This window comes from Antechinus flavipes, chromosome 4, assembly GCF_016432865.1.
Source record: "Antechinus flavipes isolate AdamAnt ecotype Samford, QLD, Australia chromosome 4, AdamAnt_v2, whole genome shotgun sequence".
Classification (NCBI taxonomy): Eukaryota; Metazoa; Chordata; class Mammalia; order Dasyuromorphia; family Dasyuridae; genus Antechinus; species Antechinus flavipes.
This window is the reverse complement of record NC_067401.1, coordinates 412,476,403-412,620,581: the sequence shown is the minus strand read 5'-3', so window position 1 is coordinate 412,620,581 and position 144,179 is coordinate 412,476,403. Positions and strand designations below refer to the sequence as shown.

The 144,179-nt window shown below is 38.9% G+C and overlaps 3 protein-coding genes across 4 annotated transcripts in view; all 3 read right to left on the bottom strand.

Annotated features, from left to right (window-relative positions):
- RNASEL (ribonuclease L) overlaps window positions 1-1,818 on the bottom strand; it is a 16,901-nt gene extending 15,083 nt beyond the window's left edge. The window contains exon 1 of the mRNA XM_051998822.1: window positions 1,703-1,818. The gene's annotated coding sequence lies outside the window, so the exon portion shown is untranslated. The remainder of the gene's footprint in view (window positions 1-1,702) is intronic.
- Window positions 1,819-14,846: 13,028 nt separating this feature from the next.
- Window positions 14,847-21,330, bottom strand: RGS16 (regulator of G protein signaling 16). Of its 2 annotated transcripts, XM_051998821.1 has the most exons (5): window positions 21,007-21,330; window positions 19,386-19,496; window positions 18,458-18,519; window positions 18,018-18,184; window positions 14,847-16,447 (listed from the first exon to the last, which is right to left on the bottom strand). In XM_051998821.1, exons 1-5 carry the CDS (start codon window positions 21,048-21,050, stop codon window positions 16,235-16,237), a joined length of 597 nt encoding a protein of 198 aa, XP_051854781.1. In that variant the 5' UTR covers window positions 21,051-21,330; the 3' UTR covers window positions 14,847-16,234. The 2 variants fall into 2 exon arrangements, with proteins under 2 accessions (XP_051854781.1, XP_051854780.1); XM_051998820.1 differs by lacking the exon at window positions 21,007-21,330 and having other exon boundaries at window positions 19,386-19,747.
- A 48,157-nt stretch (window positions 21,331-69,487) lies between these two features.
- Window positions 69,488-136,651, bottom strand: RGS8 (regulator of G protein signaling 8). Its single transcript, XM_051998819.1, has 7 exons — window positions 136,208-136,651; window positions 105,675-105,748; window positions 103,404-103,535; window positions 100,220-100,321; window positions 98,421-98,485; window positions 73,274-73,440; window positions 69,488-70,412 (listed from the first exon to the last, which is right to left on the bottom strand). Exons 3-7 carry the CDS (start codon window positions 103,427-103,429, stop codon window positions 70,230-70,232), a joined length of 543 nt encoding a protein of 180 aa, XP_051854779.1. The 5' UTR covers window positions 103,430-103,535; window positions 105,675-105,748; window positions 136,208-136,651; the 3' UTR covers window positions 69,488-70,229.
- Window positions 136,652-144,179: the final 7,528 nt, after the last annotated feature.

Sequence of the window (144,179 nt, the reverse complement as noted above, 5' to 3'; positions counted from 1 at the left end):
CTAATATATTTAACATTTACTGGTCATCCTGCCATCTAGGGGAGGGGGTGGGGGGAAGGAGGGGAAAAAATTGGAACAAAAGGTTTGGCAATTGTCAATGTTGTAAAATTACCCATACATATAAATTGTAAATAAAAAGCTATGAAATAAAATAAATAAATAAATACACATATTTCCACATATATCAAGCTGTTCAAGAAAAATCAGATCAAAAGGGAGGAAATGAGAAAAAAAAAGCAAACAACAACAAAGCTGAAAATACTATGTTGCAATCCACATTCAGATGAGACAGGATTTGTGAAGTATTTATCACAGTGCCTGGAATATAGTGGATACTATAAAAATGCTTATTCCCTTATTCCCCCATATTCACTCACCTCCAATCTCTTTCTCTTACCTCCAGAATCAAAAATAAATTAAGTTTAAATTTTTAAAACCATTCACAACATTGCCCCAATTTATCTTTCCAAACCTATTGGATATTACAATCCTTGCCGCATTCTGCAATCTAACCAAACAGGCCCTCTCTCTCTGTTCCTCACACAAGACACCCATCTCCCATCACTGTGTCTTTGCAATGGATGCCATTTCTAGAATGGTATCTCTCCTTAATTTCATTTCCCAGACTTCTTCACTTCTTTTAAGAAAAGGCTTCTCATAAAACCTTATCAGAAAGCTTTGTTGATCCCTTCAACTGCCGCTGCCTTGAATTTAACTACTTTGTATTTATTTGTATTGATTCTCTTTATATTTATTCTGCCTATAGACATGAGTCTAGATGTTTTTATTGTCTCCCCATTGGAATAAACTCCTTGGAAGTAGAGATAGTTCCATATTATGTTTGCACCCCTGGAACCTAGTATAGTACTACCTGGACTATATAACAGGTGATTTATAATTGCTTGCTGGGAGAACCTGTATCACATAAATACATCCTCAATCTTGCCCTGGCTCTCTTTCATAATTAAACTCACTGAGCTAACTGCTTCTAGATTCCTCATTCTAGAGCTGGGAGTGGAAAGGGCTTTAAAGTGAATGAAGCAAGAGGGAAGAAAAGAGAATTGAGGGGGGAAATGAGTTGGGCTTAAGAGAACCAGCAGGAAAGAGAGCAAAATAAGGAAGGAGGTGTTTGCCCCTATCGCTTTTTTAATAGCAAAATAACTTATTTCCTAGTGAGAAATGAAACTGAAAGGGAAAAAAAAAAAAACCGTTGTTTGTTTGTTTTTCAATAGCAAAGAAACTATTTCCTAGAGAGAAATGAAAATGAAAGGGAAAAAAAAAAAAACCATTTTTTTAAATCGCAAAGAAACTATTTCCTAAAGAGAAATGAAAAGGAAAAAAAAAAACCGTTTTTTCCCAATAGCAAAGAAACTATTTCCTAGAGAGAAATGAAACTGAAAGAAAAAGGGAAGGAAAAAAAAAAACAGTAGCAAACATCTCCTTCCTTGTTTTGCTCTATTTCCTGCTGATTCTCTTAAACCCCACCCCCACCTCTTTAAGTTCGGTTTGAAAAGAATTGCACTTTAATAGCAGATCCACAAAGGGCATAGTCCATCCCTGAGCCTGTTTTTTCCCCCGTGAGCCATTCGGTAATTCCGAGGTCCAGGTCCCAAGACAGCAAATGTCCCATCAGAAAAAAAATCTTTAAAAGGACCATTTCTCGGATTCTGAGTCCAGCCTTTCTCCGGATGCTCACACCTACCTTTAGATCCCCTAATTCTGGCTCAGTTCTTCCTGCCAGAATCCCTCCGACATTTGGTCTCCGGGACGCACTGGCAGCCTTTGGCTACGGGCTGCTCTCCTACAGCTGTTTGCTTCTCTGCCAACCAACTGAGGAACTCCGTGTAACGTCATTAAATAGGAGGCGGAACAAAAATAAGAGTTGTGGAAATAGGAAAGGGAGAGAGAAAGAGCAAAAAAGAGTCTCAGGTCAGAAATGCCCAGAAATGTTGGAATTTTATCTGAGTTCAGGGAAAGATGTCTAGGGAAGAAAGTACTCTATAAACTTGACCAATCAGTAATAGCCAACATCCACTTTCAGCCTTTCTTTGTGGTGAGCCTCAGCACGAACGGCTTTGCCCAATGTACCTTACTCTCAGACCTTTTTGGCATAACCTCGAATTCTGTTCCCTTAAGTAATTAATAGTAATGATCTATCGTGTAATAAAATATCTTGGAGGTTAGAATGAATAGTCATGGACTTGACCCGACCTCTGCCATAGCCACCTTGGTTCCCAACACGCAAGCCAGTGCTGGTCATAGGATAAAAATTTGTGGAACTGAACTATAACCTGGTCTAAGAATCATAAAGACCTGGTTTGAAATTCTGATTTAGACATTTAGTTTGCAACAGTAATAAGGCTTATATTTGTTTATAGTGCTTCAAAGTTTGAAAAACACACATTTGATTGTCATTGCAACCCTGGGACATAAGTGTGCTCCACCTAGTGCCCTTTTCCAGATGAGACTCAGAAAATTTAAATAAGCTGTCCAGGGTCACAGATAGTAAATGAATAAATCAGAATTTGAACCCATCTGACCTCAATTTCCTCATCTGTTAAATGGGAATAATAATACCAAGTGTTCCCTAGAATTGTTGTGAAGATCAAATAAGGTTAAAAAGATAAAGTGCTTTGCTAGCTATAAAAAGTTATATAAATGATGCCTATGATTATTATTATAAGCAGATTCATGTAATATATTATTTTCATATATTTAATAATTTACATTATCTATTATGTGTAATAGAAAATTATATATAATATAATTTCATATTAATAATAATATAATATAATAATAATGTTATTATTATAACAGAGGGGAGGAAGAGAGACCACATTCAAAGATTATTCTAATGAGGTTTGCTGAAGAATAGTCTTAGTATGGCTTGTGAAAGCCTCCAAGGGACAACAGACTAGCTGTTCATTTTGGCTTGATGCCAAGTTGAGCCTTTACCAACTATTGGAGGAACTCAGTTGTTTCTGTTCCATATGCTCATATGCAAGGCAGCACCCCAAAATCAACACCAATTTTCCTGGTTTATACAGGAGATACATATCTATAACAGTACCTGATTTATATCAATAATGTTTTTTCCCTTTTTCCCCCTCAGTTCCCAAAAGTCCTGAGCAGGGGTCCTCAAACTACGGCCGTGGGCCAGGTGCAGCAGCTGAGGACGTTTATCCCCTTCACCCAGGACTATGAAGTTTCTTTATTTAAAGCCCCACAAAACAAAGTTTTTGTTTTTATTATAGTCCGGCCCACAGTGAACTGGCCCCCTATTTAAAAAGTTTGAGGACCCCTGTAATATATCTAGGGCAATGACTGCTTGAGTCAGATTTTATTAATTGCCCAGGGAGCAGAGCTATCCCTGAGGAGGATAGTGAGACATTACACTTGGCTGAGGGAACAAAGGAGGGAGAAAGGAAGCAGAGTACAGGGGAGGAGTCTGACACCCCCAAGAATGATTAGTATCACCTAAATAGAAATAAGAGCCTGCCTCCCTCCACCACATTTTTACCTTTAAAAAAAAAGTTAACCTCTACTATTAGAATGTAAACTCCTTGAAGAGCAGTTATTGCCTTTATTTTGTTTCTATTTGTATTCCAGAACTTAACACAGTGCCTGGCTTAATAAATGCCTGTGTTTGGAGCTTTCCCTCTCTCTCTCAACTTTGGCTACAGTCAGAACCTTTTCCAGGGTCCATTTGTTCAGCTTTCCATACATTAGGTAATTAGGAATTTAGATGAGGGGCTTCTGAGCTGGAAAATTCAGAGGTCAACAAAAGAATAAAGATGAGATTTATTTTATTCATGGCCTAAATTTCTTTGCCCAATCAGCATCCAGATTGTAAAGATAGAGCAAACTGGTTAACTTTTCCCCAGCACATTTGTCAATGAGATGGATCAGTGAAGAAATACTAGGAGTAAGAAGAGGCCTGAGAACAGTACACTCAAGATTATATTTATTAAGCTGATATAATAGGCATATACTTTAATACAGGAGAATGAAAGAGAGGGAAAGGAAGAGAGAGAAAGAGAGAAAGGGAGGGAAAGAGAAGGAGGGAGGGAGACAGAGGAGGGAAAGAGGGGAGGGAGAAAGGAAGGGAGGGAGAAAGAAGGGGAAAGAGAGGGACAGGAAGAGAGAGAGAGAGGGACAGGGGAAGAGAGAGAGAGACAGACAGACAGAGACAGAGACAGAGAGAAAGACAGAGAGAGACAGAGACAGAGAGACACACAGAGAGACAGAGAGAACACTAACTTTTAAGGAAATTTATGAAAGACTTGGAGTAAGAGATAGTCTCTGAGTTGGGGTTCTCATAAGACTCTAAAGCTATACCATATGATAACATTTATTAAGCATCTACTATGTTCCAGGTATGGAGATAAGTGATAGGAATACTAAAAAAGAAAAAGAAAAAGAATTTCTATCTTCAAAGAAATAATAATCTAATGGGGTTGCTAAAAGGGGGAAGAGTAGATATTACCTTGCACGAGGGCACGAGAAAGACAATGGTAAAGTTGAGACCAAATGGAGCAGATAGTAGCAAATGCAGAAATAGCTGGTATTGAGTCTTCTCTAACAAGAGATGATGGGAAGTAATGCCCTCTAAGTAAAAGCAACTGAGGGTATTTATGAGTTATGAGTAGTAAAGCTGAAGCAAAGTCTAGGATGATGTGTTTCCAGGTGATGATTCATTTCATAATACATTTATTCTGGGAGGGACATGATGAAAATGCCAGAGAAATCAAAACCAAGAAGAATAGCTGGTGATAAATGACTGCCATAAGACATAGTTCTTGCAAAGGTAAAGAGACATAAAATGGAACATTGATTTAGGGCCACAGTCAGCCAGTTTGATTAAGATATAGAGCTTGATGGATGGGAAGTAACAGAAAGTGATGGGTCCCCAGCCCTTGTTCCCAGAATTTTCTTTCCCAAAAAACAGAAAGGGAGAAGGAGGAAAATGGTGAATCAGAGGTCCTCGTCCACTCAAAATTGCATGTCTAGCTAAGGAATGTGGAGTAATAAAACCTTTTGTCTATGGCTTCTTATTTGTCTCCTGCAAAAACCCCATCCTGTCTAATATATTACTAAAAGACATCCTGCCTCTTTACCTGAAAGAAAAGACAACTTGGCTCTTCCCTTATCTGTTCCTTGTTCTGGGTATATAGGCTATTAACTGAAGCCCCAAATTGCCATACATAAAGCTCTCCCAAATTCTTTCTAATTGTCAGACTCTGAGTTGGGTCTACCTGTTTTTGTGTCAAAGTCTTTTATGACTATAAGAAAATCTCTTTGAATTCTTTCAAACTCAACTATGAGTGATGATTCTCCAAAAATTAGAAGGGAAGCAGAAAACTGGGGAAAGATTTTTACATCCAAGGGTTCTGATAAAGACCTCATTTCTAAAATAGAGAGAAATGACTTAAATTTATAAGAATACAAAGCCATTCTCTAATTACTAAATGGTGAAAGGAGATGAACAGACAATTTTCAGATGAAGAAATTGAGACCATTTCTAGTCATATGAAAAAATGCTCAAAATCACTATTGATCAGAGAAATTCAAATTAATACAACTCTGAGGTTCTACTGCATAACTCTCAGATTGGCTAAGATGACAAGAAAGGATAATGATGAATGTTGGAGGGGATATGGGAAAACTGAGACACTAATACATTGTTGGCAGAGTTGCAAACTAATCCAATCATTTTGGAAATTAATATGGAACTATACTCAAAGGGCTATCAAATTATGTATACCTTTTGATTCAGCAGTGTCTCTACTGGCCCTATATCCCAAAAAAGAGAAAAGGATCCACATGTGTAAAAATATTTGTAGAAGCTCTTTTTTGTAGTGGCAAAGAACTGGAAACTGAGTATATAAGATGGGGAATGGTTGAATAAGGTATAGTATGTGAATGTAATCGAATAGTATTGTTTTATAAGAAGTGATCAGCAGGATGATTTCAAAAAGGCCTGAAGTGATGTTAAGTGAACTGAGCAGAACCAGGAGATCATTGTCCATGATAACAACAAGATTATACAATGATCAATTTTGATGGACGCGGCTCTTTTCAACAATGAGGTGATTCAGGCCAGTTCCAATGATATTGTGATGAAGAATGCCATCTACACCCAGAGAGAGACTGTGGGAACTGAGAGTGAATCACAACATAGTATTTCCACTCTTTTTATTATTATTTGCTTGCATTTTGTTTTCTTTCTCATTTTTTTTCCTTTTTGATCTGATTTTTCTTGTGCAGCAAGAAAAAATTACAACTCCCCTCGGTGGTCACCTTATTTGATCATACTTCCCCTTGAGTGACTATAATGGCAGTCCTCCTATAAGTTTCATTTCCTATGTTCTTTATCAGTGTAACCTCTAGGTTTCATTTCTTAGGTTTCAGTTTCATTTAAGTTTCATTTCTCTGATTTTTTTTACATAACTCTGTGAAAACTAAATCCTCATTCAGTTCACACACACACACACACACACACACACACACAACACAAGTCTGGAAAAGCAAAATTATGGAGAGTACTTTTGATTGAGATATAAGGAAGCATCAAAGAAAAGAAAAGCCTGGAAAAATTTACACAAACTGATCCTAAATGAAGTGAGCAGAGGCAAGAGAATATTGTACACAGCAACAACAAGATTATGCGATGCTCTAAGGGAGGGGCAAGGACCCACATGTGCAAAAACATCTGTAACACCTCTTTTTGTGGTGGCAAAAAACTGGAAACTGAGTGGATGTCCATCAATTGGGGAATGGCTGAACAAGTTGCGATATATGAATGTTATGGAATATTATTGTTCTATTAAAATGATGAACAAGCTGATTTTAGAAAGGCCTGGATGAATTGATGCCGAGCAAAACAAGCAGAACCAGGAATACATTGTGCACAGTAACAGCAAGATTGTGCAATGATCAACTGTGAAAGATTTGGTTCTTCTCAGTGCTTCAGTGATCCAAAGCAATCCCAATAAACTTTGGATAGAAAATGCCATCTGCATCCAGAAAGAGAACTATGGAGATTGAATGTAAATCAACACATGCTATGTTCATTTTTCTTCTTTTTCTTCTGTTATTTTTTTTCCTCTGGTATTTTTTTCCTTTTCTTTGTTTTTTTTCTCTTGTAATTTTTCCCTTCTGTTCTGATTCTCTCTCCCAACATAATTCATAAAGAAATGTCTATTTTTAAAATGAATATACATGTATAACTCGAAAAAATAAAACAATAAAAAATATTATATGATGATCAACTAAGATGGACCTGGATCTTTTCAACAATGAGGTGAATCAAGATAATTCCAATTGACATGATAGAAACAATCATCTGCTTCTGGAAAGGACTATGAAGACTGAATGTAGATCATAACAGTATTTTCACCTTTGTTGTTGTTTGTTTGTTTGCATTTTTTCTTTCTTGTGGTTTTTTCCCCCCTTTTTGATCTGATTTTCCTTGCACAGAATGTGAAAAATGGAAATATGTTTAGAAGAATTTCATGTGTTTAACCTACATCAGATTGCATGCTATTTCAGGAAGGAGGTTGGAGGAAGAGAGGGAGAAAATTTGGAGCACAGGATTTTGCAAAAATGAACGTTGAAAACTATCTTTGCATGTATTTGGGAAAATAAAATACTATTTTAAAAAAATAAAAAGAAGAAGAAGACTAAGATTGTGAATTGGGTAGGAGAAGATATAGTGTTACCCTGAACAGAAACAAGAAAGTTTGGAGGAGGGTGAGATTTTAAGGGGAGAAGATAGAGTTTATTTTGGACCGGTTATGTTTGAGATGCTAACAAAACATCTAGGTGGAGACAACTGGCAGCTTTTTTGCAATCTAGGCTTAAAATTCAAATGAGATTATCGTTAAATATATAGATTTAAAAGTATCACATGCCATGCCTTGAGAACCAATATAGATGCTAACAATCTCCCCTTCCTCCACATTGCTTTCTCCAAATATTACTACTCCTCCATCCTACACTGCACACTGCTGGGCACCTAAGAAATAATAGATAAATATTTAGTGCAATTGAATCTATAGCACTAGTTCACCTCATCATTATTTTTTCCCTGTCTGACTGAATTTATCACTCCCAGAATTTTTTCTGCTTGGACTTTGGTGATTGTAACCTCCACAGGAAGGTTACAATAACATAACACTAGTCTAGGAAAGAATGAAGAAGTTCAACTGTGTGGGTGTAGTTTAAAGGAAAAAATGAGGAAATACAAAACAGAAACTAAATCATGTAAAACTCAGGCAAGACAAATAAAGATAAAGAAGGAGGAAGAAGCAGTTAAAAGAATAAGGAGACCTGGATTGCAGGCAAAGCATTATGGATTTGATGAAGGTGGAGGAGAAAACTCCAGATCTTTGACGGTTGAGCAAGCCCTCCATAGTAGAGAGAAGCAATTTTGAGAGAAAGCCTGAATTTTACAGCTACTCCCTGAAGTAAAAAGGAGGAGCATTGATTATTATGGCCTTTTGACCCTACTTGGGCCTTTTTCTCTTTAAGGGGATCTTTATTACAGCACCATCCAAGGTGAAGACCTCTGGTTGAATTCTCAGCTCAATTCTTTGCATGGACAGAACCAAGGTTATCACATCCAATCAGAAAACCAAGATATGATTCCAACCTCCTAGGTTATTTTCCCCCTATACAAACTTATATGTACTCCCTTTTCCTTGCTAAAAGGCCTGCTGTCTTTGCCTCTTGATTTGGAGAAAATCTAAACCTACAAATTCTATTGAGAAACCTCCTGAAATCAGCCCGTAACCCCACTATACTTTTGGGGTCCAATACTCTCAAACCCCACCAGATTGGTATGAACCTTTGCTAATAGAACTCAATATAAAGAAATGGAAGAGGTTTTATAATTTTTTAAATAATTTCAATATAAGTTCAATAAAAATAATTTTATAATTCAGATCAGAAGAGTAGGGAAATTATAGAAAATCAAAGTTAATTTAAAGGTTTGCAAAGTACTTAGTATACATTATCCCATTTGATCTATTGCACAAGTTTCCAAACTCTGCCAACTCTAAAGCAGGACTACTAAGGACTCAGGACAAAGCATTATTGCCTGCTTTTCCATTGCTAATTCCAGACCCTTCTCCTTTAAGATACATATTATTCATATTTATCACTCCATCCTTCTTCACCTCTGCCTTAAAGCTTCAAAGTTTCACCTTCTGCAAAAACACTTTCCTGTTAGTCAGTCAGTTAATAAACATTGCTTAAGCCTCTGACTTATGACAGGCACTGTGCTAAGCACTGAAAATACAGAGAAAAGCAAAAGGCGGTCCCTATCCTCAAGAAAGGCAATTTAATAATTTTGCTGATGTTCACTGATCCTGGGACCTTCCCTCTGTTGATTATGTCCAACTTATCTTGAATACAGTCATACCTTGAAGATATTGTGGGTTTGGTTATAAAATAAATGCAATAAAGCAAACATCATGAAAAAGTGAGTCATACTTGTTTTGGTTTCCCAGTACATATGTTTATGTTATATTGTAGTCTATTAATTGTGCAATAGTATTGTGGCTAAAAAAAAGTATATATCTTAATTAATATTTACTTTATTGCTAAAAAAAAATACTAACCATCATCTGAGCCTTCAGCGAGTCTTAAATCTATTTTTAGTGATGGAGGTCCTTGCCTGATGTTGATGGCTGCTGACCAACCAGGATGATTGTTGCTAAAGACGGGGGTGATCGTGACAATGTCTTAAAATAAAACAATGAAAGTTTGCCTCATCGATTGACTCTTCCTTTCACTTGAACACTTACAGACCAAGATTATCAACTGGCCTGAATTCAATATAATTGTGTCTTGAGGAGTAGGGAAGCCAAAGAAGAAGGAGAGAGACAGGAAAAGACTGGTTGGTGGAGCAGCTAGAATATACACAACATTTATCAGTTAAGTTCACTATCTTACAAATGCATAGTTCTTGGTGCCCCAAAACAATTACAATCCTGGTTAACTAGATGAGCAGAGAGAGAGTCTAAATCACTGTAAACAATCTGGCAGTCTAGCTACTCCATGAGGCAAGCAGGAAGGAGCACAGATAGGATTACAAATGAACTTTTTAAAAATTTTGATTAGGACTTTGTTTAAATGGATTTTTTATTACTGTACCATTCCAGGTGGAGGTCTCTGGTAGAATTCTTAGCTGAGTTCTTTGCATTGACAAAACTATCATAACACCACACTTAACTGTACCCAATCAGAAAGTCAAGTTATAATGTCAAACCTCCAATTTCTCCATGAAAGATTTGCTCACACTCTCGATCTTCCCTAACTTCTCTTGGAATTTAGCCCTCTAGTCAATAGCATATTTCTTATTATAGCTAACTCCTTTTAGGGACTTAACTTTTTTACGAATTTAACCTGCTTGTCAATGGCATGCTCCCACCTAATGGCACTTTCCTGCTTATTATATATAGCTAATACTTTTTAGGGTTCTAAATCCCTTTCAGGTTTAGCCCACCAGTCAATGGCACAATCTCCTTCTCCCACTAACTCCTTCTTAGGATTAGTCCAATTCCTTATGGATTTAGCCCTCTTTTAGCAGAGAAATAAAATCTTTTCCCCTTGATTTGGAAGATATCTAAATCTATGAATTTTTTAAGACAATCTGCGACATTGACCTACAACCTCAATACATTTTGGGGATGTCATCCTGTACACCATCATTTTGGTGGTCCGGTATGGTTACCTGGTCTGACTGTACCCCATAATTTCAATGGTAACACCAAAGATCACTGATCACAGATCACCCTAGCATAGAAAAATAATGAAAAAGTTTGAAATATTGCAAGAACACCAAAATTTGAAAGAGACATGATGTGAGCACATGCTATTGGAAAAATGTCACCTGTAGTCTTGCTTGAAGCAGATTTGCCACAAACCTTCAATTTGCAAAAACTGCAATATCCCCAAAGCAGAATAAGATAAGGTATGCCTGCATTTGAGTTGCATATAATTGTTTGCATACTATCCCTCCTATTAAGTGTGGCTCCTTAAGAGCATGACTGCCTTTTGCTTCTTCTTTTTTTTTTTTTTTTTTTTTTTTTTGGTATCTCCATGCTTAGCATAGTATCTGGCACATAGCTGTTTCTTAATAAATGCTTGTTGACTAACACCACCCTACTTATTTGGCAGGGTTCTTCTCAGGATAGTACTTTGAAAATCTTTAAGTATTATAGAGATGAGATTATTTCAACAAAATCTGAAACAGAAAAAGTTCAAAGGGGGACAGAAGAAAGAAGATAATTAACACATACATTTTCAAATAAATTATAAATAATTGAATTTATTTTTTTTAATTTTTAAATAACTTTTTATTGACAGAACCCATGCCTGGGTAATGTTTTACAGCATTATCCCTTGCACTCACTTCTGTTCCGATTTTTCCCCTCCCTCCCTCCACCCCCTCCCCCAGATGGCAAGCAGTCCTTTACATGTTAAATAGGTTACAGTATATCCTAGATACAATATATGTGTGCAGAACTGAACAGTTCTCTTGTTGCACAGGGAGATTTGGATTCAGAAGGTGTAAAAATAACCTGGGAAGAAAAACAAAAATGCAAGCAGTTTATATTAATTTCCCAGTGTTCTTTCTTTGGGTGTAGCTGCTTCTGTCCATCCTTGATCAATTGAAACTGAATTAGCTCTCTTTATCGAAGAGATCCACTTCCATCAGAATACATCCCCAAACAGTATCATTGTTGAGGTATATAATGATCTCCTGGTTCTGCTCATTTCACTTAGCATCAGTTCATGTAAGTCTCGCCAGTCCTCTCTGTATTCATCCTGCTGGACATTCCTTACAGAACAATAATATTCCATAACATTCATATACCACAATTTACCCAGCCATTCTCCAATTGATGGGCATCCATTCATTTTCCAGCTTCTAGCCGCTACAAACAGGGCTGCCACAAACATTTTGGCACATACAGGTCCCTTTCCCTTCTTTAGTATCTCTTTGGGATATAAGCCCAGAAGTAACACTGCTGGATCAAAGGGTATGCACAGTTTGATAACTTTTTGAGCATAGTTCCAAATTGCTCTCCAGAATGGCTGGATGTGTTCACAATTCCACCAACAATGTATCAGTGTCCCTGTTTTCCCACATCCCCTCCAACATTCCACATTATCTTTCCCTGTCATTCTAGCCAATCTGACAGATGTGTAATGGTATCTCAGAGTTGTCTTACTTTGCATTTCTCTGATTAATAATGACTTGGAGCATATTTTCATATGTCTATAAATAGTTTCAATTTCTTCATCTGAGAATTGTCTCTTCATATCCTTTGACCATTTATCAATTGGAGAATGGCTTGATTTCTTATAAATTAGAGTCAATTCTCTATATATTTTAGAAATGAGGCCTAATAATTGAATTTATAATAACTATTTTGGTTGTATGTTAGAATGCTTATTTTGTTGATACAAGTTCAAAATAAATTTAAAAGAAACAAAAAACAAATGGGAGTTCTTTATATGAACTCTTTCTGCCAAGTGACCCTTCAATGCCCACCACTGACCTTGATGGATATTAACTTCCTCCCTATCAGTTACCTTGCCAATGCCATCTCTGAGACTGGTGAGCCTTCTTTAAGAAATCCAAATTAATTGTCCCCAATACAAACAAAAGGGGAATTCATGCATTAGTATTTTTCTCTGAAGCTGATTAAGTCTTTTCCTAAGAGGTGAGCCAGTGAGCAAAACTTTGAAATCATCAATGTCATATTTTTTTGGTAGTTTTTGGTTGTGTTTTTTTTAATCAAGCTTTCTGGAAACCAAGGATATGAAAACCATTATCCTAACAAGTTAAATGATAATTCTATTACAACCTTAATCCTAGGAGACTAGTCTTCAGTTTTCTGAAGTGATTTCTGATATCTTTCATATCTTTTTTTTTCCTTTCCCCCCAATATAATCAGAATAATTTGGCCAATTTAAAGACTTAAGATTAGTACTTAATAAGACAAGCAATCTTTTTTCCGTTTTTACCTAGGAGCTCCATTTTTTAAAAAATTGTCACTGTGAGGCTTGCTGACAAATGAAAACTGAATGTAACCCTTTCTCAGCTGCCTTTTATCTGAGAGTCTTGGGGGTTTATTTTTTTTTTAAATCTTTGTTTTTCTTTAAAAGTTACCAAAAAATAAGCACAAAAGACCAACTCCAAAGAAGGAATGAAGATTCTGGTGAAAATTTATTAAAAAAAGTAAAAAAGGCCTGAAAAAGAGATTGAATTTCTAGGAAGAGCCATAAGAATCATAAGAAAATGGCCACAAGGAGGCAGCAGAGTGAGAGAAATGAGAATTCGGGCATATGATCTTACTTGTCTGGATGCTGCTTGCACAAATCCAGGTTTGCAACCCAATCCAACTGTACTGTTCTAAGAGAGAATAGCCACAGTTTCCCTATTTGTCTATACTCCTAGTTTCAGAGATCATAAGAATACACCGGTGATCGAGTGCGTTGAAACACCCCCCTACATTAAATCAGGCATCCTCTGGCAAATTTGCCTATTTGGATTTCCTATTTTCTGGGTGAAATTTTCACCGAATGCCTTTCATTACTCACTAACTAAGCATTTTTCACTTCCTTCTATTTTTCCTCCTCCTTTCCCTCTTAGGCATATCCATCTGTCTATCCACAACTGATTTCTCCATCTTTTATCATCATATACCAATTTAGTTTCCTCATCTGTACAATGGGAGAATTAGAGGGAAAAGATAAAATTAACTAGATTTCCTCTAATGCCTCTTCCAACTCTAATTCCTCTGATCTGATCCATGATTATTAGTCCCCAGCATGTGGGGAAAAAAACCCAGGACTAGTAAATCTGAACTTGGATTATTCTACCTAATCTAACCAAAAGAACAGATTTAAGTAGGATTAAATACATAAAGCACTTTGCAAATTCTATTATTATTACTAACCAGCCTGACTAGTTCATGAAAATTATCTCCTAGAACTCTGAATTTGTATTAAAAATAAAGCCATTAAGAAAATCCATAGGCAAAATTCAATAAAAGCAATGGTATCCGGGGGAGCCTAAGCAGGACTGAGATTTTTGTTGTAATTATTAGACAACTGGGGCCTGGTTCACCAGTGAGGGGGCATGGTAGAGTGGATAGAGTGGGAAACATAGCCTCAATGTGCCATTGAATGATTATGTGACCCTAAGCAAGTCATTTCTTTTCTCTAACACTCAGTTTCATTATCCTTAAAATGGATATAATCATAGCCCTAGCTCCAGGACTATCAAACAATATAAATCTTTAAGTAAATAGGAGTGTAAGATAAGTAAGAATTTATCATAGATTTTGAAAGAAAACCAGACTGTTGATAATAGATTTAAAGTTTCATATACAAATTTTTCTACCATGTATTCAAATCTCATCTACTGTATATATGAAAATGTTCATTTTATTTTGGTTTGTTACATTCAGAATGTAAGTGCTTTGCTAGCTTTAGAGTTAATATCTAAGTATTGATTATTATGGTCATTCCCCCATTTGAAATCCCAGTTGCCAACCAGTTTCATCTATTCTTTTGTTTCAACTGTGCAAACACAGCCCAAGGAAGTCACAAATCATGTCCAGCACTCATTTCCCTTTGTAAACATGCTCCTTATCAGGTGAGCAGACATTCATCTTTCACTTGACGTCTGTTTGTGACATATGTGAGCTCCTCCAGAATTTTCCAGATGCTGATCAGAAAGTACCATGGACAGCCCCCTCCCTTCATGCTGAAGCCTTGCCCTTCCCATTCCCCTTGATCCCCACAAAGACTCAAGACAGGAGGTCAACATTTGAGACTTTCACTTTATTTCACCAGGATGTGACATGCTGTCAAACAGGAGAGGAGGATCATGGGCTTCATGCACATCTAGGAAACCAGCCCCAAATGTCAAATTTAATAAATATGGAAGCTGTAAGGAGCCCCTGACCCTCCACGAGGGGCTCCCAGCAGCCTCAGAGGTAGATGTGGGTATAGAGGAGGAAAATCTGACTGCTAGTTTTGAGAGGTCCTCCAGACAAGGGGATTTGAAAATTAGAAATAATAAATAACAATAACAACAATGCTAATAATAATAACAACAATGACGATGACAACAACAGCAATACACTAAGTCAATGTCCTCTCACAATGGACAGAACTCTCTGGAGGAGCTCCCAAGGATAAGAGAACCGTGTTCATTTGACTCCTGGGTCGAAAGGGCCATCTCTAGCTGGATGACTGGACCACTCCCTTTCCAGTCTGGATAACTGGAGGAACACATTTGTTCAGAATGAAATAAATAGGTCTTGATTCTCTTAGAGGCCCTGCCTCCTGTCTCCTGACCTTGTCCAGCCTTATCCTTTCCTAGACTCCTTGATTAAAAAGCCTTGATTCATTGACCTAAGGTAATTCTGGTTCAAGTTCCATCAGTTCAAACTGTCCCCAGTGATTGTAACTGCCATCCCTAAACTAAAAGCCAGCCCTTCTTGGGTCATATTAAATAGGGATGTGATAGAAAGAGCCCTGAACTAGGAGTCAGAAGATGTAACTCTCATTTTGTTCCCATTCTCATGACAACTCTCTGTTTCAATGGCAAAGGGCAGGAGATGGCCTGAGACATTGCTTTCTCAAGAACAAAATGGTTTCCTAGATAGGGCTCAATAACTGACTCAGCAAGGGAGTCCCAAACCTCATCTGGGTCTATTGCAGGCATACCTGGCTCCCTATCTGTTAAACCCTGGCTTATAGGAAGGGAGGATAGAAAGGCAAGGAATGCAGGTAGAGCTCTTGGGCAGACTCAGACCCCAGACAATAGATGAGAGGCAACTGAAGGAGGTCCTCTCCTTGCCCAGAGTTTGAGAGAATTAATCAACAAGCAAACCACCCATCTTGTTCTTCTGCCCTTCATGTCTTCCCATTATCAGGTTTTCATTTATACACATTTCCCACCAAAACTGACCATCTCAGGAACCCTCATTCGTCCTAGTAAGAATGAAAGAAGCCAGTGGGATCTATTGGCCAGATATCTCCTTTGTTCCTTTTGGCCCCCTCCCATAGAGGGAAGGGGGAGGATTCCCTTTGGTAGCAGTTTAGGCTGAGATATTTCAGGAGAGTTGGAGTCCAGAACATGTGATCCCAGCTGCCTTACAGCTCCTGCCTCTCCCATCCAGAAGTATGACTGCGGTCCGGTCACTCAGGTGTGTGAGCACTGGCCACCTGACTGGGAGGTAGAAGCCGCACAGGCCTGTTCTACCAGGTCTCTATATGCTGCTGATCTCAGGAAGCGGGGATAGGAATCTTTCTCCATCAGAGTACGAGTCTTTCCTTGAGCCTCATCAAAGCATGTAGCAGTGGCTCCCTGCAAGTTCTTCTGGGTGAGCTCTCTAGTTTCATGGTCAATGTTCACCTGGGGAGGAAGGAGGAAAGAGTGGTCAGGATGGGTGGAGTGAAGGTCATCCTCCAGCAGTCCCCAAAGAAGGACTAGATCCAGAGAAAAGTGCTCAGGACTCATCGGGAGACTTAAGAACCCAATCTCAATTTTCATTAACTAGCTCTGTGAATTCAGATGACTCCATAGTGAATATAAAGTAATAACTGGAATTAATACATATTTTATAGTCTGCGAAGTACTTTACATGCATTATTTCATTTTAGCCTCACAATGCTGTGAGGTAGGTACCTTGGCTATCATCTCGATTTTACAGATGAGCAAAGTAAGGCTCAATACTGGCCTAAAATCAGAAGTAAGACTGGAATCCGATGCTTCCTAATGCATTATATTCTCTAATATTACATGCAGAGTCAAAAGAATTGAACTTTGAGTCACTGAGCATGATCCACTGTGAACAAATTACTTCACCTTTCTCATTCTTCTCCTCATCTGTAAATTGGGAATAAAAAACATAGATCTCTGGAGAAGGAAATGGCAAACCACTCCAGTATCTTTGCTCAAAAAGACCCAAAGGGGATCACAAAAAGTTGAGCATAACTGAACAACAGCAAATATCTAACCAACCTATCTCACAGAGATGCTGTGAGGATTAAATGAAATAACATACTCAAACATATAGTGACCTATACAAAAGTGGGCTTTATTGCTAGCTTCTTTGTGCTTTGTCTACATCTCTAAAACAAAGATTTAGAAATACAAGGCTCTTGTGAGAATACATAATAGATGGATATTTGAGATGTAGAAAGCACTTCATAGAGAAAATGCAATTTAAGCCACTAGGTGGCACAGTGGATGGATAGCTGGTCCTTGGACGGGGAAACTTTGAATTTTTCTAACTTCCATCAAGTCCCAGCTAAAATCTCACCTTCTGCAAAAAGTCTATTCTGGTGCTCCTCAATCTAGTGTCTTTCCAATGACATCATCTGCAATTTATCCCTTATATATCTTGTTTGTATATAGTCATTTATGAATTTATGAATTCCTTAAAAGCAGGGTCTCATTTGTTTGTTCTTGGTGATATCAGAACTTAGCACAAAGCCCAGCACACAGTAGGGATTTTTTAAGATGCTTGTTGACTTGACAATGCATGGAAGCAGGTAAATCACCAGTTTTAGCCAGATTATAATGCCTACATTTTTCTAGCCACGTGTATGATCTGAAGCTCAAGGAGGCTGGGTAAACTACAGATCTTGAGTGGCTGGAGACAATAATCATAAAGATTATGGAATCTACTCTAAATCTCTCAGCCAATCTGCAAAGGAGCAAAGTCAAGATTGCGGTCCAGTCCCCTGGCCTTTGAAAAAGCTTTAAACAAGCTTTCTCTCTGTCTTCAGTGAAGAGAGCATATTATTATTTTTGGGAGGAGGATGGGAAGGAAGAGGAAACCCCTTCTTCTCCCACTTCATCTCCCTGAATTGTTCAAATCCAGGTCCCATTAAGTCACCAATTCCGGGTGTGTGTAAAACAGAAAGTATGGGGCAAGACGAAGAGGTAAATGACCTCAGGACCATCTCAGTTAACTGACCTCTTTCGGAGCTTCACTGCAGATGAATTCATCAAAGATTCTTTGGGCCTTGGAAGCCAGCTTGGAAGTTGACTGGATTTTCTTGAACTCCTCACAGGCTAGCCAGAATTCTAGATTCTCATCACTGAACTCAGTCTTCAGGAAGGCCCGGAATGCAGCTATCCCACCTGCAGCAGAGAAGGGAAAAACAGTGAGAGAGAAAGTCAGATTGAGGAATGTAAGAAAAAGGGAATGAGGCAATAACTATAGTTAACAGGATCATTACTACATGTAATTTCCTTCAGGCGGGCACTGTTTACTGAACAAAAATCATCCCCTATAACTTCTTCTTGTCATGGTTTGCCCCCATTGCTATTGCTCTAAGTACCTCAACACCCAGGACAACGAGTCTGAAATACTTCACATGCAAACCCACATAATACAGACAAGGTCATACTCACTTTTGCTACTCAGTAAATGGTCAAAGGACTCCTTCCATCCCAACACATCTTCTGGAACAAATCTGTGAAAAAGAAGTCAAAATATTTTTAAAAACCACCCACAAAATGGATTTTCTGCCACAAATTCTAGACTGGTAAACAGTCACATACTTTCATAGACTCACTCAATAACTCTTAGAACTGTCCTGGGAGAATGTAAGCTTTTTAAGGTAAGAAACTAATTTTTTTCTATGTTGCTTTTGTATCAATAGTATCTAGCCTAGTACTTTGCACAAAACTAATGCTTTTTAAAAAATTGAATCCTAGGCAAAGTTTCCTAATTTTATCACCAAAATTATTTAAATAAGAATAGGCTGGCTGGTAGGACCAGTAGAAAACCTAGAGTTTATCTGAAAATCTAAGGAAAAGCCTTCATTCTGGGACATCCTTATTTCTTTCCCAACTAAAAGAGCCACCATTTCCTAAGACCAGTTCTATAGCCTTTTACACACACACACATACACACACACATCCTAAAGGTGATTTTGAAGTCATCTAGAAGTAGAATTATTTTTAAATTTCACAAGACAAATGGTCTTCTTCTTGATTCTGACTAAAGATGTAAGACATATATTCAATGGAACACTGTGCTAATATGGCATGGGTCTTCTATTAGCTGATAGTCTACAATCTTGAATATCATGCAATAAATTGCCAGTGACCAGTCAGACACAAAATTTTAGTGATATGTTCTATTGAAAAATTTAGGGAAGAATATGCCATAATATGCCTTAATGTGCTAGTTGCTTCTTTTCTCTCCTTTTCTCTCTCATTCTTATTCTTTTCATTTACTTCCATTCAAGACTCCGGTTTGTCCCAGCTAACTCTCCCTCCTAAAAAGACAGCTCTGTCTAAAAAGACAGTGTCACTCATATCCAGCTATACTTACTTCTCTTTGCTTTGTTTGCTGCCCCACTCAAATTTGCTGACATTTCCACTTTCTGTCCCCAATTCAGATTTATGAAGGAAGATTCCAAGACGGGTCTTGAATTCTTTGGCTCTGGAAGACAAAAGGAAACATCCAAGTATTATCAAAGGGACCCCAGGGAAGGAGGATCTCAGCTCAACAAGCTTGTTTTTCTTTAACATATTAGCAAGAAATGGTTATAATACCTAAGAAAGAAAAGCATTATCTTTTAGGTGGTACTATTTAAAACCTATACAAAATTAACTTCAACTGCTGTTGAAGATGAGTCAACTCAGTTTTTGCCAAAATCATTTTACTGTCATGAATGTTTTTAAAAAAGTAATGTTTAAGGTTATCAGAGGAAGAACTTTTAATCTCTGACATGCATGTTTATGAAATTGCATTTGTAATTATTCAGTACTTCAAAAAATATCTCTGTGTATATAATTTGTGGAGTTTATTTCAAGGGAGGAGGAGAAATGGAGTAGAACTAGATCTGTAAATTCACTGTTAAATATAAAACTCCCAGTAAGGAAATTTCCTCTACCATAAAAATAAAAAGCTCCTTAGAATACTTAAAATTCTCTGGAAACACTGAAAAAGTAAATGACTAGGAGGTTACATGGCTAGTATGTGTTGAGATAACATTTAAACCCCACTTTTCCTGCCCAAGCATGGCCAGTACTTTATAGGTATGTATGTGTATGTATGTGCATACACAGAGATTTGTGTGACTTTAATATGTCACACAAATCCCTGTGCCTCTCTGCATCAAGGCACTTCTTTCTGAGTATCTCCTTAATTCAGGGGACAATGTAAGATTCTTCTTTGTCCCATTTACAACTTTTTTGTTTCTTATCCTCTCTTTCCACTACTTCTAGCACTTACAGGAGAGCTGGAGACACAGCAAGCTCTTTGAGTTTCCTCCCTGAGATCTAGCATGGTACCAGTTGCTGATGATGGCTAGGAATGTAATTCTTCTCTTACCTACCTCCTATCCCTTTCACCAGAAACAGAAGAACTAACGTCAGGATTGGGCTATATTCCAGCGTATGGGAAAACAAACTAAAAGTCCCAGGAAAGTTGCAGGCTTGGCCTAGACACCAGCTTCTGCGCTAGCTCTCTCAGCTGGAGCCTAGTAGCTTGTCTTCAGCAGCTACAGAAACCAGGATGGGCCCTTCTCTATTGCTCTGCGCCCTCACGGCCCCTTTCCCAAGAGCTTCCCAAACCTGTTGTGATCCTTCTCTTCTCCTAGGAGTATCTAACAAGATTGCAAAAAGCAGTCTCCTGTTCTCTCCCATCTGTGTGTCCTGCTCTCACCAAACCTACAAGATTACATGAGTGGTCTCCCTCCCCCTTTTCCTGGGAAGTGACAACGGGATGAGCCCATTCCCTGCAGAGCAGTTGACATTGCCTTTTGGTCCGGGATCGGTCCCTTTGTTTTTCTGCCATTGATTTTCCTCTCCCATTAAAATGTAGTTGAACTGGAGACCGAGGTCCCGGGGGGCAGTTCCCACACACCCCAAGTATGTTTTCCCCTGTTAGCTGGGCGATTTGAAGCGGACCCAAGAGCCGATCCCAGCTCTGCAAACCCGCTTCTTACCTCTCCAGACAGGTGCTAGGGAACGCAGACAGTGTCCGGCACATCGTGGCAGACGCCGGGCAGCAGGCTGGGGAATGAATGGTAGCAAGCTTCCGACCCTTTTCCCCGCTCGTGGTAGCAGCCGCAGGAGGAGCGTGTCGGCTACACACTTGGGTTTGCTTGACTGGATGCTGCAGGCGAGAAGGCGCTGCTTTATAATACTGGAGAGGAAGGGGAGGGGAGGAGGGGAAAAGGAAAAATAGTAGGGGGGAGGGGGGAGACAGTGGGGCTCTGACCAATAGGAAGGGCCGCCCGGCCAGGCTCTGACAACGTGAAAGGAAAATTGCCTCTCCGCAGTAATAACGGGAAGGAGAAGGAGGTGGAGGGGAAGGACGGGGGTTGGGGGGGGGGGGAGAGAAAGAAGGGGGGAAGTGTCCCTGGGGTGAGGAACCGAAGCTGGGGCTCAGACAATCACTGGCAAATCACATTCGCAGCCCGTGGCTGGACAATGGGACCCACAGAACCGGCCCCCTCCCATGAATGAAATCTTCCAAGGAGAGGTCGGAGAGAGGAGGGAGACAGACCACAGAGGCAGGCTGAACTGGGGATTTTAGTAGCTGCAGAGTTTAAAAGAAAGAGCCACTCCATCATTTGTTAAAATACGAGAAATCGTTTGGCATTGTGGAGTGGACAGAGTGTTCATGGGAGCTCTTCAGCCTGGCTCTTTGGGAAGGCTGACATTGTAAACACTTCAAGGGCGAGGACTGGAGCTGCTTCTCCCAGTTAATTCTGTGCCCAATACAATGCACTCTACTCTCTGGAGACCTAAAAATAGCCCTGTTGGACGGTTATTGAATTGAATTGACTCCTAGATGAATAATGTGACTTCCCTACTCAATAAACTCTAATAGTGATCCCTCTTGAGATCAAATATAAAATCTATTTGGTTTTTTTAATTCTTCATAACCTGGTCCCAACTTACCTTTCCAGCGCTGTTAAACATAACTCCCTTCTACACACTTTATGATCAAACTGGCTTTTTTGCTGTTCCTCAAGTGTGACTCTATCTCCCATCTTCAAGCCAATGTCTGCTATCATCTTCTACATGAAGTCTTTTCTTTTTTCCTTAGCCATCAAACACCAGTCCCCCCCAAAAAAAGTAGCCTTATAACTTCTTTATATTTGCATATTTTGTGTTCTTAATAGTATATAAATTCCAGAAAACAGGGCCAGTTTCGTTTCTATCTGTGTACATACTCAACATCTAGAACAGATGCATATAGTAACTGATGCTTGATTGATTTGTTTGTTGATTGATTGATGAAATAAATGTTAGAACTAGAAGAGACCTGAAGAATCACCTAGTTAAACCTTTTCATTCATTTTACAGGTGAAGGAACAGGAGCTCAGAAATAAAATAACTTGCCCAAGGTTGAGACTAAGCAATCAACAAACATGTATTAAACACCTACTATGTGCCAGGCCCTGGACTAGATTGCAGGTCCTCTGAGTCTCAGGCTACTCTCTTTCTGTCACACTATCCTGCCATCCGCAACTATTCCAATTAAGTATTAGTGGGGCAAAACTACTACCTACTCCCACCACTGCTTCCACCTGGTCCTTAACCCAGATCAGTTACTGCTCAGGTATTTCACTAATATTTCCTTAGTTTTGTCATCTGTAAAATAAGACCAATAATCTGTCTAGTCCCCTCCCCCTCAAAACTCAGACTCGTACTCCATAGGGCTGAATCCCTCTGTTCCCCTGTCACACAAGGATGTCTGTCACACAAAGGATATATTTTAAGGGTAAAGGAGACAACAAGGTGGGGGGGAGGGATGAACATTTTTAGTTCCTTGGAACAGTAGTGCTTTGTAAATGCACAATGTTTTTATTCAGTTAATGGAGGAGTAGTTAGGAGGCAGAGAAGAGAATATTGTATTGCAAAGTGTTAGCCCAAGCTTATTATTACATGCTTTTCTGGATTCTGCCTGCTCCACTCTGTTGTATATTTGCTGCCCCCTGTAGAGAGAGGAAAACCAAAGGAATAATCAGCAGCAAACAATATTTACATAGCATTGTAAAGTTTTCGAAAATGTTTTACAAATATTATCAAATCTGATCCTCACAAACAACCATGTGAGAAAGATGCTTTGATTATCCCCATTTTGCAGATGAGGAAACTGAAGCTTAAAGGAGTCAAAAGATTTGCCTAAGATTATACAATGTCTGAGGGAAGATTTGAATTTGGGTCTTTCTAACTCCTAATCCAAAATTCTATTTACTATACCAGCTAAACAAAAGGAAGTAAATGGGCAAGAAAAGTGGGAAGGAAAACAGCAAAAAGAGAAAAGGATCATAATAAAAATAAGAACCTGAGAGAGAAAAAAAAGATCAAGAAAAGAATAAGGGGAAAACAAGGAAGGAGGCAAAAAGAGAAATGGAAATTCAAGATTGGTCATAATTAGGGCAAAATGTAGAAAAAGGTTTCCTTTTCTAAAAACAGATTCCATTAAATTATAATCTCCTTGAGGGCAGAGATTGTCTTTTGCCTTTTTTTGTATCCCCCTGTTTACCCTTGTGCCTAGCACATAGGCAATTAATGAATGCTTATTGACTGTGATTCCCTTGCCTAGGCTTGTGACCTGTGGAACAGTTCTGTCCCAGAGGACCAATGATATCACAAGGGTGATGTCTTGACTTCATCACAAATTAAATTTGATTGAGTCAGACCTGTTCAGAGTCATCATTGTCTCTTCTCCAGAGTTATTGAGGGTACAGGGGCAAGACAAAGCTCTTTCTTACTTTGTAAACCCCTGATGCCTTCTGAAATGCCTACCCTCAAATTCCTCTGAAACAGCTAGAGCTATCAAATATATAAGAGTGTAAATGACAGTTCTTCAGCCTAAGAGTGCTGAGGAGTGAGACAGAGATGTAGATTCATAGAGAGGAAGCAGAGAGAGAGGCAGAGAAGAAAAGAGGAAGAGAGAGAGGAAAGGAAGGAAGGAAGGAAGGAAGGAAGGAAATAAAGAAGGAAGGAAGGAAATAAAGAAGGAAGGAAGGAAAGAAGGAAGAATCCCAATTTTGCAGATAAGAAAACAGAGGCATTTGATTTGTCCTAAGACATCCAACAAGACATTGATCAGGCTGGGACCTGGAACTAGATCTCTCCTTCCTTCCCACTAGAGTAAAAGAGAGCAAGAGGAAGAAATACAAATTGGCAAATGAGTGAACAAATGAGATAAATCTAAGGACACAGAGCTCAGGGATTTGGAGGTGAAGAGCTCTCTCTGAGTTCAACCTTTCTGTTGCCATAGTTACCTCTTTAGTTTTCAGGCAGAAACTTTTTGAAGTTCACAAATGATCCCACGTTCTTAGAAGGAACTCCTCTATATGTGTCCTGATGACCAGTAAACCACCCATGAAATGCAGCAACTTTGACAAAAATGACCCATCTCTCCACAAAGCCACGTGGATCTAGCCGAGTTGTCCTCCCTTTAGAGGAAGAAATGGTACAAAGGATGAGATGATCCCGTCTAAAATCTCGAAACTAGACTGAGACAAAGTCAAAGTGAAGTTCTTACTTTTCTCCTAGTAGGTAATGCACTGGCCAAATGGCTTCCCTCATCTTCCCAGAGAAAACAAACTCCTCATTCCTCCTTTCTGCCTCCAGCATCACCTTTGCTGATAACTCCAAAACCAAATGTTTGCACATCAAAACCAAAAAATGTTTCCTGGGCCTCTCATTTGACTATTGCTCTTCCCTGATGGATTTCACCAACAATTCAAATTGTCAGAGAAGGAATAAACATTTATATAAGTGCTGACTCTGTGACAAGCATGGAGCTAAGCACTTTAAAAAAATATTATCTTTTTTGATCCTCAGAACGACCCTGGGAGATAGGTGCTATGGCAATTCACATTTTACCAATAAGAAAACTAAGACATTCAAATTAAGTGACTTGCTCAGGATCACCCAAGTTAGTTGGTGTCTAAGGCAGAATTTAACTCAAATCTTCTTGACTCCAATACCAAGAGTTCATTCATGATAGCACTTAACTACCTTTCATGTTTAGGTAAGTAGAAGAAAAAAAATGAGAGAACAGCATAATAGAAACAGAAAGAAGACAGTGTACAGGAGGAGGGGGTGATTAAAAGTTAATCAACCAGTAATATGTGTTTTACAATATAATATACAGTAAATAATAATGGATAAAAAGAGTTATCCTTAGCGTCAACCTAGATCCAAATCCCTCTTCTGACATATACTGGCCACTATATGTCACTTAATTTTTTGTACCTCAAAGAAGACAATAAAATACAGAAGAATGGATAAGAGGTGTATCATTGCAGAGTTTTTTCATGTTGGAAGATTCCCCCATCTCAATGAAATTATAAGTTTGGACCCAAAAATATTATGAATCCACTACAGAAGGATACATATGGCCCCTGGCTACAAGGAGCTCCCAATATTCCTAGGAAAATACAACCAACCTTCCCTAATAAACTAGGAAGGGAAGGAGGAAAGTACTAAATAATATTATATTGATACAAAGGAGATCACAGGAGAGGAAGTATGGGGAAATCTTCATGAAGAGGAGTGAAGAAAACTGGGCTTTGAAGGATGGGTAGATAGAAAGGGCACTTTTAGTGGAAAGGCTCCTCCTGAATAAAATAAGGAGGATGGAAATGAAAGGATGAAGAGGAAACCGACAAGTCTTTGGCAGAAGGGAAATGCAAGGGAAAAGCAGAAGCAGATTGAGGAGGCCTTTGGAAGTCAAAAGCAGGAGCTAGACTTGAAGTATTAGGAGTCATGAAAGGTTCAATAACTGTAATACTGGGTGGGAAAGTGGTCCAAACAAAAAGGGCAGCATCAAAACTGAAACTCTACTGGGACAAAGAAGCAAAATTGGCCATAAATACAAGTAAAATAGGCAGTGCTGAGGACTGCTTAACTCAACAAATTACTTTCATATATTTTATTTCTAACTCATCCAATAATGTCCATTCACATTTTGTCCCATCTGCTCCTTCTTCCCTTTACCATTCTAGTGTAAGTCTTTCAGAGCAGAGACTTCTGCTTTTGTGACTATCAATATCAAGCACTCAGTAGGCACTTCATAAATGTTTGTTCAATTGACCTGGGTTTTTAAGTTTCATCCTCCCACCCTACCCCCAGATTGTTGCTGAATAAGAGAGCCACTTGGCTCTTCCCTCCCCATAAGGGTAATCCCAGGGAGTTAGCAGAGTTCAGGTTATGTTTCTCTTTGATTATTGTGTTCTGGAACACTGGGTGCAGCAGACACTCATCAGTCTTACCATTGCCTCTCATCATACCAATTTTCCTCTCTCCCACGGAGGGAAAAGATGTGAATATTTTTCCTCAGATGGTTTTTAACATCAGGCTACAGCTTCATGTTTTTCTTAGTATGAGGGGAGGAGGGAAGAGGGCTCCACACACATGCAGGCTGGTTGACTGCTCTCAGAGCTTGGATAACATGAGACTCATCCTAAAGGAGCCCTTAGATTATATAAATAGTTATGTACATGGAAAGGCTCTACTTCTGCATCTTTAGGATTTCTAGGTCTTTCCATCTGCCTTGCAACCAACCTTTGTTTTATATTTTGTAGTCCCTCCCCCCCATTAGAGTGTGAACTTCTGATAAAGAACTGTTGGTTTTTAAAAACTTACATTCCTAGCATTTAATAAACTGCTTAGCACATAGTAATTGCTTAATAGATTTTTTTTCATTCATTCACTTATTCAAAAATTCTAGGAATGGGTATTTTTATTTTTGTTCATTTAATTTCTAAAAAGGAATAAAGCAAGCATTTCTATAATAAAAATGATTGCATATGAAACTGCAAATCTATTATGCACAACTTATTATTCCTTTTAAATATATAATAAAGTTATCATGTAAATTTCTCCTATTTTTTTCCTTTTTTTCTTCTCTCCACTCCCTTACCCCCTTGCCACTAAAGATGGCTTATCCTTAGTTACAAAAATGTATGTGTATGTATATATATATATTCATACATATATGCCAAATCATTCTAGACCTACATCTGTTTATCAGTTCTTTCAAGGCAGATAGTGTCTTCTTTCATATGTTCTTTGCTGTTAATTTGGATATTTATAAGTCTCTGACTTATATGCTCAAAGTTATTCATAAAGCAATATTGCTCTTATTGTGTACAATATTTTCTTGATTCTGCTCATTTTGCTCTTCATTATTTCATGCAAGTGTAACCATGTTTCTCTAATATTGTCAAGCTCTCATTTCTTGTGGCACAGTAATATTCTATCACACAACTTATTTAGATTCTTTTTTAAGTATGAACATAATTTATACAATTCTCTTGTTGCACAAGAAAAATCAGATCAAAAAGGAAAGAAAATGAGTAAGAAAACAAATGCAAGTGAACAACATCAAAAAGAGTGAAATTGTTATGTTGTGGTCCACATTCAGTTCCCACAATCCTCTCTCTGGGCGTAGATGGCTCTCTTCATCACAAGATCATTGGAATTGGCATCAGTCATCTCATTGTTGGAAAGAGCCACATCCATCAGAATTGATCGTCCTACAATTAAGGTGTTGTGTACGATGATCTCCTGATTCTTCTCATTTCATTTAGCATCACTTCATATAAATCTCTCCAGGCCTTCTAAAATCACCATCCTGATTGTTTCTTACAGAACAATAATATTTCATAACATTCATACACCATAACTTATTAAGCCATTCCCCAATTGATGGGCATCCACTCAGTTTCCATTCCCTGCCATTACAAAAAGGGTTGCCACAAACATTTTTGCACATGTGGGAGGGAACAAATTCTTATTCTTACAAAAAAAGATCAAAACATTTAATTTTAAAGTCATTATATAACTTCTCTTCCTGAACCCTTCTCTTTCTCTTTCTTTTTTATCTCTCTAACTCCTCTCCTCTGCCCCTCTTCTTCCTTCTATCTTTCTCTTTGCTTTCTTTAGTTCATATTTTCCATTCACCAACTCTGTCCTTAATCTTTGTCATCAATGACCCTGAACTTTTCTAAGCCTGCATTTCTCAATGTCCTGTACGTAAATCTTCTCACTGTTTTTCCTAATCATTGCTTCTAAGAGTCCTCTCCTGAATTCCTTCCATTCAGAACTAGGCTTTTATTTTTCATTTTCTTGTTGATTCTTTTCAACAAGGATTAAGTCAAGATCTGCAGGAGGAGGAGGAGGAGGAGATAAAGAAAAGGTCAATGAAACATCTTTTTAAAAAACTGTACAGAAGAGACCAGGAGGACTAGAAAGAAGCACAGAAAAGCAGGACAATTTTGAAAACTAAAAATTGAATTTATTGTATAGCATCCCTCCAAAAACTTATTGCTTAAAACTTCAGTATCTTTTTTTTTAAAAAAAGCAAATTATATAAAATAAAGATCTGGCTTGCATGTAATCCTTTTTATTTGTTCTACATTTCTATAAGTGCCCATTTTATTTGGCATTTGTTAAATTCAGAATAAGAATGCTTTTATTTTAAAGGACTTTAAAGACAGACTCAAGGTGTTCCAATAGTATTACTGTCAAACTATACTCCCAACCACGTCCTAGTCCAGAACCAAAGCTCTTGGGCAGCCACAAGGCAGGACTAGTTTCCCTAGTGTTCCTGAATTCGGGCATGGTCAGGACTTGGGTCAGATTCTCTTGTCCTGGCCTGCTCTGACCTAGTCCAGCTCTGGTCCTTGCCCTACTCCCTGATTTAAACTGGAATCAAAAAGTCTGCCAGGTGTGAGTGGGGGTCCCTAGTGAGACACATTGCTGTACACCCTGCTACACCCTCCTCCTCCTCAGGATCACTTGGAATCTGTCCCACTAAGTTGAGCAGGCTCAGAGTTAGTGGAGAACTCTGATAGACACCAGTTGGTTCAAGAGCTGAGGCCAATTTGGAAGCAATAATGTTCATCTGGCAAGTACAGAATGCACCATATCCCTGGGCCAACTTCCCCTTTCTCCATCCTTTCCCTTCTCCTCTGAGGTCACAGAGAATATTCAGTGCACAGAGTCTTCCCATCACTCCAGCCCAATGTAAAGTCAAATCAACATGCATTTATTAAGTTCTTATTATGTTGCTAATCTCTGGGTATATATATTTTTAAAATGAAACCAGGCCTGACACTAAGGAGGGGATTAGAGGACAGACCTTGAGCATTGGGGTCAAGCTCAGCACTTGTTCCATCTCGGCTCTGGACTCTGTCCTCGATCCAGAGACAATAACTACTTCCCAGCAAATCCATTCAAGTCCTTTTTTTTTTTCTCTTTTTTTGTGAGTCAACTTGGTGTAATAGGGAAAATGCTAGCTTTGGAGTCAGAGGCTTCAAACCACAGGTCTGCCAAAAGGCCCTCTACTCCTGTGGTCTGGAGCGTGTTTTAACCTCTCCAAACCTCAGCTTCCTACCTTATAAAATAAGGGGACTTCTAAGATTTTTCCCAGCTCTAAGTCAATGATTTTCTCTTTTTCCTCATTCAAAGCAGGGAAGAATTTCTCTTCTCTTCTTCATAGAGCTTAGGGAGGAAGCAGATAAAACAGTGACAGCCCCAGAACCCAATTAACCCTGAGGTCATAAGTACTAATGCTGGGTATATATTTACATTACATATGTATACTTAGTATGCCATGCACATGTGCTGCTAACTGATTGGAATATAAATACTGATGGAGGGGTCTGGGGCGAATGGGGGAAGGATTGATGTGCCATGACATAAAGGTAAGAGATGACAGAGGGTATGGAGTAGTTTCTGAATTTCTCTCCTCTGGATATAAATTAGACTGAAATTTGGGGACTTGGTGCCCTATTATGTTTTCTCCAGTCAAATGAGACCTCAAACCTATTTTCCTATCTATAAAATCAACTGAGAGAGGAGGGGGGAGGGCAGAGAGGGAGGGCAAAAGAGAGAGAATAAGAAAAACAGAGAAGAGGAGAAAGAGAAAGAGAGGAAGAAAGAGGAGAGAGAATAAAAGAGCAAATGAGAGAGAGGGAGAGAAGGAGGGAGAGAAGGAGGAAGGAAAGAAGGGAGAAAGAGGGAGGAGGAAAGAGGGAGGTAAAAGGAAGGAAGAGAAAGAATGAAACAGAAAGAGATATGAAGGAAGAGAAAGGGTGAAGGGGAAAGGAGAAGAAAGAAAGAAAAAAGGAAGGGAGAGAGATGGAGAGAGAGAAAAGAGAGCAAATGGTAATTATAGTAACAGAATACATTTATAAAGTCCTTGACAATTATTATTAGAATTTTGTAGTGGAAGTAGCACTGGACCAGGAATCAGGAGACCTGTACTGTGTTAAAAGCCTGCCTCTCTCACTTACTAAACATGTGACTGTGGACAAGTCAGGTAATCTCCCTCCATTTCTTCATCTACATAAGGGAAGTAATCACTCCAGCACTACCTCCTCCAAGGTTGTTAGAAAAGGGGGGAAAAAGGGGAAGAGAGAGAGATAGAGAGACAGAGAGACAGAGAGATAGAGACAGAGAGACACACAAACACAAACATAGATACAGACACAGAGATAGAGACGAGAGAGAGAGAAACAGAAACAAAGAAAATATAGGCAGAAGGAATTTTTCTACAAAGTAGCTCAGCTGTATTATTCAACCAAGAACACCAACAGTGTTCATTTATGAGCTACAAGGAAATGTGCCCTTCACAATGCCCCCAAAACACCTGAGCAAAGGGAGAAATGTGGTTTGGTGCATGAGAGGCAGTGAGAGACGGATTGGAAAAATACATTAAATTCCCCAGAATAAAAAGTCTGTTTAGTTTTAGAAACACAAAGCATCAGGCACTTGGGAATTTAGTGGCAGGTCTGAGAGATAGAAGAAGTAACAAGGGCATGGGTAATTTATTTATTGTCCCTCACAGGCCACCAACTCTTAACTGCATATCTGCCTTAGAAATAGTCCAGCTGAACTGAGCATGAAAATATGGGGAGGGAGTGCATTGTTGAGTTCAAACAAAGAAATGAATCCTTGGTGGCCTCTGAGCAATAGGAGAAGAGGTTGGAATATGTAACATAGCCAATAACCAATATCCTTGAATACTTACTCAAATTCTTAGCCATTAACACCAGATTAGTGAGGATAAAATTGAAGAGATCAATGTTGGTGAAATTATGGACAGTAGGACTGGAAGTATACCAAAGCTTCCTGAAACCCCAGCTGGAGGAGGTACATTTCCCCCAAGATATTGTCCCATATCTCCCTCATCAGAAAGGGTTCTACCAAGCAGAATGTCTCACAAAGACAAAGGATATCAAATTATCTCGAGTCCCCAGCTTCTTAAACTGTGGGTTGTGACCCACTATGGGATCTTTAACTGAACGTGGGAGGTTGCAAAATTAATAAATGTTTGATTTGCATACCTATTTTATATACCTATGTACTGGGGTCATAAAAAATTTCTTGGGTGAAAAGAGGTCACGAGTGGGAAAAGTTTAAGAATCTCTGATTCTATACCAATCACTGTGGAAAAATAATCTCCTTTACAGCAATGGTGTCAAATTCAAATAGAAATAGAGGACACTAAACCATACATAAGAAATTCCCTTGGGTAATTTCAATATGTCCCGTGGGGCACATATTGAGTTAGAAAAACATATAATAATATTATCTATGCTTTATTGTAGTTTTATTTATTTTGTTAAGTATTTCCCAATGGCATTTTAATCTGGTTTGAGTGGTCCTATGTGTTTGATATCTTTGTCCCATAGGAAACCTAAAAATTCAGCACCCAATCTTTACTTGAGGTCCAAGGAAGACCGTTCTTTTCTTTAAGGGTCTGTCTAACTTGCTCCATGGGCTATGTAGGCAGAGTGAACAGGTGACAGAGACTAAGATGAAGTCCCCCAATCTTGACCTGGTGTAACTTGTAGATGGAGACTCCAGAACCAGCCTTTGTCCTTTATGAGAGACTGTAATCATTGATCATTAAAATTAGTTCATAGTTCACAGTGTTTATTGATTAATAGAACAAATGGACTGAAAATTGGGAAATCTAAGATCTAGTCCTATCTTTGTGACTTGCAGTAAATCACTTCATATCTTAGTTTCCTGGTCTGGAAAATAGAGACTTTCCATTCACTAAAGGCATCCAAGTAAAGACTAAATGACCATTGTCAGTGGTGATACAGACAGGGTTCAGGTTTCATGAAAGAATTGAAGGAAATCAGAGTATCCCAACTTCTGGCAAGCAAATTTTTACTGGCCTAAAAAATGGATACTTCTTTGTTGTTGTTAATGTTCTTCACATTTAAAAATAATTCTTATCAATAATAATTTAAATTTCTTTAACATTTAAAGGTTTATAATACTTTCTTCATAAGCACTCAATGATCTTGCTTGTACAAGGATTACATATCTCCATGTACACATGCAAAACAGAGTCAGAGAGTTGCTTCTAGTCACATCACTAATACAAATCAGAACTGGAATTCAAATCCATGTCTCCTCATTTCACATCCAAAGCTCCTTTCAGACTTTTCTTTGATCCTATCCAGCACCAGAATGTATTCTTTCCAAAGTACTCCTTATTTATTTATTCATTCATTAGTTTGTTTGCTTATTTGTTTATTTGCTTTCTTATTTATTTAGTTAGTTTGTGCAGCAATTGGGGTTAAGTGACTTGTCAAGTGTTAAGTGTCTGGAACAGGCATTTGAACTCAGGTCCTCCTCCTATGATTCTCACCCTCATCCTCATCTTTCTCCCTCTCCCCTGTGCTCCCAAGCCTCCCAAACCTATGACAAGACTCCACAGGAGTGGGTGGATCTGCAGCAGGAAACTGATATTTTACCAGTCCTCACTATTAGCTTGGGTGAAAAACCACCGGATTAGATGGATAACCTTTATGTTCTCTTTTGATTCTCTGATTTGTGCATACCCTGCCTATAACATAAGTCTATTAATGCAAGGATTCAGTGACATGATACCCACAAATATGTATTAATCAAGGATATGAAGTGTAATATCTTCTCTTTCATAGATTGTTAAAGTGCTGCTTCATGGTGGTAGGGGAAGGCGCTAGGTTCTCAACATTAAGTCCGTAGAGCTAAAGCTTTAGATTTTGCTTAATACCAAGTATGATGAAAAAAACTGTCTGAATCTGGAGTCTGGGTTCAAATTCTGATTTTAGTATCTAGACAAGTTACTTCTCATTCTCTTTAAGTAAGAAGAAAGAAGTAGCCTATGAGATCCCTTTCAGCTCTTCTGATATGATCTTCTGCTAAGTCCAGTCCCTAAGAGACTCTATTTTACATTTTTGCTGTATGTAAGTCTGGGAAAAATCACCACATGTCAGTCAATAAATAGTTGGTCTTCCTGCTATATAGACTTTCAAAAACTAATTCCCTTGATAGGACTGAATCAATGGAGGGAGTGTCCACAATGATTGAAATCATAGATTCTTAAAGTATTTAAGAATTATGAAAATAAGCCAGACATTTTTCCAACTAGCAGAGAAGCCTGACTCACCCAGTTTGGCAGCTGGGCAGTCTTGGTCCTGCTGTTAAGAGTCTGCAGGGGGTGGAGACAGATGAGAGAATGGGAATTTCCACCCAGTTTGAATGAATAAGCCACCATCACAGAGGCCTTCCCTGTCTCCAACCCCCGCTTTCCTTTTCCTCTGACCAAGTGACTATTGGGAAAGGGAAGGGATTTGAGGTCTGGGAGCTTAAAATAGTGTAGCAGCCATCAAAAATCTCCCGATTTATGCCCCCCAGGGCTTTCTGTTGCTCCACAGCAGTTAGCTTGTGCCCAAATACACAAACACTTATACTCTTATTCTGTGGCCTTCTCCGGGAAGAAAAACAGTTAAGGGAGGAGGGAGTAGGTAGGGGGGAAGTAACACATTCCTTCCAGAGAGAAAAAGAGAAGCTCAAGGAGATTCATGCTTTGTTTTTTTTTTTTGTTTTTGTTTTTGTTTTTTTAAACTATTCCCCAAGGTCTAGTTGGAGATGACCTATCCTGATATTGGTGCTCTTATAGCATTATTCTCTTCCTGGAAGCTACAACAACCTGGTCATCTGGGACAAGACTGAGAAATGCTGGGAAGAAAATGTAACTCTCGTAGAAAGATTGTCAGGCCTTCAAAAACTATTGACTTCCAAGTTCTAAGTTGTTTCTATGGATACTCATTTCATTTTACAAATCTTTAAGTGCTCCCTTTCCTTCTATGCCCAATTCACATATTTCTGGAGTGGGAAGTCATGGGTTTGAGTCTCATCCAACATATCTTGGTTGTGTCACTAGCAATGATGGGACTTTAGTACAGTTGAGAATGCACAGGAAGCATTTTTGTTATTTTCTTCTTCTTGAACAACCAAAATTTCTGGCCTCTCTACTTAATTTCCTCCATTTAAGGTGAAAATACTGATAGCTGATATTTAGATAACCTCACTAAGAGCTTCACAACAATCCTGCAGAGTTGGTAACTCAAGAAATACTATTCCTATTTTACAGATGAGGAAACTGAGATCCAGAAAGAAGTGACTTACTCTCCCAAAGTTGTACAAGAGTTTCAAATATGAGGATGATGCTATCATGGGCTAGTTATTGTTGTTGAGTCGTTTTAATTCAACTTGTCATGACCCCCATTTGAGGCTTTTCAGGCAAAGACACTGGAGTGGTTTGCCATTTCCTTCTCCAGCACATTTTATAGATGAGGAAACTGAGACAAACTAGATTAAGTGACTCACCCAGGGTCACACAGTTAGTATGTGAAGCCAAATTGGATCCAGAGCAGCACTATCCATTGCACCACCTAGCTTCCCCTTCTCTTACCAGTAGTAATTGTTTTCACCAAGGAAAATTGCTCCTAGACCATTCACATGCCAACCTGGTGCCATTACAATCATTTCACTTTCACAGAAGGGGAGAGAGAACCTTGGTTTTCACAATTGGTTAAGTTGAAGAACTTGAATTTCAAGCCAGTCTTATGGTTCCAGATCTTTTCACTGCAACAGGTTACTTTCTTCCCTGAAGTTTTGATGCTCCTATAGGAAGGCTTCCACATAGCAGCTTGAAATCCTAATAAATAAGTATTATAAATTGCAATATTCTGGAGAATATGAATTGTTTTCTCAGACTTAACACCTGACTTTTTTTTAATGGAGATTTGGAATTTCATCAGTCTGGGGAACTTATAGAGTGGAAACTGCCTCCAGTGGAAGCTTACACTCTTAGAGAGTTTCCTCAGACATTACTGGGTTAATTGGTTAGTCCATGATCATGCAACTAATATGTTTCAATGGTGAGCTTCAAACAAGGTCCTCTAGATGGAGAACGGGTCATCTATCCACAATATTATAACATCTTACACACAACTGACATTTAATAATTGTTGGATTTCAGCACACATTGAAGAATCAGTCTGTTTTATTGAAAAATATACAAAATGAGGCATTTTAGAACTGATTGGAATCTCAGATCTAACGCTTAATAGGTAGGCAGTCTTGAAACCTCTAAGTCTCGGTTTCCTCCTTTGCAAGATGAGAATAATAAACTATATATTACTTATCTCCTGGTGGGTGTTGGGAAGAAAGTGATTTGTAAATCTTGAGTGTTAAACAAATGTGATTTATTATTATTCTTTATTAAGGGCCCACCTGCATATATAATATGTTAATTTTGGCAAAGGTAGACCAAATGACAAACATTCTGGTTTATGTGTAGTGTTGAAACTACCATTGCTCTTGGGAATCCAAAAACACCAAAAAGCTAAGGTTAAGGGCTGGTACTCACCTGTAATCCCAGAGGCTGACATTACTAATCTCTTGTACTCAGGACTTCTGAGCTGCAGAGGGTTATGAAAATCAATTGTTGCTACTATTTGGCATTAATATCCCCAGAAATAGAAGGCTACCAGTTTGTTTAAGGAGAGTCTAACCAACCTAGTTTGGAAATGAAAAAAGCCAAAAACTCCTGTGCCAATCACAGTGAAATCAAGACAATAATTGATCCCTGTTCTTCCATGACCCCATTTGGGGTTTTCTTGCCAAAGATACTAAAATAGTTTGCCTTTTTTGCCCTCCAGCTCATTTTACAGATAAGGAAACTGAGGTAAACAGAGTTAAGTGGCTTGCCTAGTGTTACACAGCTAATAAATATCTAAGGCTGTATTTGAATTCAGATCTTTCTGACTCTAAGCCCAGCCTTTTATCCGCTGTATCATTTCATCACTCTCCCTGGTAGATTAGCTATTTGCACAAGATTCTATGTTCTAGCTCCCATGACATAAGTGAATCAAGAAACTAATTCAAATTACCTCAGCTGTGTCTGATGCTAACCCCAAAGGAAAGTGAACCAAATGTCCTTGGAAACCTTGTTATTGCCCTCATCTACCTATTCAAGGGAAGACTAAAACTGCGCATTACCTGGAATTCATAAAACCAGTGGGTACTTCAAGTATTTAGGGGAATGACAAGCTTGGTAGTTATTTTACCTGTTTTTTTTTTATCATGCATTATATCTCTGGTTACTAAGTACCATATATTTGCTCATTGATTCTATTCTAAGAAAAATATTATGTATGTAACCCAAGTCCCAAAGTCCATTATTATGAAACTTTCTCACTGATGCATTTCAATCCCAAAGGTCTCTGTGAGGAATAAAGGCAGAGTTGGCTAAAGAAGGAAAGAAGGGAGAGCTGATCTCATGAGTCTCTTTGGGTTCATCTTCTGGCTACTAGTGTCAGAAGAAAAGATTCTCAAGAGTCTAATCTCTCTTCAAAACCATAAATGAAGAAAAACTCTGGGAAGTAGCCGACATATAGAACTTTAATCATATTCTTCTTCCCACCCTACTATACTAGAAACTTCAGGAAATATCCCCTTGGGTGAGATGTGGGATTCTCTATTGAGCTGAGTTACCTTACCCCTAATGGAAGAACTCATTTACACTGTTTCATCTAGTATATATGCTTGTCTATATATGTATGTATGTATAGATACATACATATACATATGTGTGTTTATGTATACATATATTAAATATATCTCTATGTGCATTTTCTCTAATTTCTTTTTTGTTATTAACTTAGATAAATGCATTTGGTTGCTGCTTACTATGTATCTTCATTATGGAACCGGCATTTGGTGGGAAGGGAGACATACCTTGAGTATAAAATTTGAGATCTTTTCCCCATTTTAGAAATAGTGATTAAGAGTCTAGCTTGAACCTAAAATATATCCCTTAGGCTAATAATATTTCATGCAGCATATACATATAATTCCCACCTCTCTAAAGACACTAATGTTGCAGCCAGCCTCTGGCCCCAACTTCCTGCTGCTTCTCCTGGCAGGAATTAAAGTCTCCCTTGGAAGAGGGTAGGGGAAAAAGATGTCTATTTTTGCCACCCTGTGAGCCACACACAACAGTCCTTGCTACACATATAGCATTCCAGCAAATGTGTCTGCTTCCACAGGAAAACAACACCATTATGTCAAAGTTATGTGACTATTACTCATATAAATACAGTGTATTCAGAAGGAGATGAGGTTAGCCAGTGAATAGGAACTTGGGTCTAAATTCTGAATGGGCATATCCACAAATCCACAAAACCCTAGACAAGATGCTGCAACTTTGTAGTAGAAGGGAGAGTCCCAGGCTCTGGTAATTGTTGAGAGCCTTGCACTTACTCAGTGTTACCCAACTCGACTCATGTTTCTCAACATACCCCAATGAAACATGCATAAACTATTCAAGAAACAGACTTTCCCTAAAGAGTGGCTATTAGTGCTATCTATTAGTGCCTTTCATTAGCAGCAGATTAGAGGTATGAATTAAACACATAAGCCTCAGAAGAATAACCATCAGGTGAAACTTAGTAGCACTGCTGGAAACACATCAACATATTGACAATAACTTCACTGTGCATTGCCAATAACATAACCCTTAACATTGCCTTGGAATGCCAGAAGCTCTTATTACCACGAGTGCTTTTCATTCATGCTCCTGGTGGTATTGGGGTAAAGTACAAAAAACACTGGCTCAGGAATCAAGGGTCCTATCTGGCCCCTTCTTCCAGTGATGTAATTTTGACCAAATCACTTTATTCCACTGGGAACCTTAGTTTTTTGTTTTCTTGGCAGATGACCTCTAAGGTGTCATCTTCTAGTTCTAATATTCCTGTGATTCCTAATTCAGTTCATATTACATATGATATCTGTAACTTTTAGCAAATCATAAGCACTTTCCTGATTCTCAATTTTCTAATCTTCAAAATGGAGATTGCCATCTCTGCTCTGATTACTGTACAGTATTGTTGTGAGAACCAAATAAGATAACATACACCATAGCACTTTGTTAACCATAAAGTGTTTTGTAACTGTGAACTATCAGCATCATTATCACTGTTATTAATTGTTAAATTGTGAGCTCCTTGAGGGACTGTCTTCTGTCTGTTTTAGTATTTCTAGCACTTAGCACAATGCCTGATACATAGTAGGTGCTTTATAAATGTTTGTCGATTTTGATTATTTCCCCTTTGTCCATCTTCCCCTTTCCCTAAATGCAAATAGCTCATCAGATCCTCTCTATCCACCTGCTCCTTTCCCTTTCATGTTAAGTTCCATGAGACCTTCAGACTTTAAGGAGTGGAACATTTCTCCATTTTTCCGGAGGCTCTTATCTTTGATTGCTCATGCGTAACTATTGCTATGGAGACTGATGGGAATGACTGTCACTAGTCCACTATCTAGTACACTCTGGAAAAGGAGTTACTGAATTCAACAACATGAGAGCCCGAATAGACCTGAGAAATCAGCTAGTCTAATCTTTTCGTTAACAAATGAGGAAACTGCCCCCAGCAAACTGAAGAGACTTCCCTAGGGTCATACCACTAGTTAGTGCCAAGGCTGAGAGCAGAACCCAGTTCTCTTGGTTTTCAATTCAGTGATCTTCCCTCTTACCATAGCAGGTTTTTGTTGTTCAGTCATTTTTTCAATCATGTCTGACTCTTTGTGACCCCATTAGGGGTTTTCTTGGCAGAGAGATGAGAGTGGTTCCTTCTCCAACTCATTTTACACATGAGGAAACTGAGGTAACAGAGTAAAGGGACTTGTCCTGGGTCACACAGCTTATAAAGGTCTGAGGCCAGATTTGAACTTATGAAGATGAGTCTTTCTGACTCAAAGACCAGTATTTTATCTACTGCATCATTTTACCAATATTAAAATATAAACTTCATTCTGTCCCCTCAGCTTATGAGACTTTGACTTTGTCTTGGTTATATTCTGGGATAGAAATTCCCCTGAAGAATAAAAAAAAACTCCACTTATGTTTATCTCATCATGTGGAGATTGCAAATTGCTCTGAAAATTTGGTGAGACCAATGTGAGAACAGAGAACAGATCACAGTGGGAAAGATCATTCACCTCTCAGCTCGGTTTCCTAAGATAATAGTTTGCTTGATGGACAGAGTCATGTGGAGTCAGAGATGACCTCCAAGATTCTATCTCAAATAGGCTGGAAAAGCTACTAGCCAGAAGGATTACTGAAACTAGCACTAACACAAACACAAGAAAGTGACAAGGACCTTTTCTGAAACTTTTTTTTTGTCCTGTGAATTCTTTTTTTGTAAGAACCCAAAGTAATAATTGAATAAATCATAGGATAATAGGCTCATGGATTTTAGCATTGGAGGGGATCTTAGAGATTGAGTTTAACCTTCTCATATTACACATAGAGAAACTGAGGCTTAGATAGGTTGAGGGACTTGCCCATTACAAAAGGGCTAATGGAGTATCTGAGGAAGGATTAAAAAACTCAACTCTTCCCAGTTCTGCCTTTCATCCTTACAACCCCCATGAAGGAGATAGAGAAAACTGTCCCTAGGCATTCTGGCACCCAGGGCAAATTTAATTGTGGTGCTGTTGTGGGGATGGGGATGGGGAGTGTGAACAGTAAACTATCCGTATCAGGTACAGTCAAACTAGGAGAAGTAGGAATTATCCCTCAGATTGAGTCCCCCATATCATGGCTCATTTCTAACTTCCCTGTACCCCAGCTTCCAAGAAGAAGAAGGTTCATACAGTGGGATAGTGCTAATAGGTAATAGGGGGAAGAATAAGGTGGAAAAGAGGACAAAGTCGAGGGAGAAGGTATAACCTGGGAGAAGAGGTGCTACCATATTACCCTTCTGGGGATGGTTTCCCAAAGCCCATTTACAGAGATGGTTGCACCAGCTATGGAGGCTAGCTAAAGACTATATGATCAACCATAAAACTGCTGCAGCAAGACAAAATGCCCCACCCTTCATGTGTAAGTTGCCCTCCATACCCTGGTACAAAGCCCCAATGATACAAGCCTAGTGATTCATTGAAATATCATTATCCTCATTTTGTAGATATGAGGAAACCATGGCCACAGGGAAACAAAGTGAGTCACTTACCTAATCACTTACCTAATAAATAACAGAACCCAGCTTAGAGGTTCAGTTCCTTAACTCCCTCCTCAGTGTTGTTTCTACTACTCGGTATTTCACCCTTTATTTTTCTTAAAAGCCATAACAACTTGTAACGGGGTAATTCTTCATAAAGATTATCTTTTTTTCAATCAGCAGGATGGTTTCAGAAAGGCCTGGAGAGACTTATATGAACTGATGCTGAGTGAAGTGAATAGAACCAAGAGAACATTGTACACAGCAACAAGATTATACAATGATCAGTTCTGATGAACGTGACTCTTTTCAACAATAAAGTGATTCAGGCCGGTTCCAATAGTCTTGTGATGGAGAGAGCCATCTGCACCCAGAGAGAAGAGTGTGGGAACTGAGTGTGGATAACAACATAGTATTTTCATCTGTTTTGTTGTTGTTTGCTTGATTTTTGTTTTCTTTCTCTTTTTTCCCTTTTTGACCTGATTTTTCTTATGTAGCATAATATTTGTGGAAATATATATAGAAGAATTGTGCAATTGGATTACTTGTTGTCTAGGAGAAGGGCGGGAAGGAAGGGAGAAAATTTGGAACATACAGTTTTGCAAGGGTGAATGTTGAAAACTATCTTTGCATGTATTTTGAAAATAAAAAGCTATTATTTAAAAAAACTTTTTAAATTTAAAATTTTAACACAATTATCTTGTTTCCTCCTGTTTTTCACAAACATTATTCCATTTCCTCTTCCTACCTGCTAGGTTAGAAGTATCAAAAGCTAATATTTCTTTAGAGCCTTAATATTGGCAAAGCCCTCCCTTCACAACAATCTTATGGGGGAGGAAAGGCAGGACAGGTGTAATTTCTTCTTTTTTTTTTTTTTTACAATATGAGGAAACTGAGGTTCCAAGAGATTAAATAGCTGATTGCAAGCACACAGGTAGTATCAGAGCTGAGATTTGAATTCCAGTTTTTGTCAGCAAATCCACTGGTTTTTGTAATACACTATAGTTGAATTTCAATTTGAGTTTAAGAAAAGTGGGGGGAGGTAGACCACTACTTCTCTAACTGGGTTGAGGCTTCTTCTGTCCCTATCTATCTGTTGTCATGTGTGGAGACATGTGGAGCATAGTAGTTGCTGCCTTAGACCCATAGGAAAGGCCGTCTCCAAGTTCCAAGGGCAGGACTTTTGATGTCCATAGGAATGTGTCTCACTCAATGATTGTGCTTTTAGAAGGTTCTGTGCAAAGTTAATTTCTGCAGATTGATTCCTGTTTTAAATAAAGGAAGGGAGCTGTTATTTAAAGGAACCCTGCAGGGGAATCTTTTTGTTAAGGGAATAACCTCCTGCAATGTGAATCACCATTAATTTATCTCTTAGGTGAGTTCCAATATTTGTAGATACTGTTTCTTAAAGTGGGACAGGCCTATATATACTTACAGGCAGAAGTATTCTTATAAGAAGTGGAAAGAGAGGGACAAGGAAGGGGGAACCAAGATAAAGTGGGGGAAGGAGCTTATTTTATTCCACCAAATACCAAAGAGATGAGGGTCCGAATCTCACAAAGGGGTATGACCCCACTCTCTAGGACATCAATGTACAAGACCCACCATCCATCTGGGCTCTGAATAAAGAGTAGCACTCTTGATTTTAAGTAGGCCAAATACATACCTAATAGCAAGGTATCAAGAAGGCCCCTACCTAGTGAACTAATGCTTAAAATTCTACTCCTTCTGTCCAAGTCCTCGCTCATTGTTAAATGTAAGGGATAAATCTGCATGTAGTCTAAAATTGCACCCCAGTCTGGTCTGACTTCTGGATACTTCCCTTCATGAACCCTAGCAGCTTGCTAAACTGGACTAGTTCAGCAGTTTTCTGACATTCCCAATCTCCTGACCTTTCCTCCTCCAACATGAAACTTTCCCGATTCTTTATCCCCATCCCAGTCAGGTAGAGGTAATCCTCTCCAATTCCAGTAATGTTTTTTATATTTGCATTTAGCATTCCACTTCATATCAGACATTTATATTCACGGCTGTCTCCTGCTACTGCTAAGCAAGTGAGTGATATAATGGTTAGAGCACTGGATCCAGAGTCAGGAAGATCTGAATTTAAATTTGAGCTCAGACACTTACAAGCTAAGTGACCCTGGATAAGTCACTTAAGCCCTATCTGCCTCAGTTTCTGTAACTGTAAAATGAAAATCATAATTAGAATCTAATTGAGAAGACGAAACAAGATAATATTTGCAAAGTGCTTAGCATAGTGCACAGTAAGTGCTTAATAAGTCCTTATCTCTTCACACAAACTTCTACTAGCCTGAGGAGCAGCATCATGAAATGGTTCTCCAATAACCCAATCCAGAAAAAATTTATTAAGTATATGGAGTTTACAAAGAGTCAGGAAGATTTAGATTCAGCTCCCATCATTGATACTTAATGAGTCTCATATTACTGATTTTAAAATGAGAATAATAATGCCTAATAATAATAATAATGCCCTCAGAGGGTTGTTGTGAGGTTCATATTAAGTAATATTCAAAAAATTTATAAATCTTAGAAACTATTTTATAAATGCTGACTTATTAAAATAGAATTACTCAGTCCAGAATGGGGAATTACGTATTTTTCATTATATTCCTTACAGAACCTTATCTCTAGTCGGAGCCCACCAAATATATGCTAAATTAAATTGAACATCTAGTCACTTATACCAACTATGGATAAAAGAGGGATGGATAAAGCACTGGGAAATAGATGAAGATTAAAAGCAAATAAATGTCACCTGCTCCACCATCTCTAAATGACTTCTACAACATATACAGTTTTTGCTTCTGGTAAAAGTCAGAAAAGTGTCTAAAGACCCGTAGTATCAATTTTACAGGGCAGATCCTTAGAACAATAAGATTATTTAGGTGAAGGCTCCCTGGTAAATTGAGAATCCTAGACAAATTTGAACCATTATTATAAATTAATAACATCACCAAAACAAAGCCAGTTTCCATCAAAATTTCTTGTACGAGGAAGCAAAAAAAGATGGATAAGCATAAATACAATCTCTTCTATTATTATATATGCTTACTCTCATATTTTGAATCCTCCTTGGTGTTCTTCTGGGAACATGACTATTTTGTTTGGTTTTCTTTATCTTTTTTAATTTTGTTTTTTTTTCCTTTTTTCTTTCTTCTATTTTTTTTTCTTATTTTACCTTTAGTTTTAAATAAATAAATATTTTTTAAAAGATTCCTTATATGACATTGGGAAAGTCCTTTAATCTTTCTGGGCCTCAGTTTCCCAATTTTTAAAATAGAAGGGTTAGACTAGAGCCAGGGGTCCTCAAACTTTTAAAATAGGAGGCCAGTTCACTGTCCCTCAGACTGTTGGAGGGCCGGACTACAGGAAAAACAAAAATTTTGTTTCGTAGGCCTTTAAATAAAGAAACTTCAAAGCCTTGAGTGAGGGGGATAATCATTCTCAGTTGCCACATCTGGCCCACAGGCTATAGTTTGAGGACCCCTGGAGACCATTGGAGTATCATTTTAGAATTGAAGGTCTTTTAATACACTAGTGCCATGCTGAAATAGAAACAAGTTACTAAATCATACAGAGAGAAAGATTCCTTCAGGCAATATGTTGACTTAGAAACATTATTATTTAGAAAGTACAATATTGATTAAAATATTGATATTATCTATGCTTTGTTGTCCTTTTGTTTTCATTGCCAAATATTTTCCAGTTATATTTTAATAGTTCTGACTGTGTGTTCAATCCCTCTAACATCATTTTATAAATAGGGAACTGAGGCCCAGAAAGGTTAAAGATCTAAAGTCACACACATAGGAGTGTGCCTTCTGACTTGAAATCTAGAATCTTATGATCATATGATTTCTTTTCCTCTTTGAGGTGGCCCTAAATGTGTATTTTAACTCAACTTTCCCAGCATAAATATATTGGAAAATGCAGAGGGAGAAACATGTCATGGAATTTGTGCTACTACTCTAGTATCTCTCTTTAATCTTCCCAAAGTACTGGGTCTTAGAATCCAGGAATTCCCATGGCTCTTAAAATCTCCAACTCCACCCTTCCTCCATCCTGCCTCCTTAAACTAGCAACAGACTTAGGATATCCTAGGCTGAGATGGACCTTCAGGACTCCTACAGGAACAGTCCTGGGAAAGAGCCAGAAGGAAAAGGAGTCATTGTATTAGCAATTTACAAGAAAAAAATAAGTCTGCCAGTACTAAGCCTAACAGAACAAAGAACTTTAGCTCCTGAACCTCACCAAGATGTCTCGAAGCTCTCTCCATAACTTGAAGATATCAAGCTCAGTTTCACCCCTCTGTTCTCTCTTTCTCTCTCACTCTCACTTTTCCTCAGGGACACTTAAGATTTCAAGGCAGTCAGGTGGCACAATGGATTGAGCACCCAATCTGGAGATAGGAAGTCCTGAATTAGAACCCAGCATGGATAAGTCATTTAACTTTGTTTGCCTTGATTTGGAGAAGGAAATGGCAAACCAGTGCAATATTATATCCAAGAAGATCCCAAATGGGGATACAAAGAGTCAGACATAATGGAAACAATTGGAACAACTCAAGATTTCTTTTGCAGACTCAAGCCACAAGGGAATTTCAAAAGGCTTTATCAGCAATTAAGGAAATAGACAAAGCCAACATTTTAAAAGAAATGCAATAAAACATCTTCCAGTGAATTTTGAATGCGGAACCCAGAGTTCCTGTCCCAGAACCTCCTAACCCAGGCACACAAGATTTAAAAAGGAAACTATAGTATATTGTTGTTGTTTAGTCATTTTTCAGTCATGTCTGACTCTTCATGACCCCATTTGAAGTTTTCTTGGTAAAGATAATGGAGTAGTTTGTCATTTCCTACTTCAGTTCATTTTACAGAAGAGGAAACTGAGTTAAATGACTTTTCCTGGGTCAGAAATATAATAAATGTCTGAAATAGGATTTAAATGCAGGAAGATGAATCTTCCTGACTCAAAGTTATTTTTATTCTGCCTCCAACTAGTATCTCTGGAAACAGTGAACCTAGATTCAAATCCCAGTTCTATTGCTTGTTAGCTGAAATCTCCCAATTACAAGTGCCTTCTCCCACACACATACATACACACATACATATTTATTATATTATGCAAATATATATAGATAAAGAAAAAATATGTATACACACACCTTGTCTCATAAAATGTAAGATCCTTGAAAGCAGGGATTATTTCATTTTTATCTTTGTATTTCCAATTCCTGTCAGAAGACCTGGTCCACAGTAGGCTCTTAATCATCAATCAACAAGCACTATATTACATATTATATATAGGGCAGGCACAGCGTTAAATAGCAACAAAAACAAAAAGCTATAGCAATTCCTGCCTCCAGAAGCTTACATTCTACTGATGGGAAACCTAGGTATATATACAGGTACATACAAGCTACAAAATCCACACAAAGTTACTTTAGAAGGAAAGTTACTACCAGCTGAGGGAAGAAAAAGGAAAATAAATGTTTGTTGATTATTTGATTGATCCACTAAGACGATGACCTCAGGCCCACCACCCTGAATCTGTTTCCTCAGCTAGCAAATTGAGGAAATTTGATTAATCTGTGTTTTCTATTAATGTCTGTACTTTGACCATCGGCATTCCCCCAAACCCCCAATTTGGACTCCTATTCTGGGTCCCCTACCTACCTACCTACCTGTGTCTACCTACTTATCTACCTGCTATGTCTAAATTTATCTATCTATCTACCTACCTATCTACCTATGTCTACCTACTTATCTACCTGCCATGTCTATTTTTATTTATCTATCTACCTACCCACCTACCTATGTCTGTCTACCTCCCTATCTACCTGCTATGTCTAAATTTATCTATCTACCTACCTACCTACCTATGTCTACCTACTTATCTACCTGCCATGTCTATTTTTATTTATCTATCTACCTACCCACCTACCTATGTCTGTCTACCTCCCTATCTACCTGCTATGTCTAAATTTATCTATCTACCTACCTACCTACTTGTATCTACCTACTTATCTACCTGCCATGTCTATATTTATCTATCTACTTACCTACCTACCTACCTGTCTCTGTCTACTTCCTTATCTACCTGCTATGTCTATTTTTATCTGTCTATCTACCTGTCTACCTGTATCTATCTCCCTATCTATATACTTCCCTATCCACCTGTCTCTATCTCTTTATCTATCATCCCTTCCAGCTCAAACCTGTAACTATATGTTTTCTAATCAAATTTGACCCTATTCTCATTCAAAACCATGAGCTTAGCAATGAATCTGCATAATGCTGCCATCTTGGTTCCTGGCCATTGCCAGCCTACTTTGGTCCAAGAAGTCCAGATACCTCCAGTTCCCCATCTTCTTCCTGGAAGGCCTCCCCGTAGTTATTCCAGTTCTCCACCTGGCTCAAGAGCCAATTGTTCCAATCACTGAGATGCCTCCATGGTAGCAGTACTTTTCCCTGATTAGCATTTGCATAGTTTCACAAGTCATTAGCATGTCACTATATATCTGCCCTCACACTAGGAAAATATTATTAATAATAAAATATTTTAATGAATAAAATAAAATAAAATAAATAAAATATGAATAGATGTTTCAATATACAATATAGACAATCTACACATACACTCTCATGGCAAGAAGGAACATGCATTTCCTGTCATCAGCCAGAAGAGAAGAGGGCAAGAAATTTGGAATTGCGGCCGGGTTGGCCCCTGGCCTGGGAATATGTGCCAGCTGAGACTCCTTGTTCTGACTGTCTCCTGGCAAGCCGTTTTCCCAATCCAGAACTCCCCTTCTCATATTCAGGTGCACCCTCTTTTCGTACTTTCTCCCCATCCCTAAAATTACAGAAATCCTGATTTGCAGAAGATCTCAGTCCCGGCCCCACTCCCCCACTGGGTCTCTCTTGTCAAGTCAATTCCTCTTTCTGCCCTGGAGCATCCTCCTTGCCTCCCTCCCACTGACTAGGTGTAAGGCCACCCACAGAGCTCATTAATCACCTTCTACTGGGGTGCCAGGCTGCAGGCACATGCAACAGGGAGGGAAAATAGGACAGGCTGACTGCTGCCCCGGGAAGTCAGTGACAGGGCAGATGGTGATTGAAATTAAAATTAGAATGGCCGGGCAGAGAGGCTGTTAGCAGGCCAGCTGTTCACCTGATTCATACTCCTCCCGTATTATAGGATGCATGCATCTATTTAGATGTAACTAATTGCAGGTCATAAAACCCCATCTCAAAGTGCCTCGAAGGTTCCTATTATGGCTCTCCAGCCCTTGGGCTTTTGGACAGGGCCCCAGACTGCACTCCACCTGCATTAGGACCACTTGGCTGAGTATAAAACCCAAGTGTCAGAGCTAGAAAAGGGAGCTTGAGACCAAACCTCTTTTGACAGATGAGGAAACTGGGGTTCAGAGAAATAAAGTGAACAAGGTCATAAAGGTAGAGTGAGGATTCAAACTCAGATCTTTGGATTCCAGGCCAGTAAGAGATAGAATTAGAGAATGTGGCTAGATCATTTCCATTAATAGGAAATAACATCAACAACCTGAAAGAATGAACTTAGCCCAATGTTATCTCTAGTCAATCAGTCAACAGTAACTGGCTTTTATGGTGCTCTTTATGATTTGCCAAGTATTTTGTATTGATTATCTCATTTGAAACTCAAAATAACTCTGTGATACAAGAGCTCTAGGTTTTAATATTCCCATTTTACTCTTTAAACAAGGAAAGGAGAAAATATCAATGAGGGCAGAGGTATCAAATGTCACCAGCAGCACCCCCAGCACCACCCAAATCAAGTTCAAATATAATTGGGAAATACATAAAATATAGGTAATGTGAATGAGTTGTTTTCTAACTCAAAATGCATGCCTTGAAGATCCTCATTTACCTATTTCTATTTGAGTTTGACATCTTTGGTCTAGGGGATAGAAACACTTTGGTATTTTTTTGGGGTGGGTGATGGTATTTGGAGTTAAATGATTTGCCTAGATTAGACAGCCAGTAAGTATTAAGTGTCTTTCAGTCAAGTCCTCCTGACTTCAGGGCTGATGCTTCATCCACTGCACCATCTAGCTGCTCCATTGCTGTTTTTTTTTTTTAATTCCCATTTTAAAGAAACAGAATCAGACTCAGAATGATTAAGCAATAGGTCCAAAGTCAATCAGTGTGTAAATGTGTGGGACAAGTCTTGCGTACAGATCTTCCTGAATCCATGCTTAGCAGTCTATCCACTATCTCTGGTTTATTAAGCAACCACTTACTACAGTGAGAAATATTGTACTAAGTGCAAGGGAGGCTGAAAAGATGAATGAAATCCTGTCTCTGACTTCTAAATTCTTGTTATCTATTTGGGAAAATAAGGCCTAATTTATCCTTTGACATATTGAAAAACTGTAACCTCACTAATTGGGGCTATTTCTTCCACTGTTATAGATTATAAATCTTTTATAACTTCCTATCTTGTGTGATTCCCATTTACATCTTTCCATCAATCTTCTATGGATGATAAAACAAGCTGAAAAGTCTTCTCCATCTCTTTTTACATTGAATTACCAATGTCATAATGAGGCTGTTCATCTCTTTTCTCTCATTCTTCCCACAAGATCTGATCTCATTCTTTCCCAGTCCTGAGTGACATCATTTATACCACTTTTTGCTTACAAAGTCATAACCAGTAATATTACAAGGTAACTGGCATTTGCTCAGGGTTCCATGGCATGGCCAATATGGATTTTTTCTACTTTCTCAGTGATGGGAAGAAAATAGAAATAAATTGCCACATCAGAGGCAGCTAGGAGGTGTACAAGAAAAACTTGAATTCAAATCTGATTTCTGACATTTACTGTGTGACCCTGGCAAGTATGCCTTAGTTTCCTCAGCTTTAAAATGGGGATACGAATAGCATCTTCCTCCCAGGACCATTGTGAAAATCTGATGAAATAATCTTTGTAAAACATCTAGCACATAATTAGCATTTAATAAATGCTTTTTCCTTCCTTCTATTCATTGCTACTCTTATCCTATGCCCCAGAAACTCTTCCTAATAGCTTAGCATCATAGGAATTTACTACATGAGACGTTCTGACCTTAAGAACTCTGTTCAGGTTAGGTGAGTCAAAGACTGTGGAGGGGAAGGAGTTGACACATTTATTTCGGGGCATAGAGAAGCAGGACAAACTAATGCTTGCTTATTGGACAGTAGCCACTGAGCTGGACTTTGGACCTGAATGGCCGGTGCAGATCCTAAGGATGATCGCACAGGCTTGTCCCCACTTGGCTCTCTCAGATTGGGTCTTCCCCAAGACACACCTTGCTTTATTAATGGGCTGAGACAGGTGGCACGCCGACTGAACACACCATTACATCCAATTAGTCCCGGCCAAAGAGTGAACCAATTATGTAATAGTCTCTAGCTCCATCCACCTCTGCCAAAGCAGGGCTTTATCCTCGCCTGAGTAAGCAGCTGGCTTACAGCTGCTCCCTTGACAGAGAAAGATTGTTTCCAAGACTTCAGGAGGCAGTCCAGCTGCAGCCCCCTCTGTGTGAGAATGTTTCCTTGTGTGACACAAGTCTCTTGCCAGAACTCCAGCTTAATGGCTATTTGCCTGTGACCAAGTGGAAAAAATATCCCAGGGTGCCCAGATTCTTCTCCCAGGCTTCTCCTCCCTTCCATCTCTCTTGTACAAACAAAAAACTTCCATTGTCTGGGGGACTGGTGCTCTGAAATTCAGATAACCAGAAAGTGACTCTTAGCTACTGATCTAGCAATAACACTATTAGACATTTACCCACAAAAAGATCAGAGAAAAACACCCTATATATAGAAAAAAATTGATGACTTCTTTTAATGATAGCAAAGAACTGAAAACTAAATGGATGGATGTCTATCAGTAGGAATAACTGAATACATTATAGTATACTACTGTAATGGAACTCTATGGAACTATAATAACAATGGAGGGGGCAACAGGGATGGTTTCAGAGAAACCTGAGAAGACGGATATGAACTGATGGAAAGTAATGTAACTAGAACCAGGAGAACAAGTCCAATATTACAAATATGAACAACTAGAAAAGACTTAAGGATTCAGATCATGGTAAAAATCAGTCAAAATTCCTTAAGTCTGCATAGAAAGGTAATGGACTAAATATTCGGAGGATTTGGAGGATAAATAGGGATTTATTTTGCTTGACTTTGTGTATTTATTATGAGCAGGGTTTTTATTAATAATGAGATAAGTGTGAGAAAAAATAAGTGTTACTTGGGGGATTAATCTTTTTTTAATTAAAAAGTGAAGGACAATCATCTGAAGATGATGTCATATGATAATTAATTGAGGGAACTCCACTTGTTTAGCCTGAAGAAAAAGAAAAGACCTAAAAAGAACTCTGTTCTTCAGATATTTAAAGGTCATGAAGATATAGCTTGTTCTACTTGGTCTTAAATCACAAAAGAATAAATAATACTTAGAACTTTCAGAGAAGCAGATTTAGTTTTGAAATAAGGAGAATGTTATTAATATTTATTAATAATTAATGCTATATGTTTATTTTAAAAGAAGGTTTTGTTTTTCCTTTTTCTCAAAAAAAAGGTAAGAAGAAAGAAAATAAATGCTTTTAAATTGAAACAAAATATAAATTAATTTTTAAAAAATATTAATGCTGCATAAAAATGTAATGGATTTCCTTGGGAGATGGTGAATGAAGGCTGGATAGCTACTTATGGGTAGGGATTCCTGATCAGGAAGTGGGTAAACCAGATAATCTCTGAAATCTGCTCCAGTGGTCTGATTTTGCAATTCCCTGAAAGACCTTTTGCCTCTTATGTCCCACTGTCCATTCTCCTAGGGAATGATATACCTAGGGACTCATGGAAGGACTCTCGCATATCAGAAACCAGATAATTTCTTGACAATCCCATGGTTTTGCTCTCCAAATAAGATAGTGAAGGACTTCAAGGGGGGTGGGGAGCATGAATAATTGAGATGAAGAGAAGGAAGAAAAAAATGAGGAGAGTACAAAGAAGGGAGAAAGAAAAAAAAAAAAAAGAATGCCTCTTCCCAAAAGCTTCATTATTAACAGAGACCAGGAGAGAGAAATAAGGACTTCTAAGTTTTATATATCCCATCTTTCCTACCACCTAGCACAGCAGATGCTTCTCATATTTACTGGGCTGAATTGAATTGAGGCACTAACCTGAAAGGTTTTTTTTTTCCTCCAGCCTTTGACCCTTCCCTCCTCATTTCCCCATAAATTCTATTTGAAATTTGAAAACAGTCATTGTACCTTTAAATAACCCTTCCTAATTGACCAGGATAAAGCACTTAGTTTAAAAAAAAATTTGAATATTTCATTTTCTAAAAGCACAGGATTAAAACCATTACCTTCTAATATGGAGGCATTCCCAAATTAGTCTTTTCTCAGTGATGATATTTCTGAATGCTTGAGAGAAAGAAAAAAAAGACAGGTGCCTCAACCTATCCATCTTTCTTCAAAATGCTTGTAGTTCACCAAGCCCAGAATTTGTGTAGCAGTCCTGGCAGGTGAGTTTCAGCTGCACTATAGCTATGGTTTCTTGTATTGACTGAATTCTCAAATATCATTTCTATACACTGATTTTTCTCTACTCCATAAATCAGCTTCCTCATTGAAATCCTCAGGGATGTTTTAGATAAAGATTTCTTATTTGAAAGCAACTGATCAGTTGGTTTCAGGACATGGAAAGGTTGGAGCTAGAGAATGTTGAATTTTGGAAGATAAGCTAATTTGTTTCATTTTGACTGTCGGATAAAAATCTGTATCAGAAGCAAGTAATCTATATAAGCCTAGATGATGAGGCCCCAAAAGAGCAGAACTAATCCTCAAGTTTGATAGTGGGCAGATTTATCTCTAGTTGACTAATCCCTTTCAGGAATAAAAAACTCCCTTGCCCTTTCCATTCACAGAAGTTGTTGTTTGTCCTGCCTTCTTGAAGAGGACCATGACATCAGGGAGGTGAAAACATGACATGGAAGTGACTTGGATTTAAGGGAGAGAAGGCTGTGTAAGGTTACCTGCTTCATTTTCCCCTCCAGAGCCATCTATATCCCCTGGTAGGATATCTTGCCCTTTCCATAGCTTGGAGAAATAGCCCTTTTTTGCAATCAGTACCATATACTTTACCTTTTACATATTTATTATTCATCAAACGTTTGCAACTAGATGGTGCAATGGATAGAGTACCAAGTCTGGCATCAGGAAGACTCTCAAATCTGACCTCAGATATTTACTATCTTGTAACTCTGCCTCAGTTTACTTATCTGTAAAATGATCTGGAGAAGGAAATGGCTAGGATCTTTGTTTTAAAAAAAAAAGTCCAAATGGGATTATAAAGAGTTGGACGTGACTGAAAACAACTGAAAAATAGCAAAAAATGTTTGTTTAAATGAATGAGAGTGAATGAATGCAAAAAAAAAAAAAAAAGCTTTCCTTTAACATATTTGGCTATAAAAATTTTACTACCAAAGTTCCAAGGAAAATTCTAAAGCATAACTTACTAATTAAGTGGATTTGAACAAGGCACTTTAATAATAATAGCAACAGGTATATGGCATTTACTATGCACCAGGTACTGTGCAAAGTGCTTTACATTTACCTCCTTTGACCTACCCAACCATCCTAGGAGGCAAGTGCTATTCTTATTCCCATTTTATAGATGAAAAAACTAATAAATGACTTCTGCAAGATCACATAGCTATTAGGTGTCTGAGGCTGATGTGAATTCAGACCTTCCCTACTCCAAGCCCAGCCCTCTATCTATTCAACCACCTAGCTATTAATTTTTATCACCATCCTACTTATATCACTCTGAGACTTCATTTCCTCACCATAAAATTAGAGAACTGCTTAGATTACCTTGGAGGTATTTTCCAAGTCCAAAATTTTATCAACCTATGATAGAGAAAAAAAGTTGGGGTTGTTTTGCTATGTCTAAGGCTTCAAATTCTGAGCCCCAAAGAAAAGTTTCCAAAGGGGCAGATCTTTACACTCCGGTAATCATCAAACTCAGTAGTAGTACTCCAATGGTGAGCCAGTCAAGGGCTTCCGGGTGATATTCATACCTCTGGCTATTCTACTCTATTTCTGCCTTGTAGAAACCCCTTTACCAAAGGGATCCTAGATTTAGATTTGGGGAAGACCTTAGAGATCACCTAATTAAACCTTCCCATTTTTATAGAGGAGAATAACAAGAGCAGAGAGATTAAGTAACCTGCCCTAAAATCACATGTGTTAGAAGTGGTTGAGCCAAACCCAAAACAAATGTTTGGAGCTATTAGCCCATGAGAGTCATATTGAACTTCTTCAGTCCAAGGCTGATGACCTTGGACTCTGACCTTCACCATGAGCTGCACCTCCTGGGGAACTTGTTTTCCCTTTGGGTCTGTTCTTTCTGGGCTTCAAGAAACAGCGGGCGAGTGATCAATAACAATGTTGAAAGAGTATAAAGGGCAAGATCAAAACAAAATGACCAGTCATCTCTTGCAGGGATTCACTGTGACTAAGCCACTACCTGTGCACGATCCTATTTTCAATGGTTTTTTAGCTATTATCATCCTTCACCAATTCTCCAGTGGTTTTAAGAGCCTGGATTACTTCATATGGCACTAAGATATTAGGTCTTATTTTTAAATGCTCTTATATCATCTGACCTCTATATCTTTGATCAACACATATAACCATATACATACATGAGTCACATATCCCTCAACACCCTTATTCCCTTTCATCCCATTCCCTTTTACCTTTTTACTCCTTTTCCTCCAAAGCTGATGTATCTTTCATGGCCCTTATCAAGGTTTTCCTGTTCTATGAAGTCCTCTTAGACCTTTTAACCAAATATGTTAAAGAAAAGCTTTTTTTTTTTCATTCATTCATTTATTCACTCTCTCTTTCTTTAATCTTCCCAGATTAAAGTGAGCTCTCTCTACTTACTCCTTGGCCAGTCAATGGACAAATGGTCTTTTACTGCCTTGTGACCTTTTCCATTATTTCACTCTTGGACTATACTCTCATTTTCTCCCCCAATAAATTGGTAAGTTCTTTGAGAATAGAAATCAGATCCATTTTTAAAAAAAACATTCTTCAATGCTTGGCACAATACCATATTAATATATATATATGTAAACACTAGGAGACACTCAAATATTTATTGATTGGATTTGACTGCGTTGATGACTACTGACAGAGAGCCATGCTGACAAGGGAGAATTAAATGAATAGCTTGTGAACTACTGTAGTATCTCCATGATTTCAATTTCTATAACAATAACACTGTAAAAACGGGCAACTTTGAAAACTGTAAGAAATGTGATCAACACAATGACTTTGAATGTTTTCAGAGGATGGATGATGAAAAATTGCTATCTTTTGACAGAAATGATAGGTGTGAAATATGGAATGAGACATATGTATCTTTGTGTAGCTAATGTAGAATTTATTTTGTGTGATTATTTTTAAAAGAAATTTGTTTTTCTGGGGCAGTTAGGTGGCGTAGTGGATAGAGTACCAGCCCTGAAGTCAGGAGGACCTGAGTTCAAAACTGATCTCAGACACTTAACACTTCCTGGCTGTGTGACCCTGGCAAGTCACTTAACCCCAATTGCCTCAGCAAAAAAAAAAAAAAAAAAAAAGTGGGTGGGGGAGAGAAGAAAAGGAAAAAAATTTGTTTTTCTTTCTTTGTGGTAGGAGAGAAAGAAAATTCCTGCTCATGAAAAGACCCAACAGAGAGGTGGGTAGGTACAGATGAGGAATACTGCATAACCTTTCAAATGTCACTGCATTGTTCATTTTTGCTTATTTTACTTCCTTACAAGAGACCTCTTGACAGAGTGTGGGTAATCTAGAAATGCTTGTAATATAAAAAGAAAACACATCAATAACAGGTTGGTTTTGTTTTGTTTTTAAAGAAAACATTTGCCTGAGGCAGCTACAGTGGTGGTAAAAGAAGCAGGTCTGCTGAAACTGGGAAAGCAGCCATATTGACAGGGCAAGGTCTGCCTGGTGAGACATAATCACAGGGGTATTTCCCTAGATTCTATAATTACATGTTCCAAATGCTATGCAACCTGCTACCGTTACTCTGAACGAAAGCAAAGTTCACCTCTGCCTTCTGCATACCGTGGTGAGGGATGAGTGACATGGATCAAAGTTAAGAGAATAGAGTAAGGGACCTATCACAAAATGTCACTGACCGTTAGAGGAAGGAAACTTCTATCCAATGGAACCTTCTCGTTTTATCTGAAATTTAACTAAAGCAGGGCAACTATGGCTTTGCCCCAAAGTTGCCAAATTTACAGGACCCTGGCTCTCTGTTTAGAAGCACAGAAATGACAGTGTTTGACACTTACTTAGTAAGAATAGTTATTTTTAAAAGGTATTTGTCAAATGGTCAGCTAGTTTAAGCTTCTCACCATTCACTGTGGTATGCCAGAATCTGTGTTCTCTCCCATCTGGATGGTATCACCTTCCCCATATAGAGGAAACCTCTGTCTATGAGATTGAGGGAGTTTGTCTCCCCAGAAATAATAGCCTTAGAGGTCAAAAAAATGGAGCCTGCAAAAGGGAAGCCTTTGATCTGATTCTACCTAGATTTTCTGATGAGATTAACTAGAGACCCCCAAGATGGTCAGATGGATGAACTACAGGGAAACAAATCGGATCTTGTAACAGACCTGATCTTGGTTGACATCATGATTATGCTAAAATTAGGACATTTCTCAACCCCCAAATTACCTAACAACCTGTCCCTACTCTACCCTCTGAAAGTGGCTGAGAAGTCTCATCTGGGAGACTTCTTTCACAGCCCATCCTAAAGCTGTATAAAGCCTACATGTAAATGTGTGTATCTCTATTCATTCAATAGAGTTGCTATAGTCTGTAAGAACTACCTAATGGTAATTAAGCTTTTTATCTTCTAGCTTTGTCTTTTTAATGGAATAAATGGACTCCAGCAAAAGACCATGTCCCTAGCAGGAGTTCAGTACCTGAGTAGACCCAGTGAGAATTAAGCTGACCCTGTGGAATTATCTTGGACAGACTATATTTCTATGCTGATGTCCATAGCTCCTGTACAATCTGGACCTTCAGCTATAGCCTTCAACTCCTGAGCCTATCTTGTATAAACAGGATGTCCACTACATCCAACTGATTTATCAGAGGTACATACCTTACCAGTGGTTCTCAAACTTTTGTTTCAGTATCTTTATCCTATTAAAAATTATTGGGGATCTCTCCAAAGTGTTTTTGTTTATCTGGATTATAGTTATAGACATTTACCATATTGGAAATAAAAACTATTTTTGAATTTGTAGACCTTCTAAAAGGGTTTCAGAGATCCCCAGGATTCTCTAGACCATACTTTGAGAACCATTGCAGCCCTTTCTCATAAAAGGTCCCACCTCTCCCCAGGTTAATTGCAGACTCATTAGGAACTTTGCCTGCTCATTAAAAAGTCATAATAAAGCTTTATCCCTTGACACGGAGATGGTTTGAGCCTGTGAATTCATTCCAGATGATTCCCACCTTCATGACTTGTTGGACTTCATCATGATTTGTTGGACCTCATCATCTTGATTTATTGATCCCAGTCCATCAGACCTCGGGGGAAGAATTCCTCTCCAGGAGGGCATTAGGATCCCTGAGCTAAAGAATTTCCCAGCACTGCACCTCCCCATCTCAACTTAGGCTATGTTCTCTAGCTCCTTGCCTCTTGCTTTCTGTACCTGACACACAAGCAAATGTTAATAGCTCTGTAGTTTGTAGCAGGCCCAACAAGGAGGGAACGATATTTGTCTTAGGTTCTAAAATGACAGAAAGAAGTAGCAGGGTCAAGACATCCTGGCTTCGGTCCAATGACCTTTGCATCTCGCTAACCCTAGGCTGATAGATTATCGTTCTTCATTCTCGAAAAAGAGTAAAATGATATCACTATGTTAAAGTCAAGTCACAGTGTGTCTGATTGTGGTTGATCAACCCAAGTCAGGCTCAGAAAGCTCTCCCACAGGATGGGCACCAATAGTGGAAAGCAGCTCTAAAAAGACTTGGCAGCTCTCACACCTCAGGTACTAATCTTATCTGAACATACCTTATACCTCTAAGCCTTATACAACGGAGGCAGCTGCCTGGGGGAGAAAATCAAGGTGAAATATTGGAAAAGAATGTAGAATGGGACAGAGAGATTTGTCACATTCTTTTGGATGAGATTAGCCCCAAAGCAGAGACAATCCAATGAATATATTCATTTTAACATAGTTATCCCTGTTAAGTTGTCTCTTCCACATGAAGGGGGTTAGGGGTGTGGTGCCCTCCTGCAGAGCTGGAAAATCTGTGTAAAAATTTTTGGCCCTCCCTTCATACCAGATAAAATATATGAATTTTTTTCTTTTTTCATATTTACAATCTTATTATAAGTTTAATTGTATTTATTATTTTTATATTTTCATTGATTTTCATTATATTTTAATTATTTTATTATAAATTGTATTATTAACATGTCATAAATTATTATAAAATTTATGTCACATATTTGATCATAGGCTCTGTGTCATCTGCTGGCCTTCATATGGTATCTGCAACTTCTGCAAAACTCTTCCAGAATTCCTATTTAATTTCTTATGCTGACCCATGATATATCAAAACCAAGATGGAGGAAGTCACAATGTGGAAAGGATAACTATACTGGTTTCCATCCCCCCTCTGATCCTAATCATCTCTTTGTTAATGGAGAATAATAAAGCGTCTTTAAAGGGGGAAATAATTATCTCTCAACATTATGTTCCTCTCTTCCTGCCCCCAACTGAGGAACCACAGGTGGTGGTAAAATTAAGCAGAACTGCGAAGCCTTTGGTACCCCCAGCACTCTCTGTGTCCCTTCACCAGGTGCTCAGCAATGTCATAATTTCTCCTGCACCACCCACTATTGGACCACACTATATCATCCACCATAGGACTCATCCAGACCTGCCCTCCCATGACTGCATATTATGCACTGAGCACTATCCAGTGTGCAAACTTGCCTGTCCCACAGAGAATCAGATTCCTATTTATTGCTGAATAATTAAACCAGTTGTAATACCCAAATGTGATAGAAGCTGTAAGAAATAAGGAATATGATGAATATAGAGAATTATGTATATGAATTGATGCAAAATAAAACAATGATAGCTGAGAAAATAACATACAAAATGATACAGCAAAGTAAATAGAAAGAACCAAAGCAAAAAGCTAATTGAAATTATAAAATACTTATGACTTAGCTCTAAAAAAGGAGATATTAGGCAGCATCTATCCCTTCTTTTTTGCAGAGCTAGGGGGATATGGAAGACCATTGCATATGTCAGAATTTTCTGATGTACTGATTAGTATTTCTGAACTTTTTTCCTCTAATTATCTGTTATTAGGAAGCAGGGGTATATTCATAATATCAAATGCAGATTATGTAAAAACAAAAACAATGGATTTCTTTTTTAATCCTTGACTGTCCAGTAGAATATAAACTCCTTGAGGGCAGGCATTGTTTTCTTATTTTTTACTATCATACCCCAAAACTCTGCGTAATTGCACAATATTCTGCTGGGTCCTATATTCTAATCCCTTAGCAAGCAGTCACATGGAAAACATATCTGCTAAATAAATTTCCACAGCAGTGCTGATTCACAAAGATCTTAAGATCTTTGCATTCTGGAGAAGCTAATAATAATATTAATAATAGCTAGCATTAATATATTACTTTAAGGTTCATAATGTGCTTTACAAATATTGTATTATTGTATTCTCTCAACAGCTTCAAAAGATAATATAATATTATTTCCATTTTACAGATGAGGAAACTGAGGCAGCCCACTGGCATACAATTGTCTCTAGGCTAGATTTGAACTCAAATCTTCCTTACTGCAGGCCCAATGCTCTATCCATCTGCCACCAAGTTACTTTCATTTATATTTTAATAATAATATTAACTCCTTTTCTATTGTACTGTAAGATTAACCAAGTGTTTTCTTCACAGCAACACTCCGAGGAAGACAGTAAAAATATGATTGGACTTTGTGCTTATGAACTTAACTTTATCTAATTTCCGTATTTGCATAAAATTATATTTATATCTGGTTTTGCCACTGGTATGCAGAGGAACAAAAATCAAGAAGTTGGGGGTAGGGATAGGTTTTAATTGAATTCCATTTTGTTTACGGTGAGCTCAAGATGTGAGCACAGGATTCAAAGGGAGATAGGCAACAGGCAGGTTGGAAGTGAAGCTAGATTTAAGAATCAAGACCCAGGGATAACTCAAGCAGTGGGAACAGATGAAATCAGCATTGGAGAGAAAAGAGATCAGAGATAAGGAAGACATCTGTTAAAAGGCAGGAGGAAGATAAGGAGACAGCAAGGGAGCCTAGAGAAAGAGCTATTGGAGAGATAAAAGGGAAACTATATAAATGCAAGAAAGTATCTTTGCCTTGTCCAAAATAACTTTATCTCGTGCCTTCACTCTGAGATGATCTCCCATGTATTATACAATATATGTGTGTGTGTGTTCTTGTTTATATACATATGTGTTTCTCTATAGACATACATGAACATAGCTTTTTACATGCTGTCTCTCCATTAGGATGCGAGTACTTTTAGAGATAAGACTGTTTTTGCCTTTCTTTCCATTTCCATAGTCCTGGTTATATAACAAAGTCAGCCTTGGCCCCCAACAATATTATTCCTTAACTGTAGGAAATGATGTCCTGTACCCCAGTTCCATTAACCATTAAGTCAGATTTTTTTTTTGCCTAGGTAAAAAAGGCTGTTGTCTTATTCACTGAAAATGTTGCCTCAGTCAAATTGAGTTTAAATTGAGCTTTAAAAGTTCAAGGTCTCCTACTGCATCCAGGGACATCTTCAGTCATCCTGATCTGTATCTGATCACTGGACCCAGATGACTCCAGAGGAAAACGGGAGGCTGGTGACTTTGGACAACCCTGCCTCCCTCATATGTCATGGTATCAATTCTATAAGATTACAGTCATCTTTGAGAATGAAGGACAAACAACAACATGGGGCCTAATAGACTATAGGTGCTTTAATAAATGCTTGTTGATTGACTTTTGATATAGTGCTTTAAGATTTCCAACTCTTTTTATGTAGATTATCTCATTTGCTCCTGTGAGATAGATGCTATTTTTATCCCCATTTTTCAAATGAGGAGACTGAGACTGGATGGTTAATTGATTTGCTTAGTCCACTTCTGAAGGAGGATTTGAATTGAGATCTTCCTAACCAAGTCTGGTATGCTGAATATAAAGGATTCAGAAAAGGTTAAAAAGGCTGATTTGAAACAAAGGAAACAGATATAATGAGAGTGAGTTCTAATACTTTCTTTTCTACAAGAGAGAAGAAATAAATTCATCAGTTTAATATAACTGATTCCACTTTGTTTTAAGTCTCTATTTTGTGATTGAGTTATTTTGAATAAGTTGTTTTTCTTTTTGAGGGAACTGGGGGTGGGGAGACATTCAGGGTTAAGTGACCAGCCCAGGATCACACAGCTAGTACATGTCTACAGCAACTTTGAAACTCAGGATTTCCTGATTCTGGTCTTGGTGATCCACCATGATTCCCCTGAGTAAACTGTTTTTCAATAAAAAGAAAAAGATTTGTGTGGTATGATGTGATGAACAACATTTGTATTTTTAATACAACTCATGTTGTTTCATAGGACAAACCATCAATAGAAAAATATTTTAAACAACTTCATCCGTATTTTATGTAATAAACTACCAAACTATGTGATAAGCAAATTAGGAATGCCCACATCTAAAAACTATTAAGAAATCTACCTGAGATCACAGCCTTTGGTGTATTCCTCGGTCCTGACCAGGATAAGCTCTTACATTTCTCCATATATGGGATTTGAGCATTCCCATGTTCCCTTGAGGGCAATGGTCATTGAAGTAGACTTGTCAGAGTTTCTGACATTGCCTCTGGCTGAGCAGAAAGGAAACCTTGTTCCGAGCACTAGTTCAAAAAATGCTTCCTGGGACCTCAAAGATTCAGTTAGTGGTTTGTTCCCAAAGGAGGAGTGTTGTTTGTATTGCTTGTTTGTTTTGACCTAAAGTTTGATTGCAAGAATTAAGAAGTATAAATATAATTAACATATTTAACATGTATGGGACTACCTGCCACCTAGGGGAGGGGATGGAAAGAAGGAAGGGAAAAGTTAGAACAGAAGGTTTTGCAAGAGTTAATGTTGAAAAATTACCCACACATATGTTTTGTATATAAAAAGCTATAATAAAAAATAAAATTTAAAATAAAAAAAAGAAGTATAAGTATAATTAGTGTTTCCATTGTGCTGGGGAGAGTATGTAATAATAAGTAGCTATTTGTGTACTGTGTACCAAAAAATCAAATATACACAGTGACTAAAATGGGGTCCTTGGAAGAATAAAAGCAGTGACATAGAACTGACCACTGCAATTTTATAACAATCAAGACTGGCCAGAGAACAAGAGGAAATATGCTTTCCACCTTTTTTATAGAAGTGAAAGATTATGCATATGAAACATAGCATATAGCAGACTCCAGTGACATATTGGCTACTTTTGCCAAAATGATGGTTTTGTTTCATTGTGTTTTAATCTCAATGTTTCACTTTGTTGCTGTCACTAAGTAGAAAGAGGGAAGGTATGAAAGAGATTTTTTTAAAAGTTTTTAATCAAAATTAAAAGAAGTCAAGATGAAGAGGTAATTTAATGGAAACCAGAAAATATGGGGCATAAGAAAGAACCAGTCAACAATGCTTTAAAAGAGATCAAGGAAAAGCAGGACAGAAAATCAAGGAGAATTTAGGGGTTGCCTTTGGTCTTAAATAAAAAAGTCATTCTTGACTTTGACATCAAAGGGAGAAGTTTCATTAGAATAGTCCAGTCGAAATCAGATTACAAGAGGTGGTGGATAAAAAGGATACACTTAGTAAATGTTTTCTAAATAAATTGAATGAAAGAATGATGAGAAAATAAAGATACCAGGTGTAGACCATTGGTGCTTGGACATGGGGCACTGACAGGAGGTGATGAAATGTGAGAGCTTGAGGTATTTTCTCCTTTTATGCCATATTCTATATGAAAGCTCTAGTTGGTCACTACCACCACAGTTCTATCCCTTATCATTCATCATGCCTTTATAGTTTTTCAAGGCTCTGACAGGAAAGGACAAGATCTGGCAGGTTCTATCAGTTGGGAAATGCTTTAAATAAAGGGGAGGTAGAGGAAACCAGACTTTGTTTTTAGGTCATACAAACTCAGTATAAAAAGGTTCATCACCAGACCATTGACCACCATTGTATGAATTTTCTCAGTCATAGTGATTCATGAAATTGATTTATTGCTTTGGTCTGGATCTGTGATTTTCCTGGTATAGGAAGCTCTACCTATATAGCAACTATTTTAATGAAACTTATAATCTTGAATACTTGCATGAAGACCAGGTGATGTGGCAAGGGTCACACAGCCAGTATTAAAGATGGGACTTGGATCCAGGTATTCCTGGCTCCAAGGTTGGATTTCTCTATCACACAATACTACTCCACCTCTCCCCATCTGTCTATGACATCAGTCCTTCTTGGAAACTTCTGGACGGGAAGAACTAAGAAAAACATCTCCTTTGTTAAAATGACAGGCATGAGGCATGATGCTTGAGTTGGTGGGTAGAAAGACCCAGAGACAGATAAAGAAAGCTACCATGCTAATTTTTTCCAGCAGTATCAGAAATGATTGTACTTCAATAATTACTTTCATATGGTATCTCTCCACTTTAAGGGGGAAAAAACAGAATATCAATACCTAAACAAAAAATAAAAGCAGGAATAAGATGATTATTTTGGATTTTAAAAGTTTAGTTTTTTATTTTACAAAAGGGATTTACTTCTCAGATGATTTTAAATTGCCTAAACTATCTTTTGCCATATGTCTTATTTCCTTCACTAGACAATAAACTCTTGAAGGTAAGTATTATTGTCATTATTATTTATATGACTATCCTATATTTCTTTGTACCCACTCCCACCCCTCCACCTTCAGTGTTTTATATATAGCAGATATTTGTTGACTGACATACTTTGGGATGAACATACCAATTGTATAAAGTAAGACCTACTCACAAATGAAATCAACCATACCACTTTCTTATTTCTCCAGGGGAAAAAAATAAATATCCTTCCCTCCTTGCCTTTATGCAATGAATCTTTACCCATAACTACCACTTCTACCCCATCTCCTCCCCAAACCATTAAAATTCAGTTTATATATGTCTATATCTTAAAAAACATTTTTAACGGGGTCTTTCTGTCTCACCTAAACTGGAGCACTCATGGCCTAGCCCTATTCTGATTTTCATATAGACTAACTTTGATCTGCACCCTTTATTTCCATCCTGGGATGGTTTGTGTCTCCTTAGCCTGGTGCCTCTCCCTTCCTCCATTCCCAGAGGTTCATTATATTAATGTGAATTTATAATAGACACTGGATGGGCTTAGCTCACTGCAGCTTAGAGCTTTCAAGCTCAAGATCAATCTCAGCCTCCCAGGCAGCAGGGATTACAGACATGTGTGCTAGCATACCCCAAACCAGTTTTTTTTTTTCCCATAAAGACCCATCTGCCTGAGTCCCCTCCAGAGCCCCAGCACGTGCTTTTTCCATGGGAGTCCACATGCTACCTGAAGAGGTTCCCCACAGTCAGCCAGCTAGCCACGTGGGTCCAAAAAAGATCAGTCCCGATGGGTTGCTCAATTGGAGTTTATTATGTTCTCACAGCATTGTTTATAGTAAAGGTGAATGACAGTATTCCACTTTACACAGTAATGAAACAACTCGGTGAGGACTCCACCAACCAACCTACATGGCAAATGAGCTGCTATAGATCTGTTAGGTACATGAAGTGTGTTCATGGGGCATGAAGTGCCAAAGGGGCTGGTGTACACTCCAAACCCAACCACCTTCTCTGCTCCTGGAAGAAGGGGAAGGAACTCCAGGAGCAAAAGGATATAAGAAGCAGAATGGGAATAGCTTATAGGAAAAATTCAGACCCTAAACTTGCTTAGATCAGGGGTCCAATAAGAAAACAGTTTATCCCCAACTTAGGATTCCCAGGTATCTCCCTTCTTCACTAACTACGTCATCATAAGGAGTCTTCGGAAGTCATGTAGGAAGACAGAGATCTACACATTTGGATTCCTCCTTATTCAGATGTCAAATTATCCTCTTCCTGCCAGTGGTATAGTCTGCCATCTCTGCTTTCTAATACTGTTGAAAGCCACAGATTCAAGGAGGGATAACACTTGGCAGATTTAAACACTTCATGGAATGGATAACTCTTTTTTCAGCTTTGCTTACAAGAGAGTAAGGATAGGAATAAAAGGGTTCTGGGACACAGGGTGCTAGAGAAAGGGGGTTCAGCCTTTTCAATATCCTGGTCATTTCCTTTCCTTTCTTATTGTTGAGGATCCTGCTAACGCTAGCTCTGTTTCAGGAGAAGAGAAGAAGAGAGAGAAAAAGAGAAGGGGAGAGAGGGGGAAAAAAGAGGGAAGAAGAGGAAAAGGGAAGGGTGAAGGGGAAGAGGAAAGGGAAGAGAAGAGGATGGAAGGAAAGAAGAAAGGAAAAGGGAGAAAGAGAGGAGAGAGGAGGGAAGAGGTAGAAAAAAAGGAGGGAAGGGAAGGAAAAGGAGATGGAAAGGAGGAGAGAAAAGAGGAAAGAAGAAAAGGAAGGAGAGAGGGAGGAAGGAAGGAAGAAGAGGGAAGGAGAAAAGGAGGAGAAAAAGAAAGAAAGAAAGAAAGAAAGAAAGAAAGAAAGAAGAAAGACAGGGAGGGAGGGAGGAAGGAAAGATCATGAAATATGTCCTCTTTACTGCTCCTTCCATTCCACCTCTCTCCCTCCCCATCTCTTCCACCCACATCCTCACCTCTCCCAGCCCTAGGAAAATCAAATTCATCCCTCTCCCCCTCACCACAACCTAATCTTCTCCATAGCCCAAGGCCCTAGTGCTTCAGTTTCCAGACTGCAGAACTGCCTAAAATGAGTCAATCCACCAATGGGCAGAGTCAAAGCAAGAAGCCCCATTGAAAGACTTCAGATCACCACCCCCCCCAACCCAGTACTGGGCCTTCTATGGCCTGGGAAGGCATCAGTTTCACAGCTTTGGTTTAATCCAGAGCAGCAAATTCTATGGAGAGCACCAGAGAATAAAATTAGCTGGGAACTGGATGATTGCCTCTCCAGTGGACAAAACTCAAAGGGCAATTGCCTCTCTTCACCCTGATTTAAAAATAGAGAAACTTGAGTGGAAAGCGGCTTGCAGCTGACAAAACTAACAAAGCCACCGAGAAACTGTCCCCAAAGGTAGCTAAAAGACCATGAGAGTCACAGCATGTGATATCCCTAGAGAGAATGATGAGACTCTTCTCACTAGAGATATCACCAACACATGCCTCACTCATTTACCTGAGTTCTCACCTAACCAATAATAAGGTCTTGAGGTCATAGGTACAGTCCAAACCCAAAGGCTGGAACCAAAAGAACATCCAAGCCTTTTGGCTGGCAGCTAAAATAGGACAGTCCCAATTATCCACAAAGCAGGTGAGCTGGAAGAAAGCATTGTGATAAAGGGATCAGGAAGACTTTGCAGAAAGGACCCATCTTGCACCTCTCTCTCCACCATTCAGCACATTCACCAGTTAAGATTGCACATGAAGCTCTGTCTGTCCATAGATAATTAGTCTGGGGGAACAAGGTGGGCTGGTGAGGATTTATAGGCAACTGGCCAGGAGAGTAAAGTTTAGGGCAGCCCAGTAGAGAGTAATCTCCTTCAGGGCAAGACTTAATTTTCACCTTTGTCTCCTTATTTCTGGCACCTAGTACAACTGACACAGTCTTATTAGATTGAATAGAATTCAAGGGGTAAATAAAATTTTATTTTTTGGAATTCTGGATCTTACCTACACTCATCCAATCGTTGGGGTCTCCTGCCAAATGGTCTTCACCAATCTTTAGCCCTCTTTTTAGCAGCTCAGTTCTGTCCTCCCCCCTTTTTAGAGAGACTTTCCTTGTTTGGCCAATGACAATGAAGAAGGGACACCCATTCAATAATAGGGAAGTGGAAGAAGTTTCCAGCAGGTAGGAAAGGGAAGAAGTTTCTTATTTTTAATTTGTCCAGGGCAGCAGCAAACTTCAGGGCAACCCCAAAAGCCAAAGGAAGAAGGTGGTTAGGGAATATCCTTGCTGCCCATCTTGCTCTGGCTTTTATTCTATCCTCTGTACAGATTTCAGGACCAAAGCAAGCACCATGCCTAGAAGGCAGACAATAGCAGAAGCCCCAGCAGCTCTGCAAGGAAAGGAAGAACTTACATGGGAAAAACCATTCCTCACACCAAGGGAAAGGTGAAGCAGGTGATGGATGACAGGAGGGAGGAGGAGAAAGGAGGGAAGGGAAGAGGAAAGGAGAGTGGAAGGGGAGAGAGACAAGGGGACAGGAGTGAGGTATGTTTGGATATTGCTTTTGATGCTGTAAACATTTCTCTTTGTTTCATTACAGACAATAATAATAATAATAATAATAATAATAATGATCTAGATTTGACTTAATCAAAGTTCCCAGAAAGGGCAGCAGGAAAGACAACTCTGAATCTCTGGGGAGAATCAGGACATAAAGGGTCTGCCTTGTGGAGAAAGGACCTCACCCTTATAATCTGATACTCTGTTATCATACATGTTACCCAGCACTCTAAATATACCTATTATACACCAAGGGACACACCCACCCACATACACCCTCCCTTAGCTCCAAGCCTCAGAATCCTAAGGCTTGGTCCTTCACACCTCCTTCTTGTGGGGGAGGCAGTGGCCAACCTGCCAAGACACCACCCCCACCTGAAGAGCTCATCCCAGTAATTAGAAGAAGCTCTAAAGCCTGAATTGAAGACACAGCCTAGCTTTTTTTAGATTTCTCCCATCCTTCTCTCCCTTTCATCCCCACCCCTCCACCACTCAGGTGAGCTGTAAAAGGGCCTTTTAAATTTTGCTTGGATTCTTCAGAAATCTATGTTGTTTCCCTTCAGATGTGCTTGAAATTTGGCAGGAAAGCTGGCCATAGACGCAAATTTCCTATGTAAACAGTGGTTTAAAGTATTTACCCTGTGTTTAAAGAGAGCAATCTCATTAAATTCATTCTGGCAGCTTCAGCTGAAATTGGTTTCCTGTTGGTTCAGGAAGGAGAGAAGATTGGAATTGGGGGGAGAAGGGGAAGGAAGGGGAGGAACTGCCTGATCTACTTAGAAACATCCATTTCCAGGCTCCAGAGCTCTTGGGAATGGAACTCCTGGTGTCTCCCCAGTTACAGACCTAAAGAAAGGGGGAGAACCTGCCCCCTAAACTCCACAATGCTACTGCATATAGATATACTGACAACAACAACACTATACACACACATACACACACACACACACACACACACACACACTCACACACACCCTTGGCAGTGCAAGAACCCCTGACAACAATAAAAAATAAGAATAAGATTAACCAGAGACTGGCCCCCACCCACTGGCAAAGGGAGAAAAGGTGGGGTGACAGGACAGAATGAAATGTGGACACTACTTGAAAACACATTTAAATAGTGAAAGTGCCATAACTCACTCACCCCCAAGAGAGGATGCAGTGCTTGTGCTTAGCTCCTGAGCATCACCAGTCCCCCCAGAGTTCAGGTGCCAAACTCAATTCCCCTGCTTAATATTCTTTTTTTTTTTTGGAGCAATCCCAACATCATCCCTCAAATGCTGAGGATCCTGGAGTCTGGAGGGCACCACAAAGAACCAAAACCCTAGAATTTCAGAATTGGAAGGGACTTTAGTGAGGCTCTAATCCCTTCTTCACCCCCAAACACCAACCCTGATTATTCTACATACAAGAAAATCAGTCTTCCAGAGGAGATGAAATAACTTGTCCAAAGTCGCACAGTAGATTGTAGCAGAAAAGAGACTGGAACCCAAACTCCAGGACAGGGCTCTTTCCATTGCATTACATAGTCACTTTTCACATATGATTATTCCAATAGCTACTTACCCTAATTTAGCAGAACAGTCTACACTTGTGATCCTAGCCAGGGACTAAGCACCTAACAGGTACCCTTCTCCTATCTCACCTAAGTGCTTCTCTCCTTGAGGGTCACACATTCATGCCCAAATTAATTTGATTCTAGGTAGCTGAGACTAGATGCCAATAACTCACACATCGTCCCAGAAAGGGCTTCCAAACAATTTCCAGTCATTAATGGGTAAAGTTCTCTGACACTAGTCCCATTGGACTCCCAACCTAATGATTGCCCATTTTTTTAATCACCCCAGTTCCATCTTCCATACCAGGATCATCACCAAAAGGTAAAGCTACTGTATCTTTAGGGTAGTAGTTGCTTTAGTGAGATCTTTTGGGGGAAATATGATCTTATAGGACTACATAGATAAGAGAGTTTCTGACTAATTTTCCCATCTTAATTATATGTCCTCCTTTTGGGGGTTGGAATCAAGGACAGTAGGACCTGGATAAAGGCTGGCTATGTTGTGTGAATTCATTTTCTATCCTAAGAGGCCAGGGCAGTGATGTCTGATGTCACAGGGGAAGGGGGCAGATGGGTTAGGAAAGCCTATTGTTGTTACTTCTGTCGGTCATTTCGCCTCTGGAAAATGGTTGAACAAATATGGAGATTGGACTTCTACATTCTTCCTCCCTGTCCTTCCTGGCAATAGTCTAATGCACCATTCACCACAGATGACTCCCCTCGACCAGGGGATCACACTTAGAAAATTCACTCATAGAAAGAATCCTCTGCTTCCCTATGAGCAGAAAACAGCTGTGACTGTGGCCATGAACTCTTATCTCCCTGTTAGGTACCTTCACAAGAATACTATAGAGAGAGTCTATCAGCCTCCTAATTTAGGATGGGCAGTGACTACAGCTTGTCCCAATGGCCCCACCTCCCCACCCCACCCCTATTCTTTCCCCACTGAATGGTGGCCAATGGAAATGAAAGAAATAGCTGACTATTAATTCAATCCCATCTGAAACCAAATGATATATATCTATAATATGTATATATAAAATGAGATATTATCAAATGAGATAGTAATGTAAAGCGCTTAGCACAGTGCCTGGCACATAGTAGGCGCTTAATAAATATTTTTTTTTTCCCTTCCATCTCCAGTAACCTAGGATTCCTGGGAACTTCCTTTCTGGTACAATGATGTCCAAACACCCAGGACTGGCAACAGTTTCTGAACTGCAAATCCCATCAGAGAGACCCATGGTCATCTTCCCCCCTGGTTCCTCTCAAGGATGTAGAACTAGCAAGAAGTCAGATAATACAATGTGGTGGCCCAGGGAAAAGGGGGAGGGGAGTGAATTGCTTTTGCATTATTTACATATTAGCCCAGCATAGCAAACTTGCCTTCTCAGCAGAAATGACCCAAGGCATTATGAAGGGCCATTTTCTGACCCAGAGAAGGGTAACAGTTGTGAGACAGTACCACTAACCCACACACAAACACAACCGGGCAAATGGCAGTTGGGTCACACAGTGGAAGAAGCCCCACTGACTCTTTGCCTCCCACCCCCAGCCTCCCACCCCAAACTCCACTGCGGTTAAACACTGATGGCGGTTCACATTGGAATATGGTCTTGGCAGCTGGGGGAAAGGGAAAGCTTGTGATTTCCATGGGTCCCCATCTCAGCTCTAACTGAGCCTCCTCTGGCTTTGGGTCAGAAGGTCTAAGTACATTTTGGACCTCAGGAACCGGGGGTAAGAGTCTTTCTCCATAAGGCTGTGCACTTTCCCCTGGGCTTGGTCAAAGCATGTTAAAGAGGGTTCTTGCATGTTCTTCCTTGTTTCTTCCCGAGTTTGGAAGTCTATGTTCACCTGGAGACATAAAGAAAGAGCAAGATTATAAGGAAGCTAGAAGCCTGGTGGTTGGAGGCTTACCTTGAATTTGTTAGGGTTTTTATCATTATGAATGACAACAAACAATTTATATTTGCTTGTTCCTTGTTTTGTTCTGTTTAGGTGTGAGCATGTGGGAGATGGAGAGAATGGAGGAGGAGTCGGGTTAGAAGAAAGAAATCCAGACCTCTGTGCAAAACATTCCCGGTGGACTTGCCCAGCATACTGATATTTGCCTATAGCTAGGATGTGTCAGAGGCAGGATTGAACCCAGGTTTTCCTGGGTTCAAACTCCCATCCACTATTCCATGCTGTACCTCTGTAAAGTTTTCTGCTTGTCAAAACACTTTCCCAGAGGTGACTGGTTTCGATCTTTATCCCCTGAGGTAAGAAGGGAAGTTATCCCTACTTGACAGTTGAAGAAAGAAAAGAACAAAGAAATGGAGTGATTTGTTCAGACATGAGTAATTATCAACTGAGGAGGAATTGAATTAGGTTATTTCCAAGGTCCTTTCAGGTCTAATATGCTATTCAACATTACTGGTGGGACTGAGGTTAGAACTCAAGGCACTTGACTCCTCCCTAGAGCTCTTTTCAAACTAAATTCAATTTAATGACAGGTTTTTATTTCTGAGACCTTCAGCAGACATTTCCAAAGCAGACCCCCTTCTCCTTTCTTAACTGCAAATTAAGCACATCTGATAAGATCCCACTTTTTTCACAGTTCCCTCCCTTCCATGCTTGCTGGGCTTCCATTAAAACATCACAAGGGTGTTGAAATATCCCTTCCAAATTGGGAATTATGTAATAAGATAGGGATAAGAACTAAACCAGTGATTCAACTGATAAGGAGAGGTCCTTGTAAGATATTTCCTTCTGCTGATGCAAATGGGCACATTCCCTACAACTTACTTTGGTTCATTCATGTCCAAAGATAATGGAGTGATTTGCCATTTCCTTCTCTGGCCCACTTTACAGATGAGGAACAGGGTTAAGTGACTTGCCCAGAAGAGCACAGCTATGAAGTATCTGAGATTATATTTTAAATCATGTCTTCCTGACTCCGATCCTGAGCTTTATCAACTGCCTCAGCCAGCTGCTCCTATAGCTTCTGAGAGCCTGAGATTTTTAATAACTTCCCATCCAGTAGGTATTGATTACAAGGACTTGAACACATCTTTTGGTTATTTGGCTAGTTTTCTATCCACTATGCCCCATTACCTATCCTATGAACATAAGGGAATATTTTTGCACAATAATCAATGACAGACATGAATTCAAAGAGACATGGGAAGATCTGATGCAGAAAAGAAAGAGGGTTAGCATTATATCCGTGACCAAAGTCAACAAGACTCCAATTTAATCCAAGAGAACATTCTGGAACCAAACTATCATAATTTAAGCACATATCTTTCCTTTCTGTTACCAAATAGTAATCTTCCTACTCTATTGTATTGTTTTGCTTAATTCTATTTTACAACAAAGTATTGTGAAGAAGTTATATTTATTAGGAAGTGACAAATGTTTCCAAACAAATTGTATTCCCCTCCAAAAAAAGTATATATATTTGTTTGTGTGTATTTAGACTTTAGCTTAAAAAAGCCAAGGTCTTCCATTGCATCTAGATCATCTCCAGTTGTTTTGATCTATATCTGGCCAGTGGACCCAGATGGCTCTGGAGGGGAAAATGAGGCAGGTGACCTTACACAGCCCTCTCCCACTTAAATCCAGTTCACTCTCATCTCATGGTATCCGCTCCCTAATGTAATAGTCTCCTTAAAGAACAAAGGATAAAGAACAACATATATATCTATATCTATATCTATATAGATATAGATATATATTATACATATATAAGTATGTTCTAAATTGGGAATTACATAATAAGATAGAGATAGAACCTGAACCAGTAATCTAATTGATAAGAAGAGGTCCTTTTAGATGATTCATTCTACCGATGCAAATGGGCAATTGGTAATGAAAAATCTTAAGCAGATTATAGTCAAAGTTCTCCAGAGTTGTAGCTCATCTTGTATCACAAATGAGATATCTGTAAAGCCTTTAGCACAGTGCCTGTTATATAGCAGGTGCTTAATAAATGTTTGTTCCCTCCATTTCCTCCCACATGATTTAATTCTCCCAGGCTCCTCTCCCTTCTTTCTAAGAAATCCCATTTGAAAGCTGAAACAACAATTCCTTTTGGCTTGTGCCGAGCAAGAGTCCTACATCAAAATAGCTCTTTCCAGACATGACCACCTAAAAGACCACTTAATATATTCCTACTCCAGTCTACTGGCTACATCCCTATTCCAGTCTACAGTCTACCATCATCTCCATTCTTGATGAGAAAATTCCTGGTCATCATCTCATTCCTGATGAGAAGATTGGCCTCTGGAAGTCCCTTGGGGTTTAACCAGCCAGGGATGGTCTTCTCTTGTTCAGTTCTCTCAGTTTTCTCAGGCATCTCTAGGCACACCCATGTACCATTTCCTTTTCCAGTTTCCCATGATGTGTTATTTTCTTCCTTTAGAATGTTAGTTACTTAAGGACAGGATTATCTTGCTTGTATTTATTTACTTGCTCAGTAATTAGCATAGTATCTGCGGTGCTTAATAAATGTTTTGTCTGTCTTTATCTATCTATCTATTTCTTACTCCTCTTCTTGAATTTCTAAGCCTTTGCCACCCACCTTGGCAATTTAGCAGTAGTTATAAACAGATAAAGCTGATGAGGCTCAATGCAGAACAAATGAATTCCTCCTTGGAACAAGACTCCTATTTTACCACAGAGCCAAGATGAGCATAAATCTCCTAGACAGCAAGGTGCTCACCCCAACATACCTCTCGAGGGGCCTGCACATCTACAAATTCCTCAAAGATCCTGTGGGCCTTGGAAACCAGCTTGGTGGATGATCGAGTTTTCTTGAACTCCTCACAGGCTAGCCAGAATTCCAAGTTCTCCTCACTGAACTCAGTCTTCAGGAAAGCACGGAATGCTGCCACTCCATCTGTCATGAGAGAAGGGGGGGAAATTAGACTAAAGCACTGTGGAGGAAGGGAGAAAAATGGTATCTATGGGTAGACAAAGGTCTAGATGTCCAGTCTCTTCTTTATCCTCTAAAACAGGAGTTCTCAATCTAGGGGATCATGGACTTGGTTTTTTATATTTTAAAAGCTATATTTTAATATTATTGTAATCCTCTGTATTTTATTTTATACATTTTAAAAGAATTATTCTGAGAAGTCCATTGGTTTTGCCAGATTGCCAAAGGAGTCCATAATACACACACAAAGAATTTCTGTCCTAAAAGTTTTCATAGACTTAGAATTCAGAAATATACTTATAATATATGTGCATTATGTGTCCACATGCACAATGTATGTGCATCATATCTCTAACCCCCAAACTGGGAAATGACCCAAGGGAGAAGTTAATCACAATGGCAGCTATAGCTCAAGGGATAGCTTGGTTAATTAGCTCCTGGCTATCTATACCCTAACAACCTTTGGCCTTTATCTGTTTGGTTCAGCTGCTGAAAACTTGATATTCAGAAAGACAAGGTCATAGGGTCATTCCCAGTTTGGTTATTTAGCCCTTCTCTGTTCCAAGGTCATCCATTGGATGCTCAACTTTCAACAGCCATCCTACACAAGTCTGTGGTCAACACTTAGATGAACTAGTGTGGATAGTATAGTGTGAACCCCTCACCATTATGTGTAAAAAAAAAAAAAGCATTCCCATTAAAAGCAAATAAGTAACATCTTCTTATGTTAATGAAATGGATACTGTATGCAGGATACGGTAGTATGTGTGATTGGCAAAAAAAAAAAAGTCCCCTTGTCACCCCACTTTTCAATCTCCTATTTCTACTTTTCTTTTGGAGTTTCTCACTTATTTGTCACTTCTCTGAAAAACTGTAATATTATATATGTTGTATCAAACAGCATCATAATCAACAAACCATAATTTATTCATGATTCCTGGATAAAGGAATGATACAGCCTACAGATGGTCAGAGTTAAGTCATGAAGAGTTAGATTCAAGTCCTGTCTCAGGAACAAACTTGTGTTGACTATGGACAAATCCCTTAATCTCTTAGCTTCTAAATAAGGGTTACCATCAAGTGCAGGAAGCCCTGCAAATATGTATTGTATCTAGGATATACTGCAACATATTTAACATATATAGGACTGCTTGCCATCTTGGGGGGGGGTGGAGGGAGGGAGGGGAAAAAACGAAACATAAGCGATTGCAAGGGATAATGTTGTATAAAAATTATCCTGGCATGGATTCTGTCAATACAAAGTTATTAATTAAATAAAATAAATTTTTTTTTAAAAAGTGCAGGAAGCCTCCAGACACATGAAATTTCACACCTACCCCATACAATCCCAGTAATCCCTGATATTTTACCCAGTCTACCAGGAACTGTTAAAATCTAAATTTTAAACATTGTAAGTAGAAATTGTTTCACTCATTGAATTTGTATCCCTGTTGCCTAGCACATGGGATACAAAATAAATGCTTGGTGAGTAAGAACCACCATAGAAGCATGAAAAGAAGAGGAGAAGGTTCCACTCTGCACTTTACCTCACAAGGTTCTTGTGGTGGAAGGGGGAGGAAATGAGCTCATACACTCAGAACTATAAGACATCTTAAAGGAAATCTAGTCCAATCCCTCATTTTACAAATGAAAAAATTGGGGCACAGATAGTGGGGGTGACTGGTCCAAGGTCACAGAAATATCCCAACCCTTCACATCCGCATCTTTTCCCTTTTCCCACAATTCTAAAGAGAAGCGTGAAAACAATATGATAAAGTAGAATAATGAAGGAACCTGCATTTATACTGTGCTGTTATGCAAAGCAGAGGTAGAATCGAGCCTACATATAACCAGTTCTAAATGGCTGATCGCCCCAGCCACCATACCATCCTAAAAGTACAGACTCTCAGGATCTCTTCAGTCAGAGATTCACGGGCATTGGAAGGGGGCTGTTACTGAAACTGGCTCAGGGCTGTAGAGCCTGAGGGTAGAAGGGCCAGGAAGGTCTGAAGTAAATTACATGGTTTCTACCACTCACCTCATTTCCCCCTATTCCTGTCACTTATACAACCAATCTTATAATCACAACGTTGTGCAGCTGACAGGGACCTCAGAGCTCATCCAGTCCGACAACACCCACCTATTATACCGAAGCCCAGAAAGGTGACGCAGTCTGCGGGGCTCAGTGTCACACAGGCTCAGGAGTTGAACTGGAATTATAACCCAGATGTCCCGATTTGTGGGTCCATCTCACCTTACTCCACTATACAAAGCATCCTTGACTTGACCCCCATCCTTTCCCATTGCTAATCAGTTCCCAAGTCCCAGATTCTTCCTTTTCAGTCTTCCCAAACTCCCCCCTGCCTTTCTATATCCCAGTTAAAAGGTTCTCTCCCTTCCCCTTCCCTTTTCCCCTTCAAACATGCACAGATAACTTCTGCCTGTCCTTAGGGGACCACCAAGAAACAAGCATAGACAGATATCCTCTCCCTGTCTTTGGCTATGAATGATTCATTATTGAGTTGAATCCCTCTCCACTCCCATCCCGTTTGATTGCTGAACCAATACAAAAGCCAATCAAGCTACCACATCAGGCAGAAAGGTGATTTCTGGCTGATGGCTCTTGTGGTTTCCATTCTCCAGGCAGCAAGATGGGATTTTTAGCCAAGGGTGAAGAAGGTGCAGTGGATACACTGTTGGATCTGGAGTCAGAAACCTGTTTCAATGTAGTTATATGACCCTGCACAACCTCTATCTGCCTCAGTTTCCTCAACTGTAAAATGGGAATAATGAGAGCAGTTACCTTACATGACTGGTTTTAGTATTGAGTGAGATAATATTTGTAAAAATCCTCAACACAGTGCCCAGCACATAATAAGTGCTGTATACATTTTAACTATTGTTACTATTATTATTATTTTGGATTCCCTTATCTCTCTCTCTCCCAACTAATCTGTCCTGTATATCACTAATCTCCCTTAAGTGTTCTGAGTTGAGCCCTAGATCAAGAACCTCCAATGACTCCGCATTCTATCACATGCAAATTCTTTTTTCTAACATTCAAGGGATCCCATTTTATCTCTCCTAGCTGATCAGTAGATAGCCTCCTTTCTCATCATGCTCAACATACATGGGATACTCAGTCTGCCTTAGTATCTTTATTCTGCTTTCCTCCTTCCCCACCTTCATTAGATCCTCTCTATCTATCCAAATTCCATCAAATCCTATTTGGTGAAGTCTCCTATGGCTGCTCTCTTTTTAATGTTCAATTTTGCTTCAAGCCAGCAGGTGCTTATTAAATCCACTGTTTATATTCAATTTTTTCACAGAAGCTCAAAGTTAAAAGAGGCCCCAAGGGTTATCTGATCCAGCCTGTACCTAAATAGGAATTCTCTTTACCATATATCTGACAATTGATCACCCAGCCTTTGCTCAAGACCTCACCTGAGGCAGCCCAAGGGGAGACTTTGTCTCCTCGGCCATACTATATATTCTACAACTGTACAGAGCTAGAGTCCTTGTAGAATGATTTTATCTAAATATCTTGTGAGATTCAGTGATCCCAATTTCCATTCCTTTAGGCAGAAGACTCCTAGGTGAGGGATCATAGTCTAGAGGGACAGAGGGAAGGGAAGGGAAGGATAACTTAGGGGGGATGAATTTAAGGGTGTCTGAGGACTTTTAGAAGACATCTGGCTTAATAAACACCCAGCCTCCTTGAAGATCCCAGCAGGATGTGTTGGTGGGAATGCTAGAAAGAAACATTCTCTGGCTCTGATTTATTAGCTCTGGTTCCCAACAGGTTTAGAAAACATGTTCTTAAGATAAGGAGTCATTGACTCTGGCTTTGCCATACATTGCTACTTCCCATTTTTGAAGTGTTTTGCAAAGAACTGGGGTGTATTCCCTTCCTTCCCAGCTTCCATCAGCTAGGCCATCAACTCATGCTCTCTTCAAGTTTGATGGAGTTGTACCAGGCATATAGCCAAAAAGAGTGGCTGAGGATTAGAGCAACGGAAAGAAAATCAGAGTTTTGTTCCTTTCTCTGCTCCTGGAACAATTCCAGGAAACTATTTACCCTCCCTATGCCTTATGATGGTGGATATTTAGGACTTTAGTTTTAAGTATTACCTGCTGTAATCCATAACACAGGAAGTCATCAACTATCCTGGAGACAATCCTGCTCCCAAGCTTGCTTCTCAACTGTTAACCTCCTTTGTGCATGGTGAGGTCAGAGAATTGAGACAATTATCCAAATAGCCAGATAATTCCTATTACTTAGAAAATTGCCTCAATTCACCAAAAATTCGCCCAAATCTCAAGACGGCTATAACTACAGTGGTCACATTTTCTAACTGCGGCACAGAGAGAGCTTAGCAAAATACGCAGCCCAAAACCCTTAAGAAACCTTGTCAAAATTCTCTACACTTTCAGAACAATTCAATCTCAGGGCTCTCTACAGTCTCTCTACTGGCAGCAATACCTTTCTCCAGAACTAGGGCATTTAGCAAGCATTTAATCATTGCTTATTGAGTTGACTGCTTTTAATTAAATTCAATAGAATGCTGAATTTTGAGTTCAAATTTGACCTCACACACTTAAGTGGCAAGTCACTTTAATTCTGTTTGTCTCAGTTTCCTCATCTGTAAAATGGGGATAATAATAATAGCTACCTCCCAGGGTTGTTATGAGAAATTAAATGAAATAATATTTGAAAAGCACTGAATACAGTGCCTGGCACATCAATGTTAACTATAATATTGTTATTATATGCCTACTGTGAACAAAACACTGTAAGTGTGACAGAAAGACAAAAATCAAAGCAGTCCTTGCTCTTAGGGAGCCTACATTCCCTTGAAAACTAAACAAATGCCCAGAAAAATCAATGAGGTAAATGGAAGCATTAACTGGGAAGAGAAGGGATCAAGAATTGGTATCTGAGCTGAACCTGACAAGAAATCCAGAATTCTCCAGATAACACTTAACCTACTTACTATTCCTGAACACAACTCTCCTAACTCCTTGCCTTTATACTGATAGTCCTCTATGCCCAGAATTTTTTAGCCCCCTCAGAAAACTCAGTCTCCCAATTTTCCTAGCTTCCTTCAAGACTCAAATTAAATTCTATCTTCTTCAGGAAGTATTTCCCAATCCCCCAGCTCCTATTCTTCCCTTTTGAGATTTCTATTTATCAGTATTTTCATGTTTTTTTTTTCTTATTACTAATGTAAGCTTCTTGAGGGCAGGGGCCATTTTTATCTTTCTTTATTTCTTGGTACAGTGCCTAACATATAATAAGGATTTAATAATTGCTTGTTGACAGTCTGGCTGACTGATCCCAATCTGGAGAGGTGGATTTTGGGGATGAACTAACTGAAATGAAAGGGAAAATTGTAACATCCAACTTAGAAAACAGTCAATAAGCCAGTTTGGATAGAAGAAAAATTTAATGAAGGAAAGTAGTTATGAGAGGAAGGTGACTGGCTAAGTAGGAAGCAACCATAGGGAGGGCTTTAAAACCAGGCTGAAGATTTTGACTTTTATCTTAGAGGCAATTGGGGGGCCACTAAAAGTTTTTACCTCCCATAGTCATAGCAGGTAGTTTGTGTTTTTGGATGGATTGAACACTAGATGGATTGAAATCTAGAAGTAGGAAAGTCCTCCCCTTCTGCTGATTATCTCCAATTTACCTTGCTTATACTTTGCTTATATATAAATGTTTGCAAGTTGTCGCCCCTGGGAGCCTCTTTTTGCATTTCCAATACTTAACACAGTGTCTGGCACATAGTACGCACTTAATACATTTTTATTGACTGATTGACAGCAGCTAAGACTGACAAATGCGGGCTTCAGTGGGAATGAAAAGAAATCAGAAGTGTTTTATATAGCTTGAAGAAATATGAGAATTGAAGATAGAAAGATGTGTCCTTTCCCTGGATAAATGTTTGACCTGGAACAATCCACAGCTGGTTAGGGAACAGAATGTGACCAAGATGCCTTTAGAGAGCTCATAAAGAGCTTGAAGAATGCCCACCTGGCTTCTGTCTGCCATCCTGTTCTCTCCATCACTCTGGGGGCTTCCTGCTCCTCCCTACTCTAGCCCAGCCCCCAGCCCTTCATTCTTCTATTTATACTCTGTGAACTAATTGGTGAAACTGAAGAGGAGGAGGAGGAACAGGAGGAGGAAGGGTCTCCCAGCCCCTACAGAAGAGTCAGCCCTAAGCAATGACCATGGGAACAGAGTAGTCCAGCCTCCTGATGGACTCACTTCCCAGATCCAGAGAGCAGATGGAGGCCCCAGAGTCTCACCCCCACCTCCTCACCCCACCCCCCAGTTCTGCATTTCTTTCCCACATTTTCTGTTTTTATACTTGCTGGCAAATTAATTAGATGAGACCCCAGTCAGGCACTCTGATCTTCCCACTCACATCTTTTTCTTCCCCCTCCATATCTACCTCCTACCTCTTCCCGGCAGTCTTTTCACCTGCTCCTCTATCCCTGCCCCCTTATCTTTTTTCTCTCTCTCCCCATTTTGTCCTCCCAACCTTTGCCCTTTTCTCTCCCTTTCCTCCTACTATTGCCTCCTTCTTTCCATCCCTTCGACAATAATTTCCCCTCCCCTTCTCTTCTAACATTTCTCTTCTAAAAGTCCATTTACTATGCTTGTCTAGAACCAGAGAGCTGTTTTCATACAGACCCTCTACCAGAAGCTCTGTGAGATTTATCAACACCATCCACTTAATATGCTATACATTTACAGTTCCTTCTTTGCCAGGATGCAGGGCTGCCTCTTAATTCTGAGACCTTGCGGCTTCACCCCTACACAGTCATCAGAAGGGGGCACGGCACCTCTGCAGCCTTGGGATCAGCCTGGAAAAGGTGGGCTTTCCCCCAGGACCAGAGCATAATTCTGCAAATGCGCATGGAATAGACATGTTCAATCACACGTGCCCAGCAGCTAAAATAAACTTGACTGAGTTTGAAGGGTGGGAGGAGGAGGCAGGCAGGCTCACAGCCAGTGAATTCATCATCTCTTCTCTCTCCCTTTCAGGTTTATTCTGCATGAGAAACCCTATCTATAGGGTTTCCTGCCTGGATTTTCTGTAAATCATGCTCTTGTGCCCTTTTAGATCAGTAACTTGGGTTCAGAGTTGAAAGGGAGCTGGAAAACAGGAAATTGCAGAGGTCCTCAGATGACCTCAAACTTCCCATGAAAGCAAAAATCTGCTTTTTCATGCAAACATTTTACTCAAGTTGCGGCATGTCAGAAAGTCTCCAAAGAATTAAATATGACTATCACACAGAATGAAATTAGTTGATAGATATCTTGTATAAACAGTTATTTGCATAATTTCTCCCATCATTAGGAAGTTAGCTCCTTGAGGGCAGAAATGATTTTTACTTTCTTTGTAGTCTCCTTCAGTACCCATAGTAAGCACTTAATAAATGCTTGTTGTTGTTGAACCTATAATGGCTAACTTGCTGTGTAGGGAGAAGGAAAGAGGGTAAGGAGAAAGAAAAATATGAAACACAAGGTTTTGCAAAAGTAAATGTCAGAGCAACTAGTTAGTATACTGTTTAGAGCACCAGCCCTGACATCAGGAGACCTGAGTTCAAATCTAGCCTCAGATACTTAACATTTCCTGGCTGTGTGACCATGGGCAAGTCAGTTAACCCCAATTGCCTCAGCCAAAAAAAAAAAAGTTAAATTTTAAATACTAGCTTATTTAGCTACTATTTTTAAAAATGCTTGTTGACTGATTGACATATGATTGCTATACAATCAATTGGGAGTATTTAATATTTCTTAAGTACCTACTACATGCTTGGTGCTGTCCTAAGTACTGGAGGTACCAAAAATAAAAGATAAAAAGTAAAAGACAGTTCGCTAGGAATTAACAGTCTATTGGGAAGATAACCTCCAACAGCTATGTACAGTCATACATGCGATATCTAGAAAGTAGTCAACAGATGAAAGACATTAGAATTAAGAGGGATGGATTAAATCTTCCTATAGAAGATGGAAGTTTAGCTGAGACTTGAAGAAAGTCAGGAGGAGGAGATGGGGAGGGAGAGTATTGTAGGCCTGGGGAACAGTCAGAGAAATTTCCAGAGATTAGAGATGAGTGACTCGGTCAAGAAAGAGCAAGGAGGCTGTTGTCATTGAATCCCAGAACTCAAGGTAGGTGGGAACTGCAAGGTATAAGAAAAGGGTACATGGTATGTATATGTTAGGAAACTGTATATAACTGATGAGAAACTTCACAGAAAAAGTGATGTCATCAAAGAAATGTATTAGGAAGATAATAATAACTAAACTATTATGTACAGTCTTAAATTTTGCAAAGTGCTTTAAATATATTGTCTCGCTTAAAAAGAAATGGAAGAGGAATAAGAATTTATATTGCTCCTAAGGCTAAATTTTTACAAATATTTTCTCTTTTGGTTCTAATAATAATCCTGACAGGTAAGTGCTATTCTTACCTTTATTTTACAGTTGAGGAAACTGAGGTAGCGATTAAGTGACAAGTGACATTATATATCCAAATTCATATTTGAACTCTGGTTTTCCTGATTTCGGGCCCAGAGCTCTCCACTACACCACCAGCTACTTCTAGGTAAGAAAGGAAATGTCATATATAAAAATAATATCTCATTTAATTTTGAACTCATTTGTTCCTGATTCCAAATCTAATACTCAATCCACTTAAGCACCTAGAAGAAAAGATGGGTTGGGTGAAGTGGACAATCCAGAAACTCGATTGATATCTTCTCAAGGTCAGGAAAAAGTGAGAAAGACTTCCAGGATGCTCCTACCTGCTTTTGTCTGTCCCTGCACACTGATAGGAGAATGGGTAGGGATGGTTAGACTGTGATCTCCACCATTGGAAGGAACAACCAAATCCATGAAATCACAGGGTCATTTGAGTATTGAAGCATGTATTTATGTCACCTTATACATAGTGGAAAATAGAAAAATAGTAAAATGAGTGGAAAGGAGATAAGGAAAGATAAGAAAGATAAGGCTCATGATGGTGGTGGGACCACACTCCACAAGCTAATACAAATCTTTTTAGATACAGAGTTGAAGGGAATATTTCTACAAGACTAAACAAGAGCCTGAGGGATTTAGAATGGTGTATTCCTTTTTTTCCCTCAGGCAATTGAGGTTAAGTGACTTGCCCAGGGTCAGACATCTAGGAAGTGTAAAGTGTCTGAGACCACATTTGAACTCAGGTCTCCTGACTTCAGGGTTGGTGCTCTATCCACTGCACCCCATAGCTATCCAGAAATGGTGCATTCCTAAGAACCATTTAGCATCTCTGTGTAAGACACTAACATTAACCAAAGCTGAGAAAACAGGAAGCTTTTTATTAGAAGCATAATGACTTAGCCAGAGGCAAAACTGTGATGAAGTAGAGTCAGATGTGGAATACAAGTATGCCATTCACTAATGGGTACCGATGCTCAGGTCATAGTTAGGAAGAAGGTCAAGGGAAACACTGAGGGAAGCTCTCCAACTTGAGCTCTGAAGAACAAAGCAGAAATCGGAATAATTAAACACCTAAAGGAGGACATGGTTGAAATCTTTTAATGATTTTTCAACAATTCTAATTGTCACCAAATCAATAAACAGCATTTATGAAGTGCTTACTGTGGGGGCACTTCTGCTAAGCAGTGGAGCTAAGAAGTTTAAAATAAGAACAGTCCCTGCCCTCAAAGAACTTCCATTCTAACAGGAAAGGCAACATGTAAATCAGAATATCCAAAATGAATGCAAGGTAGATGAAAGTAATGATAGAGGAAATGAAATGTCACTAACAGCTGGGGAAGCATGAAAGGCTTCCTTCCTGGAAGAAGTGGCTCTTGAGCCCAGTCTTAAAGGAATCTCCAGAATCTGAAGGTGAGAAAGAGAACATTACAGCAAAGGAAGATGGAGAGGGCTCTAGTTGCAGCAAGTAAACCAGAATCCCTAGATTATGGAGGGGAGCAAGAATCCAAAAAGATCATAATTATAGGAAGGGGACAGGCACTGGAGAGCTTTGAATGCAAAACAAAAAACTGTATCTTTGATCCTGAAGCTAAGAGACTTCTTTAGAGCAGGGCTTCTTAAACTTTTTCCACTTGAAACCCCTTTTCACTGGAGTAATTTTATGTGACTTCGAGTATATAAGATGAGTATGCAAATCAAATATTTACTGACGATAAATCATAATTTAATGACCTCCACATATGAAGTTATGAAACCCCATATGGGGTCACAAATCACAGTTTAAGATGCTGGGCTTTTGGCAATTAAAAGACTGTTGATCTGGGCAGCCAGGTGGTGTAGCGGATAGAGAATTAAACCCCGAGTCAGGAGGACTTGGATTCAAATCCCTGCATTGGATACTTAATGTACTGTGAGGCTCCGAGAAATTCATTTAACTCTCTCTCTTCAAAAAAAAGAGACATTAGTGACAACTTTGGAGAAGGCAGGTAAGACTAAATTATGAAGTCAGAGCCAGATTGCAGAGGATCTAGAAAAGATAAAGGAAAGGAAGTAGAATATTGATGTCCCCATTTGTCAAGGGGAAAAGCAAGCCAGTCAATAATTGAAAATATAATAGGTCTTTCTTACAGAAGAATCTTAAGGATAAGAACTTAACTCTGGACATGTGAGGAGACATGAAAAGTAGGACAAGGGAAGAGAGCATACACATACTGCCATAATGCTCTCAGTGAAGTTGTATATAAACCTGTCCAAAAGACAAGGTTACAGCTAGATCTTTGGAAGGAGCCAAACCTAGTGAGATGTCATCCCGATAGGAGGAGAAGGGAGATTGGCAATTGTACAAGTTGCTCTCCAAAATTAATGCCCTAGTTCTGCCAGGCCAGACCCTAGGTCATGGTCATGGTTATGTCAATAAACAACTGTAGCCCCAAGAAAGCCACTTCCCATCTCTGGGTCTAAGTTTCTTCACCTAATTTCTTTATGACATGAAGATATTTAAGCTCTATCATAAGGGAGAGATAAGCGATCCTGAGTGTGGCTGGATGGGGCAGAACCAGGAAACACATTTACATCACAAAGAGGTAGGATTTAGCTCAACATGAAGAAACATTTGCAGAAAATTATATTTGTCCAAAACTACAATAAATTCCCCCAAGAAGTAGTAGTTTTCCATCACCAGAGGTCTTCAAAAAGGAATCAGTATATGCTGTCTTGCTCTAGAGTACCTCTCTTTCAAAAAAAAAAAATCAAATCTTGTTCAAGAGCATGACCTTTTATGATTCCACTTACCACCACTATCACAGCCATCATTGCTAAAATTACTTCACATTTCTCTTACATTTTTTGTCTTTCTTCATCAATGTATATGTCATTACTGTTGCTGTTTCTGCTTTGTCTTTCAAGAGGCCCAAAGATCTCACGGGTAATGTCTTGACTCAAGTATAAATTGGATTTAAGTGAAGCAAAATTGCACAATCTTTAGCCTCAGTCTCTTTTCCAGAGTCCTCAAAATACAATGACAAGACAAAAGTCAGGATGACTGGTGATGGCCCAGGATTCATTGGATGATTTGAGAGGTCCTCAATATCTGGCCAAACTCTAAGCACTCCATAGCCCCTGTTTCAGATGCTTCATGACTATTCAAACAAATTGTTCTCATCTGCCCCATTCCACCAAGGGAAGTCTTCACATGCTTGAGATGGACACCCCCATAACTCAACCATGGGTCTGAGGCCTAGAGATCATCAGCAATTTAATTTAACTTATACCTATTATATCTCCTCAGTAGAATGTAAGCTTCTTGAGAGCAGGGATTATTTTGTCTTTGTTTTTATATCCTCTGCATCTAGCATAAATACCTTATAACTACCTGCTGAATTGAATTAAATTACCCTCTAAGACAGCAGAAATAAATGTGCTTTTTGGAGGATCTGTCTCTTTTAGATTTTAGCAAATGTCCTTTTCAGGTCTATACATATAGATAAAGGAGATAATAAACAACAAGCAATGGAAATACAAAGAAAGCCAAGAAATAGTCCCTGATCTCAAGGAACTTACATTTAGGAAACTAAGTAGGTTAGTTGATAGAGAGCAAGCACTGGGTTTAGCGTCAGAGAGTCCCGAGTTCAAGTTGAACCTTGGACACATTAGCTAAGTGATCCTGGGCAAGTCGCTTCATCTGTTTGTCTCAGTTTTTCCAGCTATAAAATAGACATAAGAATAAAATCTACTTCCAATTGCTGTTATGAGAATGAAGTGTGAGAATTCTAAAGCTTGTGGTACAGAGCCCAGCACATAGTAGGTGCTATCTAAGTGTCAGCTACCATTATTTATTATTATTGTTACTGTATTCTAATGCGGAAGATATAAAAAACATACAGACTAGATGTAAGGTAACTTGAGAGGGGAAAACACTAGCAGCTTGGGGATTCAGGAAAGGTACATTTGATCTGAATCTTGCAGGAAATCAAAAACTACATATTTCTCTAAAACCACATATTGTTACTATAGCAGTAACAAATAGTCCAAGGGTAATATGTAGAATTTGCAGAAGTGGCAGACTTTAAATCCTTAATAAAGATTTGCAAGAGCTCCACAAATACATCAATAGCAGAAACATGTGTTTGCTAGCACAGCCTTTTTGACTATTTCTTCTTTTCAGGTTCATACATTAGAGAAAAAACTGGATATCCATGAATGGTCAGTACATCTGGAAGGAGGGGGAAGAACTTGACAGTAAAGAGAGATTGAAAATGGGTGGTTAAAAACTCAGGAGGGAGAGAAGCTGATTTAGCCAGCCAAGGAAGGAGATGGCACAGAGGGAGACCAAGGCATTTGTTCAGCCTGGGCAAGGTTTACAAATTACACACAAACTCCTATCCCTGTTGTCCCCACTGGGTGTTTGCTAACATCATTGGGAGACTTAGAGACTCAGTAATAAGTAGTCCCCAGTTGCATGATGCTCTGAGGCACATGTTACAATTCACCACAAAATAGAATCCTACATACCATGGACAGCAGATTTTGGGGGGCATTGAAAGCATGAGAATTTATAAAAAATAAAAAAATTTAAGTAACAGTGTAATGGGCAACAGCACAGCTAGGAGCCAATAAGATTTAGATTCAAGTCCCACCTGTGACTCATTAGTCGTGTGATTGTGAACAAGTCATTTACGTCATAGCATCTTGGAAACTCTATAAGATAACAGACTGCAGAGGAGTTGCTGTTCTGCCTCAGGGCAGTGATTTCCCAATCCAAGAGTTATCATGTTGGTGAAATTACAGATTCAAACCAAAAAATTTTATTTTCATATATTGGAAATCTTTAATTATATGATAGGATCATAGTTTTACAATTAGAAAGGGTCTTAGAGAGCATGCAATCAAACCTCCTCATTTCATAAACATGGAAAGTGACAGAGACTCAAAGTGGTTAAGGGGCTTGTTCAGAGTCATTTAGCTCATGTTTGGTATAGAATTTGAACCTAGAGCTTCCTAACTCCAAATCCACTATATTATACTCCTTTTACATGATAAATACATAGATATATAGATATGTATACATATATACATGAACATATATATATATATACACATATATCTATGTGTGTATATAGATACATGTATCTATATATCTGTGTATATGATATAATGTGTGTGTATACACATACACACATATCTTATTATTATTATTATTATTATTCAGTCATTTGTCTGATTCTTCATGACCCCATTTGAGGTTTTCTTGGCAAAGATACTGGAGTAACTTGTTATTTCCTTCTCCAGTTCATTCTACAGATGAGGAAACTGAGACAAACAGTCTCACACTCCAGAGTCACACAACCAGTAAGTATTTGAGGTCAGATTGGAACTCAAGATATGTTTTCCTGATTCCAAGACTGATACTCTATCACACCATCTACCAGCCACATATATTTTCTCTACATATGAACTATACATGGGTATGTGTGTATTGGTGTGCATGTTATTTATAAGTTTTTTTTCATTGTGTGGCCCCTTCATGTGAACTAAATGACTGCCTGCCTTTCTACCATTAGACCTAGCCCCTGATGGGTATCAAGCAAATAAAGTTCTATAAATCTAGAAAAAAAAAAGCAAGATGACAGCTTATTGGAAGGGGAATTTTGGGGAGGTTAAGTCATCTGTTAAACAGATGTTGAACAGAACACAGAAACCAAGTCCAAGACTTTCCACTGTAAGAATGGAAACCATGAGAAAATCTTATAAGTTCATTTGTTTAGCCTCAACTCAAAATTCTGGACTTTGTGATCTGTGGGATAGAGACCAGACCAAAGTTTGACCTTGCATCACTTTATACGCTGTGCTCAGGGTCCTTGAGAGAAGGAGCTATTTTCTTAAACACTGTGACAGTGCCTTTAATTGGCAGTAACTGAAGTACTAATTAAGCATCTTTCCTGCCCATTTAGAGGAAGTTCTCTAGAGGTTTGATGTTGGAGCTTGTAAGTGCATGCATCCATGAGTGGGTGCACACATCTGTGTGGATAGGTATACATATGCATGTGTGCTCAAACAAGACATAAATTAACCAAGTCTCTCTCTTGAGCCACAAGACATAAAAAGACCTTTAAGGTCATTTAGTCCAGATGCTTCATTTTGCATGTGAGGCTACGTGTAAGGAGAGAAACAGAGTCATTGAGGGAGCTGAAGGCTGCCTGCAGAAAGAATAGTGAAAGATGCAGAGTGGACAGCTCCATAAGCTGCTAGTGTTTTCCCCTCTCAAGTTACCTAACATCTATTCTGTATGTTTTTTATATGTTCCTATTTAATCTTCCACATTAGAATACAGTAACAATAATAATAAATAATGGTAGCTGACACATGTAGCACCTTGGACTACAAGACTAAGCTCAAGGCTTCCTGCTCCCAGGTAAGTGTCTCCAGCTTTCTTCCAGTGCAAAGGAAAACGCTACATTTTGGAAATAGTAGCAAAGCCAAAGACTTCTGGGAAAATTCAACAGAGCACACTCTCCTGAAGCTCTTTAGCAACAGGAAATAATTATGAAACCTCATATTGATAAATGAGAAGTCATACAGCTTATAGGGGGTGGGGGTCATCATTGTAGTCAGGAACATTTGGATTCAAATCCTGGCTTTGTGGACAAGTCATTTAAGCTCTAAGGACCTGTGGCAGTCTCTAAGATTTTAAGCTGCAGAACAGTCACAAGTCTACCCTAATGAGAGAATTTCTTTACTGGGAGTTCCCTATGCTAACAAAATCACAGGCCTGAGAGCTAAATGGGGCAATGGATAGAATGCTAGAACTAGTCAGGAAATTTTGAGTTCAAAGCCAGCCTTTAGACATTTATCAGTTGTATAACAATGGAAAAGTCACTTAAACTCTGTCTGCCTCAGTTTCTTCATCTGAAAAATAAGGATATCCCACATCCCAGGGCTGTCATGAAGATGAAATGAGATATTATAAACCTTGAGGCACTCTATATATGCTAGTTATTACTTTTTAAGTACACTGTCCACAATAATATGATCAAAGTTTGAGAGGTAGAAGGGGCTAGAATAGATGATCTCCAAGGATTTTTTCAATTTAAAACCTCTGAATCTCTGTTTTTCCAAAACAAGAGTATATAATAGTATAATATAATTGTATACAATGTAATAGTATATAATACGATAGTATAAGAACCGTAACTAGTAATTTTGATACCTGGAGCAAATGATACAAATAAACTCTGTGATTCATGATATAAAAATAATACAAGTAATTAAGATACATTTAGTTGAGTAGTAAAAGTTTTTATAGTGGCTCATGGTGAATGCTATTCACACCACTAATAGTAATCTGATAGTTTTCCCTTTTTTTCCCCTGAGACAATTGGAGTTGAGTGACTTGCTCAGGGTCACACAGCTAGGACCTGTTAAGTGTCTGAGTCTAGATTTGAACTCAGGTCCTCCTGACTTCAGGGCTGGTGCTCTATCTACAACGCCACTTAGCTGCCCCCTGATAGTTTTCCTTTTAACAATTATTCTTCACAACTAGGAGTTAGTAACTAGGTGTTTACCTACCAGCTGAAAAAGGCATATGTTAAATATTCATGCTCTTAAATCTCTGTGCTTAAGGGCATAGCTTCCTTGCCCTAGATATGATTCTGAATGTTATAGCCATAGAATCTATCATAAATGAATTAGTTGGCATTAAAGAGATCTCTCTCTTCCCTTTTTAGATTCTTTCCCTTGGCAATCTTATTTACTTCTAAAACTTCAACTTAAACATCTGTAGATTGTTGTTGTTTGTCCTTTGTTTTCAAAGAGAACATGACATTAGAAATGCTACATTTGCCAATTGGATTTAAGTGAAGCAGTTAAGCAAAGTGATTAATCTAAAATAGAAGATTCAAAAATCTATTTCTCCAGTCTGGAGTTCTCTTCTGCATTTCGGACTCTCATCTTTTTTACCTGGATTATGAATACCATCATATTCCTCAAACTCAAACTAAGCTTCTTATTTTTCTTTCTCTCTAAACCTGTTCCCCCTTAACCTTCACTACTTAGCCTTTGACTCAATAGTACCTTCTTTTACCTTCTTCCTTAGATAGAGAGTACCTTACATGACCCCTCCAACTCTTTGTTTGCTGAATTTCTATCCTTAAAATCTTAATTCAGTGTCATCTCCTCCATCAGTCATTGGTTAGTTCTTTGACCTTCTTAAGTGTCAGTCTCCTCATCTGTAAAATGAAATTACACTACGATGGGTGACAAGTCAACATGTTGTGCATGTGGTAAATAAGAGTGCTGAATTTGCAATCAGGAAAACAGATTGAAATCTTACCTCAGATCCTCACTGGCTGTGTGACCTTGAACAAGTCACTGAAGCTTTACTAGCTTTAGTTGTTCTCATGTGTAAAATATTGCTAATAATAGCACCCATTTCACATTGGAGCAAACAGGGTTAAGTGACTTGCCTAGAACCACTCAGCTATATAAGTATTGGGTCTGGGGCCAGGAAGGTTCATCTTCCCAAATTCAAATCTGGCCTCAGACACAACTGAAAAATTACTCAATCACAACAAAAATGCCAATATGATGCAATGGACAGTGAGCTGGCTTCAAAGTCAGGAGCAATTAAGGGGACAGGAGGAAATCACTCACTCCCCCCCATTATGTCCCAGGGATATCAAACTCACATAGAATAGGGAAATCACTAAATTGTGCATAAGGATCCCTAAGGACAGCATAGTAACTTAGAAAATGATACATTAACAATTTGTTTTAACATTCTTAAGGTTATAATATATCATTCATATTATGTATATGTTAAACATGGAGAAAGAAATGGCTAACTATTCCAATATCTGCCAAGAAAACCCCAAATGAGGTCCTGAAGTGTTGAACACGGCTGAAAGCGACAGAATAACTTCATACATATAATGTGTGGTACCATGCAATCCTATGCATGACCATTATCTATATAGCTTGCTTTATTTTGCTGCTTCCCAATTATATTTAATCTGGTTGGGACTACACTGAGAAGTGTTGTGGACCCCTCTGCTTTAGATAATTCCCTAAGATTGTAAATTGTTGAAAGGTATAGACCTACAATGGTAGAGAGAGTTTCCTCACCTTGGAAATCTCTATATAATTGAAATCAGGTCCAGCCTCTATTTCAAAGTAAGGATTGTCCTTAAATGTGTGTGAACTGGTTTGTGTGTATTGGAGATGGGCGGCCATGAAAATGCAAAGGGTCTTTTGTCTGTAACGCTTCAGTGATTCAGCATTCTCTGACTGATGCAAAAACAGACCAACTCAGTACCTGAACGGAGAAGGATGGGGATGTGTAAAGGGGGAGAGGTGTCCTCCAAGTATGGAAATCATGGGTAATGGAAGGAAGGGAGGTAAGGGGAGGAGAGGACAGAGAGGAAAATAACTGTCACTTTTACAATTCACATTAATCTCTGTCCTTGTTTCTTTGGGGCGGTAGAGGAAGGTCTGAGAGGAAGGAGAATTAGGCAGGCTATCCTACTGGAAGCTGAACAAATAACAAGCCATGTGTCCAAACCTCGTGAGGAACACAGGCTGAAGATGCACTACTGCATGCCTGCCCCCCGGCATCCTGTCAGATAGAATTTCCATCAAGCTCACAGACTGGGGTGGGAGATGCTGGGACAGAGAGATGTCCTTGTACATTGCATTCACGCACGCATGAGTGCCTTCACACACACACACACACGCACACACACACACTATTCCCCTCCCTCCAATGCAGATGCATACATGGTGCAGACAATCTCTCCCCTCTAGTCTAAAAACATATATGCTCTTCCCTCCCTTCTCTCTCTCTCTCTCTCTCTCTCTCTCTCTCTCTCTCTCTCTCTCTCTTTCTCTCTCTGTCTCTCTGTCTGTCTCTGTGTGTGTGTCTGTCTCTCTCTGTCTCTGTCTCTCTCTGTCTCTGTCTCTCTCTGTCTCTCTGTCTCTCTCTGTCTCTCTCTCTCTCTCTCTCTCTCTCTCTCACACACACACACACACACACACAACACACACACACACACACACACACACACACACACACACAAGTCCTGAGTTCCAATGCTTCAGAAATCAGGTCTAAACTCTCACTACATTGAAAAGAGAAAAAACTTCCAAGTGACAGTATATTAAAGTCCTATTCCTGTCTACTGAACACATCAGGGACCACTACTTAGAAGAGAATACAACCTCAGCACCCCATGACATCCTTTCCAGTTGTCACCTCAGAATCAGCTTTGAGCAAAAATAAAGGCAGTATGCTAGTAAGTGGATAGTTAGCTGGACCCAGAGTCAGCAAGACCTGGATACAAGCCCCTCTCTGACACCTATTGGCTGGGTGACTCAGGCTAAATCATCTCACCTCCCCAATTTCTAGACAAGCTGCAGACAGGGTGCCCACTTGAAATGGTAAAGGGAAGTTCCTCAACATAGAGAATCCAGTCCTTATCCCTAAAAAAAAGTCCATCTTTTGTTTCTCTCTATTCTATTCTACCTTCCCCACAGGTCCCTTAGTAGTATTTTCTCTTCAACTGTATTTTTAAGTAAAGAACATCCATGTCTATTTTTAATAAAACTGCTCCCCAATATCATTCCATTTTTCAAACCACTTAATCCTAAAATTTTAGAGATCACAGAGGGTTTTCTTTATTACAAGGTGTGAATCAATTAAATCTCCCAGTCTAATATTACCCAAGAAAGACAGAAGACTATGCTGACATGGAGCCCGCAGCCCTCTTTCTGAACACCTTCCCCTTCTCAGCTTTGATCCGTTTTCCCATAACCCTGCAGGCAGCCTGGCTGAATCAGACTCCCCCCTGGGGCTGATTGACTTTTTCTCAGTCCAGGTTTCTTGAAGGCAGAACAATGATCTTGGTACAGGAGGACATGGGTAAATGAAAACATGGTTTAACAGAATATTTCAGCTAGGAGGAACCTCGGAAAGGACTGTACAGTCACAAAGTTGCAAAACCTGTGTGCTAGAAAGTCTCAGCAACCCTGTAGTCCAATTGATACACCAAAGGAATCCCCATAATAACATACCCAAAAAGTGGTCATATGACGTCTCTGGATGGAGACCTTTGAGTAGGAAAGCTTACCCAGGTGACCACTGGTGATCTAGTCCACTTTGGGCAGCCCCACTAGGAGTTTATGTTGACATCGAGACTAAACTGACCCCATTTCAACTTCTATCTTCTGTTCCTGGTTCAGTTCTTTGGGACCAAACTAAATGGGTCTAATTTCCCTTCCACAGGACAATGGTTTATATACTTGAACATGATTATCATGTGCTCCATGATGCTAAACATCTGTCATTACCTGAAATGATCTTCATATCCAATTCTGAATCAATAAGGTAGTATTTGTGAAACATTCAGCACAAAGCACATACTAGTTGCTTAATAAATACTTACTTAAAAAATTATATGACTTAGACTGACGTCCCTTCACCATACTGGTTGTCCTCCTCTGAACACTCTCTAAGAGCATATCAATATTTTTCTTAATCCATGATACGCTGGACTGAGCACAATACTTACGATGGAAGAGCTGTGAGACTAGCACTTTCCTATTCCTGAAAGCTATGTAGCAATCAAGTCAGCCCAAGATCATGTTGTTTGCTTTCTTTTTTACTTTACATAGATATCACAAACCAATAAAGTCCTCAGCTAATTTTTTAGAACTATTATTATCTAAGTATATCTTTTCTATCTGATGTTTATAATATTTTCTACCCAAGTACAAACACTTGATATTTATCCAAATTGAATTTCATCTTCTTAGACTGAGCCCAATGCTCCAGTCCATCTCTCTCAGTTTTCTGTCAACTGGAGAGCTGATAATTGGGCCATGTATGCCTTTATCCAAGTCATTGATAAAAATGTTAAATAGCATAAGGCAAAACATCAACCCCTGGGTACTACAAAATGACCCTTTCGTTATGGTATCATGAAACCATTACCAACAATTATTTGAGTTCTGGTGATCTATCCTATTCTGAATTCATCCAAATGTACTTTTCTCCATCTTCTCCATAGAAATATATGAGAACGTTCACCTTTCTCATTGTAATATGAAACTGAGGCTGAGAGATCCAAATGATTTGTCCAAAGTCAAACATTTGATCAGGACAGAGCCTTGACATAATGCTTAATCTAATAGGTTATAGTCTAGTGAAAAGGCAAATTCCCTTCCAATCCAGGAGGTAGATGAAATGTGAGGGGTAATGAAGTGGCAGAGAGAAATGATACAGCTGAAAGAGCAATGGGCTAACAGCCAGTATGACTTTAACCCACTTATCCTGTTTGAGTCTCATTTTTATCTTCTATAAAGAGAGGATATTGGACTAGATCAATAGTTCTTAAACTACAGGAACCTTTCAAGGTCCTCAAGACCCTTTTGTGGAAACCAAAAAAATCAAAACTATTTTCATGATAATAACAAGACATTTTAATTTGTAATGCAGTAAATATTTACAGATGTAAGAAGGGACAGCTAAGTAGCACAGTAAAGAGAGCACTGGGCTTGGAATCAGGAAGATTCATCTTCATTAATTCAAATCTGGCCTCAGACAATAACTAACTATGTGATCCTGGACAAGTCACTTAATCCTGCTTGCTTCAATTTCTCATTTATAAAATGAGTTGGAGAATGAAATGACAAACTTCTTCAGTATCTTTGCCAAGAAAATTTTAAGCGGGGTCACAAATGACTGAAGTGATTTAGTAACAACAGCAAACGCACATAAAGCTCTTGGGAGGTGAAGGACTTCCATTTTTTTGTGTGTAAATAGGTTCTGGGACCAAAAATTTTGAGAACCATTGGACCAAATGATCTTTAAGATTCCTTCCAGCCCTAATATTGAATTTTTTATGTTCTGTTTAAAGATGGAATTGAAAGAGGAGCAGAAAAGAAACATGATAATTTGTGTTACGACTCAAGGAAACTCAGAGACTGCTTATTTCTTTTAGTCTTTCCTGGCTACAAAGAATTACCAAGGAATGGATTTGTGGAACCTCAATACATTCCTTTGGGACCCAACTATTCAATTCACTCTCCTCTTTTTCATTTTTAGGACATATTTTGTTGTCTTAATTGAAAGCCCTACACACTTCTGATCAACGGCTGTCCCTCCTAAGAGAGTATTGCATCCAAGGTCCCTTTGGAAAAGCTTAATCAGCACTAATTAAGTTACCATCCTAACCCAAATTAATTAGATTTTTAAAATGTTGTCGATACTCTTCAAGGTTAAAGTAGGTTCTGACATCTCCTTAGACCTCATGCTGGACCTAATAAAAACACACTTAGAAGATACCTGAGAGATCAATATTAGCCAAAACTCTGAAAAATAGCCTCTGGAATTCTACCGATCTTTCAAATAAAGTCTTCTCTCTTTTCAAAGAGACCTAGATTTTTAGCTTTCACACAAACATGAAAAAACAAAGCAACACAGGATCAGAGATGTACAGTTTGAAGGGACCTCAGAGACTACCTAATCCATCCCTTTCATTTTACAGATAAGGAAACTGAGACTGAGATGTTAAGCGGCTAGTTCAAGGTGGCTCAGGCAGAAAGAAATCAGATCCACAAAAGGATAATAGAAATAACCTTGTTTGTTTTGTTTTTTAATTTTAAATGGAAGCAGTTAGTCTCCCAACTCTAAGAAAGCCTAATTAATTTTTGTAAAGGACATAGGAAAGGGGGAGAACCAGACCTGTGATAATATATTTATAGATAACTCCTCATGAGCAAACTTTACCAATGTATAGTCTTAGAGTCACCTAGGAGTACTAAAAGCTGAGTGATTTCCCAGGCTGAGTGACCACTCAGCCAACTATGTGTCATAGCTGGCATTTGAACCCAGGTTTTAAAGTCTGACTTTCCATCCAATACATCAGGCTGTATCTTTCCTATTTCATTTCTGAAAATATAACAAAATTCATGAAGACTTCTAATTTAAAACCATTTTTAAAATAAATAAATAAAACTAAAAACATTGATGGAAACAGTGGAAATGAACGTCCTTCTACCAACAGTCCTCTGTCAGTATGAAGATCTGACAAAGCTCTCATGAGTAAATTCATCAGCCCTTTGTAATGGCTGAATGGTGATGTGGGCCAAAAAAAAAATCAATGCATCTGAAGTCCAAGAGGGTTCATCTTTTTCTCATAAAGATACTATTATGCATTTAATATAAAATACCTTCACCTAATATCACCTTATTTCTACATAGCTCCTTTCTATAGAGGAACTCAAAGCCATATGAGGGTATTTTCAATTATTCACACCACCTATGAGACAGGAAAAGAATATTTTTATCTCCATTTCACCAATGAGAAAACAGCCTCAGGGGCATAAACCCAGTGAGTCAACTCTGGAGGCAGCAACAGAAACCAAGTTTCAACATGACCTTGAAACAAATCCATTCCAATGGGGAAAAAAAAGAGAAAAATTGGAAATGACACTTGTTACAGCCCTAATGAGACTCTAGATAATGTAGCCTCTCAAAAGAGTAGGAGTAACTGTCAAAGCTGAAGTCCTATTTGGCAGATAATTGTCCCGACCCTTACAGGGTAAACTTGCTGCTTTAGAGAATCCTGTCACCAACACAAACTGCATCTGCCTTGTATTATTTCTTCTCAGTGCAACTGATAGAAATTTAAATGTTTCCATACTTCAACATATTTAACATGTATGGGACTACCTGCCATCTAGGGGAGGGGATGGGGGAAGGAGTGAAAAGTTGGAACAGAAGGTTTTATAAGAGTCAATGTTGAAAATTTACCCATGCATATGTTTTGTAAATAAAAAGCTATAATAATAATAAAAGAACATGATCTCAGAAATTGTTCAACCTATAATACCAACCAGGTTTTTGTGGGAGGTTTTGTTTTCCCATACTGTCCCATCACTATAAGATGTGTTTTATCAAAGGAGTACATATGCCCTATGTGAAATAAAAAAACAAATGCTTAAAAAAATTTCAATGTTTCTTTCACAGGAATCCATGATATTTGCCCAACTTATTATATGGTATTATATTCCATTTGTAAATTGCAAATTATTTGCTGGAAATAGAGTCTACTCAACTAAGTCAAAGTCAAATAATTTTTAAAAGATATATCATTTACTTAGCCTTCTGTCATCAGAAGAATGAGTATATTTTATAAAAAAAAAAACTAATAAGCTTACAAAATAGGGTGATCAGAACTTGGTGAGAAAGAAAAAAATGGAGTGAAATGGCTCACCACCAATGACAACTGGCCATTGATGCTGGCCATTCTCAATCTTGACCACTACTATCACTTTACTGTTATAACTTGCCTTTGCCACTTTACATATGTCTCTTTTGGCTTTGTGGGAAGCAGTGGACATAAGAACAGAAATAATAGAAAAATACTCCTAGAAGAATATAAGCTACCTTGGATCAAAAGTTCCCCAGTGCAGATGTTAAGTAAAGTGATTGGAACCAAGAGAACACTGTACACAGTGACAACAATTGTGATGGACTTGGTTCTTTTCAACAATGAGGTGATTCAAGGCAATTCTAATAGATTTGTGATGGAAAGTACTATCTGCATCCAGAGAGAGAATTATGAAGACTGAATGTGGAAGGAAGCATAGTATTTTCACCTTTTTATTGCTGTTCTTTGTTTGCTTGGATTTTTTTTTCTTTCTCTTGTTTTTTTTCCCTTTTGATCTGATTTTTCTTGCACAGCATGATGAATATGGAAATATGTTTAGAAGAATTGCACATATTTAATTTATATTGGATTACTTGCTGTTTTGGGGAAGAAGGAGAGGAGGAAAGAGGGGAAAATTTCTGGAACACAAAGTTTTGCAAAAATGAATGTTGAAAATTATCTTCCCATGTATTTGGGAAAATAAAATATTATTTTTTAAAAAGTTCCCCAGTGTCTACCACATTTAGGGGGAAGGGACTAGAGCTGCAATTTCATCAGTTTAGAGACGTCTCAGTAAGGAATTTCCACTATCAATGCAGATTAGGTGGATGGATGGAATAAGCATTTAAGTGGCTACTATGTGCCAGGCACAGTGCTAAGAGATTTACAAATGTTATCTTATTTAATTAAGAAGTCTTGGAAATTTGCCTGAGTCACTGAGATTTGAACCTTTGTATTTCTGAAAAAGTTTTCCTTTGCTTTATTACCTCAAGCATCAATGGTAGTATTTTACAACATCTGTGTATCACCTGCTTTATGGATGATCAAACTAAGGAGTCCTGAGGACTTGTAGAGAATGTCATTTAGACTTACTGGCAATAATTAGGAACTAGAGGCAAAAACCCTGATCATTTAATCCCACAAATCTCAAGTCTCAGAGTAAAATCCTGCCCCAGAAAAGTTGCTATAAAATCTCCTTATGAAAACTGCATCTGAGTGTCAAAATTAGAAGCTCTGGGTCTACTCACACTTATGGGAGAGGAGCACATCAAATGAGTCTGCCCACCTCGTAGCTTCTTCTGTGGACAGCCTCCTGGAACAAAAGAAACAAAATTCTGAAATACTATTCACAAAGCCCACTACCTCTTCTTCTTTGGCACAAAATAATACAAAATAGAAACTTGAAATAAATAGATTATCCAATTAATTAATTATTCAAATTATCAAAGATCTATAACTTTACTTCCACCGATAGAGATCAAAATTTCTTCTATGTCTCCAGAGATGGTTTTTTGAAAGTTGACTTCCAAGTAAAGAAGAGTGGAGTTTCAGATCTGCCTCTGATACATGCTTTCTTGGTGACCTGGGACACTGCTTAACTTCGCACTTACTCTAGATTTCTCTCTAAGATTCTAAGTTGAGGAGAAGGAGTCAAGTTCATTGAATGAGAGAACTTCCTCCCTGAGGAGTTCTCTATAACAAAATCACTAGTCTGATCCCTATTGGGACTCTCCTAAAGGCCCCCAAATTCATCCCACTTTGGGCACCTTGCCAATGACCCTCTCTGAACTCAGTGAGGTGAGACTTAGAGCAACCTGTTACAGGACCCATATTCAAAGCCTTTTCAGTTTTATAGGACTTGGAACTCAGGATCACCCCCATGCTTGAAGGGGACCTTGGACAAGAGCTTCATTGGAGAACATATACCAAACCAAAAGGTCTTATCCAAAAATCTGCCCCTGCAAACATGGCACTCTTAAATCTCATTATGAGCATGAGTAGGATGCAATATATAAGAAAGAAAGAATCCTGAAAAAGGATGGCCACCAAGGAAATGCATAACCAAAAAGGGAAATGTCTTGAATAGAGCAAGGGACCACATTGTAAGTAGCTGAAATATTCCACAGCATCTTTGAGAATCAAGAAAAAAACAAGAAAGACCTTCAGCATATAGGGAGTGCTGAATTAACATTGTTATTATTTATTAATTTGTTGTTTTAAGCAAATTTCTATTTCTTACTTTTAAGGTCTAGGACTCAAATTTAATAACTAAGAGGAAAGGGACAAAAAGAGATTCTCTCATTATCTCTCCAATAATTATTCCTGGTGCTTCCCCAAGGTAGAAGAGAGATCAAACATAAGATTTTCATTCATTTCTGAGAGAAATAAATGTTTCTTTTACAACCATTTAGAAGTAATTTAGTATTGTGGAGGAGATTCTAGAGTACAAAGACCTGAATTTCAGTCTTGATTTAAGCACTTACAGCTGTGTGACCTTGGGCACATCCCTTAATAATAACAGCTAGCATTTACATAGGACTTTAAGATTTGAAAAGATTCTTACAAATATTATCCCATTTGATCCTCATAATAACCTTAGGATGTGGGTGCCATTATTACCCCCATTTTACAGATGAGGAAATTAAGGCAGATAGATTAAATGATCCGCCCAAGATCACACAGCTAGTTAACTAGACACTTAAGTGTCTAAGGCTGGATTTGAACTTGGGTCCAGGTCCAGTACTCTCTCCACTGGACCATCAAACTGTTTCTGAGCCATTTAATTTACTCATAAAGTGAGGCTAATATTTTACTTACAAAGATGAGATGTTTATTAAAACATTTTATTTTACATAAAGTATTGCATAAATAAGTTGCTATAAAGTAAACTGATTAGCAAAATCACATATCCTTTAACTGCTTCTTAAGAATACCATAATTCCAGGGTAATCTGTATATAACACTAACTGGAGCTCATCTACCCGGTGGATACCCAGAGAACTCTAACAGTTGAGTGACTGACACAAAACTGAATGTCCATACTCACTTGAGAGCCCGGTTTGGCTTGTCAGGAAGAATCGCTGTGAAATCACTACATGAATCTGATTTGTGAGACAAGCATCCCAGGCGAGTCCTCATTCCTTTGTTCCTGCAACCAACAACAGGAGCAGAAGGAAGAGAGAAACTGTAATAGAAACAGTGATCAACAGAAAAGGTGCCTAGGGGTGCACACAGAAAGCATTGAGAAGCTCATTAGCTCACACAACCACCCCTGAAATTTCATGAGCAAAAGGGAAGGAACCAGAAAGATCAGCAGCAGCATTATCTGACTACCTGAATACGTAACAGGTAACTTTCCCCCTGGAGATCTAGTGCTTTTTAAAGCTTCTACAGAAAATTGGTGGTAAGTCAGTCAATGAAGGTCATTAGCTCGGAAGACTTTCTAAATCAGGTTTCCCCGTTGGGAAAAAAGCTACGGTGATGTCAAAATAACAATCTGCATCTTTCCCTCCTCCCCACAGAAGGTCAGAGTAACTAACCATTACTCAGTGTAAAAAAAAAAAAAAAGGCCCACTAAGTCCAAGGAAGGGCATTAGTGTTTGAGGGGCAAGATCAAGCCTTATGGGTTACCATTACCTATACAGGAGAGACACAGAGCATGGCAACGAAGGCTCAAAATGGCAGCAATGAAGGCTCAAGATGACATCGAATTGAGCAGAATGAGGAATCCTCTGTAATTACAACTAGTGATGGGGCTACTTATTGAAATCCCTCATCAGAGCAACCTTTCCTGATTGTGTTAGAACTAAAAACCTGTAGAAGTTAAAGAGGGAAGGGGAGAAATAAAAATTAATATATTCATCAATTAGGATTCTATTTACACTTGCACGTCAACTCTAATCATTTCATTAACTAAACTCTCTGCCTTCATTAATATCATTTAATACAAATGAATATGGTAACACATTTTAATCTCAACAACTCACCCATCACTTGCATTTATTAGCAAGGGCCCAACCTCAGTCAATATTTTCATATATGATTACTGATGGGCAGCTCACATGCTCCATTGGCATCTTTGGGTTGAATGGAGATCTTGGGGGGAACTCCTATAATGAACTTATGGGAGGACACAGATGAGACTCACAGAATGTGGGGAGGCCTCAATGGGTATTGTTGGGGAGAATATTCATGTCAGTGAGCTCAGAGATTCATTTAAATGTTTGAGGGTAATTGTGATCAAAACACAGGACATTTAAGCTGACTCTAGAGGCAAAATGGTATAACTAATGGAACGGAATACTGGATTCACAATTAGGAAGATCTGGGTTCAAATTCTGATTATAACACTTACTGGTGTGTGATTCTGGGACAAGTCACTTAATTGCTCTGACCCTCATTTGTAAAATGGAGATAATAAAAGCACTATCCTCCAAAGGATTTTTTGTGAGGATCAAACAAGGAAATGTATGTTCTACAAACTTTAAAGCACTACATAAATATGAGCTGTTGTTATTGAATATAATAAAATCTACTTAATAGTTTTGCTCATTATTCTTCCCTACTGGAGATTTTAACACCTTCTGCTCTTTTTTCTGTGATATGTTATTCATTACGATAAGGCTGGAAAGTCACAAAGTTATAGGAAAGATTTTAATTGGAGTGGCCCATATATATCACCCCGCAAAGAGACAAAAATCTCAAATTGCCTTTCACACCACCTTCATATGTTCAGAATTCTTATTTCATTTATAAGGGAAGGTATATGCCCATTTCTTTACTTGCAAAACAATAATCCTGGAGGCCAAGGGAGTGGCCTTTTAAGCCTTCTCTTCCCTTTCTGTTGGTCTCAGTGACTTCCCACTCCATGGCCCAGCTCTTAAGACCCTCCTCTCTAGGCTTGTTCTGCTTCACTGCATCCAAGGAAGGCTAAGTGCAATGGAAGCATATTTCTATGCACATTCTATCTCTTCAAAACCATTTCAAGTCCAGAAATTTGTCTCCATAAGGTCCCTCTTCCAAAAGAGAATTAAGTCAGAATTTCCTCATGGTCTGTCCCCCTACCAATTCCTTCAATTCCTATTTTAAGTCATCTCTTTTATAGCTCTACAACATATTTTCTCTCATCTGGTAATAAGTACCAGGGTGTAGTACCATTACTGCTATAGATGTCTGGGATCTTTGGGAGCATGAGTCCTGGATGGATAACAAAGCATTAAATGACAAATTAAGGATTCTCAAGTTATCAAATTTGTGAGTCCACATAAAGGCTCACAAGTCATTCTCTAGGCCAAGAGCAGAGCCTTCAATAATTAATCATACCCACTCTGAGCTTCAGGTCTTAAAAATATGACATGAAGTTGAATAATTGCTCCTTTAAAAGTACTTACAATGATTCTAAGTTGAAAAGTTGTGTCCCGGACTTGGGTTCAGAGAAAAGCTCTAGCTCTCCTATTTCTTAAGGGCAAGACCACTTATTAAGCCTCATTTTTCCTCCTCTGTAAAATGGACATGCTATTTGTCCATTTTACACACAACTAGCACAATAGTGCTAGTATTATTACTACCTATCTCAAAAGGTGAAGAGGTTGCTATACAGGAATCTGAGCAAATCATAATTTGCTAATCTATATGGGCTAATTGGCAAGGTCCTGCAAGGTATTTTATCACCTGGGGCCCTTACACTTTCCCGGATGGTACTCTGAGAATGAACAAGTTTTATTTTCTTTCTAGGCTAGGTCAAGCCTCAGGTTGTATATGACCTGTTTAGTTCAAGTGGAAGAAATTGGAAGTAACAGAAGAATGGAGGGCCAAAGATCAGAATTAGAGTTATAGCCTGAAGGGGTTAGAAAAAAAACAACTTGTACTCCTCCCTGAAGCAGCTGTCCTGGCAAACACTAAGTGAGTTTTCCAATAAAAAAATTAAAAATTAAAAACATAATAAGAACAAATAATTTAGCACAATTCCTTGGGCTTCCATCCTCACACCTGTCAGTCATTTCCATGACCGGACAACCACAAAGTTTGGGACAAAAGAATCCCCCACCTGGAGCAAAGGACATTGTACAAAATCACAATCCCATTAGGGACATACAAGGCAAAGCAGCACGGGGGGAGAAAGAGGTACCATGAGCGGAGAAAGCTTGAGTGGGACAGAAGCATAGGGGAAGGCAGGAGGCAAGGAAGAAGGAAAGGAAGTGGGGCAAAAATACATGTCATGGTTCAGTTACCTCCGTGGCATCAGTAAGGCCGCCATACAGGCATCCGACTACGGGCAACCCTTTAATTGGCTGGCTTGCAGGGCCTTCAAGGCAGGAGGTAAGAGTCGGGGAGGAGGGGTTTGCCCTTTCACGTCCTCTCACCTAAAATCAAAGAATCCTAGGTAAAAGAGGGGGCCTTGGCCCTCTCAAACCCCTTCACTCCATCTCCTCTCAAGTAGGCTTTGGCCCCAGGTCATCCAAGAAGGGAGGGTCATTAGGTCCTCAGCCTAGCCTCAGCCCACCCAGGCTTGCTCGGTTCAAAATGAGCTGAGTGAATTCAGATCGCTTTAAGATTGGCCAGGAGTTGCTGTTTCCCAACTACCGGCCATCATTTAGAAAGTGGGACATGCGACCCAAGGGAAGGACTGAGCTGTCAGTCCCCAAAACACTGTTCTCTCTCCTCTCCAAGGGCAAAACTGAGGTGACTAATGGGTGAGACAAATCTACGCTGATGATGCCTGGCTGACCCTTTCTGCATCCCTCCTTCCAACAGATCCAAAATGGTGTGCTTGTACCTCCCTCTCCAAGTTTGTCTGTGATGGGAGAACACATTCGCAAGGAGGTTGGAGAAACTCCAAGGAAGTCTTTTCAGGTGTTAGCATCTCACAAGTTATCTCCTTTGCAAGGCTACAAACAGCCAGGACCAAGGGGAGGCAGATAAGCATAACACAAGAGGAGACTTGACAAGAAATGCTTCTTAATGTTGGTTTTTATTAATGGTCTTTTTTATGACCTGAAAATTCTACTATTCATGGTTTATAAGGACTTATTTTGTAGTAAATCAGAATCATCTGTGTTATAGGAAACATCAATGGGGAAAAGGGAGAATTCTTAGATATGGGAGCATAAACTTTCAACGTTGAAACAATTTTCAAACCTTACCGAAGGAGTGCAAAAGCTGCATGTGAACTCAAATCAGTTTTAGACAGGACATTCCATTCATAAATAGTTCCTCAGAGGAACTCTAGCAATAAACATGGAATGTATCAAAGCTTTTATATATGTGTGTGTGTATATATATTAATTAATTAGCATTTTTAAGAAACAGTATAGCATAAGGGATAGAGAAATCTCACTTCTTGTATGACCCTGAGCAAATCAATTAATTTCCTTTTATTTTGGCATTTCTAAGTTGCAGAACAGGCAGCGATCGGGGTTTTCCTATGGCAATGAAATCACAGATATGGCTAAAATAAGCCTCTTGAAATTTTATGATTTCAAAAATTCTCTACTCCAGGAAATTGGGGAATTGTGTTCCGAGTCAGAGAACACATTTTCCCAATCTCTGTTTTAACCACTGGCTTCTATTATGCCGCTACCATAGTTTCAAACTAAAAGGGGAATCAGAGAAATCAATGCTTCCAGCCCTTTTTGCCCTAAGTCTTCCTCTTGATCAAAGTGGAGACTACATGTAAGGGAAAGACCCATGTCCAGAGTATTCAAGGTTTCCTTTCTAAGTATCATTGTGACAGCTCATACCCCAAAGAGAGCAGGCAAGGTCACTTGCCCATACCTGACAAGCCATCTCCTGGCATATTCTCCCTCAATCTCACCTCTCTTCCTATTTCCCCTGCAGTCCCTCCCCACCCCCATTCCCCCTAAAATGACTCATATCTCCAGCGGATTCCCTTCCCTGGATGTCTTAGCTGCCTGCTGTCAGACACTGTTATGTCACCCTAATCTACCCTCCATCGTCTCTCCCCAGACCCTCTGTCCCAAACGAGCTAACTTTTTTGTTCCCTTGATAAACCCAATATCTGATCCTATTCCATGGGAATCCATCCATGGGTTACCATATCCCAAGCTCCTTCTTCCCTCCACAGATGTGCTCACTACCCTCACCAGTTCTAAAGCCGATGATTTTGCTCAGGCATCAGAGTCCGGGCACCCAAAGTTTATCCCAAAACCTTAGCATAGTGGGCTGAGGTACCAAGGGGAAGATGAGGTATTTGATAGCTTCTTGGCTGCCTCAGGGAGGTCCTGTGTTCCATAGGAGGACAGAGGCCGAGGAGAGGGATGGAGAGCCCCCCACTCCACCCAAGTAGTAAGTAAACCAAGGGTTAAATGGAAAGAAAAAAAAAACGAGATTGGAGAGAGGGTAAGAGCCATTGAGAGCTTCAATAGAGAGAAAGCAATCAATATGCACAGAGAGGCAGGTTAAAGATAGGTTAGTTAAATATGGATAATGTACTCTGCACACATAAGCACCCAGATGATGGAAGAAATTGAAGTCATACTCACTGCCTTTGACCTGTCCTCATGGCCTGGGGGTCTTTGCCAGCCAGATGGTCAGAGAAGCTGCTGGTCAAGGAGCTCTGAGGAGAGAGCAAATCTATCTCTTAGCAGTCAAATCCTTGGCGGGGCGAAGAACGCATGCCTGTGGGTGAGGGCACACACACTCACACACTCACACACACATACACACACCTCCCACCACTTTTGCCAGGCAGCAAGCAGTACAGATGAAAGCTCCCCTCTCGGCTTGTCACATCCAGTAAATACTCAAGCATCCCACACCCAGCGGGAGGTGGCTTGGCTGGGCTTTGCCACGCGGTGTCTGCTCACCCATTTTCATTGGAAGCATGAAGGAGGTGCCCACCTGATCAGAACCTTCCCTGGCACTCTCCCTCCTTGCTAACCTGATTCTCGGATCCTTGGGCTTCAGTTAAATGAAAAGGAAGCACATCCCAACCTTGCCTCGGCACCAGGAGACTTGGAGGGGAGGAGTGTGGGTGGGGGAGGAGGGGGGGAGGGGGACTTCAGATAGAACTATTTCTTCCTCCTGCCCCACCCCCACCTCAGCCCCGACTTAACTGGCAATCGAGCCTCCAATCGGTCTGGCTTTAATGAGCTCTGCTGCAGTCCGAGAGCCCGGAGCTACTCCGGGATCGGGAATCGGAATCCTTGGCTGCTGACAGCGGGGATCAGGACCCAGCCAAACCTTCTAGTGAGCAGGGGGCTACTGGGTGCTTGAATAGGTCCAGCGTGATGTGACAGATGCTCCGAGGTACCGGACTCCCATTCCCTGGCTCATGAGGCAGCTAGGCTTCCTGTTGCTACTGTGCCTCGTGTCAGCGCGGAGTCTCACAGACCTAAGGCATTTCCACAGGGTACCACATTTCAGCCATTTCCTCCCCCGACCCCTGCTCTTCTCTGAAGGAGAAACTTCCATATACTCTACCTGCCCAGCCCTGCTCATTTATCATGTTCTGCTCTCACCTGGATCTTCCCACAGTGAAAAATCTCCTGACTTTCTCCGCTATCACTTAGCAACTTCCTGTAATTCTGCATTTGCAGAAGAGTGAGTCTCCCCTTTGTTCTGCCCAGTTCTGACATCTCTCCCCTTATCAAGTCTGCCCTCTTACCATACCTCTTCTGAGGCTCCTTGACTACTCAGATCTTTGCAGGTCCTGCGTCCATCCCAGAAGGAGCTCTGAGTAGACCCAGCTTCATAGGACAAGTCAAAACTGCACCCTCCCTGGCTTTCTCCTTGGGGCCCCTAGTCTTGAGTTTTCTTGCTCTAAGCTCTGAGGGAAAAAAATGTCTGACATTCACCTCCACCTGCAAGTGCCAAGAAAGAACCTACTAGAGCTAAGAGGCATCCCTAAGGAAAAGTAGCTCTGAGGATTGGGAAGAAGCCCACTTTTCACCTCAGGAATCTTCATGCAAAACCTGCATTCTGTCAAGCCAGTGAATGATGCGGCGATCCCCGCCTGCTGCCTAATGACAGGGGCCAAATATAAATTCCACTGCTGTCTCTAACAGTGACTCATTGTCTCGCTCTAATAATGTCCATGGTGTCACTCAGTTCAGCAAAGGGGCTTTAGCGGTATAAGATAAGGTTTACTTCCTCATTGCCACTGGGTTTCAGTCCTGTTGCTAGCCAAATGTCAATTCCTTATTAAATAAAGAAATAGTCTGGCTGATTCCAGGCTTTAAGATCACTTTAAGATTTCCCTTCACTATGAAAAAAAAAAATAGACCGACAGGTGTAAATAATACAGATGAATTCTCTGAAGCTTCTTGCTATAATGCAAATAAAGAATGCCAGAAGTGACCATATGCAATTATATATAAAAACCATCATATGAAATCCCTAGAAGTCAGGTGCTTTTCTGCACTGCTAACAATAATAACAATGCATGTCTGCACAGAGCCAGAACTAGCAAGGGGCACACAATACTCTGGCCCAGGACACTGATGTGGCAAGGAGGGTGTACCACTGAAGGGAGAAAGGCATGCTTCCTCTGGATCCCAAACAATGTCCCCACACCTCATCTTACAATTCTCTGCTGACTGGCAGGGTTCCAACACCTAAGTTACCATGTAGCCCCCAAACTAAAGTCATATTTGTCTCTCCCTAGGTTCCACTTTTTCTCAACCAGCAGCCCTTATGGCAAAGAAGGTCCGTTCCACTTATCCTATCAGTACCATACTAATAAAACACCAGATTTTGCCCTGGATGAAAAAATTTCCAGTTACATCTGTGGAACACTTTGAAGTTTGCAAAGTAACTTTCCAAAGTACTTTCCTCAAAACAGCTCTGTGAGATGAATAATGTAAGCAATATTTGTCCCATTTTATAGACAAGAAAAGTGAGGCTAATCGAGGTTACAGTGGTTTGCCCAAGTTTACACATCTGTCTAAAATTGCAGATGAAATTCAAACCAAGATATCCTACTGAATGGGTAAGTAACTAATGCTGATTAATTTGATAAATAAGTTAATCAACAAAGAAGCAAAGTTATTAAGTGCCTTCTGTGGACCAGGCACTGTGCTAAGTGCTAAGGATATAAAGCAAAACATAAAAATAAAATAAAATACAGTTCCAGCTCTCAAAGAACTCATAAGCTAATGAGAGATAATGTGCAAACAACTTGTGCAAACAAGATAAAGGATAAATTGGGTGGGTGGTCTCAAAGGAAAAATACTAAGATTAAGGAAGAGTAGAGTAGGCTTCCTGAAAAAGGTGGGACTTTTTAATGGAGGCTGGAAGGAAGCCAGATAAACTAAAGGCAGCAAAGTGAGTGTCTCAAGGATGGGGGAGAACCAGAAAATATATGGAGTTACAAAATGGAACATCATGTTCAAAAACATTAAGGAGGCTAATAGCACTGGGTTGTGGTCTACATGGAAGAGAGGAAGGTTTAAGAACACTAGAAAGGTGGAAGAGTGGCCAGGTTAAAAAAAGAAATAAGTGCCTGCCCTGAAGTCAAGAAAACCCGAGTTCAAATCTGACCTCAGACATTTAACACGTCCTAGCTGTGTGACCCTGGGCAAGTCACTTAACTCCAATTGTCTCAGAAAAAAAAATGGGGGGGGGGATAAAAGTCAAACAAAGGGTTTTATATTTGATGCTAGAGATGATAAGGAACCCCTGGAGCTTATTCAGTGAGGAAAGCAAAGTGAGAAAAGTTGATATGGTCAGACCTGCATTTTAGGGAAGTTGAGTTTGACAGCTAAGCGGAGAATACACTGGAATGAGAAGGGACTTGAGGCAGACACAAAATGTCATTGTATTTGAATGGACTGTGGAGAAGAATTTCAGTAATATTAGCAAAGCCTTACTAGGGGGATATATAGAATGCCATGTGTACAGATGTCTAACCGGAAATCAATGCAAATTTATTGATTTTATTTCTAAATATGAGAATTGTCACAAAACATGATAGTTCCCCAGTGCCATATGAGTTCCAAAATATGTACAATTTGTTTCAAACAAAAATGAAATCACTTTGATCTTCAGAGATAAAAACTGATTTCACATAGAATTTCTGCATTTTGCCTACTTGCTTGAGAAATCGTAACATTATTATGTGCCCGTTTTTTTTTTTTTTTTACCTTTGATATCATCAGGATAGGGCACTTTCAGAGAGAAAACTCTCTATACCAATATAGCTTGGCATTTGATTTCCAACTTATGGTCAATACTTGGAGAGGATAAGTGATTTGCCTAAGATGATAGTCACCTTGATCTTCCTGACTCAAAGACCACACTCCCTCTTTGACTGACTCTAATAAGATGAAATTTAAAAGAGATGAATGTAAAGACTTATATCTAGGTTTTTAAAAATCAACTTTACCAGCAAAAGATAAAATACGGATAGATAAGGAAGACACAGTTCTGAAGCAGACCTAGGGTTTTGATGGCCAAGAGAATTAAGATAAGTCAATGATTCAATATGGTAGCCAAGAAAGCCTGACTCTCTGGGCCTAAGTGGATGCAGTGCCAGCCCTAAAGCCAGGAGAACCTGAATTCAAATTCTTCTTCAGACAATTACTAGTTATATGAATCTGGACAACTCACTTTGCTCTTTCTGCCTCACTTTTCTTATGTGTAAAATAAGCTGAAAAGACAATGGCAAAGCATTGTAATATCTTTGCCAAAAAAAAAAAAACCTTTTTTGGGGTCACAAAGAGTCATACCTGACTGAAAAATGATTCAACTACAATGACTGGGGCCAAGGAGGAAAGTGAATGTTTGCTGCTAATCCTCTGGGAAAGTCCAAATTCCCTTGGTCCTTCAAAGGGAGAGTTTCCCAGTATCTCTTGCACAAAAGGGCTCACTTCATAAGAAGCCAAGGAAATCCATGACATTGTCACATCACACACACACACACACACACACACACACACACAAAGTAATTAAAGGAATGATAGAGCAAGTGAATTAGATTTCAGAATGCAATATTTTAGAAAGCCATAGTGACGCAGGAGGTTTATGGACAAGCCCATCAAAAATGGCCCACATGCATTTAGTTAGCCAATATTCCACCCAGGTCTGTACAATATTTAAAAGCTTTTCATAAAAACAGTCATTTTTGTATTAGATTTCAATTTGATCCTGTGTGCTAAGTCTCTGCTACAAATCTTTTAAAAGCAAGCTCCACTTCTGAACAATCCTAGTAACGGCAGAAACATGAATCAACATAAACTGTGATGATTTGGAGTTACCATGGAGACAGGCAGGATACAAGGAAGATGCCACTTGGCCAAAGGAGTTTGCTCCCAAAATACCTATACTTTCAGCCCATCATTCACATAGCAGTCAGCTTTTACTTTCCTGTTTCCTCATCCCCGGGTCAAGCATCCCGCTGGCTTGTTTGCAATGATGGGCAGGGAATGTCATCGGCACAAGCTTATAAATCTGGTACCCTACCTCATTCAGAGTCTTGCCGAGTAGCAAGCATTTATCAAGTGCTTCCTGAGTGCCAGGCGCTGTGCTAAAGTTGAGGATGCAAATACATGCAAAAGGAAATAGATTTCCTGCCCTCAAGGAGCTAATTTACTAATAGGGTAAGACTGTTCAGAAAAGGGAGCTGAAAAACACAGAGAAGGAAACGAGGTAAAGTTCTAAGAATGAAGGATGGTTGTCCTTGGCTCTTCCTCAAAATGAAAAACCCAGAAAGAAGACACTAATAGGAAAAGAAGGTACAAGACAGGAGGAAAAGGCAGCTAACACACAGTGGCAAAGTCTAGAAAATGAAGGATGGATCATTTTCTCAAAAATGGACGTTCCTGGAAAAGTTCAGGTCTTTTCAATTTTGTCTTTGTATCCCTAGTGCCAAACATTCATTAAGCACCCACATGTGTCAGATGGAGGCAGCTAAGTGGCTCAGCAGATGGAGTGCTGGGCTTGGAATCAGAAAAGAATGAGTTCAAATTCAGCCTCAGACTCTGAGGACTATAGGACTCTGGGCAAGTTACTTAACTCTATTTACCTGAATCAAATTGAGAAGTATCTTTGCCAAAAAAAAAAAATACCCACAAATAGCAACGGTGTGATGAGTCTATAGGGTCACAATGGGTCACAACAACATAGCAAGAACTGCATTTGTCATATAGGATATAAGGATATAAATAAAATCATCTCTGTCCTCAAAAAGCTTCTGGTCTAATAGGACAGACAATAAGCAAATCTCAAATAAATACAAAGGCATTTGAGGAGCAGAGTACCAAGAACAGGGAGCATCAGATACTTGAATGGGTTTTTGAAGGAAGCTAAGGATTCCAGGAGAGCATTTCAATCATGGGAACAGGCTGTGCAAATATAGAAAGATAAGAGATGAAATGTCATATACAAGGAACAGCAAATAGGCCAGTTTGACTGGAATGTAGAGTGAATGAGGGGGAGTAATGAAGAATCAGCTTCATAAGTCAGACTGAAGCCAGATTACGAAGGGTGTTAAATAAGAAAGTCCAGAAGCATTTATTAAGCACCTACTGTGCTAAGTGCCGAAGAGAAAAGGAAGGGGAAAATTAGGACAATGGAACAGAGAAAACAACACAACGTGTAAACAAATCAATACAAGCAAGATAGAAAGTAAATTGGAAATTATCAATAGGAGGAAAGCATTACAATTAAGAAAGGTTATTTGCAGAATTTTAGCTGGGATTTTGATTGGGATCTGAAAGAAGCCAGGAGGTGGAGATGAGAGGGAGAGCTTTCCAGGCACCAGGGACAATCAATAAAAATGTCCAGAGTTGGGAGATGGAATATCTTGTCCCAGGAACAGCAAAGAGTCCGTGACACAGAATCGTAGAACACATGGAGAAAAATATACTGGAAAGGTAGGAAGGGGTCAGGTTATGAAGGATTTTAAAACACAGAGAGTTTTACCTGGAGGTAATAGAAAGCCACTGGAATTTACTGAGAAGGAAATAACATGGTTAGATGTAGGTTTTAGGGAATTTACTTTGAGGGCTGAGTGAAGAATGGACTGGAGCAGAAAGAGACTTGAGGCAAGAAGACTAAGCAGATGGTTGCTACAATAGTCTGGGTGTATGTGATGCAGCTTGTATTAAGGTGGTGGCTGTGTCAATATGTACCAGAAATATTGCAAAGTAAAACTGCTAGAACATGGCAACAAATTCAATGGGAAATAGTGAGAGAGAGCGGAGAAATAACACCTAAGTTGCAAGCCTGAGTCAACAAGAAATATGATGGTCACCTAGACAGTAACAAGAAAGATGGTAAGGGGAAGATTTAAGGGTAAAATAGTGAGTTCAGTTTTGGATATGTTGAATTTAAGATGTCCAGAATATAATTTTATAAAGCATTTTTTGGAATATGAGATACCTGTAAGAGAGGTAAAACTAAAGAATTTGTGTTTTATCTTTTTCTTTTTTTTTTTTTGCTGAGGCAATTGGGGTTAAGTGACTTGCCCACGGTCACATATCTAGGTGTCTTTTATCTTAAAAGAAATAGGGAATCACTAATGTTTCCTGAGCTGGGGAGTGACACCAGCAGACCTGTGCTTTTAGTGCCGATGGTTCCACTTCCAACACTAGCATTTGCAAATGAGACCAATAGTCATAACACGAGCCAGGGAGGCTTGGGGTTCCAAAGGGACTGAAAAGCTGCCTGGTTGAATCTAGCACTGATTGTGGGAGAAGACAGCTGTCTTTGGCCCCAGCTAAAATCCTTTTTTTGGTTCTCCAATGCTCCATCTGTAAAATGGGGATCATCTACTGCTACTTCCCTACTTTAGAAGGAGGTTGTGAGGATTAATTGGATAATGTCTGTGTAGCTATTTGAGCTCCTTGGAGAAAGGTTCTATATAAATAGAACCTTATTATTTCAGGATTCATTTTTACCACCTACCTGCCTACCAGAGGTGTTGCAGAGATTTATAAGTTAACACATTTGTCCCGCCCTTGGAGCTACTTGGACAATAGAAGGTTATATAAGTCCCCTTTTTTGCTTCCGTTCCCCTTGGCCTTCAATTCCCTCCTTTCTCGGATGTCCCTGCCCCACTCCAGGTCCTTCATACTGGTTATTTTCTTGTTTAATTCCTTTTTTCCTCCTTTTGTCTTGTTCTCCTCTGCTCTTATGCTCGTCTTTTTAAGTGGGGCAGCATGGTGCGGTAGGAAAGGCACTGAACTTGATGTCAGGAAGAGCTGAGATCAAACCTTTCATCAGACTTGTGACCCTGGACAAATTGATTTACTTCTAGTTTCTTATATTCCTCATCCACAAAAGGAGGCAGCCTCAATGGCCTCTAACTCCTGTTGCAGCTCTAAATCTCTTATACCATGAAATGCTTCTTTTGAGAAATCCTAGAATTGATCCCAGCACTAAATGATGGGAGCTTCAGTGTCTAACTTTCCAAAAATTACTTGCATCTGTAAAAAAAAAAAAAAGCAAGCTGTTTCAAGAGGCTGGGAAAATAAGAAACAAGATATCTACACTGTCTCTCCAGAGGAACTTATTCTTCAGTTGTTCCAATCTTGTCTGATTCTTTGTGACTCCATTTGTTGTCCCCTAATCTACCAGGACCAGTAATCAAATATGTCTCGATAATGTAGTTATTACCTGTGAGAACTAATAGTATTTGAACTGAAAAATTAAGGAGAATATAGTGTGTGGTTTAGGGCAGGGGTTCCCTACCTCTATAAGTAAGAGGGGTCTTTTTTAATATCAAAACAATTTCATGTGTTTCATGTAAAAGGACATGAGACTAATGATTTATATATACTTTTATATATTTTTATATTTTATTATATATAATTTTACATTTATATGTGTACATATATATGAATTTTATATTTATACATATAATTTTGTATATATGTGTTTCTGTTGGATTAATTCTATATTTGAAGATGGAAAGGGAATAAGAATTTATTAAGTACCTACTATGTGCCAAGGACTATACTAAGCATTTTACAAATATCTCATTTGATCCTCACAACAATTTTGTGAGGTGAGTCTATTATGAATCAATTTTGTAGTTGAGGAAGCTGAAAGATTTGCCCAAGCTAAGTGACTTGCCTAAAGTCACACAATTAGTAAATATCTGAGGTCCAATTTGAACCCAGGTGTTTTTTTAATTCCAAATCTAGCATTCTCTTCACTATACCACCCAGCTGCCTAAGGAGAATGTATCATGACTAAAAGCATTAATGAATTCAGGAATGTTTTCAAATGACTTTGTATTTTATTCATCTCAACATAGATTTTTTAAAATGGCTAATAAGTAAAAAAAAAAAAAAAGGCAATAAGTGAGAGGCAATCCTGGAAAGCTGATTTGGAATCCAGAAAAATCCAAGTTCAAATTCTACCAATGACAAGTAAGCAATGTATGATCCTAGGCAGGACACTTAAAGTCTCCTTGTCCCTCAGGTAACTCTCTTGCTGCAGAGCAGATGCTGACCTGCATAAGAAGGAATTCCCTATCCAATGAAATCATAGATTAAGATCTAAAAATAAAACAAATGTATTAAAGGACATATTTTTGTTCTAGTCACAGAAGATTTGTTTGCTTCTCTAGAGATTTAAATGTGGATTCTTAGCAATTGACAAAAACTTCCAGTTTGGGCTAGTAATCTCAGGTTTGGGGTATGTTTCATCCAGAACCTTAGAACCCACTGAGAATTTCCTAGTTCAATTTCTAATTGCATACTGTTGTCACCTAATATTAGCTGCTCTCTCACATGAGGATTGGTTTTTTCTCTCTTCCAAAAGATACTTAGTCCCTCGAAGACAAAAACAATTTCCTCTAAAGTGTTTTCTTTGTTTCTTTTTAGATGTTTTAAGAACTAAGTATCCAAGAAGGAATTGGAATACTGCTCAGATTGGACAGGACGATAACTGAAAACTTATTCTTGACTTTTAATTTTGCTTCTTTTTTCTCTACCAAAGATGATAACCTTTGGTCTTAAAAAGACAGGATAAAAAGGGCTCAATGGACTTTGAAACTCAAGGCAAAAACAGAAGATCAAAAGAGAAGCCCAAACTGTCCTTAATGAGTCTTAGTTCACTTAATCAAGAGGAACTTTATTCTAGGTCAGTTGTCAGCAAACTCGGGCCAAAGGCCAGATCCGGTGCAATGTCTGTGTATGGTTTCAATATTTTTAGATACAGCTTTATTGCATATATTGTATAATATATATATAATGTAAATTTTTTGTAGAGCACATGGACTGTACAAAAAACAGGCTGAGGGCTGAATTTGGCCTTCTGCCAGTAGGTTTTCTAGCTCTCCCCACACTTATTGGGCACTGGAAAAAGGGGGGGCAGATGTGATTAATGAGCCATGGGAGACATTTTTGAATGATAAGGGAGAACAGAAATGGTACCATAGGCCTGAAGATCTCATGCTGTCCTCATTTCAAAATAAGGAAGAGACCAAAGCCTGTACATTATAGGTCAGTGAGCTTAACTTTGATTCATAGCAAAATCCTAAGATATATTATCAATAAAGAAGTGCTTACTACGTGCCAGGCATTGTGCTAAGAATTAGGGATACAAAAAGAGTCAAAGGACAGTCTCTACCCTCAAAGAACTCACAACCTAATGGGAGAGATAACTAGCAAACAAGCAAATATGTACCAGCAAGCTACATACAGGATAAGTGGAAAATAATTAAAATAAGGAAAAGTACTAAAATAAGAGGAATGAGGAAAGATTTCCTGTAGAAGAGTGATTTTAATTGGAATTTTTAAAAAACTGCTAAATGTGCAGAATCAGATTAAAATGTTTTTGGGAAATATTTAAGAAAATAAATAAAATACAATACAACACGGGCAGCTAGATAGCACAGTGGCTGGAGCACTGGACCTGATATCAAGAAACCTTATCTTTTTGAATTCAGATCTGCCCTCGGACACATACTGCATCACCTTGGGCAAGCCATTTAATCCTGTTTGCCTCAGTTTCCTTATTTGTAAAATGAATTGGAGGGGCAGCAAGGTGGAGGACCTGAATTAAAACGTATCCTCAGACATTTACTAGCTATGTCACTTAAACCTATTTCCATGTCAAACCACTCCAGCGTCTTTGCCAAGAAAACCCCAAATAGGGTCACACAACTGAAAAAATAACAATACAACACAGATAGTGTTGATGGGTGGTTTTATAAGTCAATACCAAAGAATGAGCAATGCAGCTAGCAGGGGATCCATTTCCCATTCTCTTTTCAGTTGCCAAAATAATGATCCTAAAACATAGATATGACCAAGTCACTCTCCTATTCAATAAATTCCAATGTCTTCCTATTTCCTACAATATTAAATATAAAGTATTATGCTTGTGGTTTTGAACCCTTTGCAGTCTGGTCCCTTCCCACTTTTCCAATCTTCTTATGCCAAACTCTCTTCCAGACATATTGCAAATCATCCCCTATTACCTGTTTGCGTGCTCCAGAGAGGGTACTCTACCTTCCAATTGCATGTCTCTACACAAACTGAATGCTCCCTTTCCTCCCCTTCAATTTCCCCAATTTCCATTTAGATTTAATTCAAATCTCAATTTCTGCAGGAAGCCTTTCCTTCTCACTTCCCTACCAAATGCTAGTGCCTCACTCTCTGAGATTACTACTAATAATAATTATCATTATTTTAAAACAATAATAACTTGTGTGTAGTGCTTACTATGTGCTAAGCACTTTATAAATATTAGTTCAATTGTTCATATACTCTGGATCTATCTTATTTGTATCCAGTTATTTACTTATCTTCTTCCCATTTCCGAGGTGTGCTGAAAAATGTTTAACACTTCATTCTTCCTGGGAGAAAAAAATATATGGGGATATATTTTTAAATGTATTCTGCATTATTAACATTTTTACCATTTCAAAATTTTCTTAAGCTTAGACATTGTGATATTTCAAGTTCTGATGTTAGCATTCCCTGATTTCCAAATATTCATGCTGAAAATTTAACAATGGGCTCTCCAGAGCATTAGCCCTAGTTTCAGCATCCCCCTATAATAAATACATAGACAAGGGGAAAATTGGTAATGGTGTATCTACAGTAAAAAATAATTTGAATCTTGACTTTCCTAGCAAAGAATGAGCACATCCTGCTCCATTATGATTATGAGAACGGAAACTGATTTTGCCTTTTGGGAGCAGATAAGTGGAACCGCAGATAAATGCACTAGGTCTGCAGTCAGGAAAACCTGAATTCAAAATTGAACTCAGACACTAGCTGAGCAAGTCACTTAACCTCTATCTCAGTTTCCTCAAATATAAAATGGAAATAATAATAATAATACCCCACATCCCAGAGGTATGAGGATCAAATGATAAAACTATTTTTTCATTTTTTTTTTGAAAGGGAAGGCACAATTGGGGTTAAGTGATTTGCCTAAGATCATACAACTAGAAAGTATCTAAGGCCGAATTTGAACTCAGGTCCTTTCTGCATCCAGTGTTCCAGCAGCTATATAACTTCTTGGCCCTCCTGATATAATTATTGGAAGAATTTAGTACAATTATCATAAATGCTTATATTCATCAAGTCACTCCCTTACTCAGTAGATTCCCTAGCAGGGATCCTCCAGGATCAAATAAAAAAATCCTCTGTCTGGTATCCAAAGCCCTTCATAACCTTATTCCCTCTTCCCCACCCCATGCCCAACCATCTTTCCAAGTCAGCTTACACTTTATTCCCTTCCATGTACTCTTAGCTCCAGTGACACTGATCTCCTTGCTGTTTCTTGAATAAAACACCCCATTTCTCAACTCTAAGCATTTACTCTCCCTGTCTCTAATACCTTGAATGCTCTCCCTCTTTACTCCCTGGCCTTCCTGGTTTCCTTCAAGTCAATGAAAACCCATCTTCTACACCACAGCTTCTTAAACTATGGGTCACAACCCTATAGGGTTCCCCCTAACTTAATGGGGGGATGTGGGGGTTGCAAAATGATAATTTATTGTCAGTAAACATATGTATACATATATATATATTCCCCAGAGGTCACATAAAAATTTCTCAGACAAAAATGGATTGTGAGTGGAAAAAGTTTAAGAAGCCCTGTTCTACATGAAGCTTTTCCTAATCCCTCTTAATTCTAGTGCCTTCCCTCTCCTAGTAATTTCTAATTTAATTGTATATATAGTTCACTTATACACAGTAGTTTACATGTTGTCCCCCCATTAGATTATAAATTCCTTAAGGGCAGAAATTGATTTCTGCCTTTCTGTGTATCTAGAGCACTTAGCACAGTGCCTGGAACATAGTAGGCACTTATATTTATTGATTAAATTGACAGTGTGATAGAGTATCTACAGAAAATAATGTGATTTTTGGACTCCATTAAGAGAATCATAGTGCCCAGGATTATGAGATTGATAAAGGAATAGCACCTATCATGAGATAGATGTAAAGATAAGATAAAAAAAGATGAAGTAGGTAAATAGGCAAACAGATTTGTATCTATATAATTATATTTATATTGAGAGAGAGGAAGGAGAGAAAGAGATTGGTTGATTGATTGATTGATTGATTGATTTTGTCTTAGATCACAGCTGGAGCATTGCAATCAAATCCAGACAAAACCAATTAACTCCAGCCTGTACAAAATCCTTCTGGTTGATTTTCCAGATTCAAGTCTCTCTCCACTCTAATACATCCTCCAAATAGCTGATTTCTTAAAACATAAGTCTGATTGTGTGAGTCCTATAGTCAATGAAATCTAATAAATCCCTATTATTTTAGAATCAAATATAAACTTCCAAAGTCTTTGGCATTAAAAAATGGCTTAACATCAGAAACGGATATGATTTTATTCATGGAAATGATATTTAAAAAAACAGTTTCATCTGCTTTGCTGTCCACCCTAAAAACCATGGGACTTTTCTATCTAACTTAGAGCTGGAACCCAGGCTACCTCCATTAGAATATGAGCATCTTAAAAATAAGGACTTCTCACTTTTCTATTCAAAGGGATAGAAATGGGAGAGGGATACAACTCTTCTGGGTCACTCCTTTCTCACTTCCCATTTAAATTTGTTATGTTCAGAATTCAACCTTAAATGCATTTTTTATTATTATATGAAGCTTTTCTTGTGCCCCCACAAATGAAATGGCATTCTTTTCCCAAGAAATTCCCTTGTATCTATTTTGCATAAAGCTGCGGAATATATACATCATCTATCTTAGATAGATTGTAAGTTCCTTGAGGGAAGGACTCTTTCACACTTCTCCTTAAATCCAAAGAACTCAACAAAGTGCCAGGCACATAGTAGGCATTTGTTTGTGTGTGTGTGTGTGTGTGTGTGTGTGTGTGTGTGTTCAGTCATTTTTTCAGTCATGTCTGATTCTTCATGTCAAAACGGTTTAGGTAATGAATTGGTTGGCTATTTCCTTCTCCAACTTATCTTACAGAGGAGGAAACTGAGGCAAACAGGAATAAGTCACTTGCCTGGATCATACAACTAGTAAGTGTCTGAGATCAAATTTGACTCAGGAGGATGAGTCAACCTGACTCCAGGTCCAGCACCTCACTGCCTTAGAAGATGTTAAGTGAATTATTTATTAAGTGCTTACTATATGTGAGAGACAGTAAAGCTTTTGATTGATTGATTGAAGAACATTAGGGCCTCAAGAATATACTGTGTGATAATTAACTGAAGGAACAAAATGTTTTACCAAGACTTAGAGGAGATATTACAGCTCTCTTCTCCTAAAAGCTGTCACATGGATGAAGGACTGGATGATTTTCCTTAGTCCCGGAAAGCAGAATCCAAGGGAGCAGAAATAGCAAAGAGGAAAATTTCAGTTTGATATAAGTCAAGCCAAAGCATTCATCAAGTGCCTACTATGTGCTAGGTACCATAATAAATGTTGGGCATACAAAGGAAAGCAAAAAACAGTTTCTGCAGTGGTGAATCAGGGTTTAATGCGGCCAATAATATGCAAACCACATATAATGTATATATATGCATTATATATGTATAAACAATATATAGACAGGAAAAATTAGAGATATCTATAGAGAAGGTTTTAGCAATAAGAGGCATGGGGAAAGGCTTCTTGCAGAAGGTTGGATTTTTACCTGAGACCTGAAAGAAGGCAGGGAAACCAGAGGTAGAGATGAGAAGGGAGAGGGCTTCGGGCACAGGAGCAACTAGTAAAAAGGTCCTTAGTAGGGAGATGAAATGTCTTATTTAAGGAACAAGGACGTTATTGTCACTAAATCACAGAGTCCATGGGATGCTTGGAAGTGAGAATACATAGGGTATAAGACTGGATGGATGAGATTAGATCATGAAGAACCAAGCAAGATCTTACATTTGATCATCAATAATAAGGAGACCCTGGAGTTTATTGAACAGAGGAGTCAAGACCTATGTTTTGATGGCAGAGTGGGGAACAGACAGGAATGAAGAGGGAGTTGTGGCAAGTAGGTGAGCCAGAAGCTATTACAAAACTCCAGGAGTAAGATAATAAGGGCCAAACTTAAGGAGTTGACAGAGATATTGCAAAGATAGTTTCAGCAGAACTTTTCAGCTGATTGGATGGTAGTGAGAAATAATGAGGGCTCAAGGATGATTTCTAGGTTACTGAAAAGACTAGAAGTATTGTGGGGTCCTTGACAGTAATAGAAGAGTTACGAGAGGACTGGCGTGGGAGAAGATCATGAGTTCAGGTTTGGACACGTTAGTTTAAGATGTCTATGAGACATCCAGTTCAAGATTTCCAGTGGGCACTATTGGACATCTAGAAATCAGAAAAATGGAGATCAGGAAAGAGATTGGTTTGGGGTAAAAAGGATCTGAGAACCCTATGAATAGAGATAATTATTGAATTCATGAGAGCTGCTGACATTACCCAGTGAGCCAATACAAAGGAAGAAGAGAAGGTCCAGGACAGAGCCTTGGGGAACACTCATAATTAGTGGGTATAACCTGAATGAAGATACAGCAAAAGAAATTGAGCAAGAGCAGTTCCTACAGGTAGAAATCACGTGGTCCCCAGTGACCAGAAGATCACCAATGCCATCCAAAAATGTAACCAGCTAAGTTGGTCTGACCATGTCATCCCCCTGGTCAATAAACTCCACTGCATCCCCTCTTATCTTCAGGATCAAATCTAATATCCTCTATTTGTCATTTAAAGCCCTTCACAACAATCTGTTTTTTTTTTTCTCCTTATATTTCCAGTTTTCCTAGTCTTGATTCTCCTTCCATGAACTCTATAAGATCCAATTACATTGCCCTATTTGCTGTTCTTTGCAAAGAACTTACAAAAGGTAAGTAATGTTTTAGGCTCTCTTCTCTTCTCGCACTCTACTATTTCACTTAGTGATCTCATCAGTTCCTATGGTTTTAATTATCAAGTCTATACAAATGATTCTCTATGTTTTAGCCATCCCTAATCTTTCTCCTAACCTCCAAGTCTTACATCTCCAACTTGCATATAGACATTTTTACCCGAGTAGCTCATAAATATCCTAAATTTAAAGGGTTCAGAATGGAATTCTATCTTTCCCCAAAAGTTTGAACTTCTCTATTACTGTCAAAGATAGCGACTGTGTCATCAAATTCACAATCGAGGTATCATCCTCAACTTCTCACTTTCTTTAGTCTCCTTCCTCTACCATATTGAATCTGTTACTAAGTCCTATCAATTTTACTTGCTTAACATCTGTCTTATATATACACATCTCATTCTATCCTCTGCTACTGAGGATGCCCTGGGATAGAACATCATCACCTCTCCCCTTAGACTATTGCAAGAGCCAGCCAGCTGGTCTCCCTGCTTCAAGTCTCTCCCCAGTCTATTTCTTCTTCCACTCAGTTGTCAAATTAATCTTCCTAAAGCACAGATCTGATCATGTCATCCTCCACCTCACCCCCACTCAATAAACTCCAGTGGGTATCTCTCACCTCCAGGATCAAATATAAAATCCTCTATCTGATGTTCAAAACTCTTCATAATCTGGCCCTTTCCTGCCTCTCTAGCCTTGTCATACACTATTACACACATTCACACAGCCATCCAGTGATACTAACTTCCTTGCTGTTTTCTTCAAGCAAGACACTCTGAGCCTCCTGATATTTTCATTGGCTATGCCCCCGGTGCTTGGAACATTCTCCCTCCTCATCTCTGTCTCCTGAATTTCCTGGTTTCCTTCAGCTTCCAATTAAAATCTCATTTTTGCTGATTTTCTTTAATACTAATCTCTTCCCTTTGTTGATTATTCCCAATATTTCCTCTATAGGTTTTATTCACACATAATTATGTCCGTGTTTTCTGCCCCATCAGACCATGAGCTCCTTAAGAACAGAGATTATTTGCCTTCCTTTAGAGCTTTAGTACAGTGCTCGCATATGTAAATAACTAATAAATGCTAAGTGACTAACTCCATGCAAAGCACTAAAATGCTCTCCCATCTTCTATTCACCTCTTAGCTGGCTTCCTTTAAGACCGCTGAAGGAGATCTTTCCATTCCCTACTCCTTAAAATTACCTCCCACTACTTATATTAACATAGTTATTTGCATGTTGTCTCCCCCATTTAAATATGATGACAGAAACAGTATTTTTACCTTTTGTTGTACTCTCAACATGCAGCACAGTTTCTGACACATAGTAAACACTTAACAGATGTTTGTTGACTGATTGATTGACTCAAAAACAAAATATTGACTAAAAAAATAAAATATTCTTCCCTGGAAGATTTTGAGCAAAGTGATGGGAGTTTATCCAATGAGATAACATATAATAAAAAAGCTTTGCAGATTTTAAAATGCAAATAAATGCCAATCATTATTATATCGTTGTTGTTTTAAAGGGGGTTTATGTTCAGGTACAGACCAAATTAAATGACTTCTGAGGTCTTTTCCAAATCTTAGATTCTGTGTTTCCTTATCATGCCACAACCCCTGCTGCCCCTAACAGAGTGCTTGACTCACAGAAGATACTCAGCAGTTATTAAATGTCTGATTGGCTTATGGGTTCAATCAGCATTTCACAAAGGAGGTACTTATGCAATACTTTACCACCCATTAGTTTATGGATTGGTATCAAGGAAATGATTCAAGAAAAACTGGTAAAGAGGCAGACAAGCAGTTTTCAAGCTTAGGAAAGGTTTTTATTTGTTTGTTTTTCATGACTTAGGGGTGCTGTTGTTTTACCTTCCTGCCCCTAAACTTGTCAAAATGACCGTCCTTTTTGTCAGCTATTTTTTGCAGTTCTTATTTCCTCCCAAAATGACACGAAGGTATAAAAGAAATCACTTCCTCTTTGTTGCTCTTAAAGTTTATGAAAATAGACTTTTCTGGCATCTTCATATTCTTGGAGGGGATTCCAAAAGAAAAAACTACTTGTAACACACAGTGCACAAAGAAATCTGAATTATGCAATTCCAATAGTCTTGTGATGGAAAGAGCCATATGTATCCAGAAAGAGAACTCAAGGGACTGAATGCAGATCACAACATAGTATTTTCTTTTTTGTTGATGTTGTTGTTTGCTTGCTTGTTTTTTCTTTCTCATGTTTTCCCTTTTGATAAATGTGCATCATGATAAATGTGGAAATATGTTTCAAAGAATTGCCTGTGTTTAACCTATATTGGATTACTTGCTGTCTAGGGGAGGGGGAAGAAAGGGAGGGAGAAGAAAATTTGAACAAGATTGTGCAAGGGTGAATGTTAAAAATTATCTTTGTATAAATTTTGAAAAATAAAAGGCTGTTATTATTAAATAAATAAAAAATTTTTAAGAAATTAAAAAAAGAAATCTGATTCATGGTTATGTATGCTTATTAGGACTGGCAGTGTCCCAGCAAAATTTGCACTCACCAATGCACACAAACTGTATCAACTCTTTAACAATATAAATATCAACATTGTGTTAGAAATAAATGACTGACTTGATTCCTAAAAGTCTCCAGTAAGCTGTAAATTTAAGAGGTAGGTGCCCTTTCTCATTTGGACAAGTCCTCAACAAGAACAGGAGCAGGATGGGTTTTTATAGTGCTAGCTAAGGGTGTTTACAAATTACACCTAAATTCTGATTGATGATTGCAATGATGAGTACTCAGCTTACCTGAAAGGAAACTAACCATCAAAATTTTACTGTCTTCATCACTAATCAATCAATCATCATTTATCAGGCCCATATTATGTGCCAGGCATTGTGTTAGGTGATAGGGGACACAAAAAGTAAAAGATAGTCCATGTCTATTGGTTGTTTACCAAATTCGGGGGATATACATGTCATTAATAAATGTTTACCAACTTTGAGGATACACACATCATTGATAAATCCAAGCACTTCTCTGGTTATAGAAAAAAGTTTATCCAACACTAACTTAGTTACAAAATGGAAGCTTAAAACAATGGAAGCTTAAAACAAAATGGAGTTGCTGACTGTTAATATATTTATTCCTATTATCTGTCAAACTCAAAAAGGAAGAGGGGCTACTGAGTCATAATAAAGTTCCCTACAAGCCACATTTTGACTTAGAAAATTATATATTAGCATTATCCATTATTTTATTGTATTTTTATTTATTTTGTTAAATATTTCCCAATTACATTCTAATCTGGTTCGGGCTACACTCAGAAGTGTTGTGGATAGCACATAGTCCACATATCTCATTTTTGATACCTCTGGTATAGAGAACACAGAAATTCAAGTGAGACAAGTGCATAGCTTTATAAGTTCCTAGCTGTGTAACCTTGGACTACTTTACTGACCTGTGGCTCAGTTTCTCAAACTGTAAAAAAAATTTAATAATTTTTTTAAATATTTGCAGTTGAGATAACAGTTACTCCAGTACTACTCAAATATATCAATACAGGGTAAAAATAACCCTAGGTTCTTGAAGTTAATTCTAGCAGACAGCAAATTTGGGCTGGTCCAAGCTGGAAAGCCTTTGAGTATAAATTTAGAGCTATAAGATCTTTTTCAAAAATTTATTTATTTATTTAAAACTAAATACAAAATAAGGGGAAAAATAGGAAAAGAAAGAAAAGGAAAATTTTAAAAATAAAACAAAACATTTATTTGTGCCCAGAAGGATTCAAAATTTGTAACAATAATTTTTTCATTTCAAGAAAGCATATATAATAATAAAAGAGATTATATATTCATACCTGTCCGTGTTCTCTTTGAGTCCTTCCTTATTTGCTGAAGTAACTGGGGTTAAGTGGCTTGCCCAGGGTCACACAGCTAAGAAGTATTAAGTGTCTGAGGTTAAATGTGAACTCAGGTCCTCCTGACTTCAGAGCGGGGCCTAACTGCCTCATAGGTTATACTTTAACCTTTTGTTCTCTGTTGATCTATAAGGTCTTTAACAGCCCACCTACTCCTTCCTCTCCAGCCACCTCCTCCAAACCCTCTTAGTGAGAAATCAGAAATATCCCTGAAAGAACTTCTTCCTTGAGGTCCTACTCTCCTGCTTGGATGGCATCTCCCAGGCTTCTAGTTCAAGAAAGTCATGGTCGAGCTGTATTTCATTCCCTTCTTCCTGGCCATCATCTCTTCTACAGCCTCATTCACCACTTTCTACTTAGATAAGCTCACCAGAGACCATATCCCCGTCTAAGAGTGCTGCTGTCTTGGTTAGTAACTCTCCCAGACCACTTATTTCAAAGCTGCATCCAGATTTCACTTCATTCCCTCCACTCTGTCACATCCTCCACAGCCTCTTCATTAATTGACTCATTCCCCCTTTCTGCCTTCTTCCTCCCACTCCAGTTCAGGATCTATGAACCATGATCAAATCACCATTGCCTTTGTTCCTCTGTTGGGTATGTCAATTTATTCCCTCTGCCTTCCCGCTCACTGTAACTTTCTGAACCAAAATTTCTCTTCCTGGCCACTACTGCCCCTTTATATGCTTTTGAATGTAAGTTCTATGAGGGCAGGGATTACCTTTGGTTTTGTATTAGTATCCCCAGCACATAGCACAAGATGAGGAAGTGGTAAGTACTTAATAAAGACTTTTTTGTTCATTCATTCATTATCCAATCCCTCTGTTTTAGAAGTAAGACTCATGGAGATTAAATAAATTACCCAAGATCATGAAAGTAATAAGTAGCTGAATCACACAGGTTCTGCCTCCCAATCTGATGCCCAAGGACCAGTCTAATTAAATTCAGAGAGGATTGTCACCAGCTAATGATGATTTCTCATCAGATGCTAAAAAATTTAGGCCCACAAAAACTCATGAAAATTACTAAGACATGGAGAGACTGACAATTTATATTAGTTCAGTAAAGAATAATATTTAAACTAATTATATTATAGAACTATTGATATGCCAGATTAAAATGTAATTGTGAAATGCTTAGCAAAATAAAAACATAATGCAAAATCAGAAGTGCTAATTTGTAATTTTCTAACTCAAAGTGCTTTTAAACTGTAAAAAATTATAAAATTTAATTATTATTGATATAATTATCCTTGTCCCTCAAATCAAAATATGGATCCACAGACCCTGGCTTCTAGAAGTCAGGTAAATCAGGTTTGGGAATATGGCTGCAACCTAAAGTTCCATAATCCTTTACCAAACAGTATGGAGGAACCATGAACTGTCAAGAAATGAAGTTTATCTCCCATACAAGTGTGTTCAGTTTTGACAGAACTAAAGTTGATTTGCAGTGGTTCTTTTCCTGAAGCATACCCAAATACCAGACACATACTAAGATTGTATACCAAGTGGGAAGAGATGACTCAGGATACCTTTTGGATCTTGCCCCACAGGAGAAATCTCTATTTCATAATAAACAATACTTTGTCTCCCCCTCCCTTTAAGAGCTCCCCAGGGTTTGGCAATGAGCCTTAAGGGAGATCTACAGACTACCTATTATGCATGATGCTATACCAGACTCCACATTAATATAATTAGAGCCCCTTCCTTCTTCAAATCAAATCTTGTTTCTCTGAACATGGGTTTATTCCCTTAAAAACAGCTTTATTTTCTTTAATATTGAAAAAATTAAAGCAAAAAAGAACGGAACTCTAGGGATTCCAGGACATCTAGAAAATGAGACCTAAATTCAATCAATTAATCAGCTAGGTGAGGGAGCAGCTAGGTGGAGCAATGGATAGAGTACCAGGATTAAAGTAGGGAAAACTCATCTTCCTGAGTTCAAATCTGACCTCAATCATTTAGGAACTGTGAGAGCCTGAGAATTTCATTTGACCCTGTTTGCCTCAGTTTCCTTGACTGTAAAATGATCTAGAAGAGGAAGTGGCAAGGCTCACAAAGAGTCAGACATGATTAAAATAACAGCAAAAGAATATATTAATCACCAACTATTGCCAGATTCTATGCCAGGTCCTGGGGATATAAGACCAAAAAAAATTTTTTTTCAAGGAAAATTCTATTGGTAGATAGTCCATATACTTAATAAGTTTACAGGTATCCCAAAAATCTTAATGGCATTTTAAACCATTAAAGTCTAATAAGCTTATTAAAACTTGAAAGCTTCAGTAGCTTAGAGCTTCTATAAGACTTTTGGGATACCCTGTATTCAAAATAAATACAAGGCAGTTTAGGGCCCTGGTAGTTAGGGGAGGATCTGAAAAGGCTCCATGTAAAAAACTGTCCCTAATCTTCAATCTAAAAGAAGGGAAGGATTTTATAAGGTGGAGGTGAGCACTGAGTTCATTTCAAGATTTAAAAAGAGCCATTACAAAGAGTCCATGGGAGATGGAGTAACATGTAAAAAATGCAGAAAGAAGGTCATTTTAGCTAAGTTTGGGAAGGGAAGTAATCATGTATTAAGGCTAGAAGAAGTTGGAATCAGGTTCCCAAGGTATTAAAAAAAAAAAAACCTTTAAAGAGACAATTTGTCCTAGATGCAAGAGGAATAAGGGACTTTAAAGATACCTGGTGCTTCCTGGGTAAGGAAGTGATATGGTCACATCTGTTCTTAAGGAAATTCACTTCAGCCATTGAATGGAGAATAGATTAGAGAAGAAAGCAGATTGGAGGCAAGAATGCCATTTAAGTATCTGTTACAATAATATAGTTCTCCCAAAAAACAACTTCTACCATGACATTAAAATGTTATTAGGGAATGCTTAACAAAATAAATACAAATACAATGCGGAATTGATCACATTAATATTAAGTTTTCTCAATCAATATACTAACCCCTAGGATCTGTTTCTCTAGTCTAGATAGAAGTGAAGAGGATTTGAATTAAGATGGTATCTTAGAATCAGAGGTCTGAATGTGAGAAACGTGGAGTCAAAATTGCAAGATTTGATACTTGATTGAATATCTGGAGTAATGGAGAATAAGGAAGAAGTCCAAGATAATACACAGATACAAATCTGAGAGATTGGAGTAATGATACTTTTGGTGGGAACAATGAAAGTCAGTAAAGAAGTGATTTTGAAGGGAAAGATAATGAATTCTGTTTTTGACATATTGAGTTTGAGATGTCTCCAGGACATCTAGTTTGTAATGTACAATAAATAGTTATTGATGTGGAACTAGAGGTCAGAAAGAGACTGGAGCTGGATATACAAACCTGAGAATCATCTCCACAGAGATGATAATTAAAGCTATGAGAGCTAAAAACATCTTGTAGAGAGAAAAGGACCTGAAATAGAAACTTTGGGATCACCCACTTTTATAGGACATGATATGGATGAAAAACCAGCAAAGGAGCCAGAAAAGTAGCTATCAGTCAGGGAACAGAAAATCCAGAAGAAGGCAGAGTCAGAGAGAAAAGAATATCCAAAAGGATAAAGTAGTTAACAATATCAAATGGTGGTGGTGGTGTCTGTCCTTTGTTCTGTAAAAGGACCATGACATCAGGGAGGGGATGCCATGATATGCAACTGAATTGAATTTCAGTTAGGGAGGCTGTGCAAGGTCACCTGCCTCACTTTCTCTTCCAGAGCCATCTGGGTCCAGTCTCAGATGACTGGAGATGGTTGTAGAGAGACAAAAAAAGGGGGATCAATCTAAGAGGATTGAGGGGAAGAAAGACTAAACATCAAATTTGTGAATCATTGGTAATTTTGGAGAAAGAAGTCTCAGTTGAATCATGAAGTGGAAGCCAGATTACGAAAGATAGAAAAGTGAATGAAAAGAGAGGGAAACAAAGGCAATGAGTATAAATAACTTTTTTCATATATGATAATTCATTTCCCCCCAATTGCATGTTAAAATAGACAATGTTATTGCAATTTTATCTGAGAAAATGAGAAGAGATATAAAATGATAATTGAAGGGATGGTAGAATCTAGTGAAAGATTTTAAGGTTAGGAGAAATTTTCACACATTTAAAGAAAGGAGATGTTGAAAGGAAAATTCTTTATTTGGACTTTTTACCCTGAGGCAAAACTCAGGACAAAGAGAATTTAAAAGATTTTATTATAAGTACACTGATCATTATAGATCTGTAATGGCTCCAACTTTTATAGGTAAATTTAAAACAATCCATATGCTGTTGTTTGTCCTTCATTGTCGAGAAGGACCATGACATCAGGGAGGTGTTGCTATGACATGCAAGTGAACTGGATTTAAGTGAGGGAGAGTTGTGCAAGGTCACAGTCTTATTTTCTCTCCCAGAGTTATCTGGGTTCAATGGCAAAACATCAAGGAAGTGACATATTGATGGGATGATCACTAAAGATTAGCAATGGCTTGAAGGTGGAGCCAACTTTTATAGATAATTTTAAGACAATCCAGATAGGTCCACCTCAGCAGAAGAAGGTAGAAGAATGTAACAATTTGCAGGTAGGGGTACCTGACAAAGAACAGGTGATAGAGAAAGCTGCACCCTTGGTTGCTCCTTCCCCAGCAGAGCCTACCCCAAAACTGGTTGATTAGCAGGACTGAGAACAATAGGTAACGAAGTCAACATTACTTTCAACAGAGGGAAAGAACTAGTAGATAGAGAGACTTCATGGTTCTCTGCTTCATCACTCCTTTCTGCCTAATGATGGCAAAGGATAGGTTAAGGAAAGGTAAAAGACCGGGAGAGAGATAGAATGATGAGAACCAGAGTTTTGATGAAGGAAGTAGAATGATGATGAAATCAACAACTATCTGTGCTAGCTAAGGTGAAGAAGAGGAAGCAGGTCAAGAGTTTTGAGCAGGATAGGAGATTGAGGTGTTTGAAAGACAAACAATATGAAGATTGAAGCTATCTAATATAAGAGTAGGAGTTGAGAAAAGAAAGGCACTGATGCAGGTGCTAAACTCCTTGAGAAATAAGGGAAGATGACTGGGGAACAAGTAGACAAAGGCCACTATAATCAATATAGATCCCAAAAAAATTTAATAGAGTGAATTTGAAAGGAAAGTTTATGGCAACAAAGGGAGAAGCTGGAAGTGGCAGTGGGGAGGAAGTAGTGTTCCAACTTTTCCAGGACCAAAATTAAGCCTTAAACTTAAAGTCCTGAGTTCTCACATTTTTCCTGTGATCATTATCCCTGACCCAGAAATTGCCAAAGACCCTAATTCTAGGACCTAGGGCTGACAGAATCCATTATGCTTTTTGAAATAGCTACAAAATAGTGAGGTTTTAATGATTCCTTGGGAAGATGCCCACGTATCAAATTGGCCCACAGTCATCATAATTAAAACACTTGAGAAAGATAAAAGTTCCCATTTAAATGTATGAACCCAGGTATTAAGAAAGCGAATTTTATTTCATCCCTTATCAAATGTTCAGGAGCTACAAAGGACTAAGAAAAAGTCTCTCTAAGATTAAAAAAAAGAAACAGCTGTGATTTCTGGAAAGTAAACAATAGTTGGCTTCTGGTATTTGAGTTCTGGTTTCTGCTCTCATTATAGAACTGCCTGACTTCCCTAATCCTATTTGGTTTCTTGGGCTTTCTCTTTCCTATAGCAAATAAATTTATTTTCAGAGAAACACAAGGTTGATTTCCTAAAGTTCAGGCCAATATTTAACCTAATATGCTGTCCAATACAGCATTGTGTACAATAGATATTCAATAAAGTATTACATAATAATTACAAATATACATATTTTGTTCTCTGAGTTAGCATCTTATGGTATATTTAGCAACATTTTTTAGAAACCAAATTTATTGTGAAATAAAGAGAGGCCTAGCTTTGCAGTCAAAGGAATTGGGGTCAAATTTAATTCCTAATGCTCCAATCATTTAAGCAACTCATTTTGCTAGACCTCCATATCCATGGGACAGCTAAGATCTTTTTCATCTTGAAAATGTTATTCCAATATCCCTTACCACCATTTTATATAGACTATAAGCTCTTTGAGGACAGAACATCTTTTTTTTTTCCTTTGGGCAATCAGGGTTAAGTAACTTGCTCTAAAGCCACACTGAGCACAATTTTGAATTCAGAGAGGACAACGAAATCTAAACCCTATGCTTTAACTCATAACAAATGTTTATTGAGTTGAATTATCAACTATTGTCAGGGAATACCCTCCCCCATCCAAAATTTAGATCATAAGATTCTGCCATCAGAGACCTGGTTGTCTAGTAGGAAAATGATACCAACACAGAACTAAATATGTTCTTTTATGAAATATTGCAATTACCATATAATTACTGATAAAGCATTAAAAGTAAAATGCTACTTGAATTCTGACTTTACCCAGTGAGACATGAGAAGGTTCTATGTCTCATAGGTACCCAGTCCCTTGGGCAAACAAAAACAAAAATCAAAAATCATACTTACTCCTACATGAATAGGAATGTTTCTGCCTCGGGGATCCCCATCCTTCCAGTTTCTCAACCTGGAAGTTATTCTCAACTCTCTCCCACCCTGTGTACCCAATCAGTTGACAAATCTCTATAATATCATTCACATCCATTCCCTTTTCTCTATTCACTTCATCTTAGGTCTTCTTCATAAGTAGCTAATATTAGAATGAGGGAGAAAAATTCATAAATATATTATTATTTAGTGTTTTCAGTCATATCTGATTCTCTATAACTCCATTTGGAGTTTTCTTGGCAAAGAAATTGGAATTTGCCATTTCCTTCTCCAGGTCATTTTACAGATAAGGAAACTGAGACAAACAGGTTTAAGTGACTTGTCCAAAATCACCCATCCAATCCTGAGGCTGCATTTGAATTCTGGTTCTCCTGATTTCAGGACTAGTGCTCTGTCCACTATGACATTTAGCTTCCCTCTTGTCTAGTCTATAACAAAAACTTCCTTTATGTTTCCCTACTTCAAGTCTCACCCTTCTCCAAACCATCTTTACCCAGTTGCCAATTTTTTATCACATCACTTTCCAGCTCAAGCAACTTAATTTGACTTCTTTGCCATTGGGATTGGATATAAACTCATGTTTGGCTTTTAATGCTATTTATATCCCACCTCCAACTTCCCTATCCAGGATTCTGGTGTATGAGTCCCTTTCCACACAGCATTCCTCGTAGATGATGCTCCTTCTCACCTTCACCAGCCAGATCCCTAGAACCTTTCAAAGACCAGCTCAGTTGGTCCTACATGATACTTTTGGGAATGGTGCCAGAAACTTAGGCCACAGGACCAGTGGTAAAGGCCTAGGTCAGAGATGTAGAAATGAAGTACTTTCTGCTCCCACTGTTCAATATCAGGGCATCAGTTATGAATCTCTTGCCCTCCTTAAGCAGTAATAAATGTTTTGCTATTGACTGCAGAAGTCCAGAGCTGCCTGCGGTTAGCAAATCCAGCATAATTTCCAGTCATTCCACTCTATCCCTACCAGTATCAACCCCCCACCTATAAATTGAGATCATTCTAATCCTTTTTTTCCTTTAAATGAATGACTGCTAGCAGGAAACTTTCAGGTTTCCTTCCCTGCCCTCCATCTCCTCTCTGCCCCATTCCAACCAGCCTTCTTGAATTTTACAAAAAGAAAAATCTATAGCAGCTAGACCTAGGGAGCTAGAGTACAGCTGCAGGAGCAGAGATGAGATGGTGGAGAAAGTCTTCCAACTATAGTTTCTTCTTTAACAGTTCCCTTCTGAAACCAAGAAGTAGACTGAGAAATTCTATATGTGTACTGAATATGCCCTTTTATCTGCACCAGGGCCCAGAGGAGGGATTTTATGGGTACATTCTATTGAAAGGAAAGAGTGAACAAATTCTACTTGATATAGGCCTGCTGTCTTCTCTTTCCCCTGAAGGACTAAGGCTAAAAATTCCTACTGAATTCTATTTGTAAAAAAAAAAATTTTCTAATTTTTGTAAAAAAAAAAAAAAAAAAAAAAAGCTTTTCAGATACACTGATCATTCTGGGACCTTTTTCTAAGGAATTCAAAACACCTTATAGACATCTTGTAAAGTCTGATGTCAAGGAAGCATTCTTAAATTATTCTTAAAGGAATTATTCTTTAAAATGGGGAATCCCAATACTAAGAAATCCAAGGAATTTATCTAAATTAGGCACATCAGGAGCACGAGATCAGGCTTTAAGTGGTTGAACAAAAAAGGAAACAAGCACAAAATTAGAAAAAATGAAATGTGCTGACTTTTGTGTACAATTTCAATTCATAATCAATAAGACAAATTCCAAGTTGCTATTGTTATTGTTTCAGGAAATAATGATGAGCTCAAAAAAATTGGACCACCTATTCATTAAAAAAAATGGATAAAGAATGTCTACTGCCCCAGAATTGGCTATGCAATTAGACAATCTATAGCATTGGTGGTTCATCCTATACAAATCTGGGACAGGAACTGCAAAAGGTCAATGAGCTGAGAAAGAAATCATGTTACCAACTCTGGGAAATAGTACAAAGCTTTTAATGATCTCAAGCTTTTCTCTGAAACACAAGCCCATATTTTTAAAAACAATATTCATTTGGTATGTCTGCAAGTCAAAGAACATCACTATCTCTGAATAAAGTTGAGAATTCATTCAATAAGCAATTAAGCGGTACTATAGCCAATGCAGAATTACGAATAGAAGTGGTAGAAAGGGTGTCAAAAGAGAAATGTATGACTGGGGGGAAGGGGAGGAAGTGGACCAGTCTTATGATGGGACAAGGGATAACTAAGGAAAAGTCTATATATTTTACTAGAATTCATGAAAATGTCAAAAGAACTAGAGGAAAATCTCCATTACATTGGACTGACCTTGTTTTACCAAAGATCATGGTATAAGTCAAAGTATTTGGATGGAAAGGAATTAATCTGAGATCTGCAAAGTTATGAGGGAGGTAACATACACATCAACAAAAAGGTGAATCCATTACAATGTCAAAGAGGGAATGGACTGTGTTAAGTCATCCCCGAAGAGCCTTTCACCCCACCCAGCCAGCCCTTGTTACTACTGGAGTTGTCTCACATTTGAGAAGCTGATGCTGTTCAGGGTCATGGATGCAATCCATTCCATGTGGATGATCAGGAATAATTTTCCTCTGTTCAGAATCTACTGGTTCATGTGGAAACAAATCTCATTCGCAACATGTTTTATTCAACTGGGCTGAGAAAACAAAGATAACTGGATTTAATGAAGAATGTTTAGGTATTATTTGTATCCTGAATGGTATGTGGAGTCCGAAAAGCCAAGAGAATCTCACAGTCGAGAGTCTATCCCACAAAAAGTAGCACAGCTTCCAGTCTGGCTACATTGTGAAAATCCAAACACAAAAATATGTCTCTCTGCACGGTTTCCCCCACCCGGACTTCTCCCAGAAAGCCAAGTGAGCACACAGCAGGTATTTATTAAATACCTTCTTGATTGATTGTGAAGCCATAGCCCCAAAAATAATCGTAATAACAACAATCATAAAAACAATAATAAAACCATTTTGCTTTTTAAAAAAACCCTTGCAACTTTTTAAAAGCACTCATTATCTCATAATAACAGCTTTTTTCCTCCTCCACTTTTCAGAGCCTCCTGTACACTCCCTGAAAACCTTGAAGTTTTCCAAGTCTACAAGAACAAACTAACCAAAAATAGCCCCAAAGGAGGATGGCATGGGCTTTCATTTGATTGCAAACTCCTGGAGGCCAGGACCACAGGGGTCTTATTACAGAGTGCCCGATAAAATGGATCATGTCAAATTATACAACAAGAAGAAAGAACTGCTTCTAAAGAAAGTCACACATTAGGCAACCCTAAAAGAAAGCCTTGGGAGAGACCCATTTAGCCAGTGTCAAACCTCCTGCTTAGAACCTGCTATCTCCAAAATATTTTTATCTCACTCTAGCCCATTGTAAAATTGAGCTCTTCTGAGGCAGCATTTATCACCTGACCTGCATCCCAACTCAAAACAAAGCAGCTCCAATTTGCATATGCTGCAGCTAAGACAACAACAACAAAATAATGAATGAATGAATGAATGAATGAATGAAACTTAAAACAGAGTGAAGATGTCATACCTTAAGATAGCAGTCTGAAATCATTAGTGGAACGAAGGGATTTGTAATGAGAGAGAGGAGGGAGAGAGAAAGAGAGACAGAGGCAGAGAGAGAGAGACAGAGAGAGAAAGAGAGAGAAGCAGAAAGAGAGAAACAGAGAGACAAAGACAGAGAAAGAGAGAAACAGAGATAAAGAGAGAGAGAACGAGAGATGCAGAGACAATGAGAGAGAGAAACAGAATGTAAGAGAGATAGAATGAGAGAGAAACGGAATGTGAGAGAGAAAGAGATGCAGAGATAGAGAAAGAGAGAGAGATAGAGAGACAGAGAGATACAGAGAGACAGAATGAGAGAGAGAGAGAGAGAGAGAGAGAGAGAGAGAGAGAGAGAGAGAGAGAGAGAGAGCAGAGGATCTGGAGAGTTTCACTTGGTATAGGGAAGAAGGTAAGGATGAGACAATGTGCAGCTTAGACCTGCTAATTAAGAAGGGCAGGCAGAACCTTCAGACTCTTGACAGCAGCAGCTTAATGGAATTGATGAGGATTTCAGCAGAGGCCAGAGCAGCAGAGCCTTCCCACCCTTGAACTGGCTTGCTGTTCCCAGCCAGGCTCAGTGTGGGGGGTCAGCTGCCGAAGGGGCGCTCGGTGGAGCTGAGGAGTTGAGGGGGAGGGACTGCGGGAGGGGGCGGCTCCCGCAGCCCTGCCCTCTCCGAGCTTCTGCTGCATCCCAGGGGCTGACTCCCTGGGATGCTAGCTGCCCTGCCTTCCTTACCTGTCTGGTGGTGGTCAGCGCGGCGGGAGAAACACAGCTGGGATGGGCTCCGTCTGGGCATGGCTCAGTGAGGCCCTGAATGACAGAGTCTGCTGCCGCCTGGTACATCGGAGAGCCGAGGGGCAGCCAGCCTGACCACGAGAACCTCGAGATTAGAACAACTGCAGCGACATGCTGCTCCCGCTCCTCCGCTAGCTCTGAATCTCATGAAAAGAAAAGGAAAGGGAGGTGGAGGGGAGGGGGGAGAGGGGAGCTCTTACAGATGATGCACACACGCACACAGAGAGTTGGGGGAGGCACACGCAGACTTCTGCAGGATGGCACAGGCTCTGTCTGTTGCTCTCACTCCTGGCAGCTGCCTGAGGCTGGAAGCTCTCTGGAATTCACAGGTTTCTGGGAGAGACAAAGGTGGAGGTGGAGGAATGAGGGAAAGGATCCAGAGGAAAGGAAGCTAAAAAGGGGAAAGATGGGGAGAGGAAGGAAGCCTTGTTGCCCCCCCAACACACACACACACACACACACACACACACACACACACACAAATACAACAAAATAAATAAACAAGCCTGGGCATAGAAATAGGTTTTAGGAAACAGGGAAAGGCCAGGGCAAAACCTCTTTATTTGCTTCCAGGTTTCTCTAAAGTGCTCTCTCCCATTCTCTATAGCCAGTGTTTTTGTGAACAGTTCTAGATCTCAAGTTGGAAAGAATTGGATTCAAATTCTGTCTCTTTTACCCACTAGCTTTGTGACTATGGGAAAGTAACAACCTTTTGGAGCTTATTTCCTCATCTGTAAAATGGAGGTAATAATAGCACTCACTTCACGGAGTTGTGAGATAATATATGTAAAGTGCTACAGAACTATTATTCTTATTTAACAAAATGCCGTGCATATAGTAGGCACTCAAGAAATGTTAATAGAATGAGCAGGACCATTTTTGTCTAGACATGTGGAGTATTTCTTCAGCTTAAATAAAGTGTAGATTAGAACTTTCTCAGGAGGGGAGAGAAAATGAGAAAGGGAATTGTGCAATGCATAAATTGTTCGATGTTATTTCATACTCTCTCTGCTCCGAGCAGGCCCCCAGACCCCCTCCCCCCTACCATCTGCCCCATCTGTGTTCAGTGGGGGATGTGGTGGCAAGGATGGGAGAAAGAAGGGAGGGGAGAGGAGGGAAAGAATGCAGCCATGTGACCTTTCTTTCTATAATGTTCCATTTGGATGGTCAGAAGCAAAACCCGGTGTGTGCCTTGGACCAATGCCCAATCCAGTTCTTGAGAGGCAACACGCCTTGTCTGATGCTTCATTCTGCCTTTCTAGTGACACATGTGGAGGCCAACATAATCTTCTGCAAGGGCAGCTCTCTACCTGCATGTCTAATTGCAGCTCGAAGAATAGCTGTAGGACATCCTCCCCCTGTCTGATCCACCCCTGTTCCCCCCAGGACTGGCGCACAGCAACCAAATGGCTCATAAGGCCCACTCTAGGCAGTGACCCTAGAAATTAGCTGGTTCGGTCCCTTCATTTTACAGATGAGGCAACTAAGGTCTAAAGAAGCAAAGGAATTTGTTCACTATTCACACATAAACTAAGTGATGATACATCAAATAAATCTTCTAACTCCAAATCTCATTTCCTCTCATGGTCTTCCAACTATCATGCTGACTTTGGGGATTCTAAACATTACAGATCTTCAGGAGAAGTGGGGAGGGGGATAAGGCCAAAAAAAAATCCATGCTTGTCTTAATGAATAAAATGAATGAATATGAATATGTATAATGAATACAAGGTTTTATTTTCAAAAAAATATTAGTGGGGTGCTCCTCTAACTCACACTCACACTAGCCAGTAAGTCCCTAAATGATACCCTCCCAAGATTCATTTCTAATAATACTTTTGCTTAAAAGCCTTCAGCTGATACATTCTCTCCCCCACTTCCATATCAATCAATGTAATCCATTAGATCTTTGAAAGGGATATTTATTAAGAAGTATAGCACGGACAGAAGTTACAAAAACTTTCTCCAAACTGAGTAAGTATTTCCCCCTTGCATAAACAAGTTCCCAGGGGAGAATGTGCCCAAGCTTGAAATATTTAAGAGCATAGAGGTGAGGAACAGGTGGCGATGAGGGGTTCCTCAACATTTCTGGCCATGAAAGTCTTTTTCTCTCTTTGTGGAATCCCCACCAAATTATCTTTGAGGTAAAGCATTGACAAGGACTTGTTTCTCCCCTTGTTCAGCTGGTCTGGCTCTTTGTAGGATTAGTGTCTCAAGTGACAGATCAATCAGACTTCCAGGCTCAGTCAAACAGGTTACTTGGCCACTGAACTGATTCCTGACTGGACTTGACCACTGTGGCCACCAGAGCCTGTGATCTCAGCTATCAATTTCTGCAAGGGGAAAGTCGATGGTTCCTCCAAAATGTCAAAGCTGATGTTGTCATAACCTGGTCTATTCCATTGCTGAATATGCATTCACCTAAAATCAGGAAAGAACAGACAAAATTAATCACCATGTCCTCAGGGACACATGGTTGCTAGAGATGGGGGAATAGGTACTAAGCTGCACTTCTCCCTACCCAGTGACTCATATCAGTTCTTCCATAACTTCAGGGAAGAGAAAAATCAGAAAAAGTCCAATGAAGGAGTGTAAAGATTCTTTTATGTTCAAATTTAGTTTTGGCTTTTCAGCCAATCAGAAAATTCCTCTTTTTCATCTAACACCTCCCTATCCCAGTCCAGTCATTAAGGCCATTCTACCATGTAAGTAGAGCTCTGTAAGAGAACGGAGTCCCATCCTACAGTGTAGGGTCCGCTGGGGGAGAGCAAGGAAAGAGATCCATTGCATTCTGCAAACCAGGAGAGGGTTATAAAGCGCCATGAAGGTCTTCTCAGGGACACCTGCCAGGATGGCTGCCAGAGGGAAAAAGGGAACTCTCTGGAGTCTGACACTTTAAGCCAAGTCCCAGTGGCTTCCTAATTACAGATCTGCTACGAACAAAGAGGTACAGCAGTAATAAACTAACATAGCTCTAAGTATCCCAGGGCTTCAGAGAAAACAGGAAGGCTTGTGAAAATGCACATTTGTTCTGAAATAAGCTCTGTTCTTCTCCCAATACCTCCTATTTGAGTTCAAGTGCCCCTCAGTCACTGGGCTCACCATGCCTCCATGTTTAGAGTTGGAACCAAGCAGGGAATGTTGTATATAACCCACCAAGGAGCACAAATTTGCAGAATGCCCTCAGCACTGAGTCCTCATTGGACAGTCTTTCCATGATACAAGGAAAATTGAAACTCAAGGTTTAGCCAGAGAAGATCAAAAAAGGCAGCTGCTCCAGGAAAAACTGGCAAGAGAGACCCTAATGAAAAGAAGTGAGATGCGTCATATGGGTCTCCCTGGGGAGCAAGAGGACAAGAAGGCTGGAAGCAGAAGGAAAAACTCTGATGCAGATTTCTAGGAAGGTCTTCTTAGGAAAAGCCTCCTCCAGGCAACATGGCTCAATGCAAAGCTTTAGAATCAGAGGGTTTGGGTTTAAATCCTGGCTTTGCCACTGGTTACCTATGTGAGTTTATACAAAGCATAAGATGGGGATTGAAAGAGATGTATCTTTAATGTCCCTCCCAGAGCAAAGAGCTCTGATTTTGGTCTCATTTTTAAAAGATTTTAAAGTTGAAACAAAACTCATTTTCTTTTAGTAATGGCTTATATCTTTGGGAAACTTAGTGAAAGTGCATTTTTTCTACCCAGATCTGTAAAAAGGTCTGAATTTAGAGCTATAACTGGAAATCTCTGTGGTGAGAGCTGGGGGGTAAGGGAGGCAATCAATGGCCAGTGAGAACCCAGAGTATCAGAAAGGGTGCAAAGTGGCTGTGACCTAGAGCAGAGGGGAGTAGGGGGTGGCAGATAAGTGCAGAGGATTGTCCAAATGTAGGGCAAGGAAAGAGACCCATTGCATTCTGCAGGCCTAGGGAGGGTTATAAAGCTTCAAGAAGGTCTTTTCAGGGACACCTGCCAGGATGGCTGCCAGGGGGAAAAAGAGAACCCTCTGGAGGCTGACACCTTAAGCCAAGTCCCTTCCTAATTACAGATCTGCTGTGAACAAAGAGGGTACAGCAGTAATAAACTAACATAACTCTAAGTATCCCAGGGCTTCAGAAAAAACAGGAAGGCTTGTGAAAATGCACATTTGTTCTGAAATAAGCTATGTTCTCTTCCTAATAACCATTGCTTGTAGTTCAAGTGGCCCTCAGTCACTGATTGTCCTAAATTGCTTCTGAATACCATCCTTACAGACTGCAATCTGGACCCTCATCATGGCCTTAGAAGTTTCTCTGTTTCCTTTCTCAGGTCTCCAATCTATCCTTCATATTCCTGAGAGATAAATCTTTCTTATATATAGATGTGATCATATCACTCTGTTCAAAATTCTGCTCAAAAATGAGACCAAAATCAGAGCTATTTGCTCTGCGAGGGATATTAAAGATACATCTCTTTCAATGGCTATAATCCCAGCCAGGCAGGGGGAACATGAGTTCTGGGTCACATTATTCTCCTCTAGACACTTAACAAAGCTCTTTTCCATCCCTGTATTGTCTTTCTTCTCCTTCTTTGCCCACTCACTTCCTACTTATCCTTTAAAACCCAAATCAAATGGCTTCCTTCAGGAAGCCTTCTCTAATTCCATGATTCCCCCACCCAGCACATTGCTCTAATCATTTCTAATGTACTGGGTATAAATTGTTTTTTATTATAATTAATCTGTATATGAACCTTATCATACTACTAGAATGTAAATTTTATTTAAGAATTTAAATTTTGCTGTCTCACCCAGTACCTAGCATAGGGACTTATATACACAGGAGTACTTAATAAATGCTTGTTTTCCTGAATTTCATTTGTCATGGAGAATACTAACAATGTTAAGGACCCATGAAGGGAAGGAACAGAGGCAGAAGGAAATGAAAAGCAACAGAGACCACCCAAGAAGAGAATGAAAATGAATATACTAAATAAAAATTTTTAAAAATACAAGAGAAGAGTAATCTGGTTTCAAGCTTCTAATTCAATGCTTGGAAAGGAAAAAGCTATTTCTTACTTATATGATCTTTGGCTTCCTAGCATAATATAGCTAGATCCACAATTAGTGCTAATAATAAAGCCCCTGAAGAGGTCACATTATTCAAATCCACAGTGCAGTTTTCCATTGGGCTGAAACCAATGACCCTAGTTGACATCATTACAATCTCAAGTAGTGCAAATTCCAATACATGTGACCACTTCAGAGGATTCATTATTCCCATTAATTGGGACCCAGCTATATAGTTATGAATACATTGGATTAGAGGTCAGAAAACCTTTGTTCAAATTCAAGCTTTGCTACTTACTACTTTTATTAATTTAAACAAGACACTTTATGTCTCTGGGCTGGAGTTTTTTCATCATTAAAATGAAGGGGCTTGCTGCTAGTATCTCTAAGGTCCCTCACTGGCTTTGTAGCACAGTAGATAAAAACACTGAGCCTGGAAGGCTGGAAGGAACTGAATTCAAATCCTGGCTCTGAAACTTCTTAGTTCCGTGACTCTGGGCAAGTCACTGTATCTATCTCAGTTTCTCTAACTATAAAAAGAGGATCATAGAACCTACCTCAAAGGATTGTTGTGAGGATCAAAGTAGATATTTGTAAATGCTAGCACAGTGTCTAGCACAGAATAGGTGCTTTATAAATTCTTATTTTCTTTCTCCTTCCCTCTTTTATTGCTCTCCATTCCATGATCTTATGTAGCCCACCTAAAGGATTCCCATTTTATCTATAGATGCACACACCCCACTCCCAACCTGCCAATTTTCATCCCACCACCTCCTACCCCAACCTGCTCCCTATAGAGAGAGTTTCAAAACCTGCCCACATTAAAAAACTATGAACAGGGCATAAAAAGAAAATAAGTCTTTCCAGGATATCTGTCTATTTTGAGAAAGCAGATGTCGAAGCATTCAGAGGAAAAATTGGTAGAATCCAGTGACCTAAAATTCTCCAGAGGAAATCAGTCCAGGAAGAATGGGAAGTTCTCAAGAATAACATTCTAAAGACACAACAATTCCACTGCAGAGGAAAAGTTGGTGTTCCCTTAAATGACAAATAGGATTCCTTTTCTGCTGCTAACTAGCTCTGTGACCTTGAGCTCTGTGACCTTGCTGGCTAGAGATTTTTCATCTGTAGAGTTGAACTAGAGAATCTCTAAAAATGTTTAGTATTGGATTATTGTTGTTGAACTCTGAGGAATCAGCTAAGGCTGTCCTTGCTTCTGTCACTCTTATCCCACCCCTATCTCCCCCCAAAAAATGGGTTTAACAATGACTTTTATCTCAGCATATTGTTATGACAAATTATATTCTACTTTACATATTTTTTATTTTTTTGGTTTTTTTCTTAATCGCATATAAAGATAGTTTTCAATATTCACTTTCATAAGATTTTGAGTTTCAAATTTTTTCTTCTCCCTTCCTTCTTTTCCTCCTCCAACCCTAAGACAGCAAGCAATCTGAAATAGTTTACATGACTCTGCTTTATAATAACACTTTTTATTTGTTAACTTTTCACATGTGCATCAAGCTATCTTTCCAACTGGCAACATTTAGAGCCTCATACTTCTCAGATGCTATCCCAGAGGATGTATGATCACAACCATTTAGTGCTCCCTTCACTCATCCACATTTGTCCATCCCATCTGATCCTTGTCCATATCTTCTTATAAAAGATCTATCCAATATGTTAGACAGACTTACTCAATTTCTTCTGCCAGCTGTCATATTCCCAAACAGTAGTAAACTCCTTGAAAGCAGTGATTATTTCTTTTCTTTTCTTTTTTTGGTATCTGCATCCCCATTATTGATCAATAGGTTACCACATAACCAATTCATATTGCCTTCCTATCATACATTTCTCTGGTGTCTTTAATACTCCTGCTCATCCTCACCATGCACACTGCCCTATTGTTCTCTGTACTATCTATTTTCATTTAATTAGAGAATATTCTGTGTGTTGCTGACATAGACTAGTGCTGGTATATGTGTGAAAATGTTTGTTAGCAGTCCTTTTTGTAGTGGCAAGGAACTAGAAATTGAGTGGAAGCCCATCAATTGGGGAATAGCTGAATAAGTAATGATATAGGAATGCAATGGAATATTATTGTTCTATAAGAAATAATGAACAGACTAAAAGAAAAACCCGGAAAGATTTACATGAACTGATGCTAAATGAAGTGAGCAGAACTAAACTAACATAATAACAACAACATTGATGGACTTGGATTTTCTCAAAAATGTGATGATTCAAGGCAATTCCAATAGACTTATGATGGAAAGGGCCATCCATATCCAGAGAGAGCACTATGGGGAATGAATGTGGATCAAAAACACAGTATGTTCTGGTTGGTTGGTTTGTTTCTTTGTTTGTTTTTCCTTCCTTGTGTTTCTTTTCCTTTTGATCTGATTTTTTTATAGCATACCAGATATGGAAATATGTTTAGAAGAATTGCACGTGTTTAATCTATATTGGATTACTTGCTATCTAGGGGAAGGGGGAAGGGAAAGGAAAGGGAGACAATATGCAACACAAGGTTTTGCAAAGATGAAAGTTGAAAACTATCTTTGCGTGTATTTTGAAAAATAAAATTCCATTAAAAAATCTTAAAGGTTATAGTCATCATAATAATGAAGTATACTATCTATCTCCAGAGAAAGAACTGATACCGCTTAAATACAAACTGAAGCATGTTATTTTCCACTTTCTTTTTTTCTTTTATTGTAGTTTTCTTGTGCAAAATTACTAATATAGAAATGCTTTACATAATGGCACATGTACAAGTTATATCTGAGTGCTTACTTTCTCAGTGAGGTAGGAAGAATAGAATTTAGAACTCAAAATTTTAAAGAAAAAAAATGAGTAAATAAATAAAGTAGTGCTGGTAGA

Excerpts from the sequence above, each read along its gene's own strand:
- RGS16 (XM_051998820.1), bottom strand. The coding sequence starts at position 19,585 with ATGTTAAAGAAAAACAAGCTTGTTGAGCTGAGATCCTCCTTCCCTGGG. Across the intron at positions 18,185-18,457 it reads CCATTTACTGAGTAGCAAAA|GTGGGATAGCTGCATTCCGG; the intron begins GTGAGTATGACC and ends TCTCTGCTGCAG. Across the intron at positions 16,448-18,017 it reads GCAGTGAAGCTCCGAAAGAG|GTGAACATTGACCATGAAAC; the intron begins GTCAGTTAACTG and ends CTTCCTCCCCAG.
- RGS8 (XM_051998819.1), bottom strand. The coding sequence starts at position 103,429 with ATGGCGGCCTTACTGATGCCACGGAG. Across the intron at positions 100,322-103,403 it reads GCCTTACTGATGCCACGGAG|GAACAAAGGAATGAGGACTC; the intron begins GTAACTGAACCA and ends TGTTGGTTGCAG. Across the intron at positions 98,486-100,219 it reads AAGCCAAACCGGGCTCTCAA|GAGGCTGTCCACAGAAGAAG; the intron begins GTGAGTATGGAC and ends CTTTTGTTCCAG.